The following is a 144,179-nucleotide window of genomic DNA, read 5'->3' as shown; positions in this document are numbered from 1 at the left end:
ACCATTTTGTTTGCACGCTTTCTCCCTTTTTAGTTTCTCACTTCTGGAGTTCCAGAAAAACATAAAACAAACACGCATTTGTTTCTTTGCGTAGAAGTCAGAAGGGGAAATAACACTCCTAAATACATCATTATTGGTAAGAGTATTGCCTTGATGATTAAAATTCTCCCTTCCATCGTCAGCTTTCGGGTTTGCCATAATTCTATTTTGCGGTTTAATTTTTCTAAAACAATATCCCATGATCTCTTGCCATTATTTACATTATCAAAAAACACTTCCAGAATTTTAATATTGTCACCTTGGGTTTGGACAGCAGGTGTCTGACTGCCATCCCAATCACCAATAGTAAAACAGTGACATTTGTTAAGATTCCGCTTAAAACCAGAGGCACATGTAACATACTCAGTTGTTCTTGTTGCCATTTGAATTATTAGGATAGGATAACCGGGTATATAAGAAATTTTTTATAGACCAGGGAGATGAGGGGCGTGACGCACGTGAGGACGTGCCGCTACACGCGCCAGGAGGAGGAGGAGGATGGGATCCACGCGGCTACGCCGCGAGGCTGAGTTAACCTGAGGCAAGTCAAGTTGAGCCGGGGAATGTGCCTGCTCTCCACGGCCCCCGCAGCAGCCGTGTTTATACCGTCAATACCGGGAATCCGCGGTATGTTATATTCGCTATATGATACTTACAATATCTGCGGAGGTGCCGGGGGAGAATGTTTGGAGTTGTCCGCTGTGCTGTGTTGGGCCGCCGAGCCGTTACCTCGTAGCAGTTCTTATCCTGCTGTCAACGCTACCGAGACCCTGGCAGTATACATCTCACGTGGTAGTGCTGGATTACGGTCTGCCTAAAAGCGGTTGCTAGTTGCTTAAAGTTGATTATAGTTCGGTAAAGAACTTAAATGCACTCAAAGGAGATATTTGACTACTGAATCAAGACAGCAGAAGACATAGAAAAGAGCCTTATTAACCAAACGAACCGGACGATAAACTCACGACATACTTGATAAATTTTTTTTTTTTTTTTTTTTTACATACACTTATTGTGTTTTGGCTGCTGAGCCGTTGAGCCGCCGAGCAGTTATTGTGCAGAAATTGTTATTCTGCCGACGACGCTACCGAGACCTGGCAAGTATATACTTGTCGCTGCAGTGCCGGACTACGGTCTGTTTAAGAGCGGTCATTAGCCGGCTAAAGCCGGTTATAGCTTGGTAAAAAACTCAAATGAGATAACTGATAGCTGTATACTGATAGTTGAGACCCACTGAAGACGCGGGAAAGAGCTCTATTAACTAAATGAATGGGACGACAAATTCACGATAAACCTGATATTTTTTTTTCTTTATTTTTTTTTTTTTTTTTTTTTTTTTTTTAATATTTTTTTTTTTTTTATTACTTTATTATATATATACAATCGGCTGTTAGTAGTATAAACTTTCAACTATGCCTCCCAAACAGCAGCCTATTAAAAATAGAGAAAAAGATAAGAAAGAATCCAAATCAAATAAAGGACCATCATCTTTCTTTTCTCCGAGACATACAAAGGAATCGCTGGAGTATTCACATGCTGAGTCATCGGCTTCAATGGAAGACACTCTGTCTAGTCCTATTAGACCGGAGGTTTCTTATGTAACACAAGAAATACTACGAAATGCTCTAGAAGATTTATTGAAAAATATAAAGCAAGAAATTGCCTCCAGCTCTATAGAAATTAGGGAGGATATTGCGAATTTGACAACGAAAGTTATAAATATTGAAACTAAATATCAACTTCTAGAAGATCAACAGAATTTAACTTCAACAATGCTTAAATCTTTAGAAAATAAGTATGATGATCTGCAAATTAAAATTTCAGAACTGGAAGATCGTTCGCGTAGTTTCAATCTACGCTTTAGGAATATTTCAGAATCCTATACAATTGACAAACTACAAGCATTTGTAGTAGAACTCATTCAGGATATGCAAATAGAAGAGCCATTGCCTCATAATTTAATAGATAAATGCCATCGCTTGAAGAAACCTAAAGATTTGCCGGACACCATTCCTAGAGACGTTATTGTTTCCTTTGCTTCGGTCCATTGGAAAGAGAATATTCTAAGAGCACGTAGACAAAAGATCTCTAAAGATAAAAAATTTTCAGAAATCCAAATATACGCGGATCTCTCTTTGGGAACCAGGAATTGGAGACGAACCTTTTTACAAGATTTAAAATACCTGCGTGGAAAAAGCATTAAATATATGTGGGCTTTTCCGCGAGCCCTAAGAGTGTATTGGAATAACTCCGCAGAGACTTTCATGAATGCAAATGCCTTAAATGATTGGATAAAACAGAAGAATATTTGATTCACTCTATGAATATTCGATTTTGTTTTTTTTTTTTTTTTTATTTTTTTTTTTTTTTTTTTTTTCCCTTTTGTGTGGAAGTTCACAGTAGATCTTTAATAATACGAATGTTTTTACAAGAACAACACGTTTACACGGTTGATCACTTCTGGTTTTTTTTTTTTTTTTTTCTTTTATTACTGATTATTATAATCAGTTTGCACAATAAATATAATAAATAATTTAATTAATATACAATTTTGATATAAAAGCGCTTTATGTAGTAGAATAATATCGGACAATATATGTAGTCCGCACAGTAATAAATTTTATTTTTTTCCTTTTTTTTTTTTTTTTTTTTTTTTTTTTTATTACTGATTATTATAATCAGATTGCACAATAAATATAATAAATAATTTAATTAATATACAATTTTGATATAAAAGCGCTTTATGCAGTAGAATAATATCGGACAATATATGTAGTCCGCACAGTAATAATTTTTTTTTTTTTTTTTTTTTTCACTATAATATATTCTAATTTTACTTTAATTAACATATTTAATACAGATTTTATGCATAATCCATACACTTAAGCACCTTATTTAAGAATTGATTGTTGCACATAGTACTCGTTATGACTCCTCTTAGGATATTGATGCAAACTCTCTATGCATACTTGTTAATTTTTTATGGGTCTGGTCAATTATGGATTTATGCCAATGTATTTTAAAGACTCTACATTTTTTTGCATTTTTCTTTAAGATCTGAACCTATCTGAGATGTACTTTACAGATGAGATCTCTACTATATCAATCTTTCTATATCAATATTTGAAGGTTTTATTCATGGTTATATTGAATGTATCGAGTCCAAGAATGTAAATTCGGAAAAGATCTGGGAGCCAACTAGTAATAATTAAGGGATAAAAATCCAATTCAATTTTAACCTTTATGGTAATGTTGTAAATTGTGTCATATTTGCTTTAAAAACAATCGACAATTTGAGGATAAAGATTTCATCCAATATACATCTTTGATATTATATACATTTCATATTTTGTTTTTTCTATATAATGTTTTTTTTTTTTTTTTTTTTTTTTTTTTTTTTCTCTCTTTCACTGCTGAATACTATAATTAGTCGGCACAATAAATATAACAAATAATTTAATTAATATAAATTATTTATATAAAAGCACTTTATGAAGTAGAATAATACCAGATAATATATGTAGTCCGCACAGTAATTCCCTTCACTATAAATATTTAAATTTTACTCTAAATAACATATTTAATATAGATTTTATGTATTATTTATACACTTAAGCACTTTATTTAAGAATTGATTGCTGCACATAGCACTTGTTATGACTCCTTTTAGGATATTGATGCAAACTTTCCTTCACTGCTGAATATTACAATCAGTCCGCACAATAAATATAATAAATAATTTAATTAATATAAATTATTTATATAAAAGCACTTTATGAAGTAGAATAATACTAGATAATATAGGTAGTTCGCACAGTAATTCCCTTCACTATAAATATTTTAATTTTATTTCAAATAACACATTTAATATAGATTTTATGCATAATCTATACACTTAAGCACTTTATTTAAGCATTGATTGCTGCACATAGCACTTGTTATGACTCCTTTTAGGATATTGACGCAAACTTCCTATGCATACTTGTTAATTTTCTATGGGATTGGTCAATCATAGATTTATGCCAATGTATTTTAAAAAATTTACATTTTTTATTGCATCTTCATTAAGATCTGAATCTATCTGAGAGGTACTTTACAGATGAGATCTCTATTATATTAATTTTTCTATATTAATATTTGAATGTTCTATTCATGGTCATATTGAAAGTATTGAGTCTAAGAATGCAAATTTGGAAAAGACCTGGGAGCTTACTAGAAATAATTAAGGGATAAAAATTTAACTCAATTTTAACCTTCATGGTACCGTTGTAAATTGTGTCATATTTTCTTTAAAAATCATTGACAATTTGAGTGTAAAGATTCCACCTATTATACATTTTTGATATTATATATATTCTATATATTGCCTTTTTTATATAATGTTACTATAATGTTATTTTCTTTTTTTTTTTTTTTTTTTTTTTTCTGCCATAACATATGACTCATCCACCGGTCTCAAGGCCTGCCATTATTTCTAACAAGGTTTCCCATCTCTTCTCCTCCTTTCGGTTCATTTGAACCTAAGTATGTATCTTGATAATTTTGTTATCACCGGGATGCATTTGTTTAGTCTATTTATGTTATGTCGCACTTGCGGGTGCATTTTTGTCTCGCTTTTTTGCTCCTGCGATGGAGTATATTGGTTGAGTATTCTTTGTCAATTTGGTTTTTATGTATGTTCTAATATGACTTGTATTTTTGTAAATGTTTTTTATGGTTTGCGAGATGGAGCTGGGGCTTTAGGCGGAAAAACAGAGGGGCTATATAGATTTTGCAGGTGGGCTAGGGCCGTTGTGATAGACCAGAAAAGTCCTTTTTTCTATTATCATTTAAATGGGTCTTAAATGTGTATCGGTCAACACTCAAGGTCTAAACTCGCCTGAAAAACGTAGTAGAGTCTATTCGTGTCTAAGGAAAGAAAGGATTGACGTAGCGTTTTTTCAAGAAACGCACTGGAGGACTATTGATAAATTAAGATGGGGGGGGAGACTCTTTCCACATACCTTTCATGCTTCACTGCAAGATAAAAAAAAAAGAGGGGTAGCGATTTCCTTTTCAAATAATATTAGTATAGAAACAACATATATAGAAGAAGATGTAAATGCTTGTTATCTGATATGGGTGGGTACATTAAATAACATAAAATACACATTAGTTAATATTTATTTTCCTAATAAGGAGCCCCTTATACATCTTAAAATTATTTTGGATAAAGTTGAACAAATAAAAACAGGAATTCTTATTATTGCAGGGGATTTTAACTGCATATTAGACATAACAATGGATAAAGAAATTGGTAAACATAAACAAATTAATAAAAATTTAAAAAAGAGAACTAATTCCTTTCGTAATACTATAGATAAAGCTAATCTTTATGATTTATGGAGAGTTAAGCATCCCTCACTAAGAGACTATTCTCATTATTCAAATGTACACAAGTCATTCTCTAGAATTGATATGGTCTTCGGTGACCTTAGAGCAATTAACCAAGTTGAACGGATTTTACTGAGGGAGAACATTTGGTCTGACCATAGTTTAATCTTTTTCGAGCTTAAAGATATTTGGGGTCCAACTTCGTGTACGACATGGCGGTTGGATGATTCGCTTTTGTTTTCAGCAATAAATAGAGAACTTATTTCAAATATGACTAAAAATTTTTTTCAAGAAAACAAAGTAGGTCAAACATCCCAAGGGATACGATGGTGTACTTATAAGGCGGTCGCCAGGGGCTTCTTTATTAAGATCAAAAAAAACATGATAGCAAAACGGGAGAACTTGTTAAATGAGCTTTATGTGTCTTATTATAATTTGATGAAAGATTTTAAATCGGACCCTACACAAATCTGTATAAAAGATATTGCAAGTCTTAGAGATAAAATAAACCAGAAAGAACTGGAAAAGACTAGATATTGTATGGAAAAATTAAAATTAAAATTTTATCATAAAAGCAATAGACCGGATAAATTAATGACAAATCTACTTAAAAAACAAAGGGCCAAAGAAAGAATTACGAAGATTGTAACACAAGGAAACATACGAATGTCTCCTGAAGATGTCGCAGAGGGGTTCAGACTATATTATAATTCACTATATAATATACCATCAGAAACTAATGAGTCAGAGGTAGAGACATATTTAAATTCGATAAATTTTCCAGCTTTAAATCAAGAACAGAGAGAAACATTACTTAAACCGCTGCAAAGGGAAGAACTAAGTTCATTAATTGATAAATTACAAAGAGCTAAAACACCTGGGCCGGATGGATTTACGAATCTGTTTTATAAGACCTTTAAAAAAGATATTATAGATCGAATGTTAGATATGTTTCATGAAATCACGATCACAGGCTCCTGCCCAAAAGAATTTTTACAGGCCAATATCCTACCAATATTAAAAAAAGATAAAAACTCTGAAGACATAAAAAATTACCGCCCTATATCATTAATAAATGTTGATACAAAGTTATTTTCGTCACTACTTGCGGAACGATTAAAACCAATCTTGCAAACTCTGATCCATCCAGACCAGGTGGGCTTTGTGTCGGGCAGAGACTCGGCAAATAACATTAGATGTCTGGTGGATATATTGGACTATGTAGAAAAACATAGGTGCCCCCTTCTGTCCCTGTCATTAGATGCAGAGAAAGCATTTGACAGGGTCAGTTGGGGGTACCTTAAAGCAACTTTAAAACATTTCGGTCTTTCTGGTTGGTTGTACACAGCTATTAATACCTTATACTCTAATCCTAGTGCCCGGGTAGTGGGTTCTGGTCTTTGCTCTGACTGGTTCGACCTTCAGAATGGCACCCGTCAGGGGTGTCCACTATCCCCTATCCTATACATTCTGTCTCTTGAGCCCCTTGCTATTCAGATAAGAAATAACTATAAAATCAAGGGCATTGAGATAGGTAACAACATATATAAACTTCTTCTTTATGCGGACGATGTGATTATTTTTTTATCTGATCCATTGTCCTCACTTCCCATCTTTCTTTCCGAAATAGAAAAATATAGTAAGGTTTCGAACTATAAGTTAAATATGAATAAGTCCATCGCGCAAGTTAAAAATATGAAACCCCATCACGTTCACAGACTTTCAATGAGTTACTCATTGAATACAAAGGCGAGTGAATTTGATTATTTAGGGATTTGTATTCCAGATAAATTGGAAGATCTAGTAACTAAAAATTATCTACGTACTTTAAAAACTTCTACTGAATGGATTAGAGAATGGCGGAAAACAGATCTCTCATGGTGGGGACGGGTCAACGCGTTAAAAGCCTACTTAACTCCGAAATGGACTTATTTGTTTCGGATGCTTCCTGCAAAAATCCCAAAGAATTGGCTGGAAATAATTCATACTTCTTTTATAAACTTTGTTTGGAAAGGGAAAATTCCTAGGATAAATTCTAAATTACTGGGTGTTAAACCCAAAAATGGGGGAATGGGATTCCCTTTGATCCAACAGATATATGATGCAAGCATTTTGTTACATATAACTAAAATATATCAACAGACAATTAAAAAAGAAAGTTGGTATATAATAGAACAAAATGCCCTGGGAAACACTCATCTTAATAAATTAGTATGGTCTATAAAGGATAGAGACACACTAATTCAAATCCAAGGGAAAAACAGGGTTCTAGAGGGAATTATCCCAGAGTGGTTACGTATTAAAAAAAGATTAGGTATTAAAGGGAAATTGATCGATTCACTAAGTATAGACGTGTTAGAAAAAACGATCGATAACATCTCTCTTGCTCAATGGACAGATGTTGGTATACAATCAATATCTGAAATTACGATACAGGGACAACTGATCCCCTTACCAGATCTAGTAGAAAAACTGAAACCTTTTTCTCCATCCATATTTAATTATTTAAGGATTAAACATTGTATCAATAAACATGTAGTTTGCACACAGAGCGAAATCCATAAGAGAATTACATCTATATTTAGCCTTACTAAACCTATAAAATTATTATCAAAATGTATAGAACTGATGAGAGTAATTGAGGGAGACTTACCCACTATTTCGGTAAAAGAAAGATGGGAAAAAGATCTAAATATTATAATTTCAACTGACCAATGGTTAAATATGTATAAACAACTCCTTCCGAGAGTCCACGATCTTTCATTATTAGAGACTCATTATAAAGTCGTCAACAAATGGTATAGAGTCCCCACTAAGATCGCTCGTATGTTTACAACGTGTCCAAATACTTGTTGGCGTTGCGGGCAGGGGGAGGGAACCTACCTACATATTTGGTGGTCTTGCCCAATAGTGTTTAAATTTTGGGCAGACATTCTAGTTTTTTTGAAATCGGTTGACGATATAAATTTGCCGAATTCACCCTTATCTCTTTTATTACACCAAGGTTGGCCCTTATTGTCTCCGACTCAGTTAAACCTAACGATACACACATGCTTGGCAGTCAAGAAATGTATCGCTAGGGAATGGAAACAAGCTAGACATTTTGTTTGGTCCCATTTTGAGAAACAATTGTTGTATCAAATTACCATGGAAAGGGAAATTTCTCGAACTCTTTATATATCCTTAAAAAAATTCCGTTATTGGGATTCATGTTTTCAAAAAATCAATAGATCTCGATCTCAATTGGATTAGAAGTCCCTCTGAAGTTCCGGAAATACCTCGCCCTCGCCCCAGCTCCATCTCTTTGTTTATTTTTTTTTTTTTTTTTTTTTTTTTTTTTTTTTTCCTTTTCTTTTCTCTATGGTCTGCTGGTTACACAACTGAACGGGGATGACCAATTGATTGTTTGCCTCTTTATTCACAAATGCTTTCCCCTATTTAGCTTGGGATCCCGACAGACAGTATATATTATTGTCTATTTTTTATTTTTTATCATAGAGATTGTTTTTTCGTGGTGTTCTATGTTATCTTTTCTATTTTCATAATAAAAAAAAGAAAAAAAAAAAAAAAAAAAAAAAGAAATTTTTTATATATATATATATATAAAGATGGAGGCAAAACATGCAGGTACTCCTTGCTTCTGTGTCTTTATTGAAACATATATTAACTGCTTCTCTTCCTGTTCTGGAGGAAGGAGGAGATAACAATTAATACTTTATTTACACTTATCTTACCCATACTAACGTCAGTCATGTAGCCCAGAGCCTTCACCTGTACCCCTGCCCCCGCAGGATGGGGACGCCCCAGAAAAACGTATCCTTTCGCTGAAGGGCGAAAAGGGGTTCAATGGCACAGACAAAAAGAAGGGGTGAAAGCGGACACCCCAGATTGAAGAGAGTTAGAAAGTAATTGATTACAATTTTGCTAAAAGACAACTTATATAAAACATTTAGATGCTGAAAAAAATCATCTGGGAATATTAATAATCTGGGAAAATTAATGTTCAAAAATGTAAAAAAAATTGTAAAAAATATGGTAACGTAAAAATCGCCACTATCACCAAAAAAAATACGTTTTTAATGAGCAAGTCCTACAATTCTTTATCTTCACAAAAATTCCCGCATGGAAAGAGTTAAAATATTGGCATTACAAATGCCCATAGGGTGTCTAGTATTAAAAAAATGCATGAGTTGATGGGGTAAATTGAATTTGCCGGCTTCAAAGATGTCCCAAATATGGAACATGGGGGGAGTAGGATCAGATGTCTAAATGGCAAAAAATGCACACCTCACAAAGGCGGCCTTTTACCTCCCAAATAACCCTACAAACCCATGCATGTGGGCTATCACTGCGCTCAGGAGATATTACTGAACACATATTGGGGTGTTGTTTGACACGGACATATACCAGGAGGGATAAATTTATACCTGAAGTACAACGTGTAAGAAATACAAAAACAATTTTACTACCATAAAGTTTGACAAAGGCTGATGGTAGAACTAGAGCATGGAAATGGTTAAAATACCAGCATTTGAAATACCTTGGGGTGTCTAGTTTTTAAAAATATATGATTTGATGGGGTAAACTGCATTGGCCGAAATGACACATGGGGGGAAGAATTACCATATTTGGAAAAAATGGTTTTGAAATAGCAAAACGCTACCTGTACTTATTGCCCCATAACGTGCAGAAAAAAAGCAAAAAAACATAAAAACATTGGGTATTTCTAAACTCAGGACAAATAGTAGAATCTATTTAGCAGGTTTTTTCATTAGTTTGCAGATGAGTAAAAGTTTTTTGTTTAAAAAGTGAGAAAAAGTAATTTTTTAACAAAAAATCCCATATTTTATCATTTTTTTATAGTAAATTAGATGATATGATAAAATTAATGGTATCTAAAGAAAGCCCTGTTTGTCTTGAAAAAAACAATATATAATATGTGAGGGAGCACGAAATGAGAAAGAAGAAAATCACAGCTGAACAGCAACACTGTAAAAAGTTAAAAGAGCCATTGTCCCACAATATACTACGAGTAAGAAACAGTATTGTCCTTAAGGGGTTAAAAAAGATAACAAAGTTGGAAAAGTTCACAAGAGGGTCTCCAGACCCTCTAGAGAACTCTGGTGTAACGATTATGGTGAGGTAGGACCCCAGATGGCAGAGTTAGCCAGGCCAAACAGGAACCAGAAAGTCAGAGAACCAACTGGGTCAGACAGGTAATCAGGATAAGCCAAATCAGAATCCAGAGACGAGGTCAAACAAGCCGAATCAAATACCAGATGAACAGGAATCAGGAGCCAAATCAGGAGACAGGAACGAAGTCAGCAAGCCGGGTCAAACGAAGAAATAGTCACAGCAACTCGTACAGGAAAACCACAGAATACACCAACCAAGGGTGAACCAGAAGAGGAAGTCCAGGTTTAAATAGGGACAGGTGGAGGTGTGTCCTGCATTAAGGAGGTCACCCGAGGCTATAAGAACACGTTATGTATGTAACGTGTAATATTACTTTTTGGCCACACGGTGGCGCTGTGCTACCTGTTTGCCGCGTGGTCGGCCACGCGGTGAAGACGCCGACCGGGTAGCGGTGGTACTAGCTGCCCGGGAAGCCGGCTGAGGAGGCAGCGTTGCGGGACCAGCCACGGCGCGGGACCGGAGAGGCAGGTAAGTCCTTACAGTACCCCCCCCTCGAGAACCGCCCGAAGGGCGACCAGGACCCCTGCCAGGCCTCCCGGGGTATTTGGAATGGAAGAGGCGAACCAGCCGAGGCGCGCGGACTTCGGAGGCGGGCACCCAAGATCTTTCTTCAGGTCCATAACCCTTCCAGTGAACCAGATATTGCAGAGCACCCCGGAAGATGCGGGAATCGAGGATGGAACGGATCTCGTAGTTCTCCGAGGAAGTGACAGAAACGGGACCAGGGCTGGCCAGAGGACGAGTAAAACGGGAGAACAACACTGGCTTCAGGAGGGAGACATGAAACGTGCGAGGAATACGAAGGTTACGTGGCAGGTTCAGTTCATATGTGACAGGGTTGATACGGCGGAGGATGGAGTATGGTCCAATAAAGCACGGTGCTAGTTTTTGCGAAGGACAGCGAAGGCGTATGTGACGGGTAGAGAGCCACACCTTGTCTCCAGGCATATAGGAAGGGGCAGGTAACCTTTTACGGTCATAATACCTCTTTTGTGTCTGAGAAGCAGCTATGGACGCAGAGCGGACAGAGGACCAAACAGAAGACAGGTGTTTTAGGTGTGCGTCCAAAGCAGGTACCCCTACCTCTGGGGTGTCTGTAGGCAAAACAACCGGGTGGAAACCGTAGACACAATAAAAGGGAGTGTGTTGGGTGGAGCCTTGCACGGAGTTATTGAGGGCGAACTCCGCAAGCGGGAGGAGGTCAGCCCAGTCGTTCTGGTTGTCGTTAACAAAAGCTCGTAGATATTGTTCAAGGCGCTGATTAGAACGTTCCGCTGCCCCGTTGGTTTGGGGGTGATAAGCCGTGGAAAAGGACAGGGTGATACCTATGGCTTTACAGAAGGACCTCCAGAACCGGGAGATGAACTGGACTCCACGGTCAGATACGATGTCCTGGGGAATTCCGTGGAGTCTAACAACTTCTCTCATGAAGATGTCCGCGAGTTCTCTGGCTGAGGGAAGTTTAACTAGCGGAACAAAATGAACCATCCTGGAAAAGCGGTCCACGATGGTGAGTATGGTGGTGTAGCGGCGGGATAGAGGAAGTTCCACTATGAAGTCCATGGCAATATGGGTCCAGGGACGACAAGGCACTGGAAGGGGCCGTAGGTGACCAGCTGGAGGAGTCCTGGGGGTCTTGGTAGTGGCACATATGCGGCAGGATCTGAGGTAATCAGCCACGTCTTGTCTCCAGGAGGGCCACCAAAAACGGAGGCCTAGGGCCTGGCAGGTGCGTCGAAGACCAAGGTGGCCAGAAAACTTTGTGGAATGGTGTAACTGAAGTATCCTTTCACGGTACACAGGAGGCACAAACAGTTTGCCAGGTGGAGTATGGGCTGGAGCAGATGGTTGGCTGGCTTGAATGCGTTGCAGGAGGGGAGAAGCAACGGCTAGAGATACAGCGGAGATAATGCGGTTAGCTGGGACGATGGGTTCCGGGTCTGGTTTCTCCTCTGTGGCTGTGCAGAACATACGGGATAAAGCGTCGGCCTTGGTATTTTTAGACCCCGGGCGATAGGAAATAACATAATTAAAACGGGATAAGAAGAGAGTCCATCGTGCTTGCCTGGGGGTTAAACGTTTGGCATCAGCAATATACTGGAGGTTCTTGTGGTCTGTGAGAATAGTAACAGGTATGCGGGAACCCTCCAGGAGATGACGCCACTCAGTAAGGGCGAGGATGACTGCCAGTAGTTCCCGGTTGCCGATGTCATAGTTCCTCTCCGCATGAGAAAAGCGTTTGGAAAAGAACCCACAAGGATGTAGCGGCCCTTCATATGTTTTCCGCTGAGATAAGACCGCTCCAGCGCCGATTTCTGAAGCGTCTACTTCTATAACGAAGGGTTGAGAGACATCAGGGTGAACGAGGACCGGAGCAGACACAAACAGATTCTTCAATTTCTGGAAGGCCTGAACAGCGGAGGCAGGCCAATTATGACAGTCAGACCCCTTTTTAGTGAGCGCAGTCATGGGAGCCACAACCTTAGAAAAGTCTCGGATAAATCGTCTATAATAGTTAGCAAAGCCGAGGAACCTCTGGAGGGCTTTCAGTCCTTGTGGTTGAGGCCATTGCAGAATGGCATGCAGCTTGTCAGGATCCATTTCGAACCCTGTATCGCTAATGACATAACCAAGGAAGGGTACGCGGGAAACTTCAAATACGCATTTCTCCAATTTAGCGTATAAACGGTTTTCACGAAGGCGTGCCAGGACCTTTTTAACGTGTATCCGATGTGAAATAGGGTCCGGCGAGTGGATAAGTATGTCATCAAGGTAGATGACAACGAATTGGTGAAGATAGTCCCGGAAACAGTCATTAACGAATTCCTGAAATACTGCTGGGGCGTTACAGAGCCCAAATGGCATTACTGTATACTCGTAATGGCCAGAGCGGGTATTAAAAGCTGTCTTCCACTCATCGTTCTGACGGATACGAATGAGGTTGTAAGCACCACGTAAGTCCAATTTAGTGAACACCTTTGATCCCTTCAGGCGGTCGAACAACTCGGTAATGAGTGGCAAGGGGTATGTGTTTTTAATGGTGATTCGATTGAGGCCCCGATAGTCTATGCACGGGCGTAGACCGCCATCTTTTTTAGACACAAAAAAGAAGCCTGCACCGGCGGGAGAAGCGGAGCGGCGGATAAAGCCCTTTTGGAGGTTTTCTTGGACGTAGGCCTCCATGGCCTCAGTCTCGGCCGGGGATAACGGATACACTCTGCCCCTTGGGGGTACGGTGCCAGGAAGCAGGTCAATAGGGCAATCATAGGGACGGTGAGGAGGCAAGGAGTCAGCCTCTTTCTTATCAAACACGTCAGCATATCCCTGGTATTGCGGAGGCAGGGTGGTGGTATCCAAAGAGGCGATTTTCACTAAGCATGGTTGAGGGAACATGCAGGAGGAGCACCGCCAGGAAGTGATCTCACGGGTAGACCAATCGATGTCAGGGTTATGCAGCTGCAGCCAAGGGTAGCCCAAGACAATGGGGGCAGCTGGAGTAGTTATCACATGGAGCGTTATAGTCTCTGTATGGAGAACCCCAACTCTGAGACGAAGCGGGATAGTTTCGTGGGTCACCGCTGCAGGTTGAAGAGGTCGACCGTCAATGGCCTCCACGAAGATCGGGGAGGTTTTCTCCTGCAAGGGTATATTGTGGAGCCTGCAGAAGTCATGGTCAATAAAGTTTCCTGCAGCTCCAGAGTCTATAAGGGCTGGAGCCAGAATGGTGCTTTCCTGAATAGTGAGAGATGTAGGCACAAACATACGAGGCGCCCGGTCATGGGGAAAGGCAGCAGAAAGGCCTAGAGGAGGTACCCCAACCCTCCTTAGGCCTTGTAGTTTCCCTGCTTCACAGGGCAGGAACGCACATAATGTCCTTGTTTGCCACAGTACATACAGAGGTTCTGTTGCCGCCGCAGGGATCTCTCCTCCTCAGAGAGACGTGTGGAGCCGATCTGCATGGGCTCCTCAGGCGGAAGAGAAGCAGAGTCAGAAGAAGCCGGACGTGGAACAAAACGTACTGGAGCCCTCCTTTGGCGATCTCGCTGTACCTGGTGTTCCCGGAGGCGCAGATCAATGTGGCCAATGTAGGCGATGAGTTCTTCCAAATCCGTGGGCAGGTCCCGGGCAGCCACCTCATCTTTTAGGCGGTCAGATAGGCCATTAGTGAAGGCAGCAACCAAGGCATCGTTGTTCCATGCCACTTCTGCAGCCAGGGTACGGAACTCAATGGCATAGTCAGATAAACTGCGTGTACCCTGACGCAGTGAAAAAAGACTTGACGAGGCAATATGGCCGCGACCCGGCCTATCAAACACTTGACGGAAAGTGGTTACAAAGTCAGTATAATCGTTGACCACTGGAGAATTGCGTTCCCAAAGAGGAGTTGCCCAGGCCAGAGCCCTGTCAGTGAGTAGGGAGATGACATACCCCACACGAGCTCTGTCGGAAGGAAACAAGTAGGGAGACATCTCAAAGTTAATGGAGCACTGATTGAGGAATCCACGACAGGTAGCAGGATCTCCTCCATATCTGGGAGGAGGTGGTAAACGGAGGGTATGAAGACCTGGATCAGCAGGCGGTGGAACAGCAACAGGTGCAGCAGCAGGCACAGGAGGAGGACCACGTGCTGGATCGGTCCTCGCCAGGAGTGTTTGCAAAGCCTGCGTAAACTGGTCCATGCGATGATCCAGACTTTCAATACGGGCTTCACAGGTAGACATCTTCTGGCCAATCTCCGCGGGGTCCATGGTGACCCTTGGTACTGTAACGATTATGGTGAGGTAGGACCCCAGATGGCAGAGTTAGCCAGGCCAAACAGGAACCAGAAAGTCAGAGAACCAACTGGGTCAGACAGGTAATCAGGATAAGCCAAATCAGAATCCAGAGACGAGGTCAAACAAGCCGAATCAAATACCAGATGAACAGGAATCAGGAGCCAAATCAGGAGACAGGAACGAAGTCAGCAAGCCGGGTCAAACGAAGAAATAGTCACAGCAACTCGTACAGGAAAACCACAGAATACACCAACCAAGGGTGAACCAGAAGAGGAAGTCCAGGTTTAAATAGGGACAGGTGGAGGTGTGTCCTGCATTAAGGAGGTCACCCGAGGCTATAAGAACACGTTATGTATGTAACGTGTAATATTACTTTTTGGCCACACGGTGGCGCTGTGCTACCTGTTTGCCGCGTGGTCGGCCACGCGGTGAAGACGCCGACCGGGTAGCGGTGGTACTAGCTGCCCGGGAAGCCGGCTGAGGAGGCAGCGTTGCGGGACCAGCCACGGCGCGGGACCGGAGAGGCAGGTAAGTCCTTACATCTGGCTCTACTTGCAGGTTGAATACAGGTACAGCATTCAACCATGCAAGCCAATGGAGCCCAGCTTTCTAATCACAATGTAAAATATTAGTAAAATATTTAAAAAATATGGGACAAAAAAGTTTTTTTAAAAAGGTGGTAGCATTTAAAAATATTTTTTTAATACCCATCCAGTTCCAGCAAAATGTAAAAAAAAGTCCAAAAAAGAATAAAATAAATAAAGTTTATTATTATGAGCAAGTGCTAAAGTATCTTCCTAAAAATCTTGACATGGAAAGAGTTAAAGTAAAAGCATTTCAAATGCCAAAGGGGTGTCTAATTTAAACAAAAAAAGAATGGTTTGATGAGGTAAATTGGAGTGGCCAGGCTCAAAGATAGGGCATAGGCACAGACTGACCAAAATTGGGGAAACAAGCGCACTTCCCAAATTTGGCCTTTTAACCCCAAACACCAGAGAAACCCATGCATGGGTGGTATCACTGTACTCGGGAGATGTTGCTGAACACACATTGAAGTAAAATTTGTGTGAAAAAAATTACTACCACAAAGATTTGCAAAGGCTGGTGTCTAGTCTTCAAAGATGACCCTATTAGGACATGGGGCAGTAGGACCAGATGTAAAAGTTGTATAAATATGTATATATATTTAATGTGTTTAGCTCACTCTCATGTCTATGAGCAGATACCGCTCAATATTTTCAATGTACGGGAGACTTGTATGTATACACGACTGGGTAAACCATATGAAGAGGCAGTAGCGTACCTAGCGGGGGGCGGGGGGGGCGGTCCGCACCGGGTGCCGCGCATCAGGGGGGTGCCAACTTGCCGGCACCCGGCACCCCTCCAGAGACGGACAGTAATGTCCGCCGCTGGAGGAGCAGGCTCGCAAGAGAGCGGTATCGGAGGTCTTTAACAGACCTCCGATTCTGCTCCCTTGAGTGATTTTAAGCCGGGTTCCCCTGAACCGGCTTAAAATCACTCAAGGGAGCCGGAGGTCTGTTAAAGACCTCCGATTCTGCTCCCTTGCGATCCGCGCGGCAACTGCTGCTGTGCAGAGGGCACTGTGGGCGCGGCTTCAGTGCCGCCGGGATCTGACAACAAACCCCGGCGGCACTGAAGCCGCGCCCACAGTGCCCTCTGACCCGGAAGAAGACAGTAGAAGAGGAGCGAAGAGGAAGACTGCTGTAAAAAGAAAAGACTGCTGTAAGAAGAAAAGAAGTAGAAAAGAAGGTAGGAAATCATTCATTAAGACTGAGTGACAGTGAGAGTGGATTGGTATGTGTGGAATGTGTGGATTGGTATGTGTGGAATGTGTGGATTGGTATGTGTGGAATCTGTGGATTGGTATATGTGTGGAATCTGTGGATTGGTATATGTGTGGAATCTGTGGATTGGTATATGTGTGGAATCTGTGGATTGGTATATGTGTGGAATCTGTGGATTGGTATATGTGTGGATTGGTATATGTGTGGATTAGTATGTGTGGAATCTGTGGATTGGTATGTGTGGAATCTGTGGTATGGTATGTGTGGAATCTGTGGATTGGTATATGTGTGGATTGGTATGTGTGGAATCTGTGGATTGGTATGTGTGGAATCTGTGGATTGGTATGTGTGGTATGTGTGGAATCTGTGGATTGGTATGTGTGGAATCTGTGGATTGGTATGTGTGGAATCTGTGGATTGGTAAGTGTTGATTGGTAAATGTGTGAGAGTGATGGGTGTTATGCTGTACCGTTTCCAATGTCTTTTTCATTATAATTATGCTCTAAAGTACATCATAACTCCCATCACTCTATACTGTTCCGTACAGTGGCAGAGCTGGGAGACAGAGGCCTTGCACCCCCACCGCAGGGTGCTGGTCAGGTTCTATGTGGGCAATGTGGACGCTGGCTTTGGGGTGTGCAATCTGTGATCTATGCCTGTAATTTAGGGTGTTTTATCTATAACTTTAATGCTGAGTTTTTATGTGAATTCCAATTGATCAATACCTGAAAAGCTGGGTTTGTGTGTTAATGTGTTGGTCTGTATCTGCTATGCTATGTTTCTATACATTATTTATGTTTACCAGCAATTACAGGATTTGTATGTCTTATTCAGTTGATCAATACCTGGGGTGCTGTTTCCATGTGTTGTTTATTTGATCTATACCTTCAGTGCTGAGTGATTTCCAGTTGATCTATACCTGCAATGCTGGGTTTGTGTGTTCTGTTGATTTATACCTGCAATGCTATGTTTCCATACATTATTTATGTATACCTGTAAATACAGGATATTTATGTCTTATTCAGTTGCACGTGCTGTTTCCATGTGTTGTTTATTTGATCTATACCTGAACTACGGGAGTAATTAAAAGAGAGTTGTGGTTTAGTGACGTAGGGGGCAAATGGACTTTGGGGATGATTACGGGGAGAGGACCTCCCAATGTCACGGTGCAGTCAGAAGAAGGGAAGGCTGTACTGACTCTCACAGTCTTCCCCTGATCTGCAGTGGAGGGCAGTACAACATAATCCCTATCACTATACATCGATCTAGACATTTACAATAATGCAGCATAACCCCTACCACTATATACTAAGCCAGACACTGAAGTGGTAGGCCTACACCACATCAATGGCTTTGTATATAGTGATATGGGTTATGCTGCATTATTGTAAATGTCAGGCCCCACCGTCAATGTGTGCTCAGTATAAAGTGATAGGTGTTATCCTGTATCACCGGCAATGTGGGCCTCAGTATATATTAACAGTTATGTTGTACCACCGTCAGCGCGTGCCTCAGTATATAATGGAAACAGTTATGTTGTATTACTGTCAGCGCGTGTTTCAGTATATAATGATAGCAGTTGTGCTGCACAACTGTCAATGTCTGCCTCAGTGTATAATGATAGTTATGTTGTACTACTATAAGTGTCTAGCTCAGTATATAAAGATAGCGGTTATGCTGTACCACCATCAATATCTGGCTCAGTTATAGTGGTAGGTGTTATGCTGTTCCACTGTAGTATCTGGCTCAGTGTATAGTGATAGGAGTTATGCTGTTTCACTGTAATGTTTGCCTCAATATATAATGAAATTACTTAAGCTGCACCACCGTCAATGTCTGTCTCAGTATAGAGTGATAGGCATTATGCTGTACCACCGTCACTGCCTGGCTCAGTACATAGTGATATGTGTCATGCTATACCACAGTCAGTGTCTGGTTCATATGGTATATATAATCATGAGTCGACATGGCAACACCACTATATATGCAAATGCTTAAATAAAAAGAGAACAATGTTATGGTGACTCCTGATTATAATATCAGAATTTTTTTTAGTTTATAGTGTCTTTAGCTGCTTAGCCAGTACTTAATTTGTAATGTTTGTCACTCATTTGTTAGGGTTATTAAAGAAAGCACTATTATATGTTCAGTAAATGTTATTTAAACATATTTATTTTACTTATAAGTTATTAATTTATTTTTTCAGATTTCTTGTTGTTTACAGTTGACATACAGTTTACAAATTGGTGCAATAAATATTCTTGCCAACATAATTTTGTAGATGTCTTTACATTGGGGGGGGGTGCCACTTACAGGATCCGCCCCGGGTGCCAAATACTCTAGGTACGCCCCTGTGAAGAGGTATATGAAGTATCATTTTATATAGGTGTGGGACACTAGCAGATTTGGAGCTGCTTCCCACACACTAGAGGCGCAGCTTACTTTGTTTATTGTATAAAAACTTTCATTGCTGAGAAACATATCCCTTTAGTTGTATAGTAAATAGGAGTTCCCAAAACATATTTTCAACTGATAAGTATTGCCTCATATATCTCCAAAAAATATTTGAATGGGCTCTCTGCATAGAAAAAGATCAAAACATTTCCAAACTCAGTTTTGTCTGGGACTGTTTAAAATCAGGAAGACAGTGCTCTCTGCTGGTTAGAAATAGCACTACATCTAATAATACCAACTCTAGCAGATATTTAATGGCTGTAAGATTCTTGCTTTCTTTCATGTTAATGGCCTAGAACAATTAATTATGACATTACTGACCACATGCATATGGAATATATATTTATATGGGCATAAGTCAAACACAACAATGTGTTGTTTTGTGAGTGATGATATTTTATGTGCAGGGGTAAATCAAAGGAAATGCCTTATAGCATACCAAGGGCCGGCCCAAGACATTGCGCTGACTGGGGCAAAGGATGAAATGCTGCCCCCTACCAAAACCACATCCACATCCATTATGTTTAATGATTAATACATTTACTAACGCTATCCCACACTCTTACTCTCTCTGATGCTTTCTCACAATCTCATTTATGTCCTCTGGAAGGGCTTTCTTTAGATGTTATTGTTTTGATTGTATCATATTAATTACTATAAAAAAAGTATAAAATATGTTGAAACATTTAGAAAAAAAGTACTTTTTCTAACGTGCTAAATAGATTCTACTACTTGTCCTGAGTTTAGAAATACCCAATGTTCTTATGTTTTTTTTTTTGCTTTTTTCTGAACCCACACCGGGTGCCACTCTTGTCAGCGAAGAACAGGAAACTGAGGCTACGATTCGCACAGGCTCGCCAAAATTGGACAATGGAAGACAGGAAGAACATTGCCTGGTCTGATGAGTCTTGATTCCAGCTGTGAAATTCAGATGGCAGGGTCAGACTTTAGCATAAACAGCATGAAAGCATGGATCCATTTTCTTGGCACACTTTGGGCCCCTTAGTACCAATTGAGCATCGTTTGAACGTGACAATCTACCTGAGTATTGTTGCTGACCATGTCCATCCCTTTATGACCACAGTGGCCTTCTGATGGCTACTTCCAGCAGGATACTGCACCATGTTACAAAGCTCACATCATCTCAAACTGGTTTTGTGAACATGACAGTGAGTGTACATATATACCGTGTTTGCTGGATTATAAAACGACCCCCCCAAAATTTGAATATTAATTTAAGAAAAAAACCAAAAAGCCTGAATATAAGACTACCCTATGAGAAAAAAGTTTTACTAGTAAATATTAATTCACATGTAAACTATTCTTTCATATTTAATAAAAACTATGATTGAAAAAAATTCAATTTTTGTTTTTATTTCCTTTTATTTACCAACCTGCCCCCAGTTAGTCACATCTGCCCCCCAGATATGCCTTATACCCCCTTATATGCCACTCTGCCCCCCCTCAGAAATGCCTTATACCCCCTATATACCACTCTGCCTCCCTGATATTCCCTTTAACCCCCCTATACGCCACTCTGCCTCCCTAATATTCCTCTTAACCCTCTATTTGCCACTCTGCCTCTCTGATATTCCTTTTAACCCCTATATGACACTGTGCCTCCCTGATATTCCTTTTAACCCCCTATATGACACTCTGCCTCCCTGATATTCTTTTTAACCCATATATGCTACTCTGCCTCCAGAAAGCCATTTAAATCCCCCCCCATATGCCACTCTTACCCTCCCCCGACTCACCAGTTCTTTAGACTTCTCCCGTGCTCCAGATTCCTTGGTGTCTAGTGAGGCAGCCAGTGGAGGACCTGAGCTGCTGCTGCAGGTACTTCCCCCGGAGCTTCTATGAATGAGCCCTGGAAGGTCATGTAATGTCATAGAACCCCCATCAGAAGTGGAGGTTGCAGACGCCCACCGGCTGGTCCCCTGCAGCGCTGCGGGGGATCTGGATCTTAGTCTTGTAGTCAGACCTAAATTTGAGGTCCGATTAGAAGACGACCTCGAATACAAGACGAGGGGTATTTTTCAGAGCATCTGAAAAAAACATTGTCTTATAATCGAGCAAATATGGTATATATATATATATAGATATATATAAAACGTGTAAAAAGGAAATAGCAAATTTATAATAATTTTTTGCATGGTAGTTCTCAAATATGTAAAAAAGAAGAAAGAGAACAAAGGAAAATCATAGCGTATACTGTGTTGTAATGGTGTGCCCTATGCTATGTTTTATGATTGCACTCAAATAGTCATAGAGGGTCACTATTTGAAGGCCAGAAATGGCTCCTTGTCATTACATCCACCCTGATGAAGGCCACATCAGGTGCCACCTGGTGACAACAAAATGAAAACGAATACTTTCATCTGGTGAAAACGGATACATACAGGCCGGCTAAGAGCGCTGTGCAATCACCTGTGATTTGATTTAGATGAGTGTTTTTTTTCATGTTTTATTGTGAGTGCAATTCCAAATAAATCATACATTACAGTGTACACTTTGATTATTTCCTTTGTTCTATTTCTTGCACCCTGAGAAAAATAAGCTGATCGTATACCTTCAAACACCTGGATGTGATTAAATGAAGCCATTTTTGAACCTCTATTTGTGAGTGCATTCTGCATACAGTATGATTTTCCTTTCTTCACTTTTTTTAACATATTTTAGAACTACCATCCAAAAAATCAGGTTATTATAAACTTGCTATTTCCTTTTTACACTTTTTTTACACTAAGCACACCTGGGCAATTGTATTTTGTATTTATTTGTATTTTTACAGTGTGTTGTGGGGAATTGCATACTAGTCCCTATGAGAGCTGGTGTATTTCACTGGGTGCTTGGTTCTCACCATATCTATCTATCTATCTTTACATACACACATATATACTCGTGCATATATATATATATATATATATATATATATATAAAACATATTCTATCGCATCTCGTGAAAGTCTCTAGAACACTCAGATCATCAAATTGCTAGGCTTTTTGGTACCCTGATATTTCTGTTATTGACTAAGAATAGGCCATTCCATTAATGTGACTTTTGTGATGGTCAGAACAATAACAAACATTGTTTGAACTTAAATAAACAGGCAGAAAAGCAAATCAATGCACTTGTACAAAAAAGAACTCATTAAAACCCAACTCAGAAAAGAATAGGACTTAGGAATTAACAAAAATGCACACATCTAAGCAGCTGAATGATAGCATAACTGCTTAAAGTTAGCATACAATTTGAATTGTATTAAAACATGGGGCACTCAACACACAGTTCTCTTCTATGGGGCAGAACTCCTATAGGACTCTTAATCTAATAAGACATGCAGCCACATGCTTCAGAATATGATGGAATGGAAATTGCAATTTCGGAGTTGGATAGGTAACTTTTGACTTCCCCTGCTGTAATGCATACTTTTGTGACAAAACAGTCTCACACACAATATATTTTGCTAGCACTAAGGATACAGGACACATTTCCTGCACATATTTAAAACCTGTATAAAGTATTTCATATAGAAGGTGGTAAACAATGACAGTGTTCTCGTAGATTCTTGATGAATATGTTTGTAATATGTATAAAACATACAGTTAGCAAGTGCTATCCAAATGAGAATATAATTTCCAAAATGTAATTGTTCAAATAAGCATATAATTGTTTGGAAGTCTTAAACAAGGGGTGTGTGCATTTGAAGGCTCAGTTTGGATATAAGGAAGAACATTGCCTACTAATATAGCAGTTTTGCATTTATGCTCACATAGGATCACAGAAACTAAATGTTCATAAATATTGGTTAAAATACAGCACTTAAAATATCACAAAAGCACCCAGAATGTGATCTCTTGAGTTCAATCATTGCTTTCTGAAATCTTGTGTTCTGTTCAAATGAATGCAGAAAAACAGCCATCTTCTAATATGAAACCATTCCTTGGTCATCCCTATATAAAACCTGACATTTATTCATGGCTAGTTAATTTGAGGTTCTACTTTGCAATTGTGTAGGTTTTTACGGCTAGAGAAACTATTTTTCCCATAAGACCATTTTATTTTAAAAGAATAAAGAGTTCGCAGGATAAAAATGATCAGCTGGACAGCATGCTATCACTTTTAACATTTTTTTTTTCATAACAACATTGGCAACCATGGTAGCAACCATATTAGTCTTCACATTATTATTATTATTATTATTATTCATATTAGTCTTCACAAACTGATCACTGTCTAGAGGTATACATAGTCACAGACTGATTAAAGATGAGGCTTCTGCCTTTAAGTCTTGCAGGTGTGAAACTTCTACCAGGGGAGGTAGTAACAGGAAAGTGATTTTAGTGATCACTGATACAATGTCCAGTGCAGGGATTGCAATGCTGCTACATATAAGATGTGCAGCTGGCATATGTCCAAGCGCAGTACCCATGGAACACTGAGTAAGAGGATAGGAGGTATAATGTGGGTGAAGCCAATAAGAAACCAAGGACTGAGTCTCTACATAAGAGAAAATGGCCAGACCAGATGAGCTGAAGGGTTCTTTTTGGGCGTCAACCTACATGTTTCGATGTTAAGGTAACCAGGTAACGCAACAAAGACTACAGCTAGAGACATTAGTAGCAGAAAGAGAGAGATCCCTGGTCAGGCCTCACCTAGAATATTGTATACAGTTCTTGAGACTCCATCTCCAGAAAGATTTTGATATTCTAGAGAGAGTTCAGTAACGAGCTGCTAAAGTGGTGAATGGTTTGCAGAATAAAAAATATCAGGAAATACAATGGGATCTCAATATGTAGAGCTTAGAGGGCAGAATTGAGAGGGGAAATGTGACAGAAACATTTAAATACTTAATGGGATATAACAAAGTATATGAAGAAAGTTTATTTCAACCGAGAAAACAAAAGGTCGGCTTCAACTGAGAAAACAAAAGGTCATAATCTAAAACTAGAGGGTTAGACATGTAGATATAATGGTAAGGAAGTTTTACATCACTGAGCTGGTGGTTGATAAATGGAATTTAAACATGCATGGAACATATGCTTTCCTGAATCTAACACAAGACCCAGGACTATGTAACGTTTATGTCTTTCATGCAGAAAAAAACAGGCAGGCAGGTTTTGATCTGCCATCAAATTCTATGTTTTTATGTATCTTTTCTGATCTGGACCTGGAAAAACTCCCCTCTAAATTGTCTATACCACAACTTAGCATAATAAAGGAATTACATTCCATGTTTGTATTAATATATCTATTAACCTTCACACTATTGATGTACGTTAAATGAGGATTTTCATTGATTTTGCTAATTGTACATGCATTTTATTTAGGCTTTAACACTCTTGATGAAAACACTTGGTAAACAGTACCAGCCAAACATCTTTTTCAGCGTACGTCATAACAAAAAGAAAAACAAAAACTTGTGCTCAACAAGTATGGCAGCATTTTTGCGCCCCTAGTGCACCTACTTTTGAAGGCTACAACTCCAGGTTGATGGAAGTTGTAGTCCACAGAAGTTCATTAACATATTTTCTTCCAGCATGCTAGGTAGCTGATGCATTGTGAGATCCGTATCAGCTTTGCAGCACGCTGTCATTTTAACATTTTATTTTATGACAGTATTGGTTACCATGGTAGCAACCATGTTAGTCTGTTTACTACATGAACTGATCACCACCTACAGGCAGTGATCATGTATGTGTGTGAGGCTTCTGTCTTTTACTTAAGTAACCCATGAACACGTGAAACTTCCACCAGGGAAGGTAGGAACGCAACAGAAAAGTGCTTTTAGTGATCACTGAATGCAATGCTCAGTGTAGTGATTACAATGCACTACACATAAGATTTTGAGCTGGCACCTTGTCTCCTACATACGTGACATGTAAGCAGGGCCGGGCCAAGACAAAATGCCGCCTGGGGCGAAGTTTAAAATGCCGTCCTCCTATTATCTACCCTTCCTCTCCTTCCCTCCCTGCCGCCCCCCCATTATCTACCCCCCCTTTTACTTACCTTTCAGCAGTCCTGCGATGAGTCTCCCTGCTCGGTCTCTGTGTAGGCGCTCAGCATTACAAGCCAGCACTGAGACCGAGCTAGAGGGCTCGCAAAGGAGAGAGAGAGAGGGGCGCCGAGCAGGTACTAACAACTTGGTAAGCCAAAGTGCCGCCCCTTCAAAAGTGCCGCCTGGAGCAGTTGCCCCACTCGGCTCCATTGTCGGGCCGGCCCTGCATGTAAGGGGTTAATTAACATTATTACATAGCTTCGATATATAATTCACCTGGATTTATCACTAAATAAACTCTATAAACTCACATTTTCATAATGGAAATGTCCAAGCACAGCTACTCATCTAGCACCAATGTATTGAGAAATATTTTAATATAAATCCTTTTCTAATGAAAAATAAACATGTCTTTTTTATGGATATACAATTTCCAAGAAAATAGGAGGGTCAAAGAAGGTGCTGGTGCACACAGGTTAAGGCCCAAAGGGGCTGGAGCCACTCAGTACCTCCTGTCATTCCCCTTTCCTTACGGAGTGGGCACTAATAATACCTAAGTATTTTATTATTTCTGTGTTCTGTTCCACTTTTTGCCCCCCTTCTGTTAAATATTATTTGGTAAAAAAAGTGCATTTTTCTCTCTATTAAAAATAGAGAGCTATGTGAGACTAGAGGAATTGGCTGTGCTAACCAGCTTACCTTAAGGTGAGTGCTCACTCAGATGTCTCGTATTTCACCTCACTTGTGTCATTACAGAACAAACATCTTCATAATTTTATCACAAGGGAGCTGACAACCTTAGATGCGCAGTTTTTTCCTTCTTGGCTCTGGTCAGAAAAAATGGCTTGACTTACCATTAAAATCAAGGGCTTTTGTCCACATTTATCCACATTTTACCACACATTTTTTTAAAACCCAAAATAAAAACACAAAGTCATGTTGTTTTTATTTATTCCTGCAACAAATCATGGCTGCAGATGATGCAGCTTTTCCTGTTTTAAAGATCAGTTTGGTCATGTATGAAGAAATCATCTCAACGAAGATTTCATGTAACTACTTTTTTTTTTTTTTAACCAAAATTACATTGTAACACACAAACACTGTCTTGTCTTTAAGGCACAGCACATCATTATGCACATTCTGATTGCCAAACCTATATAATAAGCAGCTTGATAGCCATTTCAGATCTCACCAGCCTCTTACAAACTTCCCCACACCTCCAGAATAATAAAACAGAAACATTACACCCACTTTCAAAATCAGCTGCTAATAAAGTCACAGTAAATTATTATTATTTTGTTGTCAATAATTTACAAAAAATTACAGGTCTAGACATGATTGTCATCATACAACTGGAGTGCATTCTAAATTCAGATTTTCCGGGTTAGGTAGGTTTATATCTGATTTACACCTCAGTGCTGAGAATAAGATCCCATATTGAGGAATGTTGAACACCCCCATCTTCGCTCAGAAAGCACGTGTCGGATTTTGCCAGAGTCCTGCACATGTTTTGTTAGAACTTCTTTGGTGCAAGATCTAGTGGTCTTCCATTGACCAGATGCCTTTTATGCAAGACCACAAATTATACTTGTGCAGCACTGAAGATTATATGTCTTTATTTTTGCCCCTCTTGCCACAGTCTGAATTGTTTTGTCATTCCCACTGGTTTGTTCAAGATATTTCTTCCTATTTTTAAGTCAATCCATGTGTGTAAAAAGCCAGAGGCATTCAATCACACATACAAATTCAGTGTGTAATTAAAATATATATATTTATATACATATAAAAAAGGTTGTCCAAGATGCAAATAGTTACAAATATTCTAGTTCCAGTGCTTGATGAAGAGCCAAAAGATCTGAATGGCTTGATATTCTCCAAAAAGGCATGTTATTCTGTGGTAGAAAAGAAGAAGAAAATGAGACATTGCAAATAAAAATATTAATTTCTTCATATGCTAACAATCGTCAGTAACACAATTTGTTGTAATATGTTCTATTCTTTCTAAGTTACTCTGCTTTAGATATGAAAACTATGTTGTATTGTATGCTTTACGTTTGATTGGTTAGCTGTTATAGTCTGAATAGTCAAATAAATAATAAATATATTGTGAATAAATGTAAAAATCTCTGTTTTTTTCCCTTGGTCTCCTGATATAGGCCAGATTTTAGTTGCCCAATAAATATTTTCTTTATATTACTTTAATTCCTTTGGATAATGTTGTGTAACTCAACGTTGCTAGTGCTTGCTTCTTTCCCTGGACTGGGCCTTTTAAATAAATAGTTTTCAAAACAATATAATAAAACAAAACTTTTTTACATCTACATGAATTTAACAAAATTATTCATTTTTATGAATTCGTCATAATACTGACTATACTAAATGTGTAGTGTGTAAAAAGGGAGAAAAAATATCTCTAAAAATATTACATACAATAATTGAAATTTTGTATTTGGTAATATCATTTTTAGTACTATGCACAATATAATAAAAACATCAAGCATCTTCTGAGGTACTTTTTGTCATTATGAAGCTTCAATTATGATACAAAAGTTAATTTTTCGTAACAATAAAATAGTATCATGTACACTGTGCCTTTCACCAAACCAGCTGCACCTTCTAGTTGTCTTAACCAGAAAAATATATGAAACCAATTTAGGTTTGTATAGCCAAGTGTTAACGTTTGAAATTTATAAGGTTCCATTTTTTATTATTTAACACTTGGGTGTATCAAGCACACTATCCTAAATTGGTTTAAAAGTAAAAAAATTTTTGCTACTCTAGAAACAACCTCAGGAGATTCTAAACGTATATTTCTAAAAACATTTGGGCTTACTTTTCAAGGAATCTCATCCCTAAGAAATGGTCTGTTGATTGCATTATTCTACAGTATTAGTTGCTATGGTTATAACATTACTTCTAAAAACAGATCCTTCTTTGCAAATTACTCAGATGTCCAGATGAACAGAATGGCTATTTTCAGAAACCAAGAACATTTTCAAGGAGTGATAAGCTTAAATTTAACTATATAATGTACACTTTTAAACCAATCTAATATGGCAGGAAAAATGTTTCTGATATAATGTTCTTTTTCAAAAATAAACTAGTAACTGGTACATTCTTCTATTGGGAATGCCATTGGGTAAACTCAGGGCCATACTGTGGAGACTGTGGTGCTTCCTGGGCGCAGTCATTTGCTGGTGGCCCAGTGTGGAGCTTTAAGACATGTACAATACAGCAGCATAGACCTCTATTCTGCTCTTGTGCTCTCTAAGCAGAGAAATGAAGAGAATCAGGTTATGATACTGTAACCTGGCACTCTATGCATCCCTGGTAGCTCACAGGGAAGTGGAGAAAGGAGATGCTACAAGCGTGATAGTGGGTGCAGTATGATTTGGACACTTGGCCTGGTCACGGCTGCCTTCCTTGGCTCCCCTACACTTACTCCATTTGGTAAATAGGTTCAACACGCATAATACACATCAGTGCTTTACCTTTTTTGCTGCCTGTTCTTCTTCCACACCATCCCCAATCACAACATACACTACTTTTCTTCCGAATCTTTGTATTATTCGTTCAAAGCAACTTTCTTTCCCTAGAACAAATATAAGCGCAGAGAGTATAATTACTCAATAAATTGAAAGATTCTCAATTTCGGTGGCACTAAGCACACCACCACCAACACATTTTTTCCATGCAAAACACTGTGTTAAAATGTACGTAGTATTTTAGGTCCTCAGGGCATTTCAATTTTTTTGACCAATAAGTAAACTGCTCATATATGAGATATTTAAGATAAGCTTTATGTCTCTGATATCTTCTGAACATACGATTTTTATTATATTTTATTTTAATTGTGTTGGCTAAATTCAAAGTTAGAAAGGGGTGTATCTACAAAACTTCAGAATGGCCATTAAACATAGAACAGAAAATAAAGATATTATTCATGTTGACAAAAGTACCACTAAGTTTAAACACTTACAGATGAAACTGTGTTATATGTGAAAAATGTTTCTGCTCACACAAACACATATAAAGTATAGAATGCCAGATTATGATTAATATACAAAGCTTGTCCAATAAGTTCTCATTTTAAAGCATGTTCTTTTTATCATCACAGATATATAACTCCTGTGATGTGATAAATATTATACACATCATTTTTAATTTGCCAACAATACTCGTAACACTTACCTATTTTCGTTGCACTGTAAATATTCTCAATTGGAAAGACTCCTCCTAAGCTATATAGCAGGACTTTTGAAAGTGCTGGGATGAGCTGGGTCGTAGTTACCAACACATTCACACTATTACTTCTGCAAAAAGTTCAACAGCATTAAATCGAACATGTTTTGAGATCAAATTACTATTTCTGAAAATAAAAAAGGGTTTTTAGAGTTTGAAAATCATGCTACCTTGTGTTGCTTATTAATTTGGGGGAGTATTTAATGGCTAGTGTTATGTTCCTGTCATAATTCCTTTGACAGTTCTTAAAAATATATTTTAATGCCCAGTGTGCTCTTCAAACCACATCTATATATTTACTGCATCAATACATGAGTATATTTACTCATGTATTTACTGTAACCAATACATGAGTATACCTCAAACACCTTCATAACCATTTTAGCAGCGAAATGAATGTATAATCCAGAATAGGTTCACTGCCTATTACTGTGAGTCATGACTACACTTATATCTAATTTACATTAGTCTGGCAAAAATAAATGAGAGAAAAAAACAAGTCTTATGTGACATCATAACTATGCATTTAGTGATGAAATATAAGCACGCATTTAGACTTACCTTGTGCTAATGAGTGATAGTGATTTAAGTGCATTTGAGAGCCAGGAGTCTGTCAGGACTTCAAGGTCTGCACGCAATTGAAGCCAGGCTTCTCTCTTAGCTGGGCCAAAAAGTCCTTCAGCACAACCAGACAGGAAATCATGGATTAAATGCTGGTTTTATAGAAACATGAAATGTTTTCTTCTACAATTTTTCCCAATATTTTAAAAAAAATCTATACGCAAGCACCTAATTATTCAATCGCTCAATAAGGGAAATCTGAGTCATCATACCAAATGCCTTTGTTTATTAAAAAATGGACAGAAATATGCTATGTGAGCAGAAAGAAACTGCAGAACCTATGGCAACTGTTATTTATATAAATACCGCTTTCACAAAAAAACATCTCATAAATACAGTTATCTTAAAGCAATCCTACAATTAACAAAATGTAATAGTGATTTTGTAGGCTTGCATAGTTTATTTATTCCTGGTTTGAAAATTGACCTCATGTTCTATTATATGTTATACTGGTGAGTCACAAATTCATGCAGTAAAATTTAAAAATGTGTCAAAATATCAAATACTGAAAAGGTCAAGGGAAACCATCGTCTTTTATTTGTCAGCCGACACAATGAATAGGGTTTTTTGGCTTAACCCCTTAAGGACAATGGGCGGTCCCTAAACCCATTGAAATCAATGCATTTTGAGCCCGCACATGTACGGGCTTTGTCATTAAGGGGTTAAAATAGGCTATTTTACTTATTACTTATGAGAACCTGAGATATGTGGCAAAATAAGGCAATTTTATGTCCTGAAACTGCTACCTTCTCTCTTCCCAAAAAAAGGGAACAGTCGCTTAAAAAAGGAGAAAAATAGAATAATTGAAAGTAAAAATATTTTAAATTCTAAGATTCAAGTTTATGTGACTATAGTGGTCCAAAAATATGACTAAAGACTCTTCTCTTGGACGTCTAAATTCCTTTCATTTTCTTTATCCCATGTGATGCACTTAAGTTGGGTTTCAAACACACAGACACATACATATATACAGTATATATATATATATATATATATATATATATATATATATATTATTTTAAAATGTGAACACATTACATGGGGTCAATATGCTGTAAAACGTAGGCTGTTTTCACTTTACAATTTAAAATTAAATATGTTTAAAGTTCTCATGTTTCATTTGAATCAACACTATGAAAAATAATTATGATGGCACTATGTTGCAAATGGTCTGCATTTATTTGTCGCAAATTAAAATCACCGCATTCAGTGACAGGTACTTTCTGCATTCATCTTATTTGCTTTAAAAATGTTTTTGAAAAGTAGATTATATAGAATACCTCCAACATTGTTCTTGTAAGTATTGTAAAGTTCTTTTACTCGTCTGTAACGAAATGCCAGCTTCCGCATCCAGTCCACACCACCCCGGACACCAGTGGGTAAACAGAGAGTGGTGCTGCTAGCCGCTGCACGAAAGCCATCAGTTGCAAAACTGTAAGAACTTCAGAAGACAAAATTATTAATCTACTTTAATAGTTTACATTTTTTCTAAGTAATGTTACAATGAAAAAAGCCATATCCGAAAAAATAATTTTAAAAGAGTAGTTGAATCAAATTTGTGGAAAAATACATTTGCATATTTTAGACTTTTTTAAGTTTTAACCAAAAACTAAAGCCTGTAAGGACTAATTTATAAATGTTTTAAAGCATATCTCACATATTGTTAGTACTGATATATAATATTTATTATGTTTTGTAAGGCAACAAAAAATAATTTTGTAAATTAGATGGTAATGGTTCTTATCATCCATCAGGTATGTTGTATATCAGTATTTCTTCCATTTATCACTGAGGTAGGTTATTTCTTTAAAACAATTTTATCTACAACTTATAACATACATATATTCTGAAAAAAAGTTACTAATAATCTTGATACACAACACAAAGAAAAACAATGAAGAAACAGTCAGACCAAACTTTTATATGTAGTTATTTAAATATTAAGCATTACAACCTAGTGATCTGGATTAGCTAGGTAAGAACACTAACAGCATTCGGTTGTGCCCCTGGCAGAAATTGTGACATGTTGCCATTTATTTTGAAAATATGACTGATTATTTTATTTGAGGCTAGTGATCATATGAAAATGCCAATCAATACTGTTCAATCACTTATTAGGAAATGGAAAATTTTGGGATCTCTTAATACCAAGCCAAGATCAGGCAGACCAAGAAAGATTTCAACCACAACTGCCAGAAGAATTGTTTGGAATACAAAGAAAAAGCCACCAGGAATGAGTCATGAGACTAAAATAGAGCTTTATGGTCACAACCATAATCGCTATGTTTGGAGAGGGGTCAACAAGGCCTATAGCGAAAATAATTTTCATCCCCACTGTGAAGCATGGTGGTGGCTCACTCATGTTCTGGGGGTGTGTGAGCTCTAAAGGCACACGGGTTCTTATGGAAATTGATGGTACGATGAATGCAGCATGTTATTAGAAAATACTGGCAATTTGCATTCTTCCACACGAAAGCTGCGCATGGGACGACAATGACCCTAAGCAAAAGGCCAAGTTGACCCTCCAGTGGTTACAGCAGAAAAAGGTGAAGCTTCTGAAGTGACCATCACAGTCTCCTGACCTTAATATCATCGAGCGACTCTGGGCATTTTGCCATGAAGAATGGCAGCTGTACCACCTGCAAGAATTTGGGGCCTCATAGACAACTATTACAAGGACTGCTCGCTGTCATTGATGCTAAAAGAGACAGTACACAGTATTAAGAATTAAGGGTATGCATAATGGGTCAATATGGGTCATTTCATTTTTTTCTCTGTTGCCATGTTTTGTTTTATGATTGTGCCATTCTGTTATAACCTACAGTTGAATATGAATCCCATAAGAAATAAAAGAAACGTGTTTTGCCTCCTTACTCATGTTTTCTTTAAAAACGGTACGTATATTACCAATTCTCCAAGGGTATGTATATTCCCTATTACCTTAGGTCCTGTCCATTGTCATCTGAGGAAACATCATCTACGTGGACTTGATCACATTCCTAAAGACAAACAGAATACAGAAAGTTAAATTAGGTGGGTGATTAGTGCCATTAACATTCAATTTTCTTCTTCTTAATAATGGTAATCATTCCTGTTTCCAGGGTTCGCTAGCTATAGTTTGCCCATTTTGCTCACTAGTGGCAGTGATCCCTCATTTTATGAATTCAGCGACCTTCAAATTATAATCAGTAAACCTTCCTACGTAGTATCTGCATTTTTGAGGCATAGTAGTGAAACAAAAAAAACTACCTACTGTTTTCTGCTTTTTATGTTATCTTTTATTCCCTGTCAGTGTTAAAAGCAATTCACCCCTATGGCCCGTGAAAATATTTTAGGTCCCTGTGTTTTCACTTATTGTTGTGGTCTTTCCTTTTATTTCATTTTTATACAACATCTGTAGTCATAAAATGAATCGAGCTTCATGCTAATGACTGTTTTTTTTAATTTCTGTGCACTGTGTGATTAATGAGCCCCTGACTAAGACATGTTGGAGCTGCTTTTAAACATTTTGTGGCTAAGTGACAGAGAAGAGTGAAATTGTTTTTAAACATTTTGGTAGGTAATAAACAAGCAGGGTATTTTTACATTATATAAATGTATACATTTTTTATTGTATTATGTTCTTTAGATTTTACTATTTTTTTTTACTTATTTGCTGTTTTTTTTTGGCACAGCTAGGAATAAGCATCAACTTATAAGTCGTTGTTTGATTTTTATGAACGACACCAAGAGATGGCACTGTGGCTCAGCTTTTGGAACTCAACTTTTTCAAACTGAAAAATTAAAAGCATAAAACACAGTGGACATTAATTCTTATTGAAAGCTGTCATTTATAAAAACATCATCTAATCTTCTACAAATAATTTTTAATAATTCAAATAATTATTGAATTCCTCTAGAACAGGCACGCACAATGTTTATTATAGCATGGGTGTATACAACCAAAGCTGTTTCATATCCTGCTCAATAAAGTTGCCTTACTGTTCATTAACTGGTCATCAGCATTAATATCGAGAGACCTTTAATTTGTAGTGACTGATAAGACGATTTTCAGCAGCTGTCCTTCTCATTAACACTGACACCTGCGTCATTATTTTAATCCCATGGACAGATCATTCAGACCACTTTTCTGAACTATTTCATGGTCCTAACATATCTAGAAAATGTCAACTGCGTCCAAGCCTGCTATGTTTTAAATTGTGTGTGTGTGTAAAGAGGGTCAGGTTTCCCACTAGGCAACATGGACTCCTAATTATAAACATGTATTACGCAGCCTGATGCCATGCCCCGTAGCTTGTTCATTTGTCAATATTTTGTTTGTACATTTCTCAAAGAAGTGATTTCTTGATCTACAACAAGAGAGATACTCAACAGAGCTTCAATTAATTGAAATGCCAGTCAGCATTATGCATGAATGCGTACCAGTTCTGATTTAATGATACAGGAACTCTTTTAAAGTGAGAAAAGTCCTGATATTATATAGGGTTGACACGTACGCCAATACACATGGCAAGCACATTGAGGGGAATGGGGAAAACTGCAATAGTGGCAAAATTCTGTCCTGGTCAACTAGGATAGGATATACGTTATGTTATACATTTGCAATTAGCAGCATTCTTGCTCATAAAAGGCAATGATGTAAAACTTCAGAATTATACATTTGAGTCTAAGAACCAAGCCGGGGAACCACCCGGAAGACTGGGAAGTAGTAGTGTAACAGAAGCTGTTTCGGCTTTGACCTGCTCAAGAATGTGTCGCCGGTGACAACCTATCATCCCAAATCCCAATTTTGTAATCCTGCTGTTAGGGTCATATTCATCAGAATGACAGTTTCAAATCACCAACTTAACTATACAGTAAGAAGGGCTAATTCCCACAAGATGGGCTGAATAGGTGAAGTGGATTTCAAGAAATCTTACTTTTTGAAGATTCTAGTATTCTAGGACAATTTTAATTTACTAAGTGTACATTCAGTATCTGTTAATCATTCTCATTTTAATCTTACTAGATTTAAACATATTGACTTAGCCTTTGTTTAAGTGTACATGAAGTATGTCTTTTAGGTAATCATTCTCATTTTAATCTTATTAGATTTAAACATATTGACTTAGCCTTTGTTTAAATTTTACTTTTCTATGACCTTACATTCATAGCAACATAGCATGATTAAAAACATACAGCACTAAACTAAACTACTCCAAGCACTTACAAACTGATGTTCACAATTACACATCAGAAAAAATCCGATTACTATTTTAGCCTAGTTCAGTCCAGATCTGGCACTTATCTGAGTTGATATTTGCATACAAGGTGTCATAAGTTACATATTGAGAAAATACTACAGTTAAATATAGAGGGGATGAGATAGAAACATTTAAATACATAAAAGGGATTTAAAAAGTACAGGGAGAAAGTTTACTTCAAATATGGACAGACGACAGGCCAGAATCCAGAAGTAGAGAGTAAAAAGCTTGGATCAGACTCCCAGCTGTGGTAGATGTTAATATAGAAAGGTATAAAGAATATCCATGGTATAGGCATATGGCTATCCTGAGATGAGAGACAAGGACTGCTTAAAGTTTCAGTGTATACATTAAGAAAAAAAATGGACAGACAAGAAAGGGTTACTCTCTGCTGTCAAATTCTGTGTTTCTGCATTCTAATTTCAAGCGAGATTATGGACAAGATACTATTTTAGTTAAAGCACTTCTGGATAAACTTGCATTAAGTTCTTGAAAAATCTGTGAACAAATTCACTTAGGTTTGTTTGGTAAACACACAAGTTCTATATCCCCGTTCATCAACTGAGAGGACTTCAGCTGTTCAAAAGTGCCATTACCGACCAAATATAGTAACATGCACAGCAACGATCCTGGCTTACCTCCAAATCATTAAAAAATAAGTGTGCATCGGCGAGGTTGAAAATCATTTCTTCCATCCGCAGTCCAAGAGTCACAGCTGTTGGAGAATCCTTTAAAACATGAACAATTATAGAGATTCCGTGAGTATTACAACTGAAATGAAAAAAGTCACAGTGAGAATTCTATCACTATCCATAATTTAGCAACGTTACTGGGAAGTGGGCTGGTACGCCTAGCATCCTTTTTGCCCGTATCATGTCCTAGACAGTCCACCTTTACCATGGTTAGATAGGCACCGACATAGGTTTAAATAATGAACTACAAAATTCAGAGGTCCCAAGTCTCTCGGAAATGTGGTTGTTTCTCCCATGTCTCCCCATTTCCTTTTCCGCAGTTTTGCTTCTTAGTTGCCTCATTTTGTTCTTCTGTCTTCTTCCTTGCCCGCTTTTTCTTTTCAACCCCATTAACCAGGTAAGCCTCCACAAACACACCCTCTACCCTGAAGGGGTGACAGGCTGCCCCCCCATGGGGCACGCCGGGGATCTACCTTTTGGGGGAAGTACTTCAAGAGTCCAGAATATTGCTTACTACATGAATCTGTCTGCATAATTGTGTGCAGAGGCTCCACTCTCGAGGAAGTGAGAGGCATGATTAACAGGGCTGATTCCGTGAAGAAGCGGACAAAGAAAAAAGACTGGAAAACGGTCAAACGAATTGGCAAGAGAAGTGGAGCTGCAAAAAAGGAAACAGGGACATGGAGGCAGTCAGAGGAGAAGGTAGGGAGATATTGAGACAGTGTGAGAGAGAAAGCGCGTGAAAGCGTGAGAGAGTGAGTGAAAGTGTGAGGGTCCCGTCTTGTTTTCATTTGTACGAAATAACAAAATTAGCACATTTTGTTACAATAAAATTTTTTACGAATCTGAATCTAATTTGGAGTGAAAAATACCACATGCTTTTCTAACAATTTGAAACGAAGCGAATAATCTTCTGTGAATTAACCAACTAATTTAAAAAATACACATAATCAAGGAAAGCAAAACACGCACATTGTAACCACATGGTAACATACTTCGTATTCGTGTTATAAACATTACACATATGTAACATTTTGACACAACTGTGTCCCTTCAGCGATTTTTGACGGCATACAATTTATGAAGTACCCAGACCCCCTACCAATCTCCATGAAACCTATTTTCCAAACTTGGGACCTCTGAAAATGTACTATTTGGGAAAGGGAATGGAATACCTGTAGGCTACTCAATGAATAAGTAGGACTATATTAACCAAAAACTCCTTAAACATTATACATACACTGAAAGGAGTGTATGTGAATCAAGACAAATACATTTTGGCCAGCTGTGAGAAACATAACAAAATAAAAATAAATTAATAAAATTAGTAAATTACATGCTCTACAGTTCGAATGAACGCTTTCATATCTATAAATTGGTATACACAATGGAGGTAATTATTGTAATCCTTAGAAAGGTAAAGAATACAATGTGCACTTTTTTCCTTCAAAACAAGGGACTGATAAACACTGCACATTTATGCCAGAGTTGGGTGAGTCCTCTATGTCAGAATGTAACTTCTCTGATCCCAAGTCCCTATTACAAGTGAAATCCTAAAACACCGATAAGTTTACAGATGCCAGCAAGAGATCAATGTCACAGTGTGGTAAAAATACTGTTAATAAGGGAATAGGAATGTTGCATATAAACTTAACAGATGATGACAGACACATGCGCAGTATCATCAACAACATTTTATTGAACCCAATTCCCTACTGAGAAAGGATTTGTACTCCATCTTATGTTACAGAAATGGATTGTGATTATGCCTACAGGACTACAAAAAAGACAAGGTAATATCAGAGTAAGTGTAAATACGCCATAGCTGGGGTATTATCTGGAACCAGTTTTTAATCCATTTCAGAAGGCCGGAGTAAAGAACATCACTTCCAATTCACACTGTCCTATTGGGCCGCTCCTGCATGGCACCCAGGGTAAGGATCATTTTCCATCAAGATTGGTTTTCATTCTAGCATTCCCACGGCAGGATTTATATGAATGAATCTGTAAATACTGACTCAATTTGTTATGTTATATACTACTTGTTATGTCCTGTCTACCCATTGTACAGCGCTACAGAATATGATGGTGCTGTATAAAACAATAAGTAATAATGATAATAACATGATGTTAGTAAGATAAGTCATGTTTTGTTTGAACTTGTTGAATATTTTACTGTGGCAAGGAGCTAAAATATGTGCTTGGGAATTTACTGATCTGTGACATATTGCATATTTCCTGCTGAATGACACAATAATTCTATAATGTGTTGCCAACTATTTTAAAGTGTTTTTATATACAAGCTATAATTTATTACTGTTTTTTTCTTTAAGTAAAATTATGCCAGAAGTGTGTAGGTTTACATATTTTGGGGTCAATTAACACTGATAAGTAGCAAGCTGTTTCATATATACAACTGTATGCCAAGGACGTACCCCAACTTGGGATATCCAAATACCCATTCAAAAAATAAAGATGTATGTCCCTCTAAGATTTGAAAGTAATCTTTATGGTTTCAGTATGGAAATATGTTTATATACAGGTTCTGGAAATTAATCTCAAAACATTACGAAGCTGGAACAAAACAAGTGGGGCCTCCACTCTAGGAGGAAATTTGGTAGGCTAGCCACTCTTGGGGTGGTTTACCAATGTTCATAGTCTTCTCTATTTGTGGATACTGGCTCTCGCTGTGGTTCACTGGATTCCCAGAGCTTTTATAAATGGCTTGGTAATCTTTTCTAGCGTGATAGATGTCAATGACTTTGTTTCCCATTTGTTCTCGAATTTCATGTGGCATCATGTGGGACTTTTTGAAACCTTTTAGCCTACTTAACTTTGCAGGACAAGTTCTATTTAATTGATGTTGAGATTTAAACGGGCTGGCAATATTCATGCCTGGGTGTGTCTAGTGAAACTGAACACATTTATCAATTAAATTAATTAAATTAAATGGTATTAAATTTAGCATTATATTAAATTAGTTGATTTATATCTTAGTGGGCAATTACTTTTTCACATAGGGCCAGGCAAGGTTGGATAGCTTTTTTCCTTCAATACATGAAATCATCATGTAAAAAAGCAAATATAGAAGAAATCAGGAAGGAGACAAATAATTTTTGAAGGCGCTGTATATTTTGGATAAGATAAGATAATGTAAGTAAGAAGAACAGATTCAACCTTTTTATATTATACTTATTATACTATTAAAAACCAAATGTACAAATCAGTATACTGCACTCTGCCTTACTCACAATATTGTACCATGTAAATTGAAGTGTTTTGGCATCTTTGTGCCTGTTCCTTGTTGTACTGAAAAGATGTTTCTCAATTTGTGATGTATGACATTATGTGAAGAACAGAAAAATAATAGAAACTCAAAATTTGTCTTCTCAGGGTAACCTCTGCATTAAGGTTTCAATGCTGTGTGTTAATTACAATGTTATTATAATGTGTGGCTGACAGTTCTAAAATTCGAATATAAAACGCTGTTTGGAATTTAGTGAATTGTTTAATGTTTCTTTCAGGATAACATTAACTAGATGTCAATGTTTACCAGTGAATAAAACTAAATCTGTCAACTGGTGTTCATCTGCAGAAACCATCAAGAGCATTAGGTCGCAATAGGTCACATACCAGCAAGTACTGCAAAAAATAGACACAAGGAAGCGTTATGGTGCCATCACAGCCAACATATCAGCCTTTACATTTAAATTAATACATTTTACATCACATTTATACTCACATTATGATGGATTTATATTTTAAGACACAACAGATGGAAACATCATTAGGGCAAGTATCCACAGCAGCCATGCTTTCCCGTAAAGAACAAAGAGATCTGTGCAATAATTGTGTTTGCAAAGACCCATATGGTATTAGTGGCTTTTATACTAGACATTTATATTTTGTACCCAGCATTATAAGAAACTGTAAGTTCATCAGCCCGTCTTGGTTCCTAATTTTATATTATTTATTTATACCCCCAGCAAGCCTTTTAAGGTTAAATGGCCACGACAATCGCAATACATCATGTACTGATATCTACAGTTAGTAGATCAGCCTTCTGTGGCTTTAAGTAGGAAGATGATGGAAGATCATTGGAAGATTTGGAAGATGTAGCTTTAAATTTGAGACCTCTGAGGTCTCGAAAGGTTAGGTGACCTTATATCTTCAATACCTATATAAATCTAACATTTCTCAAGTTTGCAACTGTCTTTCCGGAGTCCAAACACAGTATTTCTGTCACGTACCTGGCTGCCGGTTCCTCCGGGTCCTCGGATCTGCAGCCGCAACAGAGAAGGGGGAGACCTCCCACCTTGCCGCAGCAGCCTCAACCGCCGCGGAGGAGAGGGAGACCCCCCGCCTCGGGTCGGCAGCTGCAACCACAGCGGAAGAGAGGGAGACCTCCCGCCTCAGCACAGCAGTCTCAGCCGCCGCGGAGAAGGGGGGGACCCCCCACCTCCGCGAGACAGCTTCCGCAGCCGCGAGGACGGGGAAGACCCCGCAACTCCACACGGCAGCCGCCACCTACCGGAGCCAGGTCCGGACCTGCCGCGTGCACGCGTTCCTCTGCAGCCGGTACTACCGCTCCTTTTAGAATTTTAAATTCTCGCCAATCCCAAGATGGCCGCGGACCGGAAGTGACGTAACAGCACTTTGGATTTTTGGCGGGAGAACGTTAATTGGTGCCTAGACTTCCTCTGTCTATTTAAGAGCCTCAGAAACCTTCCAGCCTTGCCTTCTGATGGTCGTACCTATCTTGTATAGTGTCTATTCCTCAGTAAGCGTTCCTGTGTGATTTCCCGTTACCGACTCCGCTTGTTATTGTTTCTGTTTCCCTGGCGTTTGACTCTGGCTTCCTCCATGACAATTCTGACTTCTGGCTTCCTGACCTCGGCTTATCCAACAACGATTCTGACCTCTGGCTTTCTGACCTCGGCTTGCTCCTCGGCTATTCTGTACTGGACTCTTGTGATCTGTCTATTGGACTTGCACATGCTGTTCTACCTGATTACAGGTTCTACCATACGCTGTGCGTGACAATTTCCCTATAAATAATTTGTCAGAAATACAGCAATGTGTGTTTTCCACTATAAACTTTCAGGAGTAGGGACCGTATCAATATTTTTTTTCTACTTGTATCTATTTTATTATATAGATTGCAACATGACTATTCTTTTCTATGTAATATTTACATATATGGAATTTGTTAAAATGTTGTATTGATTTTTTTTTTATTTACAACTGACTTTTGTGGAGAGAGCTTATCCCCTGCTTACAATTACATGATGTATGTGCGCCATACCTAAGCATACAGTAAATTCTATGTAAGAGATGCAAGCAAAGCAAGATTGGAGGAATCCTCTTTTTGTTTTTTAACCCAAAACTCCCTTTTCAGGCTTGCATACATTTCTTTGGAGGATTCTAGGCTCACATTGTCCTGATTATCAATTTATTTGTTCCCATTTTAAATTAGTCTACTTCATCAAGAATTGGGCTGTGCTGGTGTTACAAAGGGTGTGCATTGATCTCACTCAAATACGTGATACAGCTCTGCAAATCTTTAAACATTTTTGTATTAGCTTTACCTGCGCTATTTGAATACATTCCAATTTGAAATTATGACTTCAGATTCAGACTATTTAAAAAAATGCTTGTTTTGCCCCTTCCTAACACAAGATACAACTATAGCTTTTGTTCAGAAATGCGTCATCTCATATCTTGACTGCTGCAACTCAGTCTTAGCTGGACTTTTTCATATGCATTTGCCCCCTTCTTGTCAAGTTTATTTTCCTTGCACATCATTCTTCTAACATCTCTACGCTCTGCCAATCAATTCACTGACGGCTTCTAAAAATATTTAATTTAAATTAAAAAAAAATGGAAAGTTGTTTTATTAAATTAACATTTAACAGGATACAGCAATTCGCAGCAAGTCTGAATCATAGCTCTCCAACTGCTGGACCTTAAGGCTCTGGGAGCATAGATGTTAGACTTGAACATGTCATACCACAGATGAAAGGTTAAGTGCAAAGTGTCGGGCTGTATCGGCTAACTCTGTCAATACTAAGTGGTGTATTATCTTTCATAGCAAATAAGGTAAATGCTGATACATAAATATTAACTAACATTAATATAGTTCATAGTTAATGTATTTACTAAAATCCAAGTTTAAGTATAAAGTTAATACATCGTCTCACTCGATAACCGCTAAGAAAAATGTACTTTAAAATTGGCGACCTGTTCAACAGACACCTGTATAATGCAACAACAGCTGTACTACATTGTATCATCAGCTACATTCATTTACAAGGTTAGCACTAGACACTATTTACCATATATTTAATTATTTCAAATTATAAATAAACTTATCATAACCAGTTTTGAAATATCAGAATTAAATCTGGTGTCATGTATTGAGCTGCGAGACACGGAAGCAGAGAATGCAGGGAGACATTCAGAGAGCATGAGAAAGAGAGTGAATGAAAACGAGAGTGAGCGTGTGAGAGACAGTAAATGTGGGCGTCGGACAACACATTTCGTTTCAGAATTTAAAATGCCCCTGATTTTCGTCTGAAATGACTATGCAAGAAACGGAATTGAATGAGCCAAAAATTTGTCTGAAAACTTTTTGGCCCATTTGCCCAAGTCTACTACTTATACGAATGAAAATTAAAAGAGTATGGTAAAACTCCAACCATCAGAGTATCAGAAGCAGCCAATAAATTTGTCTACTTATGTCATTCTAACAAGATTTAAGAAAATACATTGTGGGCAATATTACCCTTCTCTAATTCCCTCATAGAAAATTATATCCAATATTATCCTTTTTTTATATTTTTCCTACAATGTCTGATTAAACGTATTCTCTCCAAACCCGTAACATTTAATATCTCAGGGAAATAAGTCTGATGCATTAAAATAATGAAAATACATTTCTCTCCACAATCACTCCCAATATTGTCAAACTAACTCAGCTACAAATTTGCCATTTTGCAATTACACAGAAGAATATGAAGGATGTTTCTGTTTTATTTTGATTAAACATATGTATTACTATAAACACTAGGGGTCAGAACTCGAAGTCTCCTCAGTCACTCCCACTCTCTCACACACTTTGAATGTCTCCGTACCTCCTCTGCTGACCACTTCTGCTTCAGTTTCGCAGGCCAGCTTCCGTGCCCTGAGGCGAACTTCCACCAAAAAGGTGGAGCCTCCAGTGATGTCCTTTCCACACATAGGAGGGTCTGGGAAGAGGACGTCACCAGATGCTATGCCATTTTGCCCTAAGATAATTATGTGTGAACTTCCACCAAAATGTCCGAGCTTCTGGTGACGCCATCTCCCCCTGATTGGAGCTTCGCGGGAGAGGACGTCACCGGAAGCTCTGTCATTTTGCTGTAAGATAACCTTGTGTGAATTTACGGCAAAATGGTGGAGCTTCTAGTGATGTTCTCTCCGCCAACTGGAGTATCACAGCAGAGGACGTTACCTGAAGCTCAACCTTTTTGGCGGAAGTTGGTCACAGAGTTGCAGATGAAGAAAGAAGAGAGGTAAGTGAAGATAGAAAATAGGAGAAAGGAGAACAAGAAAATGCGTGGCACAGAAGCAAAGCTGTGAGATATGGAAGAGGAAGTGGTCGGCAGAGACGATAGGAAGACATTCAGTGAGCATGAGCGAAAGTGAATGAAAACAAGAGTGAGTGAGAGTTAGCGAGAGTAAATGTGGGTGTCTGACAACACATTTTGTTTCCGAATTTAAAATGCCCTTGATTTTTGTCTTAAATGAATGCGCAAGAAACGGAATTCATGGTCTGAAAACAAATGTGCCAAAAACAAACTGAAAAATTTGTCTGAAATCTTTTTGGCCCATTTGCACGTCTAGTACTTGTGAATGAATGGAAATTAAAATTAATATGATAAAACCCCAACCATCAGAGAATAAGAAGCAGCCAATGCATTGGTCTACTTGTGGTATAAAATTACAGAGAACAAACAAAACTGTAAGGCATGTTTCCACACACTGCTGGACAAACCACTACATTCTATGAAAGACTTCCCAAGCTTTCAGATACCTTCAAATACCTACTTTCTTATACACAATGAAAGATCGCAATTTGAATTAAAGGTCAGTGTTTTTCATAATAGCTAAATTTGAATCTTCAGCAAAATATATATTCATATTATATTATATAAAAATAAAATAGGCAATCATAGATGTGTTGGGGCTAAAGTATAAAAAAGACTTTGTTGTAAAGGTTGAAAACTAGTCGTGTCACAAAATTAACCCATGAAAGGCTTATGTTGCTTGGACTATGGGTTAAACACACAAAGGAAGACAACAGCAGCAGGTGTTTGTGCAGTGCAAGCCTCTCTAGAGCTCTGCTGGCCATCATTCCAGGAACATACCACATTTGCTATGCCAAAATCCACTGCTTCCAGGCATTCCTACATAGCAGAGATGTCACCGGATAAAGTATCATTTGGAGGGTTCATCAAACATTGAAACAGATTTACTACTAGGATAGTCATGTTCCTGAATGGCTTAAAGGACATTAATATTGAAATAAAACAGTTCGTGGCTTTAGTTTGGGTGCAAAATAAATCCAGAATGTGGGCATTCAGCACTGTGTCCAAGTATGTTAGCAGTAATAAAATGATCTAATCTATTTGTCACCAAAGAATACTAGAAACCATTTCATAACCATTAATGCATTAATACCTTATTATTTATTGATTTATTTAGCACATAGAACTACCCTGTTCTGGAGCCCTGTGTCTGTTAATGTATTGATAATATGTGATAATATGACATGGGGCAGATAAGGAGCAAACACCAATATTTATTTAATGAAGATAAACCAGTTTGACAAAACTTAAAAAAGGGACATATCACCTTTCCGATATATCCCTAATTGTCATTAAATCATTAAAAACTTTTAAGCACATGTGCTAGGAGGGAGAAAAAAAACATCCTTTATGACGACATGAACAGTCAAAATAACAATTCTAAGTTAAGTGTAGGCCTCTTAATAAGCATACTTTTGTCATTTCCTATGTCCATGGGTTGAAGATTCTCTTGCCTCATACAGCCCATAAACTCATTTGCTCTATGGCAACCAAAATAGAGACATACTGAGTTTTTGAATAGCACAATATATCAGTAATAATAATAATTAATAATAATAATAATGACATGAGTGGATGTAATCCCCTCCAACCCATAGCGTAAGGGGTGGATGAAGGGGATGGTTGAGAAGGGGTAGAAAAGTTGGGCTCTATACCACTTGAAGGAGAAAAGATGAACCCTCCTACCCTGAATACAGGATTGGGGAAGAGGGGACCATACAGCACCAATCTTGCGAGTGTCAAGTAGTTGATTTACGTTCCATTTACCTTAGATTTTATTAATAGTAAATCTCACCTTGCCATACTTTTGTGCAAATGATCCAGTGAGCAGTGAATGAAAGATGATGATTGTTTCATCCAAGTCCCAAACAAACACTCTCTAAGGGAGAGACAAAGCACATATAAACACATCAAAAGTCATCAAATCTGGGGTTTATTAACAAAGTTTAGCCTAGTTAAACATGGGAGCTTCCCAGAAGTGGAAGTACCCTGGTAATCTACCATTCTTCCGGTGTAGGTGTTACTCTCTGGGACCACAATAATGCTGAATGGTCTGTTCAAACTTGTATGTTCACAACCTGAGATGGGAACTTTCACTTGGAGTTATTTATTCCTAATTAGGCGATTAAGCAAATGCATCTCTTTGAGGGTAACTCTGCAGCACATCCCCCTGACAATCCAAATTATGAAAGAACACCCCGGTCCCAGTGGTATACCAATACTGACTTTAAAGTTATATAAGGAAGAGTCACCTAATTTAAAGCACACAAAGCAATACGTAATAAGATGATGAAAAAGAGGTAATCGGAGAATTCATTAATATAATAATGCACGGAAGATTCAGAAAAGCTTGGTTTCATGCACTCATTTTTGCTTTAGCTCTGTGCAGATGTATAGCATTTTCCATACTAAGCTTTGCAGTGATAACATGATCCACATCATTGAGCTCTGGAGGTCTCCTAGTGAAGTGCACATGTTCAATAGCATGAAAAGCCTGGCAAAGATCCAGTTCAGTGTCTGTAACTCAACAGCTGGTTATGTCCCCCCCACAAGATTTCGAAACAAATTTCCCTGTGAGTGAAGTTACATTTAACCTATTTTGACTACATTAGATCATTAATAAATCAAAATATCTAAATATTAAAATAATCTTAATAATGACTGTGTGATTTGATAATGGCATGGTATTCCAGTAAATGTTAGAAATGGCTTTTTTATTAGACTAAACACTACCTCAAAGCATGTGCTTTAGAGAGCTACCTCCTATCGAGTCCTAATGAGTTAATCTACAAAACATATGTTTTAAAGGGACAGAGCAGTCCTCATTTTTTAATAATGCATATTGGAGTCCAATATGTCTCATTTTTCTATTCCCCTTATCGCTGGGAGTAGCAGCAGCCATATTCATGTATGCTAGCTAAACAATAGCATTCAGCTCCCAATTATTTTATTGTAATATAGTGAATATAGGTGGGATCGGTCAGCTGGTAAATGCCCTAAATGCGAGGTCGATAAAATGAATACCATCATTGAGTAATAATAGCATCTATTATTCAGCTGCCGATTTGGTTAATTCCAAAAGTGTGTACTGAAAGCACTTGAGTCCCACTGGGAGAAAGGTTCTATATTAATACTAGTTGTTATGTATGTCCAGAATTCTGACTCTTTTTTCCAGTACTGTGTATTGTGCCACATGCATCCAATATTTAAATATGCTTGTATTAATCACAATTCACCATAAGTATCAAAGAAATAAAACCAATAATACTAATACTAATGTTTAAAAGACGATTCTGCAGGTACACTATGTATGCACATTCTGTAAGTATATACAACTTTTGCAAAGCAAATTTAGCAAGACAGACAACTACACAATAATATGTCTGATGCCTTTGTTATGAAACAGTTGCACTAATGATTCTCATTAATGGTAATAACGTGGTGAAAACTGTTTTTTCTTTAATGTAGGCTTTTTTTTCTTAGCTACAAAAAAGTGTAGAGCTATTGTAATTGCATGGGGTGACAAAAGGGGGTGAGTCTCCCTTTGGTTTATTTGTTTTTCTTATTTATCTATTTATTTTTGTTTAGCTATATTGTTGAAATTATTGAAATTCAATTCCCATGCAAAAGGTTGTATACTCTTGCAAACAACTCACATATTAATGAATATACAACTGGCTTAAGAGTGATGCTGAATTTGACTCCTAAGTGAATAAACCCAAATAAGTTAGATATATTTAGGGTGTTATAAATAAACGTTCTGTGGTATCTGCAAAACTCACAAATTCACTTTTTTATGATTTACGTGCAAGTCCATTAAGTGCATGTGACTTAAAGCACAGAAACTCGCAAAATAATCCCCATGCTGAGGGGTTACCCAGAACCTTTGTTAATCAAAGCGGCCTGACAAAGAAACCCCTGTTCCTTTACCCCATCCTCTGGGATATAGAGCACACCTATATCTCTTGCATTCCCATCCTGTGCTAAGTGAGATGAAGGAGCCAACCCCTGGGAGAGGTATTTTTAAGTCACATGCATTTGCTGATTTTTTTTTTTATTTTTATATAGCAATTCTATTTCTACAGAAATACCAAACTCAAAATTAGACCAATATACTCAATTAGAGGCCAATAAATTTGATATTGAGTAGAAATAAGAAAAATAGCCACTCCTGAATCATCAGCCAAAACATTAAAGCTTTATTTAAAAGAACAAAAGCATTTGCTTTAATCTGGAGTCAGGGTGAAATTTAGTTCTTATGAAAGGCTGAAACTATTATTGTATATTAGAGGCAGTTTGGATAGCAAAAATACCCAATACTATTTCTATGGAACAGGTATGGAAAAGGAGGACCTACCTCTAAGTCACTGTCAGGCGGAGGTGAAGGATTATTTTTTCTTCCTCTTCCTCGGGACTTTGACCCAGCACTTCTACACGTTCTGTCATCTAGATCTTTGATGGGTGTCGAGGGACTCTGTACTGTGTCAAATTCTCCTGAAATGACAGCAACATTCTGTCTACTAAACAAAGTTTTAAAATCTACACTGAGAAGGCAATTGTAACAACGCACAGCATTTCAAGTTTCTTTGTCTTTTCATCTGTGTGGTGCAACAAAGAGACATTAACATTCTGTTATTTTGCACAGGTAAAGAAATGAATTACCTACATTTAGAAAGTTTGGTCCTGATATGGTAATACCTTTCACCCTTTTCTAGGTCAAAATATGCTTTATCATCTGCAGCGCATAATTTCTCAAGTAAAGTTAAGTGTAATTATAATGTTTTCCTCATTTTCTTTTATGGTACATGTCTTCGGGCCCACACCCAACGCTGCCCAACAATGCTGTAAGGAAGCAAACATTCTAGATTCCGTTGTATGTCTCGAAACCTAGACCCCAGATTATGCTTCTAAATTGTATTTGCTCCTCCCCATATAAAACTGGGCAATGGAGCTTTAATCAATCATCTTGTTCTCCTTTCAAACAGATTTTTGTTATATAGCGTCTGTCAGTTCGGCAAACAGGCATCTTGGTGCTAGTCAACATCCACCAGATACCATACCTAACAAATTTACATGGTGCTTAATATTGTGCCCTGGGAAACATTTACAAGGGTGCATTGTTTATACATGTTCTCTGTAATAGTAAAATGTTCTTTTCGTCCTGTTTGAAAATACAGTCCTGCTTTACAACTGCACCTTGAGCTTTAAATGTGCCCCGGTACACATGAAAAAACACCGTCCTGCGTCCTATTTGGAAAAAAAAACATCAGGCATGCAAATCCCAATGTAATGTTTAAAGCAGCACGTGGGGAAATGAAGTCTATCCTCATGTATGCAAGATGAAACATATGTAGACCAATGTATTCATACAGAATTAATGACTTTAAGTATATGCCCACTGAAAATTACAATAACCTTTGTGTTTTCGTGAATGGCAGAATCTCCCATTTTTGCTTTCCCCAGCTGTCCATAAATCCATTTCCTCTCCTACAATCAGGGCTGTAGGATTTTTACAATCCTTTTGACTGCTTCTGGCATTATTCCTTTTTTTTTATTCTTTTCAAACGTAAACTTATCACACTTCAACACATCTGCTTCTTGGACTGTTGGAGAAAAAATCTGAACCATTACAAGCCAAAAGGGCACTATAGTAACGGCAGCTGGTCTATACCATTCCAGATTGCACTTACAGTTCAGCAGAAACTGTGACTATTCTGTGCACCTTTCCACAGAAAGTATATATATATGTGTAAAAGTATATATATAGTGTGTAAAAGTAATACTATAAAATATAAACAGAGATTTATAATACCATGCATTACTGTGCACCACCGCAACACTATCTCTTCATTTTAAGAAAGGTAAACTAAAACCTAAAAATGTCTTCTGGTAAGAATTTTGTCATGCATGATATGCAAAGAAAATCTTCAAAACTATGATTTTCTTGATCAGACTATGATCCAATTATATTTTGTACTTTAAGTGTGCAACTTGAGGCTCAATAATTCCATATGACAATTAAAGTTCACAGTTGTGACCTTTTAATCATCTCTATACAGTATATTACAGCATGATTAGAAACAATAAAACAAAGGGTTAATTTCTGCTCTGCGAGAACGCGGTACCTGTGGCCCAGCCATCACTGAAAATCTTGCAATGTCTCAGAACTGTTCTATTTGTCATCATAATATTATGCATTAGCATTTGCACATCATTGGCAGTGTCAAGAAATATATTTTGCCAAACTTATATTTGCAGCTACGTAAAGCCAAAATAAATTTGTGTACAATGAGTACCATATAACCACTGCCAGATTAACTCCAAATGACCAAAAATGTAAAAGCTATGGAAACGTTTTTTTAGTATATTCATATTTTAACAGTAGCAACAATTTTCTTTAAAATATTGCTTAACTCCTTAACAATCAACAGTCAGTTAATGACCTATATATATATATATATACCCATAGGGGAAAAAAAGGGAAAATTATATAATTCAAAGTCACTGTTTAATTTATAAGGTATTATTTTTTTTAATTATACACAGTATCCACTGGATTTCCTGTAGTCCTATTTTTTTATGAAATGCTAAATGCTACAGTCAAATAATTCAAATTTTGACTAATCAGTACAGAGCCCCTGCTGCCATTTTTCTGCATCCTAGTTTCTGTGTTTTTGTGAATAATTAATCACTTGACCTTGTTTCCATAACGGAGGTATGGCATTTCGGCTGCAAGTCTTCCATGAAGACCACTTCTGATCAGACTTCCCATTGTTTTCAGAAATGCTAAACTGATGGTACTGCTGGACATTTTAGGATTGCAACAGGAATAAGCATGACGTTTCCTTGGCTGACCTCTGCATCAATAGTCCCCAATATTGCCTGTTTCTCTATGCTTCTTCAAAAGAGCTTGGATAGAACATCTGGAAACCCCTGTCTGGCTAGAAATATATGCATAAGAGAGACCTATCTTGTTGCTTTGCTCAGTCTTGTGATAAATTGATAATTATTAGCTGTTTAGTATAATTGTTTAATCATGCACCTAACTACACTATATGAACAAAAATAAACATTACACTAACAGGGACTTTTATTATTATTGTTTCTGTTTTATATAGCGCCATCAAATTCCATAGCGCTGTACAATGGGTTGACAGGACAAAACAAGTAGTATGTAACATAACAATTTGACTTACAGAGACAACAGGTGTGGAGGGCCCTGCTCAAACGAGCTTACATTCAATACACATAGATATTATTGTGTAGTTGGTCCCCCCCCCTTTGCAGCTATAATAGCTTGCACTCTTCTGGGAAGGCTTTCCACATTTTTTGTGTGTTTCTGTGGGAATTTTAGCCCATTCATCCAGTAGAGCATTTGTGAGGTCAGGCACTGATGCTGGACAAAAAGTTCTGGCTTGCATTCTCTGTTCCAGTTCACCCCAAAGGTGTTTATGGGGTTGAAGTCAGGACTCTGTGTGGGCCAGTCGAGTTCTTGCACACCAAACTGATCCAACCATGTCTTTATGGACCTTGCTTTGTGCACTAGGGCACAGTCATGTTGGAATAGAAAAGGGCCTTCCCCAAACTGTCCCCACAAAGTTGGAAGCATAGCACTGTCCAAAATATCTTGGTATGCTGAGTAATTAAGATTTCTCTTCACTGGAAGTAAGGGCCCTGGCACAAACACTGAAAAACAACCCCAAGCCATTATCCCTCCTCCACCAAACTTTACCGTTGGCACTATGCAGTCAGACAGGATAACATTCATTCGACAAACTTAGACTCGCCCATCAGACTGCCAAACAGAGAAGCGTGATTCGTCACTCTCCAGAGCGCTCCAGAGTCCAGTGGCGGCGTGCTTTACACCACTCAATCCGACACTTGGCATTGTATTTGGTTATGTGAGGCTTGCAAACAGCTGCTTGGCAATGGAAACCCTTTCCATGAAGTTCCCGCCGCACAGTTTTGTACAGTGGACGTTCGGAACTCTTCGGCTATGGAATTAGCGGCGCATATCGGCGACTTTTGTGACTTTACATGGTCTTCTGCTTTGTGGCTGTGTTCCTGATGTTTCTGAAACACTTCCACTTTCCAATAATACCACTTACAGTTGACAGTGGAATATTTAGCAGGGATGAAATTTCACGAACCGACTTATTGCAAAAGTGTCATCCTACCACAGCATTACTCTTGAATTCACTGAGCTCGTCAGAACGACCTATTTTTTTTACAGAATGTTTGTGCATGAAGACTGCATGGCTACGTGCTTAATTTAATACACCTGTGGCAATAAAAAACAAGGGTCGGGCCCCAATACTTTTGTCCATATAGTGTATATGCCTACAAAATCCCTGACCTTGTGCAAATGTACTTAGAAAATGAGAGGCTGGTTTGAAGGAAAAGGGTGGTCACGTCAAATATTGGTTTGATTTTGATTTTTCCTCACTTTGCAATTGTCTATTTTAAAAGCATTTTTTAGTTTATAGTAGTTTTTTACACATGCCTAAAACTTTTGCACAGTACTGTATTAAGCTATAGACTTCAAGATCAATTAGATCAGATGGCCCCTTTCTTCTTATGCCCTAGTAATCATATTTTCTTTTCTTGCATATTACCCTTTCAGCAAATGCACCCCTTTAATATTTTATGTGTGAAGTAATTAGCTTCAACAGGAAAGATGCTGTTAGGTGTCGCAACACTGCCCTGTAGTTCCCAATTAATCTATTAGTCTTATAAATGGAAAACTCTACATATCTCCTTTGTCAGGGAATCTTAATAGCTCTGCCCTTCACAATTTCTTCCTTCGCAACCAAGTTTATTTCATTAAGCTAATCTCTAATTCAGAATGAGCAGCTGTCCCAGTGAACTCAAAGTATGCATCTATTTTGGAGTTGCAAGTCAGCACTGCATGGTTTTTGGACAACTGCAGTTTCAACTGTTTGGCTTACTTCGTGATAGTTTGTTTTAACCATTTCAGAACAGAAGGGGCCTCACTTGTAGTTTCATGTATTTACTTTAATGCAATTAATATATGACAAAATTGATACGTTAGCACAAAAACAGAGTATGGTATTACCGTATTAAATAAAAAGCTACCATGTAATCTGTAATCAATATTGTTCCTTATTATTTCTTTACTGCCTCTCTTGAAAGAGACAAACAACTCTTGAAATGCACCACGGGCTCTAGAACTGACTAATATAACTTAAAAGTTTTTAACAATTAAGAGAGAGAGAGAGACAACAATCATTGTATTTATCATGTATATATCTTTGATTATTGGATCCAATAATAATTCTGGTTAGCCTATGCAAATATTATATGTGATGATTCAATAATTCCAGACATGGTGAATGAAACAGTTCTGTATGTATCAAAGAACTTTCACTTCAGCAAAGAATTGAACTTTCTATTTCCTCAGTAGAATCAATTTTTTAAAATGCATATAATCACTAAGAATACATTTCGGTTTTGCTGAAGCAAGCATTAGATATTTTGGAAATGTGGACATTTCAAGTCTTACGGCAAGCCCAGAAAAAAGATATAGAGTCCTACATGTTCAACGCACTCATAGCTTAACACACATTAGCCGAAATGAACTTCGCATAAAGCTTATAGATATATCTTTGGATATTTGTGGTATCGAAAAAGAAATAGTAAAGAGAAGGCAAAAATCATTTAATATGAGCCCAACTATTTGAACACATTCTAATGACTATCATTTATTAATCACATTTTTTTGTTCTGAATGGCCATGGCAAATAATGGGCTGTCACTATAAGTTGTTATTAAAAACACCACCTTTAAGGATTTTGCACCGGAATTGTGTCTTAGAAATATCTCCCACAGTGTTAGGAAACTATTCACAAAATATATATATATTTTAGTAGAGGCATGGAAAGAAACTGTTAATTCGTGTATATACATATTGGAAAATGAGGTTTAGAAATGATAAGCGCTAACCATTTCTGAACGCATCCCGTGCTATTTTTGTTTGTAAATGGCTACTGAATATGTCATATTACAATTGTCTGTATGCATGTCTGTATTGTTAAATATTTTGAATGTTTATGTAATTTTAAAATGAATAAAAAAAAATAGTGAATATACATATTTTACATATACATTTTCACTCAATATACATTTATACCTGATTGATTTGTCAAGCCTGAAAGAGAATCCTGTAATTGGTATGTTGATGATGAGGAGGTGCCATCCACAGCATTATTTGAGGTCATATAGGGTCCATATGTTGATGCTGAATAATACTGAGCATATTGGTTTTGGCCGAAAGCTGTGTAAGAGGGATAATCCTGGAACAGTACGAACAATTTATTAAGCAAGGTTCTAAAATGATTACTTAAGTCTGTCAGGAGAGAGGATTAATTGCCACTTAACACTAGGTAAAGCACATATCCTGTTACTTCAGGTATATTTCATATTGAGTTGACACTCAACCAAATCAAATCATTTACAAAAAACAGGGACTTAAAATTTTAATCATGTTAAAGATAATGCTGAGTCATTAGAAACTTTCTTGAAAGTCGATTTCCCAGGTGTCAGAAATAAATAAACATGGCCACAGTTCTAGCCCCTTCTTTTAAAAGGACATTTTAAGAACACTTCCCCACTGCTACATTGTGTTTCAAATCATTTTTTAATGTTCCTTTGTATTACAAAACTACCATAATTACTACAAAGATATATTCAACATTTTGAAGGATAGTTATAATACTGTATGTATATGTCAAATTAATTTTGAACTTTACCGGAGAGGCAATGAGTATATTAATGAAGGGATAAACTATCTATTTTTAACTATTTCTGAAAACATTTTATAAAGATATTTTGTATTCATATAACCAGTGTTGATAAAATAATAATTTCTTAACTATTTCTCATCCAGAGAATTGTAATATAGGTTGGTCAAGATGATTTTCTCATAATTTACTTATAACTACTGCTTATGGCAAGGAGGGGTTTACTTGTTGATCAGGAGATAAGAGATGGTTTCCACCCTGGTTATTCTTAGAGGTGTTGGTTAGGAGTAGGGATGGATAGATCAATTAATCAGGGATAGTCTACATTTTGGTTATGATAAGGCAGGGTCTCCATTTTGTTCAGGCTTAAGGGTGTATATGTGTGTTGGTTAGAGTTTTGGGAAGTACAATTACCTAATACAGTGATGGTGACCTCTCAAACATGCTAAGTTATTATTGCTATCCATAATACTGACCAATGTACACTTCGTATGGTGTGACATCTTTAAGGAGTCTGGCCAATTATCAAATTGCTTGTATCTCTTTTGTAACCTCTCAAAAATGTTAAAAAAATAAAGGTTTCTTTTTTTAAATAACTACCATGTGTCAGTAACATACGACAACAGCTGCCCTCCCAAGACAACATCAATCTGTCTTACCTGTTGAGGAGTGCTAAAGTTGCTTGAATTGGAGACTGAGTTATTTGCATAAATACTAGATGATGGGGTAAAACTAGAACCTGTAGAGCAGATATATAACACTTAATATATGTTAATGTTACTTACACACGATGATTTTGATCAGTAAGGCAATATACATTTGTTTAAATCAGGGTGCCTTTGAATAGTTTGGAGAAATAACCATTCAAACACCATCTACCAAAAGTTATAAAGAAAGGAAACACACACCTCAAAAAATATGAGATAATATGTCTCTCAGAAACATGAGACTGCCAATGTGTAATATAAATATACAAAATGACTGATTAATGGAAATTACAATAGTGTAAATAATAATAATAATAATAGTCCTATAGGGCTATTCAAAAAGTGGAAGCCATGTGAAAAGTGCATCTGAAGGTTTTTTCTCTCTCTCCTCGCTTGAACTTTAGATGCACTTTTTACGTCTTCCGCTTTTTTAATAGTCCTATATGACTATTATTATTTCTTACACTATTGTATTTTCCATTAATAATGTTCACGTTTCTGATATCACATCTTATATTTTTTTTAAGTAAATGTTTAATAGTCACCACAGACAACAAAAAAGTGCTCAAGAAACTAACTCAAATCAACAGTGCTCCAGACCTGATCTTCTATACTCATAGCCCATCACTGTCTTTCACATACTTGCTCATCATATAACTAACTAAATGTCACCAAAAAAAAACCACACAAAATACCTTTATGCTTATGCAGTTATTTAACACTCACTGACCATTCATCACCCTGGCAATTGCAGTTACAGTTCATTCTTTACTTTGTATTTATTCATTTTACATATAATACTTTACCTGGCATTTGATAGGAGTATGGTGTTTGGCCTGGCTGTGGAGTCGAAAACCCTGGGCTGTAGCTAAGGCACCCGCTCTGCAGTGGTGACTGTGTTTGTGGAAGTCCACTTTCTGTCTTGATTCCTGGCAACATTACACCTAAATCTACAGGATACAGAAATATACAACCTCTAATTACTATTTCGTTTACAAACAGGACTAATAAAACATAAAGTACAGAAATGATAAAGCGTCATACCATAGGCTGGTAAACTGTAAGGCTGGCCCGTTTGCGAGTACGCTGTGTAAACTGTAGGTTGCTGCATCCCAGAGTACTGAGTCTGACCAGCGTAGGCTGACATTGTCTGAGCTGCCGGAGTAGACAGAATGTGTGGATAGGGTCTAAAAATAAAGAACAAATATCATTTGTGCTAAAATTATATAATGTGGGCTAAATTTGCAAAAAAAATGTTTGTTGGGGTTGACAATAACATACCAAAATATAAAAAATGTAACTTCAAGAACATTATATTAAAATGTTAGAAATATTAAAATGTAAAAAATATTAAAATATTAGAAATAGCCCCTTTACCATTTGTATTTATTCCTTATGTAGCACTCTTAGAACCAAATGTAATTCTGTACATAGGAGCAAAATTTGAACCAACAGACGTTAAACTAAATAGTAACCAATTAAACAAAAAATAGGTCTTCTGGGTGAGGTTAATAACTCAGAGTTGGGTATTCACCACAGAAGAGTTTGTAGGAATGTCTAGCCATGCACTTTTGCAGGAGACAGTCACTAAAGATAGCTCTTCATAATGCACCATACTGTCAGAGTTGAATTTTCAACTCTCTAGAAAACTCCCACTTAAACTCCAAGGTACTTATCATGGAAAAATGTATAGCACATGCAAATGTCTGCGAGCCAGATGTCTTCAGGATGGACCGAATAAACGAATGACCCAAACTAGACTGTCGGTATCAAATATACCACTGAACCATGCAGCATATCACATAACCGTGTCCCGGAACTCCCTGAGTTTGACCAGGAGTCTCAGAGTGTAGCCTCACCCATTAAGCCCCCCACCCAAAAAAAAAGAAAGAGAACTCCAGGTTACCAACCATGGGAATTGTGGGGAGGATTGCATAGCTAAGGGGCGGCAAGTTAACCTACTTATGCTTTGTTCCTGAAAGTAGGTAGAGGATGGAACATCCGCTCAAGTATATATATATATATATATATATATATATATAGCTATGAAATGGTTTAGTGTATGGCAATACCAGTTCATTTTAGCAACATGTGAACGGTATGGGTTTCATGCAAAAAATGTCACCTTAAACTGCTATTTATATTAGATTTGTTAAATATAATGTAAATGAAATGCAATTGCATCAATCTATGGAGTAAGAAAAGCAATTGTTTTATTTAATATTATAGATTTATTTAATATTATAGAGTTTGTGCCTTGCTTTCTGTGGAAGCAGCCAGTGAAGAGTAAAATGAGACAACCGTCTCATTTTCTCACTATAATAACTAAAGAATGCCTGAAGATTTTTACCTATAAAAGAATACAAAATAGAATTAAATATCCATTCAACATGGAAAGAGGTCTCGGTGTACAATATTCAATGGTCTAATGTGATTAAAATAGTAGAATAGATAGGTGTCCTAAGTAATAATATCTAAATTAATTTTGTTGTAAAGGAACATTATTAGACATTTTCATTACCATAGCTGCCATATGCATTAAATTGCATATACTAGCTAGAATGTACCTTTAAGTGAATAAACCCCTAAATGAGACAAACACTTTGGAAGTTACGCATCCGGGGACATTTTGGTAATAGTGAGATAATCAAATGGAAGAAAAGCAGTGGAATGTTCTAAAAATTCCCGTTGACATTCTGCTCAGGACCTCACTTATCACACCTTAAATCTTTCACCCCATCTCTCTTTGTCACAAAAACATTAGCAGTCTTACATTTTTAGTATGACCGTTTCTTCTGGGTTTTTTTTATTATCAATAATGTGTATTTAATATTCAAGGCACTGTTTGATGAGAAATTCATACCACACCTGTGGGAATATTATATAAATACACAATCGATTCCAATGACCAGATTACCAAATCAGTATTATTATAATCCAATAATTATTAATTGCAATACAGCTAATAGAGGATTACAAAATCTATTTACTGGGTAAAGAAATAAAACCGGTGGAAGTTGTTTTTCTTGTCCCTTTTAACACAAATAACAGGGTTGAACATATAAATACCACAACAGCTGATGATTAGAGGCTAAGTTTTAAATATCCTGTATTCATTTTATGACAACATACAACAGCTTAGGAAAATATAATATGGGCAAGTCACGCATTCACATTCCCAAGCACCTTAAACATGACATACAAGATTAGCCAACGTTTCTTATATTTCAAGAAAAAATGTGAGGTGTGAATAAGTAGAATATACATAAAAATGTTATCCTGTATCACATGATACATACTATACATATAGTATGGAACCTATTTCGATGCAGCAACACGAATAAACATGATTCTATTTTCAGAAATTGCTGGTACATGTCTATTTTCTAGGAATACAATTGTCCCTTTTTGTGTTAAGGTACATATGACCCTGTTTAACTTAACCTCAACTGCTAACACAGATGCATGGTATGCAAGCCTGTCGGCATACAAGAGCTCCACAGTAATGTTACTGATATGATTCATGAGCTCCAAATGAAGGTTTTCGGTAAAAGAAATCTAACTCTACATACATGAATATGCCAGTACATGTGTGTTACAGCAGGATATATGATAACTGCAATATAGCTACATGTAAAGATAATAATGATTTGTACAAAAAATCTGTGACCTGTGTAGATCTTCATCCTTAAACATACCTATCATGTCCACTCTCTTCTAAAAGTTTTCACTCTATGTATACACCGATCAGCCATAACATTATGACCACCTGACTAATATAGGCCATCCTTTTGCCGCCAAAACAGCCTTGACCCATGGATGCATGGACTCCACTAGACCTCTGAAGCTGTGCTGTATCTGGTATCCACGTTAGCAGCAGATCCTTTAAGTCCTGTAAGTTGCAAGGTGGGGCCTCCATGGATGCATCCTGGTGCCATGTGTTCTCCAGGTAAGCAACGCGCATGCACCCGACCATCCACGTTATGTAAAAGAAAATGTGATTCATCAGACCAAGCCATCTTCTTCTATTGCTCCATGATCCAGTTCTTATGCTCACCTGCCCATTATAGGCACCTTCGGCAGTGGACTGGGGTCAGCGTGGGCATCCTGACTCGTCTGCAGATACGCAGCCCCATACACAACAAACTGCAATGCACTGTGTGTTCTGAGGTTCTGACACCTTTTTATCGGAACTAGCATCAATTTTTTTCAGCAATTTGAAATACAGTAGCTTATCTGTTGGATTTCACCACATGGGCCAGCCACCCCCCACGAGCCTTGGTCGTCCATGATCCTGTTCGCTGGTTCACCGGTTTTCCTTCCTTGATAGGTACTGACCCCACACAAGAGCTGCGATTTTGAAGATGTTCTGACCCAGTCGTCTAGCCATCACAATTTGGCCCTTGTTAAAGTCGCTTTGATTTCTATGCTTGCCCATTTTTCCTGCTTCTAACACATGAACTTTGAGCGCCAAATGTTCACTTACTCCCTAATATATCCCATCCACTGACAGGTGCCACAATAACAAGATTATCAGTGTTATTCACTTCAGTCAGTCCACAGTCAGCGGTCATAATGTTATGGCTGATCGGTGTGTGTAAAAGTCATGTCAGCATGGAAATTGTACATCATGCTTGGTGGGGTGGACCTTCACTGTATGAACCACCCAACATCACTGAGGATTTGCATCCTGACAAGGCTAAGACAGGTAGAGCTTTGCGTGATGGGGATGATGAGTGGTTGCGGGATAGCATTGTGTGCAGAGGGCAAGGGGCTGGCAGACAGTGTTTTGTGTATAGGCTGTCTGTGTCAAGACAGAGAGAGAGAGAGACAAGAGGATGAAAAGAGAAAAGCAAAAAATGAAGAAGACAAAGCAGAGCAAAAAGGGAGAAAAGGAGGAGAAATACGGGGAAATAGGAAAATGAGAGAGAAGATAAGAGGAAGTTGAGAGACAAAAGATACGAGGTAGAATAGAACAAATGCGTAAAAGAAAGAAAAAAAAGAAAAAAAGAGGGTTATAAAAAATATCTGTTCAATGAAAAAAGAAAGACCATAAGCTAGTTATATTATATCTGTAAAAGACTATTATATACTTGAGTGGACATCACAAAGCGAAGCTTATTTAACAGAAAATTACTGTATAATAATATATTATAATAATCACAAACACTGCATGGCACAATACATTACCTGACTAATAATCTTAAACTTGCTACATTTACAAGTTTTGACTCTTGCATATGTGTGGTAACATGACGTTTTTAGCATCATTGTGAAGGCGGAAGCTAGTAGGCCTTCATTAAATTTGTAATACAAAAATGAATAAATGCAGTAATAAAGCCACTATTGTATAAGTAGACTTTTTTCCATGAATAAAAAAAATGAGAGAATATTGGAAGATTACCACACTTTACGACATTTCACCATATTTTGTTGATAATATGATGAAAATATGGTAGGCTTTAATCTAAATTTAAGTTAAAATTTCAAAGATTAAACCATTTCTCATTAAGCAGCTGTAAATCTCGGTTAAGTGCCAGTTACTTGCTTTTTTTTATTATTTGGGTAACTTATCAACACTATTTCTATAGCAATAACCACGTACGCATCAACACTTTGTAAAGACATCTTTAAGTAAACCGGTGCTAGACTATTATTTAGTTAAATGTTAAATATATTAGTTCACTTTAAAAGTCATGTAACAGGATGAAATGATTATGTTGTATACCATGAAATTCACTGCAGCTGTTGGTTAAACTAACTGTGACGCCATCATATTTTAACTTAATACTATATCCATTTTCCATTTTCATTTAGTCCCATCACAGAAAACATTATTTTGAATACGTGCACAAACAAAATAATTAGAAAAAATATCGGGCATAAAAGATAACTATTTGCGAATAACTAATTTCCGTTAACATTTTGTGTCCTATGTATGACTCGATGCTAATATAAATAGTTTCTCTGATTGATCTGGCTCAGATATGGTAAATGTACTTTTCTTTTCAAACGTTAAATAACTTGCCACTTACTTAGAGGGATATAGCTGAGACGCGTACTGGTGTGCTGATCTTGGACTGTAGCCACTGCTTGTTATTACTGGAAAACATAAAACACGCTTACAAACTTTAGGACCATAAATAATGTGCATTTACGCTCTAACAGCTTTACCATAGATCATAAATGCTGACAAAATGAGTTATTTTAGTGTAAAATAGGACTACAAAGTGTGGAAGTATTTTGTATAGAACCATATCAACATTTTGGCAACAGCAAATACTCTGAGGCCTTTAATGCAGTCAAACGCTTAAACTAAAAACTAAAAATAAACACATAGGTAATGTCCGACCGCATGCATTTGTTGAAACCACCCTGCTGTTTTAAGTTAAAAACACGTCCTTGCCCCATTTTTATCTTCTGGTGTAATTTCACAAGCAATTTAAATAAGTCCCCTAAAACATGCAGTAAGATAAGTAACCAACCTATTCAGCTCATAAAGTATATTACAACAAAGCTAAAGCAGAGTGCTCTCACAGGTCAGAAACCTTCCTGTAAAAACTCTGTACCACGCAAAATAGTCCCTGTATCTCAACATCTCAGGCTCCACTTGCTGGACAGCTCTGTGGCAGCCCATCCCAAGTCTCAATCTTATGTGGTCTAACTCAAACGTTAGTGCAGAGGTTTTTCTTTCCTTCAGCCATCTGTTTCGAGACAGATGCAAGCTAAATATACATTTTGCATAATGATTAATCCATCCCTTTATATAAACTACATTAGAAATGGTCAGTGCAATACTGCATCTCCATTAACTAAAAGACTCACATGGGTTATATTCACTAAAGGGATAGCTGACAAAAGAGTAGTTTCAACTTTACATCTTTATAAAGTATGAAGCTCCAACCCCAGTGAGCTTCTGATGCAGGAGGAGCTTAGTTGCCCCTCTACAATGCATAGTTGAATAAGTGAGATTTCTTCAGTTTCCTCATCATTGTTCTATGTATTACGCAGGGCCAGCTCAGCCCTTCTAGCTGGAGAAATCTCCCAGTGTTGACTCTTCATAATGAAGAGAGAAGAGAGGGAATGGAAACCCTCCATTTTGTGAACTTGAATGCATTTTTAAGGGGTGCTACTCTGTACAAAATATATAGAACTTTATTTTTGAAATAACTAGTACATTTTAAATATATATATATATATAAAATATATGCCAATACAATGTATGTATAAAAAATAACAAAAAGTGTAAATTCTTATGGCAAAAAATTGACCTCCCATGAAAAACTCACTGAAGAATGGACACTAATTTAGATAGGAGTCATTAATTAATATAGGATTTACAAGCCAGGAAACATAGGGTACACTGAAAAAAAATATTTTAGGTCTGGGTCTTGGACACGGCCTTGATGTATTATTGAAATACAGTATATAAGCGGAGTATCTTGAAGCTCTGGTGGTTAAATCTAAATGTCGACAAAAACACGAGTGTCAACACTTTGTAAAAATGGTATAGGTATTAGACGTGCAAATGGGCGAAAAATGTTTCTGACTGAACTTCGCTCCCTGCCCATTCGGTTTGGCCGAAAATTTTGGGGCATTTTTCATGCTCTCTCTCTCATGCTCTCTAAAAGTTTTCATACTTTCTCTGCTGACCACTTCTGTATCTTCTTCTGTATCTTCTTCATCTTCCATCTTCTCCCTTGTTTTCTCTCTTCTATCTTTAATATTGAATCCTTAATCTGGAATCTTCGTTCTTCGTCCACATCTCCGCGGATATAACCTGGCAACTTCTGCCAAAACGGCGACATTGCAGTGACTTCCCCCGATCCTCCAATCAGGGAAGAGAATGTCACCAAAAGCGCCACCTGAGGGCAAATGGTGACATCCTCTCCCAAACCTCCAATCAAATGAGAAGACATCACTGCAAAAGCCTTCATTTTGCCCTCAGGCAAACTGAGGGCAATATGGCAGCGCTTGGGGTGATGCCCTCTCCATGATCCTCCAATCGGGAGAGTAAGAGAGTGAGTAAGAGTTTCAGAGAGTGTGAGTGAATGGGGATGAAAATTCTGAGCTTTTCATTTCGTTTTCGTTTAATTTGTGGGGGGTCTGGCCTCGTTTTCGGGGCTTCGTATGAATGCCCAAATTTACCAAAATTTGGAAAATGTGTAATTCGGACGAATCCAAATACACAAGCCCAAGATATTAATTTACTAAGTGGTTCTCTGCTCGCCTTGCTACAGACCCTCTATTGGATTCTCTGTTAGTTGACCTTTGGCTTTCCTATTGGACTACCCCGCTTGTCTGTTTCCTGACCCTAGCTTGGACTAATGTGATATTTTTGCAATGAACGCTGCATGATAGGCTAGCACCACAATGTGTAATATCTACAATTAAATATGTGAGTAGACTGCTTATTCTGAAGTTGGTGACTTGCACTAGATTAACTATACTTTGATCAAAGATCTATTGTGCAGAGGCATGCCATCCTTTCTGATTTCAAATTGTGTGGAACGAGATTCTTTTCCCAGCAGGACAATGATGCTAAACACAGTGCTAATTTGTATAGCTTTTTCATCATAACATATTGAGACACAAAGCTAAATTATTGGTCCCTTGCCATGCATCAATAGTGAAGGAAAAGTAAAGCTGAAGGCTTAAGGAACCTCTACTAAATTTAGAAAGGGTTTTTGCCAGATATAAATGTTATTTTTGTGCAATCTTCCGTAGAGTATAAAGTGTAGTCAGACTGATTTACCTGACCCAGTAAAGGTGTCAAGCGATCCATCCCCGGTTGTTGTTGTTGTTTCACTGCTGTTCATGGGCTCTGTTTTGACTGCAAGAAGAGACACTACATAGAATAATAAGTAAATATTTACAAGCATTACAGTGGAGACCTCAAGCTATGTTTCAATATACCGTATAAAGCCCATTCTTAACAAACATGCAGAGGACAGACAATTTAAGGGCAGCAAACATATAGTACACAATCACACATGCTGAAAATACTGTAATGTAGACACTAATCATAATAATGTATTTAATGGACTTGGGGACATCACAGACAGCTATATCAACTGTCCTACTAGACATGCATATATAATCTTAAATAGGGCTGCAACTAACGATTATTTTCATAATCGATTAGTTGGCCGATTATTTTGTCGATTAATCGATTAATCGGATAAAAAAAATGAATGTAAATTTTTCATTTATTTAAAATAATTTAATAAACAAATGATGTTAAATACAAACAGCAGAATAAAAAAAAAACTTTGATAAAATGCATTTCTTGTCTTTATTTCCCAACCAGCCCCCCAATTTATGCACATTTGAGCCCAGACATGCCACGCTGCCTCCCACATATGCCACTCCATGCTGCCTCCCACATATACCACTCCACGCTGCCTCCCACATATACCACTCCACGCTGCCTCCCACATATACCACTCCACGCTGCCTCCCACATATGCCACTCCACGCTGCCTCCCACATATGCCACTCCACGCTGCCTCCCACATATACCACTCCACGCTGCCTCCCACATATACCACTCCACGCTGCCTCCCACATATACCACTCCACGCTGCCTCCCACATATGCCACGCTGCCTCCCACATATGCCACGCTGCCTCCCACATATGTCACTGTGCCTGATATGCCTTATACCACCTGATACACCACTCCATCCTCCCCAGACATGCCACGCTGCCTCCCAGATATGCCACGCTGCCCTCCCCACATATGCCACTCCACTCTACCCCAAGATATGCCACTGTGGCCCCAGATATGCCTTATACACCCTGATACACCACTCCGTCCTCCCCAGACATGCCACACTGCCCTCCCCACATATGCCTTATATACTGTATATGCCTTATACCCCCAGATATGTCACTCCGTCCTCCCCAGATATGCCTTATACCCCCCAGATATCTCATAGTCCCCTCATAGAGTCACAGACCCGTTCGCATGACACTGACACCATACTTTTATAAATAAGTACTGGGTTAATCTTCACTGCCCCCAGGATTTAGATTCCCTTTAGTCTGCCCCCCTTTATCTCTAACTGCACCTTAATTATTATTAATTATTATTATTATTATTAATTATTAAATTAACCCTCAGTCCTCATCATTAAATTAACCCTAAACACCCCATTAACCACAGCATCCCCTATATTAACCCTAAAGACCCTGTCAACCACAACAGCCCCTAAATTAACCCTAAACACAACTGCCTCAAATTAACCCCAAACACCCCATTAACCACAGCTGCTCCTAAATTAACCCTAAACACCCCATTAACCATAGCTGCCCCTAAATTAACCCTAAACACCCTATTAACCATAACTGCCCCTAAACACCCCATTAACCATAGCTGCCCCTAAACACCCCATTAACCATAACTGCCCCTAAATTAACCCTAAACACCCCATTAACCATAACTGCCCCTAAATTAACCCCCACCTCCCCTGACTTTCAGTAGCCCAAACATTAATTTTATACTTACAGTTAGATGAGTGTCACAGTCATGTGGTTGTGGCCTTCTGGGAGAAGGAAGGGGGCGGGGCCAGTTGTCACAGTGATTACAGGGAGGGACTGGTAAGTAGGAGCTGCTGCTGTGAGTCAGACTAAACTATTATATAATGAGGGGTGTTTTTCAGAGCGTTTGCTCTGAAAAAACCCTCATTTTATAATCGATAATAATCGATTCACCTAATCGATAATGAAATTCGTTGGCAACGAATTTCATTATCGATTATTATCGATTTTATCGATTAGTTGTTGCAGCCCTAATCTTAAATAAGCACAATTTCAATAAATTAAGGACAAAAAAAGTAAAATTGTAAATGATAGATGGTGCCAATGAAAGCCACTTTTGTTACTATTAGTTTCTAACCTCTTCCTTACTAAGAATATAGTGTTCCCTTAAACTTGGAGCTTTTTTATACGTTTATCATATTGTTGTGTCATTTTCAATCTTGAGAGGAATATGAAGGAATTTAATAATACAAGTGATCACAAGGAGACAAATCATACAAATGACTTTGGTGAGGGCACCATAAGAACCAAGCGAAAAAAAAGCTAATTCCACATACAAAATGCTGAGCAAGGAATATTGAGAGACTAACAAAGTAGCAAAGATGTATCAGTCTCTCAAGGTCATATATCCAAAGGTTTAGAGTTGCACTCTCTCACAATGATGTTTTTAACAGCATCCAGGGGCAGGCTGACCCACCGTGCACTCAGGCATGGGCGGAATATACTACACGCCGCTGGAGCAGGGCCGGTTGGAGAGATCATGGATCTCCCTCTAACCAGCCCAAAATAAAGGAAGTGGGAGGTCTGTTCTTACATACTTCTGTATCATGCCTCTTTGCAATGCGCACCAGCGACTGATGCTGAGCGACGGAATGTGATGTCATATACCGGCATTCAGCACTGAAGCCGTGCCCACTGACTGGAAGGCAGAACAAGAAGAGGAGGAGAGCAGGAGGAAAAAATGAAGAAAAGGAAAAAGAAGAATAAGTTGGGCTGCAGGAAGGAGACAGGTATGCAGGGCAGGTAGGAGGACATTGTGAGACTGTAAGAAGGCATGAGTAAGTGTGTGAGAGTGTGATGGGAGTTATGGTGTACCAACAACAATGACTTGCTCAGTATTAAGTGATGGGTGTTATAGTGAACCACTGTCAATGTTTTGCTCAGTATATAGCAATGAGAGTTATGCTGTACCATAAACAATGCAGTACAGTCATGGAAGTTATGCTGCACGACTGTCAATGTCTAGCTCAGTATATAGTGATGGGAGTTATAATAAACCACAATAAGGCCTAGCTCTGTACATAGTGATACAAGTTATGCCGTACGACCATCAATGTCTGGCTCATGCTATGGACTGTATAGCTGTTGTATACCTTTGCATTTTGATGTCATATCACTTTAAAGAAGACGACTATTATTACTATTACAAATAAAATTACAATACATTACAATATGTGAATGGCATAAACACTTTGATCTATACAGATTAAAATTCACTAGACAATCACCAATCTGTACTCCACAGTCTACAACAATTATTTAAAAACATTTGAAATTTGGAGAAGTTCTTTACGCTATTAAAGGGCCCTTTCTTTTTGTGGTGATTAAAATACCTTTGCCTAAGACAAAGCTCCAGTATGAAAACAGAGATATAAACTCAAAAAATGATAGCTCTTATTCACGAATTATACTGTATGTGCATTTAATACACTCAAAATGTAACATTTCTGATGTTCCAGTTAGCATCTGATCATACATATAAATCTGATGTTATCAATACTATGTGCCGACATTTACAGGGTCCCAAATGGTCCCAAATGGCTTGTATAGGTCCCAAGATCAAAAAGGACCAAACTAGGACACTTGTGTTTAGAGGTTTTGCTGCTTGGCATATTTCAATAGCAATTTTCCATTGCCTGTAAAGGCAGCCTCCAAATGGACATGTTTTTACTTCAGGAAAACATTTTGACGGATTTTCACCTTGGAGGTTTCGTTAATGGCTCATCTGAGAATTTCAAAGTAGAACTAGTAAAACACATATTGCGCATACATTCTGCATGCAAAGGTATTTAGACATGCATGACAAACTTCCATGGTAATGGATAATGGATACATATTCCATCTGTGTTACTTTATTTAATCAAAACGTAGCAACACATACATAAAGTCAATAGATTCAGCTCATGACCCTAATGACCTTGGTCACTTTGTTTTGTTTCTTGCTTTTTTCCAGCATTTAATAAATGGCATTCTAACACAAAAGCATTCAAGGATATATTCACTGAACTCTTGTGTTACTTGAGTTTACCCAGGCGTTAAAAACTTCAGCTTACTGACTTTGGTACTTACTATAGAGTGCCCACCCTATCTGGAAGGAATACATTTAAAACTAATCTTACTGTGTATTATAAAGGACGCACTCGACCCTTCCTACAGGCAACGCTTACTGGTGTTGGCCCTTTATAATGGAAAGTGATATACATAGGAGTTAAAAGTAATATGCCATTTGGGCTAACTGCTAAGGATTTTATATTTGTCATGCAAAGAAGGGGAAGCTAAATTATGCAGAATGAAATACTAATGCTCGTTCTTTTTTGTAACATAACTGTAGCATGGGCCTGTGGTGAAATGGTGGTGCTGGGGACCCCACTTTATCTTTTTACATAATATATTTGTCTTTAAAGATCCCCTGTTACATTAAAATATATATATTTTTAAATGGGTGCCCAGAACCCCTATTAAACAAAAGGGGAAAATGATTGCAGCCTTTGCAGCACTCCATTGGCAAAGAGGTAGCCAATCATTGCCCACCTTGGTTAAAAAGGGGTCTTGTTTCATTTCTTCCCGTGGAAAGGAAGGTGTCAGAGTGCTAATGCAACTCGGGTTTAGTTAATTTGCACACTGGACTTTTGTCCAACTCATGCAAGTTTGTTGCTTGACAACTCATAAGCACTCACACTTTAGTCATAGACTTAATTCATAATTACAACTTTTGAAGAAGTATCTCCAAGTTAAATATGAAGGCCCTATTACATATGGCTAATTTTCTCTATGAAGGAATTTGAAACAGTTGCTTATATGATGCACAAAGTATTTACAAATACAAAACTGTTACAATCCCCTTGAAAAGTAGAGTGTTTTGAAACATTCACTAAAAACTGCATAGCTGAATACTACTAACAGCAATAAGTTATGTTAATTTCCTAAATTAATACTTGCCTCTAGAATACACCCCTACCTAGACAGTTGCAATGATCCATATCATCAAGTGAAATGTTCCACTGGGATAAACAGTTTGAAATACTTTGCATATTTTGTTGTAGTATGTTCTTGAAATTGACACCTACATTAATGATTTGCAATGGTTTGACAACCAGTGGTGCTAGTAGAGTTGACACAAAAGTCCCAACATCCCTGGTATTATGGCTTGTCTACAGTCACTAGTGATTCGCTTTGTTTCTGATGGCAAAGGTGATTGGACCAACATAGAAAAAATGCAGTCAACAATAAGCTTGTGGGAAATTAATGTCCTGATATTCTCATTTTCTTAACACAGATTGTTTTAAATGTTTTTGACTACCAATCTTGGCAACAGAAAGTCTGAAGTAATGTCCTTCTGTAATGAATCAATTTACAACAAGTAAAAAAGGAATTGCTAGCTGCTTACCTGCCACAACCCAGAAAATAGAGGTTGCTCTAAACACAAGGACTATTTTATATATGGCAAGAAAAAAGGCACATCTAGTGGTACATTTCATAAAGTAGCACACTTTTGTGATTTCAGGGTAATCAGTAGCATAAATATTAAACACAGCAAACCACACACAAAGAAGCAGTCAGGAGGAAACTCCATAACCAGAAGACATGCATTAAAGTGTGAGAATTCATACTTGTTGCAGATGAGGGGGCACTGCAACTTAGCAGCCAGTCAGCAGTATTTAGAACAGTCATGTTCTCTCCTAGAAATTGGAATTTCAGAATAATTTATTGGTTCAAGGTTTGCTTTAGCACAGGGGAATTTCTCAATGAAAGTGATCTTGATTGAGGTTGGATGATTGGACAAAAAGGATAAACCAAGAACAAGACAGGCTTTGGAGACACTGGCATGCTGACCCTCACATATCTTGAACCATTTTGGTATTCCTTACTAGTACATTGTGAGCTTATGCGACCAATAATACTATTCCACATGTATTAATACACAAAGATAACTGCTTCAGATTACTTGACAGGCCCACACCGTAATGGTCTAGTCACCCCTACCATATCACCAGGCCTTGAGTTTCACTTCATATTTGATTTTCCTAAAATACTACTGTCTACTCATTCACAAAGTGGCAGTGTCTAAAATTAGTTTCCAAGTCAATAACCTAAATGGCATCCATTAAATCGTTGGTCCTACTAGTGTTATGCTTCTCTCTAATGCTCATATTATTATTAGGTTAGTTTGTTGGGGATAATACATATGTCCTCAAAAAGAATTACCTTAGTAATTCACATGTTGTGGTATGTGGAGTACCCAAAAGCAAGAATACATTTCTATGTACATTGCGCATTAAGAAAAAGGTGTGGATAATAATTAAACCTACCTCCTGTCCCATTCGTTGTGATGGAGATGCTGCTAATATTAGACTTGTCCAGCTTTGAGGTCCCAGAAGTATCTCCACTACCCACACGATTATGCGGACTTGCTAGGTCCTGCATTTCCATAGGCCTATTAAAGAGATGCGCACAAACATTTATGTCTATTTTTCTATGTTAACTAATAACACTTATGTCATGATGAACCTCATGTTACCCTTTATTGCATATCTGCTTTGAGTAGGATTTGTGCAAGCCCCATGGCTTTATAATATCAATATAATTTAATTAAGTACACCATTGTAACTAAAAACATCGCCATCGTCAGAATGTACATAGCCTGAACTCTCTGAATATAGAGTCACGGAACTCAATGTTCCCTGTCATATATTCCAAAGTAAATATGCTTATGGCTGTGAAAAACTCTACTTATTGAAAGGACACCCATATATGCCAAAACACTAAACTTTTGATTCTACCAGGCCAAAAACTTTTAGCATCCCAGGTGGACTATGCTTCTAGCGACCCTACCCTACATGCACTTATTCACTATTATAGGAAGAAACCTCTTCATGGATCCACCTAACAACTCAGCAGGAGGTCTAGTTTGCATATGCCGGCCCTAGTGTGAAGCAGACTATTTTTTGTCTTTTCCCCTCCTTGTTAATATGTGTTGCATCAGGTTGCCTGCTCTACAAAGGAAACACAGTCCTCATAACTGGATCTTTTCTGATTTATTTTTTTGGCAATTGTAGTGACTTGTATGCAAAATGTGCTTTAGACTGGTATAATAATGGGGCTTTTAGTGGGCCCATTATCCAGAAGTTGTTGGTTTTATTTGTGGACATTTACTTTGTCTAAATTATAGTATTTGACACCCTACAAAATTATCATGCTCACCCTCAAGTTCAGTATCAGATATTCAGGATAATATCACGGCTTACTTTCAAGTGGTACAGTAAATATTGAATATCTGGACTCCAGATACATTTATTTTGTTATACCTCCCAACTTTAACCCTGGAGCTTGGGAGATAGAGTGTCACTCAAACTGGTAGCGCTACTGTGCATTTGTACTGAGTACAATTCCTAGACCCAGGAGAATGAAATCAGGACCACACGATTTCAAACCCGCTGTCCCACTGACCTCTACCCTCTGTCCCACTTCTCAGGACTGAGGTAGCGCTCTGTGGGAAAGCGGGATTGAGTGGCAAAATCATGACTGCCCCACGCAAAGTGGAACAGTTAAGACGCATGATATGTGGATTTGGTAGTAGTACAGCAGAGTTTAAAACGAATCATTGCTGATTATTGCTGAAGAGCCATTTATGGTTAGTCTTTTCTGCCATTTGCAATGTTCCATGCTACTATGAATAGTAGGCATAAAAAGAGAATACTTTAATATTCATTAATATTGCATTCTTCTATGGTGGGGGTGTCATGGACATTAAACTGTTGCTTCCAGATTTCTAAACAAATCATTTAGTGGTCTAGAATGTACATGTAAAGATATGTGATGCAAGTTTATCTTGGAAATATCTTTTTATTGATTTCAGTGTAGCGTTTAATAGTGTTCGCGACCTAGACTATACAACAGCTAAACTGAGTTTAGGGAGTGTAATTTCAAACCAGGCATACACCATATTTAACACCATAACATTTAGACAGGTCACTGAATTGATCTTTGGACACTTATGGAGGTATACTACAGGCAAGAACCAATGGTAAAATGGCTTGTAAAATCTCATAGCAACAGTATCCTAAGGAAGGTCTTAGCTCTATGATGTTTCTATGCTTGGGCCAAGCATTGGGATTAGTGGCTATATCTTGTTCAGTCACTATGTGTTCTCTACATGAAAGACTGGCAGAACTTTTACTTCTCTAATGATATTTTAACGTGTTAGCTTTTCAGCTTACCCAAGTCTATATTTGTAGTTTTTTTAAAGATGTCAAATACCAACAATAGCAATCATATGCTATGCAGTATCTCCCAAAGGCATGTGGAAAGCTTTAGTGAAGTCAGCTTTATACAGATTCCTATTTCATAGAATTTCATAGATTCCTATGAAAGATATAACAACTCTGTTAGGTTCTATCAAAGAGGAAATACAACTTGCAAAAAAGAGCAAAACTATAATTATTATTTATGAATGTATTAATTATTTATTAATTGCAATCTAATGAAGATATAAGGTCTTAGGTGCCATAGTAAAGTCCAACTTTCTTCTATATGCCAGGCATTTTTTTTAAAACTGGTCCGCGTCCACAAAACAAACATGTAGACTTCTGTTGTGATGGGTTTTGGAATACCAAGTCTGTTAGTGACATATATATATATATCAGACATCTCATTTCTTGCATTCTAGAGCAGGGCCGGCCTTTGGGGTGTGCGACCTGTGCGACCGAACAGGGCGCCAGACTCCAGGGGGCGCCGCCGCAGGGTCCGCCGCCGCCGCGGGGTCCGCTGCCGCCAGTAGCGTACCTAGCGGGGGGAGGGCGGTCCGCACCGGGTGCCGCTCATCAGGGGGGGCCCCGGCACCCCTCCAGAGACGGACAGTAATGTCCGCCGCTGGAGGAGCAGGCTCGCAAGGGAGCGGTATCGGAGGTCTTTAACAGACCTCCGGCTCCCTTGAGTGATTTTAAGCCGGTTCAAGGATCTCCCTTGAACCCGGCTTAAAATCTCTCAAGGGAGCCGGAGGTCTGTTAAAGACCTCCGATATCGCTCCCTTGTGATCCGCGCGGCAACAGCTGCTGTGCGCTGGGGTTTGTTGTCAGATCCCGGCGCACAGCACTGAAGCCGCGCCCACCGCTGTCCGTGCCCTCTGACCCGGAAGAAGACAGAGAGGACAGAAGAACTGAAGAAGAGGAGGAAAAGAAGCTGTAAGGAGAAAAGAGGAAAGGTAGGAAAGCATTCAGTGAGAGTGAGAGTGGATTGGTATGTGTGGATTAATATGTGTGGATTGGTATATGTGTGCATGAGTATATGTGTGGATTGGTGTGTATGTGTGGATTGGTGTATATGTGTGGATTGGTGTATATGTGTGGATTGGTGTATATGTGTGGATTGGTATATATGTGTGGATTGGTATATATGTGTGGATTGGTATATATGTGTGGGTTGGTATATATGTGTGTGGATTGGTATACATGTGTGTGGATTGGTATATATGTGTGGATTGGTATATATGTGTGTGTGGATTGGTATATATGTGTGTGGATTGGTATATATGTGTGGATTGGTATATATGTGTGGATTGGTATATATGTGTGTGGATTGGTATATATGTGTGTGGATTGGTATATATGTGTGGATTGGTATATTTGTGTGAATTGGTATATATGTGTGGATTGGTATATGTGTGGATTTGTATATGTGTGGATTGGTATACGTGTGGATTAGTGTACGTGTGGATTAGTGTACGTGTGGATTGGTATACGTGTGGATTGGTATGTGTGTGGATTGGTATATATGTGTGGATTAGTGTATATGTGTGGATTGGTATGTGTGTGGATTGGTATACGTGTGGATTGGTATACGTGTGGATTGGTATGTGTGTGGATTGGTATGTGTGTGGATTGGTATACGTGTGGATTGGTATACGTGTGGATTGGTATGTGTGTGGATTGGTATACGTGTGGATTAGTGTATACGTGTGGATTGGTATACGTGTGGATTGGTGTATGTGTGGATTGGTATATGTGTGGATTGGTATATGTGTGGATTGGTAAGTGTGTGAGAGTGATGGGTGTTATGCTGTACCATTTCCAATGTCTTTTTCATGATCTAATTATGCTCTAAAAGTACATCATAACTCCCATCACTCTATACTGTTCCATACAGTGGCAGAGCTGGGAGGCAGAGGCCTTGCACCCCCACCGCAGGACTCCTGAAAGGTAAGTGAACTTCAAAGAGGGAAAGGGTAGATAGTTAGGAGGGGGGTAGATAGGGAGAAGGGAGTGAGAAGGGGTAGATAGGGCAGAAGGGAGTGAGAAGGGGTAGATAGGGCAATCATACTCCTATCATGCCAAGTCTGCGAGCACATCCTGGAATCTGGGTATGCCTGGGCATGATAGGAATGTGATTGTTGTATATGTATATAATATTGTTATTTAATTGTTTTGTCCTATTTTGGTGTGTTACTTACTTTAAATAAAAGTGTTAGATTTCTTTATGGTGTGGGGGGGTCATATTCGGTTTTGGCCAGGTAAATGCTGCACTTTCGGTTTCAGTCCAGAATTCGTTTCGGTGCATCCCTACTACTAAGCCAGACAATGAAGTGGTAGGCCTACACCACATCAATGTTTGGCGTAGTATATAGTGATTGGGGTTTTGTTACAAGTTTTTATTCCTTTCTTTTTTTGGGATGGGGGGGCGCCAGAGGAGTAGTCCGCACAGGGCGCCAGAACTGCTACTCAGAGGTATAGCACAAAAGGACCACCTTGCATCTCATGTGGGCCAGTGTTAATATGTGTTGTGTTTATGATGAGAACGTCCTCTGATGCTCTACTGTTATAAAGTGAAGATTAAAAATTCTCATTAAAATGGATATCAAAAGCTATGCAATATTTACATGAATTATTTTTTAACCCAATAACGTCCATTGATGAGTGAGGCACGTCACGCAAAAATGGTCAGGTGACGACCAATGACGTGCTTGGCACATCATTTCATCAAACAAACTTAGAAAGCGATCTACGATCACTTTCTAAGTGATAACGAGGCATTCAGCAACACTGAACACTCACCCCAGGATGCGCTGTGACCGCTCTGTGAGGGATTTTGCCACTCGCAAGATGGCGGAGCATCCTTTAAAAAAATAACAAAGTTGAAAAAGTTCGCTAGTTGGCTCCACTTGCAGGTTGAATACAGGTACTACATTCAACCATGCAAGTCAATGGACCCCAGCTTTCTAATAACAATGTGATTAGTAAAATATTTGAAAAATATTTGAAAAATATGAAAAAAGCTAAAAAAAAGTGGTAACACTTAAAAATAATTTAGCATCAGAGGAACAATCCAGTTCCAGCAAAATGTAAAAAAAAAAGTCCAAAAAGAATAAAATAAAATAAAGTTTTTTTATTATGAGCAAGTGCTAAAATTAGCGCTGTATCTTCCCAAGTATGTCGACATGGAAAGAGTTAAAGTAAAAGCATTTCAAATACCGAAAGGCTGTCTAATTTAAAATTAATGGTTTGATGGGGTAAATTGGAGTGGCCGGGCTCAAAGATGGGCTGACCAAAATGGGGGGGGGGGGCGCACTTAATTTGTACCTCCCAAACAACCCGACAAACCCATGAATCACTGTACTCTGGAGATATTGCTGAACACATATTGGGGTCTTGTTTGAAAGTGACGTATGCCAGGAGCTGTAAATCCATACCTGAAGCACAATTTTTGTGACAAAAGGGTGGTAGCAGAATTAGTGCATGGAAAAAGTTAAAATACCAGCATTTGAAATACCTTGAGGTATCTAGTCTTATATATGGTTTGATGGGGTAAATTGTATTGGCCAGCATTAAAGATACCCGATATAGCACATGGGGCAGAATGACCAGATTTGGAAAAAAAATGGTTTTGAAATAGCAAAACGCTACTTCTACTTATTGTCTAATAACTTGCAGAAAAAAAAGCAAAAAAACATAAAAACATTGGGTATTTCTAGACTCAGGACAAATAGTAGAATCTATTTAGCAGGTCTTTTCATTAGCTTTTTTTGGATGAGTAAAAGATTTTTCAAATAAAAAGAGAAATATTTTTTTTTTAATTTTTCATATTTCATATTTTTTTTATAGGAAATTAGATAATATGATCAAAAAAACTAACATATAACATTTAACATATGTGGGTTCACTAAATGAGTGAGGAGAAAATTACATCTAAACACGAGCACTGCACAGCCTCGATCCGAAAGGGTACAAAAAAGTTAAAAACAGCCTGGTCCTTAAGGGGTTAAATAGTTGGATAGGGTAGGTAGAAAAAATTAAATTGATATACTCCATGTTCCTTTTTTTGCAGTATCACAGGTGTACCATTATATAATCTAAAGTTTAGTTAATGGTAGGGGTTATTAAATTGACAATAAGTATATATGCTTCCAGAGTGAACTGAGAAAATAAAATGCTTACATTCAAATCTAATGTTAAAGAGGAAGATGTAATAAACTAAAGCAAATATATTTTATCCGTGCTTTGGGCAATGGAAATCTTCTTGCAATCATTATATTTTTACTGGAAACAAGCAGTTTTTAAAAAATAAGTGCATTTGGTCATTTATCTTATTATGACAGGTTTTTTTTTTTACATAAAATTGAATCAATGGCCAAATATTTTCAACTCTTGGCCTGTTTCAAGTTATTTAATAAAAATAGTTACTAACACTGAAAATAGTCATTTAAGCAATCATACAGTATTTCTTAAGAAAGCATACAACGCAATCTCCTTTTTTACTCAAAGAATGTATTTATTTTGGGGGCATGGACTTGCAATCTAATTGCACACACATTGAGGTAAATTGTAATAAGAAACTGATTTCTTTTGTCAGTGTTCAAAACAAATCGTAGTTCTGTGAAATGCCTTATGCTGGAATGTGACATGTATCTCAACCACAATCAGTAGCAAAAAAAAGTCACAGTATCCTGTAATCCATCAAAATTGTCCATATTGCTTTTCATGGCAAGGAGCAAGAGCATGCTTTGCATCAAAGGCTAATGATTATACATGTGAGGAAAATTTGTAAGAATAAAAACTGTACGAGTGGGAAAAAAAATTCTTAGATACAAACAGGCCTGGGCATGCTTTATGACAAACGGGGTAAATGTCCAGCGGGATACTGGGGCTCTGACTATTTTACAGTTAAAATGTACATGGGATCATATAACCTGTAGGCTAACATGCTGGGCCTGCATTGACTCCCAATTCAGCACTACATTTAGCCATCATGACCCCTTGAACCTGGCACCACACATCTTAAAAGATGTAATATCCCTGTGCTTAGGAGTAATGGTGTCACTTTACTCGCTAACAAAAAATGCTTTTCATTAAGGACCAATATTACAACAACATGACAATACACTCTTTATGATGTAGCATTACGGGATTCATATTTCTAGTTTCTCCAAAACAGCCCATTTAGAAAGTTACATAAAAAAAAAACAGCACCTACAATTTAAACCCTTAATGACAAAGCCCGTACATGTACAGGTTCAAAATGCATTGCTTTCAATGGGTTTAGGGACCGCCCATTGTCCTTAAGGGGTTAAAAGAAAACACTTAGTTGTGGGAGAATATGTATCTAATTTTAAAAATGCACATATTGAAATGTTATATATTAAATGTATTTTTTGTAAAATGCATATATATATACATATATATATATATATATATATATATATATATATATATATATATATAATCTCTCACACATAGAGGTTGTTCTTATCAACATGTTATAAGTTTTACAACAGAAGCTACATTTAGGTTTAGAGCTAAACTGCAGAATATTGTAACATTTCGAAAGTGTCCCGCTATGGTCCAAAATAGTTTTATGGCAGTTGTATAAAAAAAATGTGATACAAAGAAATAAAAGTTACATAAATTGCTTGTAAAATGTATTTATGATTGTTAATTCTTTAGCTCGACAACTAAATCTTCAGACTTTTTTTAATCAAAGGTTTATAATTTATATTATGTTCAGGGGGTGTGTTGCTGTATTATTTGAAGCCCCACTTATATAACAGAGTTCCATAACGGACTACGGACAGTGGTGGCCCCCAGGGACACGCAATGTAGAGGGCTCCAGCCACAGGTACTAGAAAGGTAAACGTCTGTCATATTATTTTTTGGGTACTTTGTAATGGTAACTTGAAAATGCTAAATTTCACAGACACCCCATTAAATGCCTAATTTTATCACTTCACAGCTCTACATTTGAATGGCGGGCCACATGTGTTTGCTTTAAAAGCAATATTTTAGACTTCTTTGGAAGCAAGGTTACACATATAGCTATGAAAGAGTTTATTCTGCGTTGTTGGAATGGCATGTTTTTCCTAAAATGAGTGAGGAGCTAAACATAAAGCATCTTAGAGAACAAGGCAGCCCAGACAGCCCATCTGCAATTCAACCACATGAAAGACCCATGGGCAAATTTAAAACCATTAACACAAGTGCCAAGAAAATCTGCCAAAGAGCCAGATGCTGCAAAGTATTGAGGGATATCTTCCACAGGTTGTCATCTGAATCCTCTAATTACTAGTTAAAGGGAAAAGGTAAGAAGAATCATACAATTAATGTACATGGGAACAACCTAGATATAGCTATAACACCAAACGCAAACGCTGACAATATGGCTGTATTTTAAATAACAAATTAAAAAAGTAGGTGCCAAAGATCTTCCAGGGTTACATTTTGCTATTGATTAATTTATTCCCTAAATGACAACAATCATTTATTTTCTTAGGGTGACAGTTATGTCATTTTTATTTTTTCCTGTGTCAGTAAATAAATTAAATAACATGAACAGCATTTTTGTACTCAGCTGTTCTCTTTAGCACCGTAAGCACTGTAGTTTTCTAAGTACACTAAGGTACATAAGAGTGCAGCTGGACAAAGAGGTGTGGGGGGTTTCATTTTAAAAAATAATTTAACGGTTCCTTAAAAGCAAATTTTAAATTTGTTATCTTACTAAAAAACACAAGCAAATCACAAGTGAACAATATGATGATCATTATAGGGTCTTCAGTGAATATAGTCATAATTGTCACAGAAAGAAATGGAATAGTTTCTTTGGAAATGGCCATTAAGTATTCTGTCTGTTATTTTGTTTTTGTCACCCTGCTGTAAACCGGTAGATGAATAACCAATTATATTTTTATGATGACTCATCAAGTTGTTACCTGTTAATATGGGCCAATAAGCTATGTAATATTGTGAGTGCCCGGATGTGGTGCTAAAACTGCACCACAATGTGGTGGGAATCGGAACATAGACACAGTCAGGGCTAAATGTGGCCCATATCAAGTTTCATAGCTTCAAATGCTAATGTTAATTAAAAAAATATCTTATAAAACTCCATAAATGTTTGATTTACACGTGGTTGACTTTGCTATAATTACGGCCACATAATATGCTTGTCTTAGATATGTAAGATATTTGAACACTTGGGCCTATTCACTAGAAAAGCAAAGCCTCCTTCAATCAAGTATAGGGTTACGATTACTAAAAACAAGTTTCAAAAAACTGAGTGGCTCTCCTTCATAAAAATATCATACACAGTTGAAAATAAAAAACACTAAATGAATAAAATAGAACTGTCAGAATAATTTGTTACCACTGATTATTTCTAAATCAACTTTTTGGTTATTTTTATGGTCCAAAGAGAGAAGAAAGAAAGGAAAGCATGGGTGAGTTCAATATCTCTCCATATGGTTTTGATGGTCACCCATCCTATTAGGCATAGGAGTAGAGTGAAGAGCTAGGCTAATCAAGAGTAAATACAAGTTGGTAGTAGTAAATAAAGTTGGACCTTTTGTTCCACTCGGGCAAGTTTGTTTTTGCAAACCAGCCTAGCAGTCATCTTACCTTCAGTGAATAGATGCAATGATGTAACACTGCCTGATCTGCATCAGGAACAACTATTAAAATGTTCCTCTGGATGAGTTTTTTGTTCTTCATATGAAAAAACAAAAATATGTAGCACTTTGTTTTACTTACTATATAATATTCTGATTCATTTCGAGTATATTTTCAGTCACTGACTCCGGGGAAAATACGAACTCGTCTGACATAAGGTTCTCCTTCAAATACTTTGGAGGTTATGTATGGAATGATTCTGGTGCACTAGAGTCTGTTTTTACAGACAATTCTATTTGAGTGCCATAAGAGAAATGAATGGTCCAAATTATACAGGAAAAACATACAACTTTTACACAGAATAATTTAGCGTTAAGCAAATTCCTAGGCCCTGTTAAAAGTTCAACTTTTGTTTGGTGAAACACGAAGGCAGCTTCCAGCCCAGATTTTAGTTCTAATGAAGGCTTGTAAAGGAATTTTCCTGATGAATTTTCTCACACAGTCTTCCCAACTATGAAAACATTTTCAACATTAAAGCTCACTAAATAAATAGATGATTGACTTGAGGGCCCCTCTGGCACTCAAATGAATCTTTTAAAAAATGTTGCATTATGCTGATGTTCTGTTTCATTTAAAATGGGAGGTTAGTAGCAAATACTTTCCTTGAATAAAACGGTATTACGGTATATACCATGGAAAATAATTTTAACCTTCTTTCAGATTGCTGGAATTCCAAGCAGGTGACTAACCTCCATTTTACATGTAATTGTTTGGTACCTTTAGGTATACGGAAGTAACTAATGTTCCACCAGTGTGTCTGTTATTTAAATATGTAATCCATAATTAATATATAAGAACCTATGAGCTTCTAAGATCTTTGGAAAAGCTCTGAAGGTTTCCAGTATAAACAATATATGTATATACAAAATTGTATCTTCGAGCACTAACTTAACTGAAAAGCCATTATTATAAAATCATGTGAAAAGTACCGTATTTGCTCGATTATAAGGTGACCCCCAAAATCTGAATATTAATTTATGAAAAAAAGAAAAAGCCTGTATATAAGTCAACCCTATAGGAAAAAATGTATTCATGTAAACTATTTTTTTCTTAATAAAAGCTATGATTGAGAAAAATATTTTTTTTGTTTTTATTTCCTTTTATTTTCCAACCTGCCCCCCAGTTATGCACATCTGCCCCCAGGCTTGCCACTCTGCCCCAGAAATGCCTTATACCCCCTATATGCCACTGTGCCCTATGATATGCCTTTTAACCCTCTAAATGCCACTGTGCCCCATGATATGCCTTTTGATCCCCTATGTGCCACTCTACCTGCAGACATGCCTTATACCCCTATGTGCCACTCTGTTTCCTGCAATGTCAGTGGGAAAGCCCCTGAGGTCAGCGGGAACGCCTACCAACATCAGCGGGAACGCACACCGACATCAGTGGGCAGTCCTGGCTATATCCTGCAAGGGTGGTCTCTGGGTAGCTGGAGCACAGCAGCTCCTAGGTATGGTGATTTGTTCCCATGTTCTGCCTCCTCCCTAGACCTCCCACCTACTTAACCTAGGGGTGGATACACCACTGCCTATTTTGAAATCACAGATAGGGCCAGCCCCACCATAAAAGCCAATTAGGCCATTACCTAAGGCTCTGAGCAACTAGAGGTCCAAGTACAGAGTAAGTGATATTTAACGTACCTTATGGAGAATCTGTCTAGCAAATAAACAGTTTAATATATTCAATTTAGTTTTATTAGCTACCCTTATGTTGGCTACAATAAGCATTGTGGGTGCATTTGCATAAGGGGTGCCAGAGACAGGCTCCCCAGGCTACAAGGAATTCTAGAGTCTGCCTGGATCACAGTAGAGCTTTACACTGTACTTAGTATTTTTAAAGTATCTAGGAAATATCTAGCCATTTATTTATATTATGTTAAGTTATTGTATTGCACTAAATGCAATTAAACCCTTAACAAATTACTTACGTCAGCCATCCAGAAAAAACAGGATGCCATACATTTGACATATGTTATTTCGAACAAATTTGGAATGTAACTAGAAATTTACAGCCAAACGGGAACTATAACATAAAACTTCATAGTATATTTTCAGTGATACTGCCCATGCTTTTAACAGGATTTCCCTGCAGGGACTGCGAATTAAAACAGGTGATGAAATTAATAGAACTAATAATTCTAAGGAACAAGCAGGAGCAAAGAAAAGAACAACATCTCATGAAATATAACAGGTGACACGTTGGCAGCATGGTTTCTGCAAACCCTTTCTGCTTTTATCTACTCCACGTCTTTTCCATTCCATTCTCGTATTAATTGTAACAGCCATTAACACCATTAGCATGCCTGGTGTGAGTTACATTTCAAAGCGCATTCGCCTGGCCCATATGTCGCATAACCAGGTCTATTCTGCCTCTGTTTTTCATTCACAATTGTGGTCCTTGGATGTGATTCTGCCTTGAAAGCTTTTAACTAATCACGTTTACACTTTATCAGCTAATTATGAAGTATTTTAATGTTTGGTTACCTGGAATTCTGCGACTCTGTAACATCTGACTCGGTGCACGATTTCTTTACCTGAAAAAGTAAAAAGAAAGCAAGTTACTTTTGTTTTATATAATATGTATATATATATATATATATATATATATATATATATATATATATTGTTATTTCCTTTCAAAGCTTCCTATAATAAGCACATTTAAAGGTAAAATCCAGTTGGAGTCCTAAAAAAAGAATAGGTTTATGTTCCTATGTTCTGAACAGGTTTATTAACTAAACATTATGTTTTTTTAATTCAAATTTTAAATACAAATCATTGATCTCTCTTTATAAATACTCATAGTGTTTTATAATAGCAGCTGAAATCAGTCATATAGAATTAGGGTGCCTTAAATACACCTACTATGTGTTCCATTACAGGTATCTTGAGTATGATACCTACTTGTGCCTGTGCTTGTTCCATTGCGGAACACACTACCTTTCCTTCACAACAGAACCCTAAGCATTTTCAACTAGGGATAAACTGTATTATACTTGCTATTTAATAGTAATTGTGGACAAAACAGTAGTTTGGGTATTTAAGCAGTACCCAGAGCTTATAATGTTTAATAAATTACTCCTGGATCACGCAATAATCCATGTCGTCAGGAGAATACCTGGTCTACCCAACATAGTTCACAGATCATAGTGCGAAAGCAGTAGTAACCATTATGATGTATAGTGCTATGGTCCAAAAAAACCATGACCCAACAGTGAAGTTCTATGTCAAGTTTACTAAAATATTCAATGCGGTATGGCACACAACCAAGAGAAATGCCAGTTCTGTAACAAGTAACATTGCAAGATAATCAAAACATGTGCTATGAAACCACTTCGGGCCTTTTGCTTTAGATCTCCAATGATCTATGTCCAGCATGTAGGCATTTGTTAATGGGACAAGGGATGCATGACTTCAACACTTTTTGGGAATATTTACATTTTGTGAGGGAGCCAATACTAGTTCTGAAAGCACACTTTGGAAGGATTTTTACTCTTTTTATTATTACCTGCCAGGGACATGCTGGCAAACACTTTTCATGGGTTTGGCTACAAAATCTCCTAAAGCCAACAGCTTGAAGCCTTAGTAATTTTGATGCAAACATACACATTTAAGGTAACACCTTCAGTACTACTTGAGTAGTATATTGATTTAAGGATGTGGACAGCAGAGATAAACTAATATTTGGATCAGAGGATGACCAGGTTTCTATAACATATCCCCCAATAAAGTACATGATACAATAATTTATACATGACAGAGGCACCTATAAAATATCTTTCACAAATACTGAAATAATGAAAAAAACTATTAAGTAAAAAATATTGATTCCAATATTACTGGCCAGAAAAAAAATGATATGTAAAATGTTTTATTTCAAAATATATAGGAGATACACAGTATTAAGGTGCATTATCTTTTTATGACACTCTTGTTGTTAGATTTCCCTTTTGTATGCACAAGTGATGTGCCTGTGTAATTTACGACTTCATATTATTTATGAAAAAAAAGATACAGTAGGTACTTCAAAAACATTAATTATCTTATTAGCATAATTTCTGTAAAAAAGTATTATCTACGTCTGCTAAATGTATTTTTGCCTACTTGTCATGTAGCTGTGGCCAAGAGGAGGCACTAACGACAAATGTAAGACATCTCTGACCACAAAAATGCAAAAAGAGTTCCACATCAATAACAATACATCTGACATCCAGCAGAATAGAACACATGTACATATTTCTATATCAAACACTAGAAATTGATTATGATTGCAATTCCACTACAATTTGAACTTTTTCAGAGCAAAATGACCAAAATACGGCACTTTTTGATGGGGATATTCCTCAAGAATCACATTATAGGCTTGTTTTTTTTTTCAGAATAAAATTTTTCTGTCAATCATAGTTGTATTGTAATTATTCTATGTTTATGTTTTGTTGCATATACCGTATGTAGGCTATGTGTGTGTGTGTGTGTATGATATTGTTGAAGAAGCCCAGACAACTATGATTTGCTTCCTGCCAATGACTACAGTTGAGTTCATGCCCTACATTTAGTACTCAACTGCTCCAAAGTCGATTTTTGTTCTTAATCCTGGGTGAACGCAGTATTGGGCTGCAGTCTCGGCTGAGGAGTATGACTAAGATGACTGTATGATGCCGTTTTAACACCTACTATGTTAGTATTCATTCATATCTCCAGTACAGAATAAACATTCAAATCAGTATGACAAAATGTGGAGCCATACATATGTATAATGTACCTGTATAATAGTATTATTTGTTTTCTATAGCGCCATCACATGCTGCAGTGCTGTACAATGGGTAAAGTGGACAAGTAGTATATAACATAACAACTAGACTTACGGGAACAACAGGTGCGGAGGGCCCCGCTCAAAGCTTAAAATCTTGTGATGCTTGGAACAGTTTTGTAATTTTTCAGATGACTGCACCTTTAACACAAAAACTAAAGTCCTCTTTTCTGGCTCCAGGCACCACTGCCTGACAAGTACAGAGGACTCACTGTTTTGTTTGATTTACAGAAAGACTCATTGAAAGCCACATGCCAGCCATCATATTCACTTTCACACATAAGTTGTGTCCCTTTAAATTATGGTTTCCTCTCCCCTGAAAATGCATGTAAGGATTCTGCAGCATTCTGCTTCCCTGCTGCTAGACTTGCAGGCGATGCATGAAACCATACATGCGCTACAATCACTGCCAGCTAACTCCAATACCGGCATGATTTCAATTTGAGGTCTTTCTTGCTTCAAGCTGCCAAACGTTATGCAAAAATAGGAAAATGGAGGGGCTGATGGGCTGCAACTCTGGACCTGCAGCTTTTTCTAGAGAATAGCCATCATTTGAAGTAGTAATAATACATACAATAGAGACTTTCTATTACATTACATAATGTAAAGGACTAAATATATGTTGTAACCTTTTTAAACCTTTTTCACGATGGCAGCAGAGTATGTGTGTATATGTACAGTATGTCTACTGTATTGTAGTGTCAGTGTATGAGCGCGTAGGTTAAGAGTGTGAATTTGTCTAGATTTATAGTATTAGCCAGTGTGTGTATGTTGTTGGTAAGTGTGACACCATCTATGTTGTTGTGTATGTTACCGTATCGTAAGTGCAGAATGTTAGTGTGTGCCTGTTACTGTGTGGTGTTAGTGTGTGTAGGAATAATGTTGAAACATACAAGCTTGAGTCTGTATGGTGGTGACAGGGAGTAATAAATGAAAATAAAAACATTATTAGAAAATAAAAAAATGTGGCTCCTAAATTTTTGGGCTGGCTCCTAGATCCAAGTGCTCATATGACATACCTATGATAAGCTGCTTCCCTTCATTCCAGTGGGAGCTCAGCTACCTTCACTAGAAGTAGTACTCCCCATGTGCAAGAAGCATACTCTAATATGCTCCTTCCTTTCAGTAACTGCAGCTGAGGAGGAATTAAAAGAATGTTTCCTTTTTTTTTAATTCTGATAACTAAAGAATACCTGCAGAGATTTGCATGCAGTAACCTGCACTGGAGTCCAAGCAAAATGTACTCCAAAATGTTGCTGCTAGGGGAGAATGCTTCTGTGTGCATGCATTTGTAAATTCACAATTATATGCAGAAGGCTGGGACGTGTCGCCTAACAGCAGGTGGTCAGCAGCCACAGGTGAGACAAAAAACTGAAAAACAAGACATTGTTAAGGAAAATGCATGGAGAAAGTCCAGAAACAAATGGGCATTGCTGATCATTTAAAGCAGAACAGTCATTACACCTTTTAGCATAACTTAATTTCATCTTGTGAGTTTTTTTTAGGCAATCAGTGCCATTATCTTTGACATATTAAAGGGTTAGATATGTGGCTCCCTCGCCCCATCTCAACAAAGACTGCCCCAACGAGTCATCAAGAATAAGGAACTTTACAGAGTAGATATAAGTTATTGGGAAGGAATGAATACCCCATGCAATAAAGAAAGGTGTTTTTTAGTATACCCCATTGTATACAGAAAGGTGAATTTTAATACATATTGCATATTTTAATCTTTAACGTACTTATATGAGTTTATTTAGTTTATAGAACTGTACAATGTTTGATTTGAAAAAATGTACTTATCTACCTTGATAGCTTATTAGAGCATTTAATATGAGAGAAAATACTGATGTCATCTGATATGTTTGAAAAGATATAGCACAGTTCTGATCATATTTCATTAAAGTATGAGCCAGCTAATTACAAAAAGACATTTCAAAGATAGTTCCTGGGACCACAGAATCTTCAAATCTGTGTTTATCTTAGCACACAAAATATACATTTCTTAATTGAATGAATTGATTCAAACGAAAAGATGCATCAGTATATAGTTAGGTGAACCAATAGCTGTTCCACTGGTGTCCTGCATGCGGTGAAAACGGATATTACCATATTAGCCCAAGGGAAAATGGGGTATTTAGTTGAAGTTGATACCGGTTATTTGGCCAAGGCAGAAAAAGGCTTTTATGCTTTTACAGCAGTAATGGCTGTAAGCAATAATGTTTCAGTCATTTCTAAAAGCTTTTAGTTTTCTGTTCTTTCAGGAAGAAAATTAAAGAGCTCTACAATTATCCTGAACACATTTGGAAAAATGAATATATGTACTTTTACATATTATATTATAGTATTTTGTTATCTTTTAGGCTGACACTTTACCCGTTATTTCCCCGTTATTTCCTCATTTTGACTGTCAATAAACTTTTGCTTTCTTGTGGACTTAATCACCACTTTCTGACGTATATCATCGGATCAGACTAGGATTTAAAGTATCATTTGAAAGTAATTTATGATGAAAGTAATCTATTTATCTGGATAATTTTGTAACAAATCGAATATTTTGGGCATTCCAAAGAACCGCTCCAAAAATATGGTCTTTTTTGTTTATAGTATTACTGTTTACTGTAATATTAATTTCCAGTCAAATTTTAGCGAGGTCATAGATAAACAGATATATCAATTATATAAGTAAATCTAGTAAAATGTGGCCATTTTATTAATCTCAGCAACATACTTAATCATGTGACCAACTTATTCACTGAATGTAAGAAACGAGTATATTGTTTTTCCTTTCATTCAACCTAGAGACCAGTGACAAATATGTATTTTTAAGTACAGTAAATTCTGAATATATTTAAATATATATATATATATATATATACATATATATATATATATATACATATATATATATATATATATATATATATATATATATACACGTCTATTTATGATCATCAAGGAAACTTAGAACACTTAATTAAATACACCAGAAACCACTAAAATTAAATTTAAAAAGCATGTATTCAGGAGATGCAGATTTATGTTTGATTCTACCTTTTTTTTCTCAGCTATTTTTTTTTTTTAACCAAACTGAATAAGCACAAATGTATAACGATAAATCTATACAATTTTTTTTTGCATGAAAATCATTTCAAATTACTAAATGGACTGTCAATAATGCACTGGAGTGAACAAAAAGAAAACATTTTTAAAAAGAAATTTTAGCCAATGCAAAATAATAGAATAAATAAATCCCACTCATACAAGAAAAGGAGGTGTGCTTGGAGAAAAACCTTCTGTAATGTAATATCAGTTTTGCATTGTATAGTACAGTATTTTATTGAGGGATTTTGATTTACTAGCCACAGATCTTATCTTTCACAGGGAGCCATACAGGCTCCTGGTATTAATAGAGTAATCATAACCCTCTATGGGTCAGGAAGGCTGTATTTGTGTATTTGTGGTGCAGAATTTCTATTAAATTAACTAATATAGACACATACAGCAGACTAACAGATGGATTTAAATATATTTAATATCTAAAAAATGTATATATATATATATATATATATATATATATATATAAAATTATAAATCATAAATCAGCCAAATTTTGAATTACCATTCAATTTCTTTTTAATATTCAGCTACATATTTCATTCCTATTCAAGCTTCCACAAAAGCTACTAAAATAATGGCTTTTTGCTCGAATATTTCAATACTGCTTTTTACAAATCTCTAGCGTACACGTGTACGACAACTAATATTTCAAGTTGTACATTCAGCCAAAATATATTCAATAGTCTCTTTGATGTAGAAATATATATATATTTATCAAATATGAAAATTTTCACATGTTGATTATGCATTGAATCTGTATTAATGTGTCAGCTAAAATTAAATTCAAAAATATTAAATATTTCTACATAAATAATTTTTATCATTTTGAAGTTTATGCATACTATAAAATAGTTTTCTCAGTACAATGTTCAGCCTGGCTCAGTGTATATATATATATATATATATATATATATATGTAATTTCATACAATACACATGTGATATACACAATGCATTTATTACTCCTTTTTTTCTCCTGTCTCTGTCCTTATATATATGTACATTATAAATATACATTAGAAATCTATAGTTTGCGAGAAAAAAAGACACTTTTTAGGTAACTACTAGAGCGCGTCCCAGGGAAAAATAACATGTAACAAAATCCCCTGCTTGCTGTTCAACAGACCCTGGAAACTAAAGCGAGTAACTTACTGGCTGTAATAATTTAACATGCCTTCCTTCAAAATCCAGTCCCTGAACAATGAAAACCCCTTGGGATTGAAATCGATTTTCACAGAAGAGCATTATATGATATCTTAGCTTTCTTTGTCTTCATAAGATATAGCAGAAAGATTCTGAAATGGCCCTCACTACTGTGAATATAATACAGAATATTGTGGGTGTTTATACACAAAAAAGCAAGATTAAGAAGAAAAGTAAAACGCCAACAAGAAAAACTACTGAGTTTAATAAACAAAGCCCAAGTCCACGTTCACTTCTCTAAATACACAAAGTGACAAAGTGTTGTGCTTATTTTTGCAAAGCATGTACATTTAGCTAAAACTTTTCCAGCAATTTTTTTTTTAAAATACATTTTGTATAAAGAGTGCAAAACTAAACATGTGGGTACACATTGAGATATAATCCCTGTGCCAAAGTTTAGGCATGTGATTAAGTCAAACAGCTGTCCTAGTATTGTAATACCTGCCACGGAGCAGCAAAATTTAGCACAGATGGAACCTAATATATGTACAGAAATAAAGAACTATGGAATCTAGAGCAGATTTAAATCAACACAATTCGCCTTAAAATTAGTGACATATAACAAAAACCAGGTGCCAAAACGCATATTTGAGTTATATATATATACATGTTCCATAACAGGAAAAAATAAGTACAACATACATAAAAAACAATACAAAAGAGAAGAATCTTCCACTCGCACAGTTGTAATATGTTACTCTAGACAATATTATTATATCTTTATGAAGGATTAATGCTTATTAAAACACATACTTATTAAAACACATTTGTTTAATTGCGTTTATCTAATAATCAACAAATCGATGCTTACTATCTCTATTAAACAAACATAAACCCAATGCCATGCAGTCAGCTTCTGAAATTAACGTTGCTTACCTCGCAAACACTTCTGACAAGTTTCCAAGTATTTCACATTTGGAAAAAAAAAAATTGTAAATGAAAAACAAAAAAGGCACCGAATGCTCACGTCCTGTCTGTCATTAAGAAAACAACAATCCAACTATGTATTGGTGAAATAGGCGCTGTACTTCTGTATCACAAGGGCTTGTGTTAGCTGTCAGTATTGTCTTGATTCAAGTAGTGCTAAGACACTTTGTCCTCCCTTAAGCTGTCACTGTTCTGCCAGCTCTGTGCAGTTATTTAACTTAACTCAAGAGGCGATCTGGATAGTAAACAAGTCGTGCTCAAACCAATGGCTTTCCACACCCTTCTGTTTATAGTAAGATGACTTGCACTCAGAGGTCACCACCATCAACAGCTCCTGTCTTTCACTGAGTGTCCAATGTGCTGCATGTATCCCAAGGCTCTTTTTTATGAAGCCACCTTTCTCAGAGCCTGCTCACCGGCTGTCAGAATGACACATCTGCTCCTTATTGTTTTTGGAAGCTTTCACGAGTCTGGTGTACGTAGATAGATAGGTAGATAGATAGATAGATAGATAGATAGATAGATAGATAGATAGATAGATAGATAGATAGATAGATAGATTATTATATTTAAATATGGGGGGGGGAATCAGAATTCCTAAAAATCTGTATTAGCAAAAAGGTGATTTTGAATACGAAATAATCAGTGCTTATCTGACGCCCAGGAAATTGCAATTTAATATTTGGCAGGTATTAGATACTGAGCATTTGGATCTTCCAAAAATGGAGGAAGCAAGAGAATGGACATAAGCCGTATGTTGGCAGATATGACATTTTTATATTGCAGAGATCATAAAAATTAATCAGTATTCCATTTAAATTAAAGCAAATTCGGGGAAATTTCCCTTTATATATTCAACATGTCAAAATTTACACATGTGTAATATTACACTGTCTATAATCACACAGGGTTTCAATATAGTTAACTAATCAGGCTGAACTAAGCTAAGCCTTTTTTATTAGAAACCCTTATATTCTTATTTGCTGTATCTATAGCTTACTTGAATCATTAAAATAACCCAATATAATAGGACTATTAAAGTAATCTGTGAGGTTAATTTATTTTAAGCAATCTAAGATTACAAATGATGCATTATTCACCCTGTCCAATCTTGTAATGTCCAATGTTGTTAATAAAACACTTTAGGATTAAGTGATAGTGATATAATAAAATAGTATAAAAATAAATGTTTATTTTTTTCTTAAGCTACTGCTTCTTATTTTTGCCCATTTATCATGTCCCTGTCCCTACACACCATCCATCATGCAATATTCACCAAGTATATGAAAAATGTATGGTCACTGCATGAAACCAGATAGGTGCTATATCTTTACGTCTGGCTGCAACAGGGACGACAGGCTTGGCAAAGAACATACGGGGCTCACTACCTACTACCAAAAGGGAGAACTAGCCGGATTAACCCATTACCACCCAAAAGTGTTAACTATGCAGAGATAACATGTGAAATTCTCCAGTCAAAACTAGTGGCACAAAAATGTGTATATATATATATATATATATATATATATATATATATATACTGTGCTAGGGAAATGTACACATTGAAAGTTATACTTACCTGAAGCTTACTGGCTAGGCTATGCATTTGATGATGTATATGTGTGTGCCCTCAATTTTCTTTTCCTACTACACCACCAGTGCTATTAGTGATACGGCAGAGGGGAATTTGTCCACTCTGCTGCCCTTTTTCCTAGTTTTTCATCTCTTTTAGAAGACCACAAAATCAAAATAGCTAAAATTGTTTACTTATGATAACTTGTAAACTATACATAGAAATATGGCTACTGTGTTATAAGTGAAAGCCCTAACCCTGAAAAGCAATGCATTGTCTATAACACATATGTACATATTATATTGCTTTATGTAAATAAAGTACATCTAAAGGCATCAAGGAAATAACATGATTAATTATCATACTGACAGCTCTTGGACCTGAAGGTGGAAGAAGACCTCATAATTTATCAGGGCTGATAAAAAAAAGTGAGGGAGAGGGGTGCACCACAGAGCACAGTACTTCTAATAGATACATTCTGCTTTGATCTACGGAGGAATAGTGATTTGAAGTAAGATATATGTAGATTAAGTGACAAGCCTCAAAATATGAGGCTTGTCACACAAAAGTGTCACACAAAAGTGTGTATGTAGAAATATGCCAAAATTAATATTGAACTATTGTTAGCAGAAGTACTGAGACCCCAATTGCAAACAAAGCATCAGAAATAAGGTTAAGCTAGAAACAATTGCTCCAACATAAAACAGTGCCCGGCCTATTTTGATCTGGACTATTTGTATGGTGTGCACCCTTTATGACCTTTGCTGATCCTTTATGTAGGTTATACAAATCAGTGTTCTTGTCTTATATTCAATGTTAAAAATCTTTACGTCACATCTGGGAAATAATCAGATTTTTCCAGTATGCGCCAAGCAAATCAAGCAATTATAATATCATATCATAAAACATCCACTGTGTTCTGGCTCCAAACTTCACAGATACTGGGTTAAATAAACACACTCAAAGATTGCTTCAAATCAGTTTGGCAGCAACAGTCGTATCTATTTCGATAGCCCTCCTGAAGGGAACTACAATACAACGGTAATTCTATCAGCATAACATATGACTGACTTAGCTTGTCAGCAGCTGGATAACACACATTTCATATCCTGGCTTTACTGCTGCTATGATAATCGTTAGCCAAGGCTCACTTTAGCAGGATCACATATGGAGAATGCTCACTCAACCATAAGTGAGGCATAACATACACTATGAACAATACACATCATGACAAAACAAAGAAACTGTATTATAACATACCGTATTTATCGGCGTATAACACGCACTTTTATATCTAAAAAAATAAGTTTAAACCCTACCTGCGTGTTATACGCCGATAACTTTCTGTGCTGCACGATCTGCAGCCGCGTCTCCCGCACTTCCGGTTCCGGCGAGGGTGCGTGTTATACGCCGGTGCGTGTAATACGCCGGTAAGTACGGTAAATAACCAAATGACATAAATACAAAACAGCTTATCCAATGGGTATTCAAACATTTTATTATTTATTGTTATTATATTATAATATTATACATAATCTGAAGTATATAATAGTTGAAAATCTTTTTTTCCAATTTATTTAGTTAAATATATATTCTTTCTTTATTTTAAAAATACTGATAGCCTACATTAACACATATTTAACTGTATAATAATAATCACTGACAGCTGCTAATCAACCACCTCATTATATTTTGTATTATTGTGGATAATAATTATAGTAAAAAAAGTAAAGTAAACAGTGTATGTTGGGACATATACGTTATTTCTATTGTTAATATCAATCTATTAATAAATTAGATAGAAAAAAATATAAATTTCAAAGTTACTGTGTATACATTACTCACTGTGTTACTAAATGAACACATATTATCTTGTTATCTCTCCATATGAACATTGAAAGTAGTTTACTGAAACGTATGGCCCGTGGCTTCCACTAAATTCTATTTTTCACACGCCAATTAGAATGACTATACAACAGCATTCCCATCTAACACTGTCCTCATCCTCCCTTTTGAAAGTTACTTAAATTCCCATAAAGAAGACATTTGTAGCGGCCCCACTGCCTTTATTAATAGCATTTATCCAATTCCAGAGCAAATTGACACCTCTAGAGGATTCATAAAGTGACTGTGGTTCTAATGCTAGGGCAGTCTAAGGTGTCCTTTGAACACGGACTCTAGCTAGTATACTCCAGATGGCACTCTATCCTCAAATGATCACATATAACCCAGCCCAGAAATAGTCTGAGTGAAAGTTACACCTGCAGCACATTTTCGGCACCAGTTTTTGTCACCACTACAATGCTCAAATGACAGATAGGCCATCTGACTTGGGTTAGAACCCATAAAACATGATTGATGAACTCTTTAAGTAAGCAGTGGCAGTTCAGATTAGGAAGTGGGAGCCTGATTTCACAAGGACAGTGTTTCAAAGTCTTATTCTTAGCACCCGCTCCCAGGACTGATGGAGTCATTGATACATATTTACGTCTGAGCATCCTATTCTTGGAGAGTTTTAAAATCTTTATTGACAGCTACTTCAAGATTTATAGAAATGTTGAAATAAGAAGCAATGTGCGTAAAGTGATACACTTTAAATTACCGGTATATTCAATAGAGGATGCTAAAATGTATTCTATTCTATTGTCCTTCACGGCAAAAAAAGTCTTTAGACTGTAGATGTTAATTGACACTATAATTATTGATAACAATTGTCCTATTCCAATGTCACACTAATATTAAAGGTATACACATATTATTTTTGGTAATACACATAATCTTCTTCTCAATTGGTATCAAACTTGGAAAGCACAACTGGTACCAGGGAAACTAGGTGCGTACTAGAGAGGGGCCCCAAATGTCATGCCTGGAAGCTAGGCCTTAGATAAAAATGCTTTCCTGACTCAACCTGGCCCAAACCTTTGCCTCTCATGTTGAGAGAGAAACCAGCAAAGCTGCTCTTTCCACAATAAAAGGATATTGAAGCCTACTTCAAAAGAGGTAAAAGCTATTGTCTACTTGTATCAATGTGATGGGGGATGCTACTGGGGGTTAGACGGGAGAGAAATGTTAAGACAATGCACAGTAGCTACTCCAGGAGCTGATCAGATAAACCAGACTGAGAATGAAAGCCATCAATTGTGTTATGAATTGATACCTTGTTCGATGAGAACCAAACTAAAACACCTAAAGCCACCCACACTTACTACCAACGGATCACTTGTTTAATGCTGACATGTCCTGCACAGAGTGGAAATGTTTGTGGGTACACCATAGCAGTTGTTACTGGTACACATAAATTGACATGAACAAAATCTTAAAGTAGCTTCAATAATTAAAATGTATTAAAATATTAAACTCCCCTCCACTGTCTCTATAACACACACAGTGTGCCTATTAGAAATACTATGCAGAACCGCAACAACTGCCTGCTCTTTGCTGACATCACAACCTTCGTATAACACGGGCTTCAGTGCTGATGGCTCAGACACTGGCGTTCTGGGTTTACTACTGAAACCAGCCAGGAATGGACATGTTCTTTCATGGAAATCCTAATAGTATTTTACATTATTTCAACATTAAATTACATAATATATCCATAACATGATTTTGACCCAATAATCCAAAAAACATGCAGAAAACAAGTAGTGTTTCACAATAAACTGAGTACAACTGGTTTTGTATATATATATATATATATATATATATATATATATATATATATATATATATATATATATATATATATATACACAAATCAGAAAACATGCTGAAGCAGCAGCCAATTACATGTATACTAGCAAAACATCATTGTTGAGAGAGAATACATGTTATTGGCTGCTCCTATTCCCATTAAGTACAATGGAAGTTCTACTGAGCGTATGCTCTGTAGAGGCAGGTGGGGGGTTAAATAAGACAGGAGTTTCATTTTTAAGGACTTGATTGACCTCAATGTATTAATTAAACAATAATATAATGTTCTGTTTAAATAACATTTTTATATTGTATCTTTGGGTTCTTTGAAAGTATATGCTTAAATGTTACTTAAAACCATAGAAACTAAATCCTTTGATTTTCTTTGAATGGATAGTAACTTAATAAGATGCCTTGAGGTGTTAGAAAAGAATAACAATCCATCAAGATGAACTCATACAGAATCCAAACATCAAAACAACTTCGGCGTAGGTGTTTTTTTTGAATGGGTGTCCACCTCACCCATTCAAAATAACCACCAGCCCCATAACCTTATCTACTTTAAAAGACACTGTGAAGATGTTACTATACGTTGTCTGTTTAGCTTAGTAGGTTGAGATCATAAAAATAAATTGATCCATGTAGTATTTCAAGATAAGGCTATTATCTGAACCATATGCATATATGTTCCAATAATTCTGCTATGTGTGATGTCAAAAGGGTAAAAAAAAACAACATGTGGTATGTGAGAAATAACAGTTACCCGGTAAAATAAAATTTTGGCCCAGTATTCCTATAACAAACTACAATATTTTAAAGTAATCCCCTGCAATATTTGATTAAGTTATTTACCCCTTTTATTTATTATACAACGTTTCTTGTACTAACAGGGTTAAACACAATATTTATTCTTCCATAGATTTCCAAAAAATCAATGATAGCCATAGCTTAACTTGGCTCAGTTGCCTAACTTTATTAGAAACTTAGGTTAAGTTGCTGGTATTTTTTTCTGATGCTACAAAGAAAAATTCATTACAATGTGGCCATGGCACGCAATTCAACATTAATTAAGGGGGGTCTTTTAATAGACTTCTGTTTTTTGGGGGGTTTTTTTGTCTTTTTTTCAGAACAATATTTTACATATATTTTTATGGTTTTATAAAAGCATATCTATCAAGTCTAATCCAGAGCCATTTGACCTTATTTTGGAGCCACCAGCACTATCATTCCATATATAAACCAATATTTTGATTTGATTTTTTTGATAACTTAAAATGTAGTTCTTTTCATCAGAACTAGATATTCACCTTATAAGTGTTTTAGAAATATCAACGTTCACATACCAATTTTGAATAGACTAACTCAACACCATGTAAATAACACTTCACCCAAATTCACCCATCTCAGTAAAAGATAATAAATGTTCTTGTAGTATTTATATGGCAGTCCAACATATTTATATCAGATGTACTTGGGAAAAAACAAATCTTGAAACTGTGTTACAAAACAAAATCAATTAAAATTGGTATGTTGTTTGTATGCTGTGGCAGCAAAGTATTTTTTAAAATTCATTTTTTAACATGTGGTAATGTACATGATGCTTGTGGTCACCTTTCAAAGTGTATGGATTAGTCTTGGATCCAAAAAAAAAACAATAAGCACCATGCTTTCTAACAAAATTCCTTCTAGATATTTATTAAAACACTGTTATAACACGTTGAAGCAGTGAGAAAGTGGCAACATGTGTGCTTGAAATCATTGCCTTTATTATAAATTAAAAAAAGACTTTTAAAATACACAGCTGTTTTTTAAAATGTGTTGTGCTATGTAAAGGTTTTCTTAGGATATTGAATATCTGAGTCACAATTCTGGTTCTGTAAAAGCAACTAGACTAGCTTGCATATAATTGTGTTGTGTCTCTTAAATACACAAATGCAGTGTATTCAAAAGCATGAGTGACTAGGCATGCCACATGAGGGGCGTAACTAAAACATACAGGGCCCCAGTGCGAAAATTGCCCCGGGCACCTTAACTTCATATGCAGCATGTCCCACAATGGCACATTTGTCCACAAACAGCATGTCTGTGCCACTTATGCCCCTGGTAGCTTGTCAGTTGATGATTTGGGCTTGTTTTGCAGCCACAGGACCTGGTAACCTTGGAGTCATTGAGTCGACCATGAACTCCTCTGTATACTGAGGCAAATGTCAGGCCATCTGTCGGACAACTAAAGCTTAGCTGAAATTTGGTCATGCAATAGTGCAATGATCTAAAAATGGCTAAAAAAGAAAAGAATCAAGGTGTTGAAATGGCCAAGTCAAAGTCCAGACATCAACCTTAAGAGAGCTATGCATAAACAAATGCCCGCAAACCTCAATGAACTGAAGAAATGTTGTAAAGAAGAGTGGGCCAAAATTCCTTCACAACAATATGAAAGACTGATAAATTCATACAGAAGATTTCTTCAAGCTATTGCGGTTAAACGTGGTTCTACACTCTATTGAGTTATACGGTGTTCTTAGTGTTTCACACATGGCTTCTCCAGTTTGGCTTTATTTTTGTTGAATAAATCATGACATGATGTAATATGTTATTTGGTGGTGGTGTTCATCTGAGGTCGTATTTACCAAATATTTAGGCCTGCTAAGGTACAGATGATTGTTATTGTGTCCTGATATGTAAAAACCATAGAAATCAAAGAGGATTTTCAAAGAAAAATGACTGGTGGTTGCTGCCTCTATCAGTCCACATATGAAGATATACAAGTATATATAAAGAGCCTTGTCTTATCCTTTGAACATTTAAACATTATGTATCGTACTGGATTCCTAAAGAGACACTCCACTCATCATATGTATTTTAATGGTCCTTTTTATTTCTGTAGGGTCACCCTACTGCAAAATCTCTCCATAGGCATTTGACACTTTCCCCTACCCCATCTAAATGCTGTGCAGGAGGTGTGTTCTTTGAGGCACAAAGAAAAATTACAAATGAAATAAACTAAATTAAATATCACTGGTAAATATATACAAAATGAAAACAAAAATACCACATGAATAGTGGCAAAAACATATACGAATATACATATATGAATTTCACCATCCTTGTTTGTTCATAGTTTCAGGAAATGAATTGTTTCAGAAGAGTACTATAAAGTCCTCCCTTCCAAAGCAGACAAAGACTTCATTTATTATGTATAATGTCTTGTGCCCATGTCAGCTCCTGATTAATAATTAAAATTAATCTCATTATAGAAGATTTCATTACAGGATAATTTAATTAAATGATGCTTTGGCTCCCAGATGCCATCTTTTAAATAATGCTGATGATGACACAGGAATTTGTTATGTTTCGACCAAGTCTAGTGGCAGTACATTATTTAGAAGAATATTTAGTGTTAGGGAAACAATTTTTTAAGGTCACTTGAATCAATAAATGGTAATGTGGTTGCAAAAAAATTGCCTGAATAAATCATATAGGAACAACACGGTAACTATAGGTAAACTCTACTAGAAACTTGTATAAACATAATATACAAAACATGACTTTAGTCTCCAATGCTTATTTTTTAAGCTACAAACTAAGCATATAACTAATATATAAAATGAGAGCATATGCTCTCTCACAAGCAGATGTCAATTTACAGTTCTCTATCTTCAGGTATTTTTGAGCATTTTTTTGGCTTTTATATATATATATATATTATACATTGTATAATAGCTGCTTTTAATGGGCTGAAGACAGGGACTCAAGGTTGTCATATGGATTATCAATGTGCTGCTTTTTTAAGACTGCACCCCTTGGGTGGCTGGAGTGTGAACTGTGATTTTTGGCATGATGAAATGAGGTTGGGTACTAATGATGGTTACTCACTATGCTTCCCCAAAGGATTAATCTTTATTTTATGTATTTATTACTAAACCTTGTTTGCTATATGAGCAACTTGAAAGAAGGCTCCAGGCAAGGGTAAAGGAATGAGGGAGGGAATGATAGAGTGAGAGGGTAAGGGAGTTAGGGAGGGAGTGAGTATGCATATATCTATGCATGTTAGAGTGAGTGTGTATGTGTAACTATGTGTGTGTGTATATATATATATATATATATATATATATATATATATATATATATATATATATATATATATATATGCAATATTTGTTGCAAAAACTTTATAACTGTGCTTCATTCACTTACCTATAACTCTCTTCTATTTTTGAAACTAGTTCTTGTGACCTGGAAGGCCTGAGAGGTTGGAACACAGCACCAATTACAAGTTCCACAGGATGCAATGTAATCATGTAAATATGTAAATATTTTTGTGCCACAAATGGCGTCAAACATCCTTAAGCAAGACACTTATTCATCTGTATTTATAGCAATTTTTAGCAATACTAAGGCTCCTGACACCAGCTGAGAAAGGCAACACGCAACTGTAGAGAACACTGAATGTACTGCTAGTAAATCACACTAGGGAAAATAGCACTCCCGTGTAAATCTTAAGTTTCCCTGCTCTTATGGTTCAAATAACATAAACTTACCATAGATTCCTAGTTATCCTACTAACAATATCAATATGCTCCATACAGAAATAAATAAATAAAACAGTTCCTGGTATCTTAATAGTCAACAGAAAAAGAATAAACATAAACTTAAAAACTGAGAATCTCAATGACAGATGAAAACCTGCCTTGTTGCCAAATTAAATAAAGACTGATTTATAGACACATTCCTCAGCACTTGTAGGTACCTTAAAATGGAGGCACATGCCCAAAAGAACATAATGCCCTTATTGATATTTCATGGTCAAAAACTATTTTACTTTTATGCATACTCTAACATGGAAATAATTGCAACATCATGATGATCAGAAGGATGTCCACTAGTTTAAACACAATTATTAAAGGGCTACTCTGGTCCATTTTGCATGGACATTTATTCTTTATTTTTGGAGGAAAACCTCTCCAGACTTGCAGGAGATGCACATCTCTTCATCTCTTATACTATACTCATTGCCCAGTGGCACAAGAGTTCTATGGCACGGAGTGGGTCCCCTGAAGGCATTTATAAAATGTATTTATTTTTTGATAGCTACTTTCATATGCATCATTTTCATGTGTTGGACTACATTGAGGACAATGGAGTGTCCATTTAAGGTTATATTTTTAATTTAAATTGCTTGAGAGTTTTAGTGGGATAAAATGCAGTGCCATAGGAACTGGGGGAAAAAACTTTTTTTATTAAGCCTTTAGAGGAATTGATAAAACAACAAATCTACTATTCTTTATTTGCTTAGCTTGCTAGGGAGTACAATTAATGTTTTGCCTAGGTATGATAGCACTTTTTTTATACTATTTAACAATGTGTGCTAGAACTTAAAACTTCCTAAAACTAAAAAGAGTAGCATAATTTAAAAAAATGACACAGAAAGTCTGTACTGTATTGTTGCTAGGAGCTGTATATTGAAAGGACTGTATTCCACTCAGTTAATGACACCTGTACTGTGTCAGTTATCCTGCAGGTACCGTGCATAATCAGAAATGTATATCCAATTTCACCTGAAAAGGCACAGACCACAATTACCACTAACACTATAACATGAGCTATCAGGTATCAAGGTGAAACAAAGAAAGCCTAAATCATCACTGAACTTAAGAATTCAAGTTACCATCACAGGATGTATATTTCTAAAAAGAACGTTTGCGCTGAAAAGGGAATAGATTCTAATGTTCAAAAGCACATTTTATTACGTACAACAGGTCTGTAAATTATAATACCTTCTAAAATGAAGTATTTTATGATTTGTTGTCATCAAAATATGTACTATATACTATTTTTAAATTCCAATACCGCACCTAACTAACGAAGTACCATAAATAAATATGTATGTTGAAGCATTGAATCAGAAGTGCTAAGTCTTAGTTGAAGTGTGCTAATTCTTATGTAAACAGTATTAAAATAATAAAATAAAAATATATTACTACAAAAAATAGTAGCAAGCACATAAAAGGTAAATGTCAACCCTCACAGTTTGAAGTTTTAATCATTTTAGTTGAATAAAACTATATATAGTTTGCTATTCATTTGCCAATGAGTTTAACTATTTTGGAAATAGAGTAAGTAAGGGACTATTTTACTCAGGCCCAGACTGGCATAGCGGAGAGCTGGCCAGTGGGCCGATATGTTGAGTGCCCCACTCTGACCGACATTACTCCTCCAGTGGCAGTTCGAGCAGAGTTGTAACTAGAAACCACAGGGCCCTCGTGTGAAAATTGCCTCGAGGCCCTCCAACTTCACCAAGCATGTCCCGCATTGCAACCTTTGCCCCAAACAGCTTGTAAGTGTCTTTGTCCTAAGCAGCTTATTACTGCCATACTAACCCCCAGACAGCCTGTTTGTGACATTTTTGCCCAAGGCTTGTCAGTGCCCCCAAACAGCTTATACGGCCATCTTTTGCCCCAAACAGCTGGTCTGTCCCATCATTGCCCTCAAACAGCTTGTCACACAGAAATTATACACACTTACTCATACTCATTAACACACACATACACATTCATTCTAACATACACTTCATCTTACCTCACATTATGGTCACACACAAAAACTTACACATCGATGCTCACATACACATACATAAACATTCAAGCTCACATACATACATACATACATACATACAAACAAACAAACAAACAAACACTTACAAACCCCCTACCTGCCGACCGGTGCAGTCCAGGTCAGAAGGGCCCTTTCTAAACAATTTTTAAAGTGGTACGGAGAGAGACAGGAACAAGTGGTCGCAGGTGTTGCCCCGGGCCCCGTCACAATTGCAACCCCTGTGACCCCTGTAGTTGCAGTTCATGTTCTGCAGTGTATAGCCACATGCTGCGTAGCTATAAGAACGTAACATGCAGCCATGTGTATCCAGTCGGTAACCGCATGTACATCATTTGGAGGTTGCTTGTACTAAAGTGCCAGGGCCGATTGTCCTCCCCAATCAAGCGCATATATATAGCTGATAAGTGAAAAGGCACTCAAAATGCAAGTGACTAATAAATTAGCACCTCACAACTAATAAAATGCACCTCACAACACATGTATTTAACAAAATAAAAAATGCCCTGATATACTTCATGGAAGCTGAGGCCTATGCAAAATGAAGGAAAACTTGCATAACTAATTAATTTCCCATGTTGGCGTTTAACTCAACCTTACTTAAAATACTCAGTCAACAAGAATGAGCAACTTAATAGCATACTTCAGTGTCTCAGGCAGCCTCCTGAAAAACAAATGCATATTAACATACTTTAATATGCATTTATCAAACTTAGCAAAAACAAGACAAAAAAAGCCGAGCCAGCTCTGGAGATAACTGGTAGTAAGTAATAGTATATCAAGTGGTGCAGAAAATAGCAGTGGAGCATGGAAAGGGGCAAATACACTTGGCAGTAACTGGCCGTAAGTATATCATGGGGCACAACAAATAGCTGAAGGGCATGCATTTGGTAGAGCAGCACTATGAAAATGTAAAGTGAACGATAAGGGATCATAAGTGTAAAAATTGCATACAATGGCTGGGATGTCCCAGGACGTAGGGAGTGGTAACTTGATGAGGAGGCATAATCATGTGTTTACAGGTTAAAATAAAGAAATCCACTTTATGTGCAGTCATCTAAACTTCCTGTTTCTAGGATATGCATGATTATTCCACCTCACTCGAATTGTTAAGCTGTTGTTTGTTTATTGGTTCAGTTTATTTGTAAGGGTGGACTGAGGTGAAAGGAGGGAACTTCAGGACAGCAAATTGATGAGATATGTTGTAACTTTCTGCCACCGGTCTCCGTTTCCAACAGATACACTTCAAAACGAAATCTTCCGTAATAATTTCATTAAATGGCAAACAAAAAGCGGAAGCTATAGTTAGCTGAAAATGTCTCAGTTACTGTTTTATCATACAATGAAATTAATGAATTGACACAGTGGAAAATGGTTTTAAAACTAACCATATTTTGACCTAAATAAAGTGAGAATGTATTGTTTCCGGGTTTCCACAGTTTTTTTAATTGTAATTTAATTATAGTTTGTTAAAGCAAGCAAAAAAAACATCTTTGCAGTCATATTTTTAAACTGTGAGATATCTTTTATACAGTTTAGTAAACTTAATTTTATTTTAATATATATATCAATTTCTAGCCATAGGTATAATTCTTAATAGTTGCTTTACTTTGTTAGATCATTCTATCTTGGACTTTTTAAAATATCCAGTCAAGATAAATCTTGATATGTTGTGGAAACAACAGACATCCGAGAAATAAAAATACCAAGAATTATAGCTCCTTGGGTATATAAAAAATTAAGTGAATGCTACTTTATAGAGTAACTAAAGCAGGAAAGGATAATACACTGTTAGAAAAAATACTCAGCAGCAACCTTCTACGTGTATGAAGTAAAAACCATTAGGAAAAGTCAAAAGTTCACTTGTGACTGTCTAGGACTAAAAATCTGTCAGCTTAAACTTTATATATCTCAAAATCTTAAACTGGATTTTACTGTATCTTGGCATGGTACGAGAAACCTAACAAAAAAAAAATTGGGTAGATATATTCTGGAATTGCTTTATTACTATATTAAGTGGAAGAAGGCATGACAATGTATTAATGAACTTTGAGTGGGAATTTTGTTTGAATAACTGAATTTGTTGAATTAATGTATATTACATAACTAGTAACATTGCTACTGACCGTTCAGAGATAAAAATAGCCTGTCCCATACTGCATTATAATTAATATTTGATTCTGTAATATGGATCCATTGGATCTATATTACCAACTATCTCTTAGTTTGGCCTGGAGGCATTGAGTACATGGTTACCACACCCCAAGTGTAATGGGGGGAGCATGGTGTTTGATCCAGCCTGTTTCACCCACTCTCTACATGTTGTGGTGCATTTGGAATCCCTAGCGAGTTGCTAGATTTAACAATATAAAATAAAATTGTTATACCACACTTATGAGGAAAAAATTAGCCTTCTTTGATTTTCCAAACAAAATCAATCTAAACCTAAAACTTAAACAAATTAAAATATAAAATGTATGATGTTCAAATTATTTTAATATAAAACAAACAGTACATATGAGTATGTATAAGAAATAATTCACATGCTAAATTATCAGAAGTTCAAACAGTAAAAAAGCAAATTTTTCTATCATTATTATTATTATTATTTGTGATAATAGTTTTAACCCCTTAAGGACCAGGCTGTTTTTTACTTGCTGTACCCTTTGTGAACGAGGCTGTTTTAACACTTTTGCGGTGCTCGTGTTTAGATGTAATTTTCTCAGCACATTTAGTGTACCCACACAAGTTATATATTGTTTTTTTTTTCAGGACAAGAAGGGCTTTCTTCAGATACCATTTTTGATCATATTATCTAATTATTCCATAATAACTTCTACAAATCTTCTACTCATCCAAAAAAAGCTAACGAAAACACCTGCTATATACCGTATTGGCTCGGATATAGGCCGCCCCCGTATATAGGCCGCACCCTAAAAGTTTGGTGCTTTTTTAAAGAAAAAGTTTTTTTTCTTTAAAAAAGCACCAAAAAAAACATGCTGCCACTGTCCTCCCTCCCCGAGATCCGCTGCCACTGTCCTCCCTCCCCGCGATACGCTGCCGCTGTCCTCCCTCCCCGCGATACGCTGCCGCTGTCCTCCCTCCCCGCGATACGCTGCCGCTGTCCTCCCTCCCCGCGATCCGCTGCCGCTGTCCTCCCTCCCCGCGATCCGCTGCCGCTGTCCTCCCTCCCCGCGATACGCTGCCGCTGTCCTCCTCTGCCCCCCCCTCCTCGACTTACCGGAGCAGACTCCCGGGTGTCTTGCGGGGCCGGCGAGGGACATCTACGCAATATGCGTATGCAACTTCCGGTACCGGAAGTTGCATACGCGTATTGCGTAGATGTCTCCCGCCGGCCCCGCAAGACACCCGGGAGTCTGCTCCGGTAAGTCGGGGGTGGGCAGAGGTAAAACGCTTAGATAACCTCCCGTGCCGGCACCCCCCCCCGTGGGAAGTGCTGGCAGGGGAGGCTGTCTGAGCGTATCGGGGAGAAGGATGCAGGTCCCCTGCACCGCTGCGGGGGATCTGTATCTTAACCCCGCTGCCTGCCCGGCGCCCGGGACTGCATGTCCCGGGCGTCGGGCGCTAGACCCCGAATATAGGCCGCACCCCCACTTTAAAAACTTAAAGTGGGGGAAAAAAGTGCGGCCTATATTCGAGCCAATACGGTAGATTCTACTATTTGTCCTGAGTTTAGAAATACCCAATGTTTTTGTGTTTTTTTGCTTTTTTTCTGCAAGTTATTGGGCAGCGGTCACAGCGCGTCCTGGGGGGAGGGTTCAGTGTCGCTGAATGTCTCGTGATCGTTGATCGCCTCCTAAACTCTTTTAAAATGGTTGTCCGCCGCCATACATACATATGGCAGATGTTGACGCCCCGGGGAAGGGCCAGACATGACTCCTGAAGTGAAGTAAGTGATCATAGATCACTTTCTAAGCTTGTTTAATGAAATGACGTGCCAGGCACGTCATAGGTCGTTAAGTGACCTTTTTTGTGTGACGTGCCTGACCCATCAATGGATGTTAAGGGATTAAGCAATTGTTTTTGATAGGGGGTATAATTTAAATGGTCAAAGTAATGCCCACTAAGAGTGTTAAAACTAACTATATGTGCTAAGATTTTAGAGCAACCTTTACTGAAGAACATGGGAAAATGGAGTACAATTTGCATGCAGTGCTCTGACTGTGCCTGGGGTTGATGTCACATAATATGTGCTAAATATGTTTTCTTCAATGACATGGGGCTCCTGCCTAATCAACCCTTCCCCGTTACTTTTAAGTAATACATAAAATCGTGTTTTCTTCCCCATCTCAAGTTTTACATTTTTAGACATGGCATGTTAAATGTATGCAAACCAAACTAAATTTATACAAATGGTTTATGTCTCAAAGAAATTGGAAAGGTAGAAAAAAGCCCCAATAACAAAAAGAGCAAGCAGTAGTTTATGTAGTGATAGACTCACTTCTGCCTGGATGACTATACAATGTAATCAGTCATGATTAATTATACAATTTAGGTTCAATTTATAAAACAGATACGCAGAATTGTAGCGTTAGCATGGGAAAACACTAATGCTGGGCATTAGTTGTGTTAATACTTGCTGGGCAGAAGGAAAATTAAATAACAGAAGGGAAGTGGACTGCCGGTCTCATATTCATATGTGAAGATAAGCCATATTAAATGAATGACTGGAAATATAATTTCAAACTTTCTGGCAAAGGATCGTTTTGCATTACTTAAGCATGGAAATAAATCCCTTACATTCCTAAGCAATTCAGAATGAATTAAACACCATAAAAATCACAAATTGAGTACATAAACAAAGTGCTCATATGTCAAAAAGTGTGTGTACAGGAATTACATGTGCAGTAACATAGCTGGATTGAAATGTTTTTGTTTTTTTCCATAAACGTTCATTTGTGTTTCAAAAAGAAATCTAAAATCAAAAACTTATTTAATGTACATGATAACAAAAAGCCTAGATACATGTTTATCATTACAATTTTTATTTATACAGAACATGGATTAAAGCTGATTATTGGACACAAACATAAAATAACATGACCCTATAATAAATCAGCCATTTTATTTCATTTATCAGACCTAATATTTCTAATTTACCTCGATTTCAGTTTTATTCACCTGTACCAAATTGAAATTTCTCAGTAGAGCATTTGCTCCTCATTTGTCTTAACATCATCAAGGTCATTCCAAAGAAGGAAATGTTCATAACAAGCAGTAGCACCATTCAAATAAACATTTCATAGGTCCTCTCCGTAGTCATTCAGGTAAATAGTATAATGTACAAACTATATGCAGAAAAAGCCAGATGGTGGTTCAGAGCTAGGGCTACACTAGACCCCTGGCCTCATTGGCAGAGAGTTGACCCAAATGTGGACTCGCCCATCAGATATGGGCCTAAGTGTCTGTGTGCACCCTTATGGATTTACAACATAGAAGAGGTGGAGATGTTTTAGCTCCCCCAGCTTTGACATGTACTTCCCCACCCTCAATAAGCTCTGTCAAATGTAGCCCTGAACCACCAAGCTCAATATTCCAATGAACATAATGGCATATAAAATAAACATAATCCATCCAATACAAAACAAATAAAAAATAATTGAAAAATGTTGTTTAACCCATGCTTAAAAATAAACTGCTTTTCCTCTTGCACATTGCTTGTTCCATAATGCCATCTATCTTGCACACTAGTATATGACCAAGGCAACAACAGGGATACAACCCACAGGGATAGCTCCCAACAGACTCCCATAGCCAGTGCAACCTGAGTTTGCTGCACAAACGCAACCAGGCACTACACAAAAGCAGACTTATCTGGCACCTTACACAGGGAATAAACTTTGGGAGGGAAAAAAGGTGGGAACGCTGCTTGTCCCTTTATGATCCGAAATGATCTACACCAGGTGAAAAAGATATAAGGTATAAATACATTTAGCTAACTGACCACACCCTCTGTAGACCTGGGCAGTCCTTACATTTACTCCAGCCCCTGATTTGAGAGAATGTCCTGACATTCCCTCTCATGCTGACCTGGGCATCTTATAGAATGTTCACATCCAATGTAATCTTCTGAATATAAGCAAAACATTCACAGGCATGCCCACGGTATATGAAGTGTGCCCAAGAGTATGATAATTTCATTAAGCTAAAAATAACATTAACTGGCACAGTGCTTTCAATGTCCACAATAGAGAAAATAGTTAAAGCAGGGTTATTCCCAAACACAAATTCTAATGATTACCAGATGCATATATATTATTTCATGCATGAATATATTGTGTGTATCATGTGTTATATCTGCATTCTGTTAATGGGTCATTGCTCTAATATGGTATAACTAATGCAAAGTTTACAGCACCATTTATGCAAATACAATACCCACTATTAGAGGTGATTAAAAAGGTTACATGGTATGTTTTTACCTTGCATATACAAGATTCAAATCCATCATGTTCTTTGATTTCTGAAGGCTTCTCCTGTCTTCTATGAGAACCTGGCCATAATAATAGACTTTCATTCAAATCAATGGTAGATACAATGTATCCTCCAACCACTTGGGGCCACTCTTGCACAGGACCATAAAAACATATTTTTGTTGCAACCGGCAGATATTTTATAGTCCACTGCCATTGGGTGTGAATTCGATTACTAATTAACTCTTATTTTATAAATATAGCTTTTAAATTTTGAACTGATCCCTTCCCTAGATCAGAAGGTGATGAATGAAGATTTCATCATTCATTTTCAGATTAAAATATACTTTCCTTTTTTACAGTTTTTTCTGGTGCAAATGACTCCCTACCTGAAAGACTTAGAGGCAGGGGGATCGGTAGGGAAACGTATTTTATGTTGTTACACATTGCAGGTGAGGACACATGAGTTGTCATTGGTGTTGCTTTGTGAAGAAATAGACCATATTAAATCTAAATTGAAAAACAACTGTAGTTGTACGAAACATCCAATATACATCTGAAAATGTGTTACTTAACACTTATTCATAAACCATCTGGGATATATAAAAATGCAATCATTATTTTTGTTGGATGCATTGTCTTAAGTATCATTTGGATCCTACACTTAACTTTATTTTCCAAACAGACCAAAACATTTTGAAACAGTAAATTATTATTGCATTGAATGAATAGGAAACCTTTACTTATGCACACTATATAGATATATGGCTCAGTGCACTGCATTGTAAAAAAATGTTTCCAACATCTGGCTCACTGATGCTTAAAAACAATATAACATACAAATTTCAATTCCCGCAAGTACATTTTAGGAGCTGGAGAGATTTAGACTTAACGTCTCGGCAAGGAATCAGTCTTTGGAAAATAAATAATAATAATGGAACAAATAGGGTCCTAATTAAATACTAAGGACAAAGCAAATTGGATTTGGAAATACAGACACAGCTGACAATACTTTGCAGTAAACGCCTGTTGATAAATTACTCCTACTCATTACACTTTTGCTTTTAAAACATAAGCCTACACTGCTTGGCTAAAAGCCGAATATATCTTGGTCTAGACATGGGGTCTGTGTGGATGTTTTTAACTATATATGAGCCTTCAAGATATGGCATACTGAGTGTTTCCTGCGTGAGAAGAAAGAAAATCGTGGTCATTTTTTAAGAGATTATCTTTTATATCAATTAAAAATGTGGATACAAGCAATGTGTCTAAACACCTCAAAGGGTACTTTGTAGCACTAAGAATAAGATTGAAAATGTTCTAAAACTCACTTCTGCAGAGTTTTATGGTGGAAATTGTTGGAGTTATTGCGCTGAAAACTGGAATTTGTGGTTCCTCACAATTTCTACTAACTGAATTGTGTATTTTGGATCTTGCAACAAAATACTTCAGAGCATGCAGGAAAATCAGAAATGAAAAGTAAGAAAGTAGAGAATAAGGAATGGATAGGATTATATTTAAATGAGTAATACAAAAACACTGCAAATCCTAACATACCTCCCAAATACTCCTTAAATTAGTTGTATATGAACAAAAATAGGCGCCACTGTACAGGAGAAGCTGAACTCCAGAAAGGTGACAAGGATAACCTAGACGATCCTCAAGCTTTGGAAGGTTTAAAGCTAAATGACAGAACAGCTTTGGACCCTTACATTGACTTTTTATTCTAGGTATGCTTCCCTCTGCTTATAGGGCACTAAGCCAGGTTGAAGGGGCAGTAGTACTCATGACAGCATGCAGTGCTGCAATCAAGGTTACAAGATGTGGGGTACACCACCTGTTGACCAAAGGCTTCTATCCCAGTTGACCATCAAGCCACTGGGTAGCTTCTGATCACAGTGTGTGTGCAGGTTATTTATGAGAGAGATACTGGGTATGTTTATAATCATTACAAAAACATACTATAACTGGTGTCTTAGTGTCTTAAAGTGTAAATTATGAGGACTGCTTAAGTAGGAACACCAATTCTGTGTCCCGCACATGTTTGAAGATCATCAGTACCACACTCATGTGCATTCACAATGACCCTGACAAAATATATCCAACATTGGATGATGCCAGGCTCGTCACTACTGTTCAATCATCTGAACGTAAGCATTAACTCATTGTGATAAAAGAAAGTAGTAGGTTAGGCTTCAAGAAAGCATGAGTGTCCGCCTCTGTCATTGTTTTTTTGTTGAACTAATCAAACCAAGAGACTTTTGTGCCTGAAGTATAAGACAAACCCTGTGCTATGTAGTGACATGGGGTTGGTTGAGGTTCCACATTGTCTACATTTTAAACATAGAAAGTATGCTCCATAATGTTAGGGTTGATCAGTATATATATATATATATATATATATATATATATATATATATATATATATGTGTGTGTGTGTGTGAATGTGCAAAAAAAAAAAAACTGAAGCCACATTTAGGCTGCTTTAAAAAAATCTGAAAGCTACAATTCAAAAGAACAATAAAAAAAGATTTCCTTAAGCAAATGGCCAACAAGTGCTGGATTAGCCTTCAACCATCATATTTTGTTACTAATCGCTTCAATACTGCATTGGTGTGTTTCCAGGACTGATATATATATTTTCTTTAAGGAAAGGATGAATGTACAGATTCCAATGACAACATGCAACCAGATTATGCGGCCAGATCAGAACAGGCCTCATCTAACTGCTATACTCTTTCCAACTCAAAAATGTCCCTGCAAGAATCAATGAATTTAGCATTTACCTAAATGCTTTCTTTTTAGAGTACTAGGTAATTAATGCTGCCCTTCCAATGTGTTCACTGATGGCACAAAAATGCATATCTCCGTTTAGGAAGGATAATGCCTGGGATCCAAATTCTTCTGTCACAATTTCTCTTCCTGCTGAACCTGTTTGATGGCTATAATGTAACATTGTGTTCTACAGGAAAGCAAGCCACACTAATGTGTTTGTAAAACAACAGAAAATGTGTTTATAAACATGTTTTTAAAGTGTGTGTGTGTGTGTATATATATATATATATATATATATATATTCATCAATAGTTCAAAAACGTAAAAGTAGAAAATGCTCAATGTAACGACGGATCTCAGCACCCCGAAAGGGTATATACACTAAGGTCAGCTTCCTCTGCTTCTCTGACCACCGAACCTCTCCTTCCCCTCCAGAAACATGAAACCAGATGCTTGAGGGTAAAATCAGGAACTCAGTTTAACGGGAAAAATACCAGTATTTAAAAGAGTAATTTACATACAATAGTAACAGCAAAACACACAAAGTTCTCAATCAGGTCCTCCTTTGCACACGGCTCAGTATTTGCACTCAGGCCACCTCAGCCCAGTAGGGATCACTATTGTAGTCTGTGGGGAAGATGGTAAACAAAGGTGTTTCCCAGACTTCTGGCTGAAACCGGCTAGATATCAGATCTTGGTGCAAATACTGGCCACAGAGGTTTCTGTCCTATAAGTTCTGACTCGAACCCCTTCCCAGAATTCAAGTAGCCCAAATCTGTGTCCGAGCTCCACAGTCTTGAGACCCTAGTAATTGGGGAAATGTTGCACTCTGTACCAGGGGAAAGAAGTAGTCCCTGACCCCTTGTACCCACCTCCCCAAATACAGAATCCCTTCCAAGGCCAGGGCCCATAGTCTATTGAGTACAGGTCGGCCATCAGGTCCCTCCAGGAGCCCAGAGCACAGAGGCTTCCATGACACTGGGCTATTAGCAATGATGTTGTGGTAAGATCTCTCTACAAGCAGCCAGGAAGACAAGAACAGAAAGTAGAGCCACACTTTGTAGACATCAAAGACTTGATGGTAGATAAAAGCTATTTGGCTATCTAATAAAAAGATTAATTGTAATAGTATTCTAGGCACATAAATGAAAGGGCATAATCTTATGTGTTTTTGTTCTTGTATATGAACCTGATACATAATATCATTGTAAATCACATGTACTAGTAAAATCAAGTTGGCCAGGCGGTTATCAGGTCAATAATTTCATTTGTTTTTTATTCTGTTATTGCTTTTCATATTACAGCTTTACAACTAAGGAATGGTAAGGGAGTTTGTATAGATCGATGAAAGTCCTTATTCACCTACACCAATGTTTTGCATATCTACGATGGACAATTTTTTTGAATTTCATGTCTTTAAAGTATTGGTGTTTAACTGAATAGTTGCAACACAGGGCGTTTGAACACTTGGTGAACAAAGTCTATCTTGATAACTGTCCTTTTCTTTAGTTCATTGTTTGAATATAACACAAAATAAAATTCATTACTATACATTTAATAAAATTTTATATTATTATCAAGGTAAACAAGCATTAACATTGACTAAAAATAGTAAGGTATACCAAGCACAGGACATTTGTATGCCTCAGTTTTTAAAGACAGGAGACATTTTTATGTTGTCCTCATTAAGGTTGATGATAGAACCGGACAGCTGGGCCATTCCTTGTAGACCTAGCCAGAAAAGAGATGTGAGCAATGCATGAACACATCAGCTGGTCCACTACTGTTAACATCATGGAGGGCAATTCCTGCTATGAACTTTGCCACAAGCAGGAATGATCCGTTTAGTCTTGAGCTGTGAAGACCTATTATCGCACAGGATCCAGTTCAGAAATGTACAGCGCACATTGGTTTTATGTCTATTTAAGATTCCCATACCTAGAATAATATAAGGATCTTTTAATCAGTTTACCAGCTTTCTGTTGTGTGTTACCTGTAAAGCCCAAGAGTTAAACTCACATAATACTTTATGCACATTCTGATAATTTTCAATAATTATAAAATATGTTCAAATGTAACTACTACCACTAAATGATACATTTATCCATTTTTTAAGGTTTATTTGGCACCTTACACATTTGATAAACATATTGGAGATTCAGGGACAGTAAGGGAATAAGCAGGGTGTGTGCCCAAGGGGTGTACACAATCAGGTCTATTCACTAAACAGAAAGTGCATGCATAAAATGTGTTTGCAGCACTTGGGTGAGTTAGTCTAAAGATCATGGAATTTTCAGTTACCAACTCACACTGTAACTAACAGTCAAATTACACACACCAGTGCAGTGGAAAATTGAGTTGATGCAAGCTGAAAAAGCAAGCAATTTGCAGATTCATTAATGCAGGAATTGCTTGCAAGTTGCAAATGCGAGTTGGGTGTTAGAAGTTAAATACCGTATTTGCTCGATTATAAGACGAGTTTTTTTTCAGAGCAAATGCTCTGAAAAATACCCCTCGTCTTCTAATCGGGGTCGTCTTCTAATCAGACCTCAAATAGAGGTCTGATTAGGAGACTAAGATCCAGATCCCCCGCACCGCTGCAGGGGACCTGGATCCTCCTGTCTCCCCCCCCCATACACACACTTACCGGTGCTTCGTGCTGTATTGCCGGGGCAGCGATCCGCGCAGCCGGAAGGAGGTGGAGTTGGCAGCGGGGGTTTGTCTGCGTCCGTCGCGTATACCTTCCCCCGGCTGTCAGAGATCAGAATTCCCCGCACCGGTGCGGGGAACTCTGATCTCTGACAGCCGGGGAAGGTATTCGAGACGGACGCAGACAAACCCCCGCTGCCAACTCCACCTCCTTCCGGCTGCAGCAGAAGGAGACGTTAACCCGCTGCCCCGGCAAAACAGCATGAAATTGGAAGCACCGGTAAGTGTGTGTGTGTGTTAAATGGGGGCATAGGGCATTTCTGGAATGCCTTATACCCCTATTTGCCACTCTGGCACTTAGGGGGTTAAAAAGCATATTATGGGGCAGAGTGGCATATAGGGAGGTATAACGCATTTCACCTCCCTATTTCACTCTGCCCCATAATATGCCTTTTAACCCCCTAAATGCCAGAGTGGCATATAGGGGTATAAGGCATTTCTAAGGGGGGTAAAAATGCCTTTTAACTCCCTTAATGCCACTCTGCCTCCTGGAATACCTTATACCACCCTATATGCCACTCTGCCCCATAATATGCATTTTAACCCCCTAAATGCCAGAATGGGATATAGGGGTATAAGGCATTTCTGGAGGCAGAGTGGCACATAGGGGGTCAAAAGGCATACCATGGGGCACAGTGGCATATAGAGGGTTAAAAGGCATATCATGGGCCACAGTGCCATATTGGTGTGGCAAGCCTGGGGGCAGATGTGCGTTACTGGGGGACAGGTTGGAAAATACAAGGAAATAAAAATAAAAAAAATCTTTTTCTCAATCATAGCTTTTATTAAAAAAAAATAGTTTACATGAATTAACATTTACTGGTAAAACTTTTTTCCTTTAGGGTCGTCATATATTCAGGCTTTTTCTTTTTTCCCTAAGTTAATATTCAGATTTTGGGGGGTCATCTTATAATCAGGGTCGTCTTATAATCGAGCAAATAGGGTATATAAATATATTAAACCAAAAAGTTTATATTTTATTATTACAGAGTTACATAGTTATATAGGCTGAAAAAAGACATGCGTCCATCAAGTTCAGCCTTTCCTATATCTGTTAATTTGTTGCTGTTGATCCAAAAGAATGCAAAAAACACCAGTTTTTTTTTCCAATTTTGCACTAACCAGGAAAACAATTCCTTCTTGACCCCAAAATGGCAGTCAGATTTCTCCTTGGATCAATACGCTGTTTTCCCATAATTAAAGATTATATCCCTGAATGTTATGTTTTTCCAGGTATCCATCCAGTTGCTGTTTAAACGTCTGTACAGACTCCAATAAAACTACCTCTGCAGGCAGAGAATTACACATCCTTATAGGGCTGCAACAACTAATCGATAAAATCGATAATAATCGATAATGAAATTCGTTGGCAACGAATTTCATTATCGATTAGTTGAATCGATTATTATCGATTATAAAATGAGGGTTTTTTCAGAGCAAACGCTCTGAAAAATCCCCCTCATTATATAATCCGTTTAGTCTGACTCACCGTCTCACAGCAGCAGCTCCTACTTACTCCCCCTCCCTGTAATCACTGTGACAACTGGCTCCGCCCCTTCCTTCTCCAGGCCAGAACCACATGGCTGTGACACTCATCTAACTGTAAGTATATATGTGTGTGTATATATATATATATATATATATATATATAATGTGTATATATGTATGTAATATATATATATATATTTGGGCTACTGAAAGTTAGGGGAGGTGGGGGTTAATTTAGGGGCAGTTATGGTTAGTGGGGTGTTTAGGGTTAATTTAGGGGCAGTTATGGTTAATTGGGTGTTTAGGGTTAATTTAGGGGTAGTTATGTTAATAGGGTGTTTAGGGTTAATTTAGGAGCAGCTGTGGTTAATGGGGTGTTTGGGGTTAATTTGAGGCAGTTGTGGTTAATGGTGTGTTTAGGGTTAATTTAGGGGATGCTGTGGTTGATGGGGTCTTTAGGGTTAATTTAGGGGATGCTGTGGTTAAGGGGGTGTTAAGGGTTAATTTAGGGGCAGTTATGGTTAATGGGGAGTTTAGGGTTAATTTAGGGGAATCTAAATCCTGGGGGCAGTGAAGTGACATATCTGGGGGTATAAGGCATATACAGTATATAAGGCATATGTGGGGAGGGCAGTGTGGCATGTCTGGGGAGGACGGAGTGGTGTATCAGGGTGTATAAGGCATATCTGGGGGTAGAGTGGCATATCTGGGGGTAGAGAAGTGGCATGTCTGGGAGGCAGGGTGGCATGTCTGGGGAGGATGGAGTGGGGTATCAGGGGATATAAGGCGTATCAGGCACAGTGGCAGATGTGGGAGGCAGCGTGGAGTGGCAGATGTGGGAGGCAGCGTGGCATATGTGGGAGGCATTGTGGAGTGGCAGATGTGGGAGGCAGCATGGCGTGGCATATGTGGGGAGGGCAGGGTGGCATGTCTGGGGAGGATGGAGTGGTGTTTCAGGGGGTATAAGGCGTATCAGGCACAGTGGCATGTGGGGGGTAGAGTGGAGTGGCAGATGTGGGAGGTGGCGTGGCAGATGTGGGAGGCAGCGTGGAGTGGCATATGTGGGAGGCAGCGTGGAGTGGCAGATGTGGGAGGCAGCGTGGAGTGGCATATGTGGGAGGCAGCGTGGAGTGGCAGATGTGGGAGGCAGCGTGGAGTGCTGTGGTAGGCAGCGTGGCATATGTGGGGGGGCAGCATGGCATGTCTGGGAGGCAGCGTAGCAAGCCTGGGCTCAAATGTGCATATATTGGGGGGCTGGTTGGGAAATAAAGACAAGAAATGTATTATCAAAGTTTTTTTTATTCTGCTGTTTGTATTTAACATCATTTGTTTAGTAAATTATTTTAAATAAATGAAAAATTTACATTCATTTTTTTTATCCGATTAATCGATTAATCGACAAAATAATCGGCCAACTAATCGATTATTAAAATAATCGTTAGTTGCAGCCCTACATCCTTATTGTCCTTACTGTAAAAAAACCCTTTCTTCTGCTTTAGACTAAATCTCCTTTCTTCCAGTCTAAACGCGTGACCACGTGTCCTACGCATAGTCCTGTTTATGAACAGATTTCCACACAATGGTTTGTATTGGCCCCGAATATATTTATATAATGCTGTCATATCCCCTCTGAGGCGACGTTTTTCTAAACTAAACAGATTTAAATTTGTTAACCTTTCTTCACACTTGCACAATCACCTCAAAAGTGGTGGTGAGGGGATTCAGACATGCATACATGCACATGGGTATGTGGCATGTCTAAGGAGGCAGAACAAGTATATGGGGTGGCAGCCTTCTGGTCTGCTCTACTAGGGGCCGATTGCCCTATTGGTGTATATATATATATATATATACACAAAAAGTATCAAATAAACCGGCTTAATATTATTATATTATTTCTGTATTTGAAATGTAATGAATAATTGTTCTGGCCTTACATGTAACATTAATCCATTACAATCTGTGCTAGTATACCAGAACACTGAAATGGTTAAAGAACGTCAATGTATCATCAGATAAACTAAGGTTAAAGACATTTGCATAATGTAATGATAGTGTAAATAATACTGCTTTTGATGCCATACAAAACACCTTTATAAGGTAAACCAACTAGTTTAGTGCCATCTGCTTAGTGCATTGTTTAATTCTTTGTTACACCATAACAAACAAAAAACACAGCTCGTTAAGTACAGGAGTTCCAGGAGATGAAATTACACCAGGAAACTATAACAATCTGTCAGCTCATCAGATGTGGAGGAGGAAGCAATATTTATCAAATAGTTGCCCTTGTAGAACATGGGTTCCAAATATTTCATAGTTCTTTGCAAAGTGTGTTATATATTAAAAAGAGCAATGCCAGACTCACACACCCCAACAATTTGGACACCTAAACTGTTGGGGAGCAGTGTAACATTCTGAAACTCTACTCTTTCACATCATGTGACACAGGCCTGTATTCATGAATGCTGGTTGATCACACAAATTTTGATCACTAATAAAGATTGCACTATACATAATAATAATATCCTGAAAAATATGTGGGTGCACATATTTTGCTTTGCCTATCAATTCAATTATACAAAATGTGCCTTGGTCTATTATCTTCATAATTTATGAATTAATTCAAAATGGAATTTCAGCACAAGCATTAACCTCAAACCACTTGAAGCCATCTGTGATCCACCCTCTAGCGACACAATGTAATACGGTATGTGGGCTAGTGTTGAAGTGGCAAAAATTTTGACATTTCCGAAAAACCAAGATGGAAATTTTCAGTATTTGTTAAGTTATGACAAGTATACTTACTGACTGCTCATTTATATCCTGGGAATCGTCCATCGAGGTTCTGTAACAAACCTCCAGATATTTTGGTTTGTCTACAGTGAAAGAGAGGAAAATAATTGTATTAGTTCTAGTGGCACAAATATATCACAAAAAAGGCACACAAATCAGCAATTAAAGTTTGAAACTTTGCTGTGGAATTTGTGGTAAAACAGGATGTAATTTAATCATGAACAGTAATACAAAGCCCAAAATGTTAAAGAAGAGTTTCTTTCTTCTAAGTACGTACAAATCTAAAAAACATACTGCATTTTTAAATGTTCTGCATTATTAACCTTATAATAAAGGGCATCTTCTTACATGAACACAACTCACAGCTCTTATGAGTAAGCTTAGCATTGCATAACCATGATGCCAAAGAGACCTAAATTTGTTAATTCCACCACTTAAGTACCATATTGATAAAGGGTTACTAGGGCAGCCAAATGATTTCTGCACATGCTCATTATTATTTAAAGAGAAGTTCCAATAAAGTCAAAATGACAGCATTTCTTTTTCTTCCATGTGAACAATGTATTTACTTAATTTAAAAAGTGATAGTTAAATGATACTATAAAAATAATGGTAAGACTTCTATGTCAAATTCAAAGGCCAAGCTAGAGCTAATTTGGGACAATTAAGCCATTTTAAACTTGGTGCGCCCCTTTCTGATTAATAGTCCCTCCCTGCACACTGACGATTGGCCCCGCCCATTTCCTCATAGCGTCCACATGGCTAAGAAACAGTAAGTAAATAATTTATATTTGGGCTGCTTAAAGTTAGGGGAGGTGGGGGTTAATTTAGTGGCAGTTATGGTTAATGGGGTCTTTAGGGTTAATTTAGGGACAGTTATGGTTGATGGGGTCTTTAGGGTTAATTTAGGGGCAGTTAATGGATGGGAGAGAGTATGAATTTTATGATAAATGAAACTTGTAATACATTTTTTTTTAAAATTTCGGGCCCCAAATATAAGGTGCGATTTATACATGGGAGCGTCTTATACTTGGGGAGATACAGTAAGTTGCTGGTTATCAAGCAAAGCATGAACCATGTCATCAGTTTATACTGCTGCTTTTTTCAGACAGCAGCATTATCTGTATCAGTAACAGCAGTAATCCGAACGATATTACTAGTAGCACAGTTTAGATTATGCAGTAAGTGTAGAGGGCTGCAAATCAAAGGCTTTTAATCGAGTGGTTTGCTGCGCCACCATCTGCATGCTCACCACTTATCTGAGCTTTTAAATATCTTATGGATTCATATAATTTGTCTTATATTTGTTGTGAATGATAACATAACAGGAGTTGACAAAAGATAAGCACCTATATAATACTAAGAGGCTTGACAGAATTGCAGACATTTCAAAAACCCCATATAAAAAGTGAAAGTCCAAAGTATATTTTGATCATAGTGGAAGTACAGTGTTTGAAATAAAATGTGAATCTTTGATCAGTGTTCCCTGATATGATTTGCACGCTGCTTTTGTATATACTGTATAGCAAGGTTTCATAGCACATACAAAACAGTCTTTACAGATGTGCCCTTTTATACCTTGCTTCAATCTGACTTAACATAATGTACTTTAACTATAGTGATATTTTACTTATAAAGCTTTACATGATCTGAATTTGTTCTTTCCCATGGAAGTTATTTGTATAATAAAAACACTCTGCTCTTAGGAAAGTCCATTTCTTAAGTGGTCCTTCAAGGCTGTTTCTATAAGAGTAATCCATTAAAAAAAACACCACCATCCCCATTACCACTTTACAATAATTCACAGTGTTATAATAAAGAACAGTACAGTGCACTTCTGAGTACATTATTATTTCTTATTTGAAAATGAACTAAACTAGCCATAATTATAGTCACCAAGGCTCTCATTTTTATTAGCCAGCTTTTAAAAGTTGGATAAAACTCGGGTTCTAGATTGACTAACCCATGCATAACTCATTAAATGTAACAATTCAATCATAACAAAAAGTGAAGTCTATATTTTTTTTAGTGATTGTCTATAAATGAATCCTTGAACTGATCGCTCTCATCCATCCATATGCCTGGTCCATATATTAAATCAATTTTGCCATAGATTTCAAGCATCTTAATGTTAACTTTCATAGGGAATGTAAGGTTACTTGCGAAGTATGTGGCTGGGGAACAATGGCTTAAGGCCAGCCAGTAATTATTCAGGGGGGTCTATTTACTTTTCAGTAATTATTCGGGGTGCACCTGTTTAGACTGGATGCAATCTTCACAGAATGCGGAATCACTGGGAGTTATTTTGTTTCTGGCTGGAAGACACCAAAAAGGTTACCAAACGTATGTCCCTTTTATATACCGTATTTGCCCGAATATAGGCCACACTTTTCCCCCCCACTTTAAGTCTTTAAAGTGGGGGTGCGGCCTATATTCGGGGTTTAGTAGAGGGATGTGCAATTCGTATCGCCCGACGCCCGGGACATGCAGTTCCGGGCGTCAGGTGGGTTATTCTCTTTTCATTTAGCCCTGCTGCGGGCAAGCAGAAGGGTTAGGATCCATAACCCCCGCAGCGCTGCAGGGGACCTGGATCCTTCTCTCCAGAAGCCAATGGATGTCTGCGCGATTCGCGTAGACAACCTCCGCTGTCTGCACTTCCGCGGGGCTTGGTGGAGCACTGGAAGGTTATGTCTATGGTGGTGCTCCACCATAGAATACTAAATCGGTTAATTTCGAGTCATTCATTGAAATGAATCGATTCATGAACCGATTCATCGGTTCACTCAATGTCACTCACAGCAGTTACTACTTCACATTCCCTCCCTGCAGTCAAACTGACGATTGGCCTAGCCCCTTTCCTTATAGCATCCACACTGCTCAGGAACTCATCTAACAGTAAGTATAAAATTAATAGTTGGGCTGCTGAAAGTTAGGGGAGGTGGGGGTTAATGGGTTATGGTTAATGGAGGTCTTTAGGGTTAATTTAGGGGCAGTTACGGTAAATTGGGTCTTTAGGGTTAATTTAGGGGTAGTTATGGTTAATGGGGTCTTTAGGGTTAATTTAGGGGCAGTTATGGTTAATGGGGTCTTTAGGGTTAATTTAGGGGCAGTCATGGTTATTGGGTTCTTTAGGGTTAATTTGGGGGCAGTTATGGTTAATGGGATCTTTAGGGTTAATTTAATGCTGAGGACTGAGAGTTAATTTAATTAATTTAATAAGGTTAACTTAAGGTGCAGTAAGAGGTAAAGGGGTGCAAACTAAAGGGAATCTAAATCCAGCGGCAGTTAAGAGTAATTCAGAGTCACTCTGAACGATTCAGTGAACTGAAGAATGCCCGTCATAGAACCTCCGGCGGAAGTGCAGATGTCCACCGTCCGGCCCCGGTAGACACCTGGGAGTCTTTGGGTGCATTGGTAAGACTGGGGGGTGGCATATCTAGGAGCAGAGTGACATATCAGGGGGCAGAGTGGTATTTCTAGGGGGCATAAAGCATATCTGGGGGGCAGAGTGGCATATCTGGGGGCAGAGCAGCATATCTGGGGGGCAGAGTGGCATATTAGGGGAGCAAATATATATATATATCTATATAGTAAGGTGCTTATGAATTAATAAGATACCAAAAATGTTAAAATACACGTATTTCAGTGTATTAGGTTAAATATTTTTTTTCCCCTAATGTGTATTTTTTCTATAAAAATAATTTTTTCTTTAAAATAGCACCAAACTAAGGTGCGGCCTATATTCGAGCCAATACGGTACTTTTTATATCTCTTAACAGTGGTGTGATCATACAATTATCTTGTTCTAATACATGCCCCCCAACTGTCCCGATTTACGCAGGACAGTCCCGATTTCGGGTCTCTGTCCCGCTGTCCCGCCTATCCCTTCCTCTGTCCCGCTTTGCAGGGGCAGAAGAAGGGTGAGGCGAGAGCGATACTCACCTCAGGTGCAGCCGCCCGATCAGCAGCTGCAGCCTGCAGACTAGCTGGGAGATTGCAATCTCCCTCTAGTCGGCTCAACATTAGGGAGCGCAAGGTCTGTCACTGCTCCCTAATCATTACGCGCTCCCACCGCAGGAAACAGGATGAAGACAAAAGGCAGAAGGATGGTGGATGGTGGAAGAGGTAAGAGAAAAGGGGAGAAAAGGGGGTAAGGGCAGTGCATGTGTATGTATGTGTTTGTAAACTTGTGTGAGTGTATGGGCAGGTGTGTGTAGGTATTTGTTAGCTTGCGTGTTAAGGCAGTGTATGTGTGTATATGTGTATGTAGGGGCAGTGTACATGTATGTGTGTGTATGTGTGTGTAAGGGCAGTGTATATGTATGTGTGTGTGTGTGTAAGGGCAGTGTATGTGTATATGTGTGTGTGTGTAAGGGCAGTGTACATGTATATGTGTGTGTAAGGGCAGTGTACGTGTATGTGTGTGTGTCTAAGGGCAGTGTACGTGTAAATGTGTATGTGTGTGTAAGGGCAGTGAACATGAATATATGTGTGTGTAAAGGCAGTGTATGTGTATATGTGTGTTTATGGGCAGGTGTGTGTAAGAGCAGTGTACATGTATGTGTGTGTGTAAGGGCAGTGTACGTGTATATGTGTGTGTGTAAGGGCAGTGTATGTTTATATGTGTGTGTGTGTGTAAAGGCAGTGTAAGTGTATATGTGTGTTTATGGGCAGCTGTGTGTAAAGGCAGTGTGTGAGGGTCCTGGGAGGGAGGCTAACATTAGCCTTTTTTCATTTAAAAAAATCTCTGCTGCTGTGGACTACTCTTCCGATACTCAGCCAGCATTATGGTGGACACCTGGCTGGCTGAGAATCATGGAAGTTTTTGTTCACAGCTAGCATCTGCAGCTTTACTGTTGCTGCACTTCCCATGACGCTCAGCCAGCATCATGGAAGCAGTATGTCTGGCTGAGCCTCATGGGAATTCAATTCAATGTGATGGTTTATTTAATATGCATGACTGCTGGCAAAAATGAAGCGTGTTTTAAGTGGCGATGCAAGCGCGACATTGTAAAGTGCAATGGCTTGTATCGGTGAGTTCTGCGAGATTTTTTTAAAAAAAGTGTCCCTCTTTCACATTTTGAAATGAGGTATGCTAATATGGCAAAAAAAAACCTTAAGTATTTTAAATCACCAGTCAGTATGGTTTGTGAATAATTCTTCCCTGTACAAATATATAGCTGAATTGAGATCTGAGCACAATTTCTAATGACAAAGATCAGGTTCCATGATTCAACTATGACATCACCAATGATAAGCTACGCACACACCTCCACATACATGAAGTTTTCATCAATAATGAACTAATAGCTGTAACTTTATTGGAATCTATAAATAGAAATAGTTTTATGAAACATGTCTAACAAACTTTAACAGCCATATTTGTTTAATAATGTATATAATAATATAATGTACTCAACGACCATCTCAGTTAATGAAGGAGCTTGATGGTAAGAGGTTACTCTAGAGTCCTGTAAGTGCTAATGTCCTAGTCTTAATGTCACAAAGGATTATAATGTACTTGCTGAACATATTAGTTTATTAAGGTGTTAACAGAATAATATTGCACTTGGGATGCCTATTAGCTTAGTGAAGCACTCAGTGATAATAAAGCACTCATTTATCAATTTAATGCCGTGTTACAATATCATAATGTACTCATGGGTCTTATTAGTAAAATAAGGTGCTATAGGATAAAAATAGGACACTCTGGAGCCATCTTGATTTAATAAGTTGCTAGATGGTAATGAAGCACACTGGAGCCATTTTTTAATAAGGTGCTACAACACCATAGGTTACTCATGGGTCATATTCATTTATTAAGGTGCTACATGATATTAAAGTACCCTGGAGCCTTATTAGTTTTAAAAGGTGTTATAATGCCATACGTTTCTCCTATTACTTTATTAAGATGTTACTAGCTAATGAGTGTAATAAAACTCTGGAGTCCTATTAGTTGAGCAAGGTATTATAAAGTAGCAAGGTACCCACGGGTGTAATATAGGAATAATGTACTTTGGAGCCCTTTTAATTTTATAAGGAGAAATAGAATAATGGGCAGATAAAGAAACCTTTTACGTTTCACTCGTTGTGGGATATTAATACACTCCAGTTTAATATGGTGTAACAAATGATAACACATGCAGAAGATATATTAATATCCAAGGCAATAATACTTTGTATCTGTTAAATAAAATGTAGCATGATATTTCTGCATTTAAGAAATTATTTCTTAAGCTAAACACTTTGGATTTCTAATGCACTCTGGAGGGCAACTTCCATAGTAAAATATCAGTTTAAATGATCTAATGTATATAATACCATGTTAGCGTGCAAATTGTCTGTCACACTCTGTGGGGCTTAAAGTAAGGTCCAATCAGAATGGCTCTTATCTGCTCCTTTCAGCATCCCTCTGCTTTGACCCGCAACCTCCCATTCACCTCTTCTCTGACCTGTAGATGATGGCATCTGGCAGTGAATATGACTCCAGTAAAATGTAAAAATAGTTAATTTTAATTGACTGTTGGATAACATCCAAGGAAGCGCAAAAATAGCATATTGACTTTGTTGGATGACATCCAAGAAAATCTAGGACAGGTTCCAAGTAATTGAGTTAAGGAGAGGAAGCCTGAGGTGAGCAAAATAAATAATTAAGAATGTTGGTACGTGGATTATAGGTGAGTTGAGGATAGGAGGGAGGAAGGAAGAGAAAGGAGGAGAGAAGGAAAGGAGGGAAAAGGAGAAACGGAGGAAAAGAGAGGTAGCAAAAAGAGAGAGAAGGGAAGAAAGAAAGTGGAAGAAATGCAGAAAGAGAGAAAGAAAGGGTAACAGAGATGACACTATTAAACAGGCTCCCATCTAAGTACACACACTCTCTAAAAGGAACAACTCTAAGAATGTAGAAAGGATTCAATCAGATAAGGAATACTCTGAAATAACAGCAATGCCATTGAGTCTTCACATGGGAGTGCTCCGCAGGGAGCTCAGCTGCAGCCCCAATTGTTAGGTAGGCTGCAGTTTGTCAGTGCTTGTTGAACCTGACTTGTTAAAGTGTGTGCTTGGCCTGACACAGTTCCTGCAGTGAAGCCCAACTGCCAGTGCTAGGTACTAAGATTGTAGGCCCACCTATGCACACAAACCATTGCACAGGCGAAGTAAAGGGGCTTTTTAAAAATAGACAACAAAAGCAAAATGGCCTGCTGAAAAAAAGTAATCCACTCGAAACCACATGGGAGGAGGATTCCATAATGGTCAATGTTTGCTTGGAGACCTGTCTATGTAACAACCTCAACTAGTTAGAGAATGCTTAGCATACTCCATTGATTTGAATGGACATTATAACCTATGATTTATATATATGGGCAAACATTTTATGTAATTTATAAATAAATTTTAATGTGTGTGTATAAATAACGGTGTCATAGTATTTCTTCAATCAAGCTTGCTCAAATTTGTTTCAATAAAAAAAGCTCAAGAGTGCTTAATACATGGTGAATCTGTGTTCTCTCTTACACATACATTAGGTGAGGTTGTTCTCTTGTCATGGGTACATTTATGCAGAACAGCACAAGAGGCTTATGAGGATTAATTTTTATATTAATTTAAACAATGTTGAGCAACTGACATGGCTGTCGTGATATATATATTTGGCCTATCTGGTTCACAAACTCCTTTGATGCAACAATTGCACTCCTTATTTTAATGCAGTCATATTCATTTTTGTAGAATTGAGTAAAGCAAGCAGTATTAATGTTCCTGACAACCTTCTTTCAGTAAAGTATATGGAGTTACCCATATCTCCACTGTAAGTGGAGCCACAAGGACTATTTTACAATGTTTGTGCAAATGAAGCAGAGCAACTTTCGTGTTTATGCAATTATTCAGTGATTTCCCACTAACTTGTTTAGTTTACTCCCACAAATTAGATTTAGAGAATATTTTTTAAGGAGAAGTATGATTCGTTTCAAATCAAATCATAACTATGTAAACATATACATTATATATATATATATATATATATATGTGTGTGTGTGTGTATATATATATATATATGTATATATATGTGTGTGTGTGTGTGTATATATATATATATATATATATATATATATATATAGTCATGTGAAAAATAATTTAATGGTTTTACATATTAGGACAAAATAACAATCATCTGTTCCTTACCAGGTCTAAAAATTAGGTTTATACAACTTCAGATGAACAACACCACATATACACTGTGTCATGATGTATTCAACTAAAAATAAAGCCAAAATGGGGAAGCCATATGTGAAAAACTAAGTACACCCTTATTGCTTCCATAGGAATTAAGACGCTAAGTAGCACACAGGTGCTGCTAATCAAATGCCCTTGATTAATTGATCATCAACAAGTATGATTGCCTCTATAAAAGCCAAAGGTTTAGCAGTTTGCTGTTCTGAAGCATTCAGGTGTGTGTTAATGCAATGCCAAGGAGGAAAGACATCAGCAATAATCTCAGAGAAGCAATTGTTACTACCCATCAATCTGGGAAGAGTTATAAGGCCATTTCCAAACAAAAGTCCTTTATTCTGCAGTGAGAAAGATTATTTAAAAGTGGAAAACATTCAAGACAATCTTCCCAGGAGTAGACATCCCAGCAAATTCACCCCAAGGTCAATAGGAATTGTAAAAAAAAAACAAGAGTTATATCTCAAACTCTGCAGGCCTCAGTTAGCATGTTAAATGTTATAGTTCATGACAGTACAAAGACTGAACAAGTATGATTTGTTTGGAAGGGTTGCCAGGAGAACGCTTCTCCTCTCTAAAATGAACATGGCAGTATAGCTTAGGTTTGCAAAGTTGCATCTGAATAAACCACATGACTTCTGGAACAATGTCCTTTGGACAGAGAGACCAAAGTGGAGGTTTGTCCATAACGCACAGCTCCACGTTTGGCAAAAAACAAACACAACATTCCAGCACAAACACCCCATACCAACTCTCAAGCATTGAGTCAACTATGAACTCCTCTGTAGACCAAAGTAATCTGTCCAAAACTTAACACTTGCCCGAAATTGGGTCAGGCAACAGGACAATGAGCACAAGCACTGCAGCAAAGTTATAACAGAATGGCTGAAAAAGAAAACAATCACTGTGTTGCAGTGGCCCACACCTCAACTTGACTAAAATTCTGTGGCAGACCCTAAGAGAGCTATGCATAAACAAACGTCCACACAGCTCAATGAACGGAAGCAATGTTGGAAGAAAAGTGGGACAAAATTCATCCACAACGATGCGAGAGACTGATAAAGTCATACAGAAAACAATTACTTCAAGGTATTCCTGCTAAAGGTGGCTCTACAAGCTACTGAATCATAAGGTGTACTTGGTTTTTCACACGTCTTCTCCATTTTGGCTTTATTTTTGTTGAATAAATCATGACAAAATCACTCGGCACAAACCCTCTTTGAAGCCTATTAAGACTATTGTGAAAATGGAACAACAAGGTTATACACAGAGATATGTGGAAAGGACTTGAAGTCCAAGTTCCTGAACCACATCTTTTTTTAATAGGTATATGTTTTTTACTTTTGATTTACATATGTAAGCATACCTAGGTTATATACTGCAGGAACTGTAACTGAACTTTTTAGAAAAAAAAAACAGAGGGACCTAAACCTGTTGAAATGCAATTGATTCTGTACACATTAGATGAAACATTACCCTTTGAGGTAATCATTATCACATTTTTTTAAAATCTTTCATTGACATCTAAAAAGCTCAATTTGAGCAGGGCTCTGTAATAACTAATGTACAACTATCAGAAAACAGTGCAACATATAATTATTACATTTACAGCACACAGGCATTTGAGTAGCTTCCTGGATCGGCTGCGTGTATGTAAAACCTTGATTTTAATCCAGTACTATATTAGTAAGTTTGAGAAAAAAAAAATCATCTCATCACGCTAAAGCAAATTTGGCACTGGAAAGACTCTTGGGTCACTATTTAATATAGTGTGAAGTGGTAAAATGTTCACTTAATGCATTAGTCGTTTCTCGTCACTGAACCATGGTCTGACAGAAGAATTTCAGCTGACATCTGTGTATATGAATACTATAGATGAGAAGTTATTTTATATATATATATATATATATATATATATATATATATATATATTTATTTATTTATTTATATATATAGTGTACATCATGTGTTAAAGTTGGAACCAAAGCATACCTGTTGAGAAAGAATCTTATAATAAAGATTATTTGATGTTCTTTCATAAGCGTTTAAGGTTGAAAGCATGAGAAAATACATTAATGGTAAAGGAGGTAATGGTTTTTGCTTGTGCTGTAGGGATCCGTTAATTATATAAGAAGAGAACAATGATTATTATTTATATTTATTGGGAGGCAAGTGAAGGTAAAGTATTGTTACTTTTCTTTTACACACCAGTTAATTGTTACAGATTCAAAGGGAATATCACTAGGACGAGTTAACGGCAGGCTATCTTTAGGGAAACAACAATTGTATACATCTGCATCACAAACATAAGTAAAAAAAAAACTACTGAATTAAAAGCAAATATCCAGCTGGAGAAATTTTGCAATAGCCACTTACTTCATACTAGAAATGTTTTCATTGGTTTACAGGCATTTTTATCTAAAATATAAAAACTACTGAAGATAACAACTACAACTGCTTAATTTATTTTGTTTTTTTTGTTATCTCTTGCATTGCACGTTGATTAGAAGGTAGGAGAGCCCTGAACTCCTTGACACTTGCAGGAAATTATTACCAATATTATCACAGAAATGGCTGAAAAGAAAACCAAACATATATTGAGATACATATTAAAGGAGTGTTTTTTTTCCTTTGTTTTGTGTTGCACGCTCACTTAAAAATATTACAGCTGAACACAGTAAATGTTTGACCTTACTTCTTTAACATGATCAGGCCTACTTGCCTCATTTTCAGCTTTCACCAAGTAAGCAAAAAAACTTGCGGATGAATAACCATGCTAGACCTGCATTTTAATCAATACGTTCATTGATGTATGTTTTTTTTTATGAAAACAGTAAGGTGCACGATTTGGTAAAATTAAATGCCGATTGTTGAAAGAAGTTTGACACTATGGACTAAAAAGAGTTGGCAGAAGAGTTGGCATGACCTTGTGGATCTAACTTCCTAATTACAGTAAGTATTCAGTGTAAAGGCGAACACTTTTTATCCAGCAAAAGGCTGAGCTGGCCTTATATAAGGCAAAAGTGAAAGGGTGAAGAAAGCCCACTGTGGTCGTCTCTTCATAATGTCAAATAGCTAAAACGAAACTCTGTGGACAACTCTCCCATGATAGACCCCTCTATGTATTTTCAGGAACTTTGTTCTATTGCATTCTGCTTCTGCACCAAACATATTCTACGTCAATACAGTAAACAATCATAAAACATGCAATACTAAAAAAATATATCTATAGAAGTAGTGTTCAGAGGTGCCTCACTTCAAACATGTATGGTAGGGTTTATATAGAAAAAACTTTGGGTGTAAAATCCAAAAATTGTGCATTAAGCACATTAGTGGCCATGCAACCTGGAATGGTCCAGGCAGCAGGGTCATTCTATTGGTTGCTCCGGTCACAAGAACACTTACCAAACTTTACACCAAAATCACTTCTCATGAATAAACCCCAAAAATTGTACTGTAACACTGCTCACATCTCCAGAGGTCAACTATTAGCACCTGTGTCCCAAATATTGCAAGAAAGTACAAGCTATATTGATGCAGTAACATAGTGCAACTATACAAGTTTTTGTTTTTCTTAGCATTTCTTTCTGTAGTAAACTTTTTGAATGTGAAAAGCCATATTCATTGCCTCCTCGAATAGAACACAGTTCACATAACACATTGAAATCGCTTTTTCTGGTATTGCTAATACAAAAATAAATTCTTACTGAATAGAACTCTTTGGGTATGAATGCAAATTAACATTAAAAACGATATTTTCAGAGAACCAGGTGCCAATCAAAACACATAGCTGTCCGCAAATAGTATCAGAATATGTTCACCTACATTAATAATGTTTATTTTTTATAAGCCTCTTTTCTTTGCACTTCAGCAGTAGTGAAATATTTTACTTCATCTGCAAAACCATGCCCTCAAACCTCTGGGGTATCAGGGCCATGCCAGGGCTGAAAGGTTTCAAATATCAAACTACTCTATTCTGTCAGGGTCTCTGCGATCAATTAGCACATTTCAATGACATGAAAGGTTACAGTCAGAGTCGTTTATATCACATCCCCTGTGAGAAAATGTGGTTTTCAAACTGCACTGAGCCCCTGAGAGTCGGAATATAATTGCCTATAACCAACTCCCAAAAATGTTAATCCTACTTCAGTTTATTCTACACCTTTTAGAACTAGAAATTATCACTCTTGGATCACACTAACAGTGGCCACAATGCTTTTTTTTTATAGTTTTGATGTGAACACGGAGCCTTCATCAGGATATATCATCATGGTATGTCCTGACGAAGGCTCCATGTAAGAGATGGAAACGTTGATATGACTAATAAATATTTTTGTACTTAAATATGAAGTCCTGCGAGTGCTCCTATTTTCTTTATGGATGTCTAATTGTGGTCGAGGATCAGCAACGAGGCAAGTAAATTTATGGATTAGAGTGTGCTTTTCATTTGTATATATTAATATATTATATATATATATATATTATAGATAATGATAAATAATAGATAAAAAATTTAATTTGTAAATAACCACCAAACTATTATCAGCTAAAACTGTAATGTGATTGGGTAGATTTTGCGAGGTACTCAAGAAATTCATAGCTGTGTAACTAAACTGTGTGGTGTATTTGATTAACTTTTGCTCAGAAAAAGGTCACACAAATATTACGTTTAGAAAACCAGTCTTTAACCATTTATTGAAAACTATCTTGGTGTAATACATACATTATCTAATAGTTTAGATATATAATATAGATTTATAATATATAAACCTATATTGTAGAAAAGCCCAAGACAACTTTAATTTATGAGAACACCTAACTAATTTTTCACTGTAGCTATTATTATATGTTCTTATTGCATTTTTTAATATCAAAATTGTATTTGAACACAGTCAAATACAAATACTAAAGACGTGAAAAAATGTAGTTTTATGGACATTCTGTCTACTTTATATTTGTAGTGAAACAGGGACTAACTTATAATCAAATGAATAAAAACAGTGCTATATGTACTATTTCTGGACACAGTTCGATTATTACATCTGCCATGAACTTTCTGCTTATTTAACCCTTTGAGTGACAGAGTAGTGTGTAGCACGCCACTATTACTTATTACTTCATCCTAGTGACGTTTATTTGGTTAAAATATGTTCTAGGCAGAACGCATCGGGTTTTAATGTGCGGCAAAATAAGTGGAAAATATGATTATTATGTCACGTACAGCACGCAGTTAGAATACTACATATTGGACCTCACTGGGCAAACCTCCCTGATTAGTTCTTCTTGTTGCAATTTGAAATATTTACAACCAGACAGTGTCTAATTTTAGTTTTTAAGTGCTTTAACAGTTCAATGAAATATGACCAGCAGCTGCAACACAGAGGTATGCTGAATGCATCAGAGCCATCCGTGCATCATGCAGAATAAGACAGTTTCTCTCCTGACCATTTTTGTAAACCGTGCATTTTCACCAAAACCAACAATTCTAATTAATTCCAATGTGTAATTTGTAATAATGCAAATAAGGATAGTAGTCAATGGCAATGCTCTTTTTTGTTCTTAGTACAAATATTAATAAATACAACATCGTATATTAAATTGTATAGATGAAAATGAATGTACATAGAAATGGAAGGAAATCTCACATATATATCCCTACACATTTTCCTTAATTTAAAATAAATCTAAAGATTTAAATAAAGTCAGCCTACTAAGGGTATGGTGCAGGATGACCTGTCCTAAATTTTTTTTTATTAATTACTGGGATTAGTTATGTAAATGTACTGCTGGTACATAATGAATTGATTGAGTGAGAGAATTGTCCTGTACTTATCTCCACAAACAGATATATCACTTTTTAAAATGCCTTGGTGCTTCTACATGATTAGTTAGACCAGTTCATTTGCCCTTAGAGTTTAGGAGTGACTGCTTAAAGAGTTAACAACTGAAACAACTCAACTGCGATTTAAATGTCATTTCAGCACAGTTCTGGACAAACAAAATAGCGAGAGTAATTGTCTGGGATCCTATCAGTCATCATATGTGTTTCACATTTTGGTTTTGCGAGATCATATTGCTATCTCTGTACAGTGCTAAACGTTATTAACTCTGTAAGGTCATTGTGTGTTCGAGATTAAGCAAGGGAATCGCGAAATTTGCACAAACGCATTTATATATATATATATATATAAAAATGAATCATATATATATATTTATATTTAGACATACATATAAAACTAAACTAAATAAGAAATACATATAATAGTTATTACAATCTCAACATCCATTGTTGCAGAATATGATGCAGAATATGATGGCGTATATATATATATATATAAAATAAAAATAATAATAATAATAATAATAATAATAATATACAAAACTCATTACATTTTAGTGAAAAATATAAATATATTATTACTTACTGTTTGTAATATTGAATTTTCATTATTAAGTTTTCCTTTGTGTTGTGTCTATCTCACAGCAATACAAAATATGTTGCTGGTTTATAAATAAGATAATACATAAGGCATTTGTGCGGGAATAGTTGGATCCGTTGTGAAATTTGTACTCATTTTATCACTGGAGGCATAAAGATTTTAGAAACAAAACCCAGTAAGTATTTGGACCAATGTGTGAAACACAAGCTAAAGAATTTTTCCTTGGGTATCAAATTATAGAAGTGTAGGGAAAGAGAGACAGATTGGCAAACAAATGGCTAAGAGCCCATTTGGTTTGAAAACAGAGAATCCTGTTGCCTTTAAACTGATCAAATGAAAACACATACACACACGCTCCACGTGGAACTGTCTTCAGACCAAAACAGTGAAACCTTTGAGCCTTACAATGTAACTCAAGTAAATGAAATGAGAGACAAACCGAAAGAAAGCTAAAATATAGAATACCAAAACAATTCTTGCCATCGAAATAAAACCAGTGAGTTGAAGTCAGGATTATTTGTTATGTATATACCAAATTTAAATTGTAACTCCAATTTACAGTACAGAAACAACGTACTAAATCGCCATTTTATACTAATATAAAAATGTATCAAAGCTAAAAAAGAAAACAATTATCATAGCTTGTACATATATATAATCTATTGTAGTATATGGCATATAGTATATGTCATATTTTTTATCCATAATACTACAATACGACATTTGTATTTGTTACATTGCATTGAATATAAAAAAATATTATAATATTATATATTAATATTTATAATCCACACATCCTAGTTGTTAAAGCACATTCATTTTTAAACAACCCAAATTAGATATTGCATGATACAATTATTATTGGATATGGGTCATGCTTCCAACATAACCCAATGTCTTAAAATAAAGCATTCAATAAATCTTAAACATCTGTATTTTTTTACAGACAGCTCAGGGATCTATAAACTATCTTCTTACATAAAACATTTATAACAAATATTTGTGCATTTTTAAAAAATATATATATCAGCTAGGTTTCAGCTATGGTACACCGTGGATTTATCGCAACCTGGAATTTAATATTGTACTTTTTAATGATATCATACATTTAATAATGATCAGTAACAACTTGATGGGGAAGTCCACAGAGAGCAGTGATCAGATGATAATAATAATAAACCCAGGAGGCAGAGATGACCCTAAACAAACACAGGACACCTCCCCCCACCAAGAAGAAAAGTGTTGTGTTTTTCCTCCTGGCGCTCTGAGGTTCCTTCCCTTCCTTATGTCACTGTTTCAAACAAACAACCCAAAAGTTGTTTTTTTCTTCCAATTTTTTTTTTGTTAACCTGTCTTTGCTAAGGCTTTGGAACAGATAGAACTCACCTTCTGTTGCTGTTCTTCTATCTCAATCCTTGCGTTTTCTTCTTGGTTCTTAAAATAGATGAATTCCCTTTTCTGGATTTGGTACCTGTGTCAAAACAAGGTAACCCTCTGACTCCTCCAACTTTCAGACCAACGTCAAAGTCCCAGCACGCATCTATCGTGCCTTATTTTTTTTTTAATAATAAGACTTTATCTTTCACAGAAAAAAAAAAAAAAAGAACAGAGAAGTAAATCCCTTATCAAGCACCCAAACGAATAGAAGAATTAGATAGTGGAGAGTGTGGATCCCACGTGTGATGCGACGCTTGGGAGAGAGTTTTTTTCTGGTGTAGGTAAAGGGTCTGCGCTCGTGGTTATTTCAGAGTGGATGGCTGCATGATGTCATTGGCTCCTTCTCGCGTGGGTATTGAGTGAGGTCACCGTAGAGATGCACTACTGGAGTAGCTTCTTGCGGTCTGCCCCACTCCGGCACACAGAAAACACACGCACAGCCTGTGCACATAGAAGAGCTCTTAGGAATTCCCGCACACTCCTTCCCCCTTTCCGTCTTTTTCACTCTCCCTTCTCTCTCACGTTACTGGTTTGTGATGCCACCTCATACCGTTATGTTGTGGTTTATAATAACACACAACTATGCAATTCCCCTTGACAAAACGTGACTTCACACCCCTCTTTCATAAAAATGATATATTAAAAATTAGAATAACCATTTACTTTTTTTCCCGTTCTCCACTAGATGGCGCCACTCGTTCTACTCCTATAAATAGCCATAGCTATTACGATGGAAATAGGTGCAGGAAAAAAAGTTATTTTTTTATGTGTATAAATAAATAATCAGGTTGACCTCTTGAACTGTTTATTTCAGATGAGTCCCTACACTGTAGCTTTTTTTGTCAAACATTAATTATTCTTTTAGTAAATATTTATGATTAGATATTATATGATATATGCTATTTTATTAAAAAAAAGTCTCTATATATTTATATATTGATATTATTTATTAGCTTATGTTGTGTAGACAAGATATGATGCCTATAAGATACACAGCAAGGTAATCAATATATCTGAGCAGGAAAGGGTACTCAAGGAAAGAGTGAATAGGATTATAGTTGGGAAATTGAGGTGATTAACTGTAATTAGATAAGATCCTCTACAGTCTTGGTATGCGTTTATAAATAATAAAGTCATTGTTTAAAAAACTCCCCATTTTTTAAAATCAGTTTCTGTTTTTTTCTTGTTCGTTTACAAATCAGTTAAAAAAAATAATATTACAGAGAACTGAAATGTACTATATTTTTCAACTGTCTGAATACTAATGCACAATGCATATGTTGAAAAATAGATATAAACTCATATATATATATATATATATATATATATATATCATACACGTACACATATATGTAGTCTGGACATTTTTAGTTACATTAATTTACACATTTAAGATACCAAAATAATCATATACAAGCAAGTGTAAGAAGAAGGAATTAAGCGCTAACATGTTCCGCAGCATTGTACAATTTAAACTTATTTCCAAAATTCAGAGCTAGGGCCAAAGATGCTATTAGTCATGTGCTAGGTCTAAAACGCTGAAGGACTATTACGTGTTTAGGCTAGGGTGGTAGTCTGTTCTCAAAATAACATTTAAAGCACCCCCCCCCTTCTATTAATGGAAAATGCGTGTAAACCATCACGAGAATTACTCAGCATCGCTATGGTTACTACCATAATCCACTACTTACGAAAATAAATAACACTCATTTCCTATTGTTAGGGTATGAAATGTGCATTTACTTTAATTAATGTCTACCCCAGTGCATTATAGGCCTACTAGTTATCCCTGGGTATGTTTTTATGGAGCCATATGTAGAACGTAGAAAGCAAATGGTGTAATATAGTTTGGCTTTTCTGTTCACACAGTAATAGGTAGAATATAATTTTACTTTTTACTGTTACTCTGTCATATATCAAAGAGGCCATGTTTCCTACTGCACTGAAATACTTTAATTGCATTTTAATCATTGCAGAAATCACTTTATGATAAATGAATCATGGCCCTGGCATTGAACTATCGATAAACTAGAATTTTTCTTTCTTGTTCAACTTTTCTCACAACACACTTTCTTTCTTGTTCAACAAAATTTACCAATGCTTAGTGAATTGCTTTATTCTGCTTCAAGATAACTGCTGTGTGTTAGGGCTAGGGCTTGATCCACGTGTTAATAAAACCACATTAACCCCTTAATGACAAAGCCCGTACATGTACGGACTCAAAATGCATTTTTTCAATGGGTTTAGGGACCGCCCATTGTCCTTAAGGGGTTAAAGAAAACATTTTGTAAGAGGAACAAAAAAAGGCAGATAATGGGCAGAAAATGGGCAGAACTTAAATCAGAGCAGACAGGGCTGCTGTTAATCCCATCCTCTTTTGAGTACTTTGGCACACCCAAAACACATGGCATCCCAGACACATGCCTAGAGTGCCTTGTGGGAAAATAAAGCCCTTGTAAAGACACTAGGAGTACATATAGTTCATCCATCATTACTTTTAAAAAATCTGGGCAGGAATGTGGATGAAGAATATGGTAAGTGGGATACACAAAGGACAGTGGTCTGCCAGGCATATACCTGGTGTGCTTGATAGCCAGTCTGGACCTGGATATGAGCCATCTTTGTGTGATGTAGAGGTGCTATTATTAGTTTTGGTTTTCATTTCGACCTGCATGCTGGTAATTTACTGAGCAGACGGTATACCTAGCTGCATGGGAACATTGCCTCCCTGCTCTGCCCCTAAAATGACGCAGGTAATTAGTGTGCCTTATAGGAAATCCAGCCTTAGATGTAACTGAAGTTAAACATTCTCTGAGAAAAGGATAAACGGAAACATTGGGACATAAGCATTGGGGGTTTGTCTATCTGGTAAAAGAATTTGTAAAAACTTGGCGTGAGAATAAAAGGGCAGACTAGATGGATAAATTGGTTTCTTTCTGTCTGTCTCTTCACTTTTTGCAGCATGAGGCTCACTAAAAAATATAATGTACAAAAAAAGATACATAAAGAAAAGTATGTATTCAGATAAAATATGTAAAATAATAAATAGATATAATAAATATATGTATATAAAATATCAGATGCGGTTGGAAAAATAAAAACATAGACGCGTTATACATCCATTCACCTTACATACTAACAATCATAGGAGATAAAAGTCAAGATTATAAAGTGGTCAGAGATTCAGGTGATGGGAAGCCTGGAGTTAGTAAAATGGATTGAGATCCAAATTTTATGAATTCAAGTTTGATACTAATGTCCAAGAAGTTATGCATGTTCCTATATATATATATATAAGAAATCGATAATTGAGTTGTGTTTTAGTTTTGTTCCAGATAGCACAGATTTCCATCTTACAATATCTGGCAATTCAAACTTTATGTGTATAAATACATTTTGTGGGTGTGTCGTAATGGAATAGGAAGGCCTGGATTCTTAGTGTCACAGAAAGATTACAAATTTTAAAGTTATAGTTGTAGAAAAATGCAATTTGTTAATTTTAGCTGAAACAAAATACCATCTATGCAAGATTTTCAGCAATGTTCCCTGAATATTTGGTTTTTCATCAGGATAAATTCATTTATCTAGGATTTAATGGCCAATTTCATCTACCCATGTAACTATGCACTTTAGATTCCCTTAAGAGTTAACATTTTACTAAAATATTATTTTTCTTTTCTCAAGAAATTAACAATTCTTCTATATGAGAACAATTAATTATCTGTGAATTGTAAAATTATTGTAGTTGAATAACTGATCTTATTTTATGATTACAAGAGAAGTCTTTAATATTTGAAACACCAGCATCTTTTTTCCATTTTTAAAAATGATTACATGTTTTTTTCATAGGCATACAATGCAGTAACCACTATCTCCTTATGCTTACAAGCTAAGTGATAAGAAAATATTATTGAGTCATGAATACTATATCAGGAAAAGACATCCCACCTTCAGAAAATTTGCTGGGTATATTATTCTCTAAAATTCTAGGTTTCTTAACGTAAAAGGTTTTTGGAAGGAGTGCAATATTGTTCTTGCCACTCTCAGAGTATCATGATATATAATTATTTAAGTTTGGGTAGCAGGTAAGATCTAATAGTACTTATTCTCCCTAGTCAAGAAATATTAAAACGTTTTAATTTTAATATTCATTGACTTAGTTCCAGTAATAAGAAGGAGCATTTTCTTTTTACTGTTTATGTCCAATTGAATTGGAATCTTTTACAGAAATATATTATTTCCTGGTTGGACCAATCAAATCCATATTTTATTTTTAAATTGTTCTCTTGAGTCAATGATAGGCTAATAAAAAGAATCTGGGATTTTTCAAGATATATTCTTTAATACATGATAGGACTACAGGTATGGATTTTTCAGGTTCCACTGCTAATCTTAAACAAATTAGAATCCAGACCATTGCCTATGACTTGAGCCATACATACTATATAAGGGTATAAGGCTATGTTTTTATAGGCTGTGAATTAGAAAAGCATTTAAGACCTCCGACAGAAATTTCCATCTTACTCTATCTGTCAAGGCTGAGTGGGGTTCGGAGCGCAGCGCAGAGAGACACCGGGTGCAAGGGAGTGAAGTAAGGGCAATCCAACACACAAAGTCCAGTATCTTAGCCAAGGGTCAAAAGTCCGTGTAATCAAATAGAAGGTGCGCAGTACAACAAGGGTAATCCAAAGGCAAAGTCCAGAAATCCAGCCGAGGGTCAAAGTCCGTAAATCAATCAGAAGGTTCGCAGTACAAGGGATAATCCAAAAACAAAGTCCAGGAATCAAGCCGAGGGTCAAAAGTCCATATAATTCAAATAGAGGAATAACAGCTACAGGGTATAGGAATCCGGTAGGGAACTTGAACAACCAAGTAATGAAGTTACAGGGTTGCAGGTTTAAATAGCCCGCCTAATTGATACTCCTCCTCTCTCTGTGGCTGTCAATTAGTCCCTAACCCCTCCCCTGGCTGTCAGATAGGTTTGGGAGCGCAGGACACGCCCCCCCTGGCTGCCAGTAGCCGTTTGGGAGCGCAGGACACGCCCCCCCTGGCTGCTAGCAGCGGTCTGGGACCGCAGGACACGCCCCCCCGCCATACTGCTACTCCCTGCTTCTGCCGCGTGCGGCTGCCGCCGCAACGGAGACCGGGGACGCGGCCCGCGGCACGGAGATGCCGTGCCGTGAGGCCAAGGACGTGGTTGCTCGGCGGGGACGCCGCCGGGTAGGGACCGCCGCCGCCGACGGGTTGGGACCCGACCGGAACGTGGCCGAGGACGCGGGCGCCCGGCGGTGTCGCCGTCGGGTGAGGACCCCCGCCGACTACCGGTAGGGTCCTGACAGGATCCCCCCCGGAGACGCCACCTCAGGGGGCGAGCAGGTGCAGGCTTGGAAGGATGTGCCAGATGGAAAGCACGAATCTTCACTGGAGCATGGAAGTTGGAGGCAGGTTCCCATGTACGTTCTTCTTGGCCATAGCCCTTCCAATGAACCAGGTATTCTATGCGTCCATACCGATGACGGGAATCCAAGATGCTGTCCACTTCGTACTCATCTGCACCCGACACCGAGACCGGGGGAGGTGGAGGAGCTTGTGGTTTTCTTTGGTGCGTATCGGGGAACCATTTCTTGATGAGGGATACATGAAACGTGGGGTGTACGCGCCATGTGGTAGGGAGATCAAGGCGAACGGCCGAAGGACCATAAATGGCGGTAACGGTGAAAGGTCCTAGGTATTTTGGACTTAGTTTCTTTGATGGTCCTGGTAATTTGATGTGGGCAGAGGATAGCCATACTTTGTCTCCGACTTGATAAAGGGGTGCTGCTTGTCTTCGTTTATCAGCATGCCTTTTCTGATCCAGTTGTGCCTTGTGTAAGTGGGTCTGTAGGGTCTGAAACCCCTGTTGTAGGAGTTGTAGTCGATCAACAGCTGGGGGAACGGTGGCAGTAGGAGGTATGTCCACATGGAACTGCGGGTCGTACCCGTAATTAGCCCGAAAGGGCGTCATCCGAATTGAACTCTGTACCTGGTTGTTGTATACAAATTCAGCCACTGGTAACAGAGGGCACCAGTCGTCTTGGAGGTGTGACACATAGCAACGAAGGTACTGTTCCAGAATCTGGTTTATTCTTTCAGTTTGCCCGTTGGTCTGGGGGTGATATGCAGATGAAAGAAGTCTCTTGAGACGTAACCCTTTACAGAATGCAGCCCAAAACCGAGATGTGAATTGCACCCCTCTGTCGGATAGTACTGTCTTAGGGATGCCGTGGAGACGAAAAATGTGGCGGATGAACAGGTCTGCGGTTTGTGCGGCGGTTGGCAGTCGGTGAACAGGAATGAAGTGTGCCATTTTTGTGAGCCTATCGACCACTACCATGATAGTAGTATGTTGTTGGGATACCGGTAGGTCCACTATGAAATCCACCGCCACTTCTTCCCATGGTCGTTTAGGTATGGGTAGTGGTTGCAAGAGGCCAGTAGCCTTGACTGGTTGTTGTTTGGCTCGGGCACATGTATCGCACGATTTGATATATGTTATGATGTCCCGTTTCATCGCAGGCCACCAAAAGGACCTCTTAGCCAATTCATAGGTTTTCCGAACACCCCCATGTCCAGCTAGAGGATGATCATGTACGGCGTTGAGGATGTCGGGTTTGACTTGATCCGGCACGTAAAGCTGGCTGCCTCTGTATAGGAGACCATCATTAGAGTGGAGAGGAACGTCACACACCGGAGACGGTTGAGGGGTGCTGTGGGTTCGGAGTTTCTGGAGTAGAGACGTCCGGAAGGCAAGAAAGACGCCAGCAGGGAGGATGGTGTTTTCGGCCTCTGTGGTCTTTTCTTGTTCATCGTATAACCGGGATAAGGCGTCCGCTTTTCCATTGCGGGCGCCTGGTCTGTATGTTATGTGTAGGGGAAATCTAGTGAAAAACAGTGCCCAACGAGCCTGTCTAGGACAGAGTCTGCGTGCTGTCTGGAGGTATTCGAGGTTCCTGTGATCCGTGAACACTGTAACAGGATGTTGAGCGCCCTCCAACAGGTGGCGCCATTCCTCCAAAGCCATCTTGATGGCCAGTAGTTCGCGATCACCTACGCCATAATTGCGTTCGGCAGGGTTGAGGCGCTTAGAATAAAAGGAGACAGGGTGCAAGGAGTCCTTCTCTCCGTGTCTTTGTGACAACACCGCGCCTACTGCGGTTTCCGAGGCGTCTACCTCCAAGAAATAAGGTTTTTCTGGATCAGGCAAAACGAGTATGGGTGCAGTTGTGAACTTTTGTTTCAAAAGTTCAAAGGCATGTTGGGCTTGTGGTGTCCACTGGAAACGGTTCTGTTTGGTGGTCAACTGTGTGATAGGACGGATGATTCGGGAGAAACTGTTGATGAACCGCCTGTAATAGTTGGCGAAACCCACAAACCTCTGTACGGCTTTGACCGATGTTGGCGTGGGCCACTGTAATATGGCTTCTACTTTTTTGGGGTCCATTTCAATGTGACCTGGGGTTATGATGAAGCCGAGGTATTCTATCCTTGTTGTTTCAAAGGTGCATTTTTCAATCTTTGCGTACAGTTGGTTCTCCTGTAGGCGGTTCAAGACCTGTCGCACGTGTTTCCGGTGTTCCATCAATGACGAGGAGTACACAAGGATGTCGTCTAGGTATATTATTACGCAGGTGTCCAATAAATCCCGAAATATGTCATGGAGGAAATGCTGGAATGTGGCGGGCGCGTTACAAAGGCCGAATGGCATGACCCTGTATTCGTAATGACCATAGCGGGAACGAAAGGCCGTTTTCCATTCATCCCCCCTCCTTATACGTACTAAATTGTAAGCCCCTAACAGGTCGATCTTGCTGTAGATACATGCCCCACGTAGCCTATCCATCAGCTCAGGTATGAGAGGAAGCGGGTATTTATTTTTAATGGTGATTTTATTTAGTGCACGGTAATCCACACATGGTCTAACTCCACCGTCCTTCTTACCCACAAAAAAAATACCAGCACCCGCAGGTGACGTTGAAGGCCTGATGAAGCCCTTACGTACACTACTTTCAATATAGTCCTTCAAAACCTTGAGTTCCGGTTCAGACAGGGGGAATATCCTCCCGAAGGGAATAGCGGCACCCGGTATCAAATCAATCGGACAGTCATATGTCCTATGAGGTGGTAATTGTTCCGCTTCCTTTTTATCAAAGACCTTAGCGTAGTCCTGGTAGGGTATGGGTATCTTGGTTGACGGCGTGGACACGGTGGATGAAACAAAGTGGGGTGTAGGTGAACGGGCATCGAGAAGACAGTGCCGGTTACAGTGAGGAGAGGAGAATGTCAGCGCACCAGCAGTCCAGTCAATACAGGGGTTGTGACGGCGAAGCCACGGTAACCCCAGAATTATGGGAAACAAAGGAGACGGTGCCAGATTGAAACATAGAGTCTCTTGGTGTCCGGTCCCAACGGTGAGGGAGACCGGTATGGTTTCGTTGGTTACTGGGCCTGACTTCATAGGGGTGCCATCCACCAGATGGATCGTGAGTGGTTGTGCCTTGGATTGGGTTGGGAGACCTGAAGCACGTGCCAGCGCAAGGTCCATGAAGCATTCGCTGGCTCCGGAGTCAATGATGGCCTTCTGCTGGATCCTTTTTCCGTCCCACTGTAATGAGACAGGGATGGATAAGTGGCTAGACAAGCCCCCAAACAATACAGGATACACAGGTGGAGAACGCTTACCTCTGGAGGCTAAGGCAGGGCACTGGTAGGAAGTGTGGCCCGGGCCTCCGCAATAGAGGCAGAGGTTAGCTTTCTTTCGTCTTTCTTTTTCTGCTTCGGGTAACGGCCCACGAGCCATACCTATCATCATAGGTTCCTCTGTCGTTGCTGGAGCAGAGGCAGGAGCAGTATGAAAAAACGGTGTAGGACGGAGAGGACCAATATTGGCGGACCGTTCCGAACGCCTTTCCCGAAAACGCCTGTCCATCTGTATCACCAGTTGAGTCAGATCCTCCAGGGTCTCTGGTATGCCAACCCTGGCTAACTCGTCTTTCAATTGTTCAGAAAGGCCCAAGCGAAACTGATGTACAAGGGCTGGTTCATTCCATTGGGTTTCCACAGCCAATCCACGGAATTCCGCTACGTATTCCTCCACATGCCTCCTTCCTTGCTTGAGGACTCTCAGACCGGTCTCCGCTGTGGCGGTTCTGTGAGGGTCATCATATAAGGCATCCAAGGAGCGTCGGAAGTCCTCCCAGTTATTCAAGGACGGGTGATCCGCCTGCAGAAGGTGGTGAGCCCAAGACATAGGGGCTCCAGTGAGCAAAGAAATGACGGTTCTTACTTTTACGAAATCCGTGGCATAGGCCCTGGGTTTAAGGGCAAACAGCAATTCACAGGTGGTAATAAACGCTTTATACTTGGAGCGGTCCCCGGAGAACCGGTCAGGGAGCGGTACGTGAGGGTCAGGAGCCTGTGCGGCCATAGCGTCGGCAATAGGAGGAGGGACAGGAGGTGCAGGTGGAGCCGCTGCTATGGGAGCTGCTTGTAGGGCTTGCACCTGGGCTTGCAAGGTTTGTTGATTATCCTGCAGCCCTTGCATGGTGTGAGCCAAAGTTGCAATCTGCTGCGTGAGCGCCATGAAGGCATCGGTGACTCCTGCAGGCTCCATATGACTTGGTTGT

General features: G+C 37.6%; 1 protein-coding gene across 7 annotated transcripts; it reads right to left on the bottom strand.

Annotated features, from left to right (window-relative positions):
* Positions 1–26,575: 26,575 nt before the first annotated feature.
* Positions 26,576–135,047, bottom strand: EYA4 (EYA transcriptional coactivator and phosphatase 4). Of its 7 annotated transcripts, none has more exons than XM_053459301.1 (20): positions 134,467–135,047; positions 118,430–118,500; positions 82,769–82,818; positions 70,665–70,789; positions 69,966–70,034; positions 64,290–64,382; positions 61,570–61,636; positions 56,579–56,721; positions 56,341–56,484; positions 55,487–55,566; positions 54,218–54,380; positions 48,425–48,561; positions 45,863–45,946; positions 36,386–36,475; positions 33,445–33,503; positions 31,785–31,945; positions 30,445–30,559; positions 29,833–29,954; positions 29,133–29,233; positions 26,576–27,533 (listed from the first exon to the last, which is right to left on the bottom strand). In XM_053459301.1, exons 2-20 carry the CDS (start codon positions 118,460–118,462, stop codon positions 27,453–27,455), a joined length of 1,917 nt encoding a protein of 638 aa, XP_053315276.1. In that variant the 5' UTR covers positions 118,463–118,500; positions 134,467–135,047; the 3' UTR covers positions 26,576–27,452. The 7 variants fall into 7 exon arrangements, with proteins under 7 accessions (XP_053315276.1, XP_053315277.1, XP_053315278.1 ...); XM_053459302.1 differs by having other exon boundaries at positions 64,290–64,367; XM_053459303.1 differs by lacking the exon at positions 69,966–70,034 and having other exon boundaries at positions 134,467–135,046.
* Positions 135,048–144,179: the final 9,132 nt, after the last annotated feature.

This window comes from Spea bombifrons, chromosome 3, assembly GCF_027358695.1.
Source record: "Spea bombifrons isolate aSpeBom1 chromosome 3, aSpeBom1.2.pri, whole genome shotgun sequence".
NCBI classification, from domain to species: domain Eukaryota; kingdom Metazoa; phylum Chordata; class Amphibia; order Anura; family Pelobatidae; genus Spea; species Spea bombifrons.
The sequence above is the reverse complement of the archived record's forward strand: the minus strand, read 5'-3'. Positions and strand labels throughout refer to the sequence as shown.

What these genes read in the sequence shown, in the direction of transcription:
- EYA4 (XM_053459301.1), bottom strand. Translation starts at nt 118,462, where the DNA reads ATGGACGATTCCCAGGATATAAATGAGCAGTCA. An exon ending in TTACAGTTTACCAGCCTATG is followed by an intron (nt 56,485 to 56,578) that starts GTATGACGCTTT and finishes TGTATCCTGTAG; the next exon opens with ATTTAGGTGTAATGTTGCCA. An exon ending in AAGAACAGGCAGCAAAAAAG is followed by an intron (nt 27,534 to 29,132) that starts GTAAAGCACTGA and finishes TTTCTACCACAG; the next exon opens with AATAACATGCCTTTTTGGAG.